We start from the raw sequence: 128,401 nt of genomic DNA on the forward strand, positions 1-128,401 counted from the left end.
TAGGCGATGTTTTGGTTCTATTTAGCATAATATATTTATTTATATAAAGACATCATAATTTTATCATTTGTTGGAGAATGGACATAACAGCTACCTTGTCACAATGTATATTATTAAATAATTATCACTTATTAGTAATATACGTTTCATACATTTATAAAACATATTTATTATAATGCGGGATGTGTTTAGTCACACGGTATCGTCGTTATTATATATAGTATTTTTAGTGAATTGCTAAAAGAAATGGAGCTATTGCTTTTGTACTGATGGTGCTTAGCTAACGCTTAGCTAACGCAGCTCCTGCGCTACGAATTTTTGCAAATTCCAATAGACCGTTGTATAAGATAGTGATAGATTTGCATGCTTTCTCGCTTTCTCTTTGCAATAATTTAATATCTTAGAAAATCCAGGTCCTTGTTTCAATCCCTTTGTTGCTTAGATCCTTTATGTTTCCTATTTTATAATGTCAGGATCTATCATAGCGCACCTTGACCTGTTATAACCTTACGTTCAAATACGCCGTAGTTGTAAAACAATTATACCCGATTTAGTAACACTCTTTCCTGTGTTAGAAAATAGCTTTTTCTATCTGCATTGAAATTTATTGCAAATATTATTTGCATAATATTGTTCAATGTTTTTAAGCAGAAATCTCTTTCAGTGTTTCATAAACTCGCTGAAGTACTCCATTTATGTATTCCCGTTAATTCGTCTGTCCCAAGTGTTTGTCTGTCTGCTTGTTCGCTTTGACATAAGATTGCGGAGCAGGCTTAGTCTTATAAGAACTCAAGATTACATCTGAATTTTTAAATCAGAAAGTTTGAAACAAACGCTTCTCGGTATTTTCAGCAGTGCGTGAAACATGGAACTACCATTTGTAATATTATCGTTTGACTAGACATAAAGATTATTTATAAATTTTACCACATAATATTCATAAACATATATTTTTAGTGTGTGTATTTTGTTTTCAACAAATTTTCTACTTGATCTGCATATTAACTGCTAAATTAAAATTAAATATTAATTTATAAATAAAATATAATATTTTACGTTGATGAGAACAGAAAACTAAGACTCTGGTAATATGTTTATGAACTAAATTGTTAAAATGGTAATTTAGAAAATTATTATTGCAATATTTTAATAGAATGATAATTAATTTTAATATATAAGTACTATGATTTTCTATTTTAAGTGTACAATTTGTTATTAATCAAGCATCGGTTATGTGTGGGATATATTTTTCAAGAATATCATTGCTTTCTGAAACTGCCCAAGTAAATAATGGCTTTTGAAAAAGTAACAAATATGTTGTCATATTTGAGGAGCAAATCTTTTGATTCAATTATTTTTCAGTTTTAAACAAATTTATCGGAATAATCTTTTCTGTGAAAGTTAAATTTATGACTGGTAGATAATACGCGCTTTCACGTTTTGGTATATAGACCCGAGCCCTCAATTTTAGTTGCATCATAATAAATCGGGGTAAAAGAGGCTCTACATTAATTTCTATTTATTTGTATAATATTAAATCATGAAAACAACAAAATTTACTTTTTGCTGGCCATCTACAATAATCTCAGCAAAACTCCTCAAGCTTATTCTTGGTCTATATGTCGAGACATTTGTAGACGTTTGAATATAACATTATTTTAAAGATTTTCTTAAATCTTGTCTTTTATTTATCGTTAAAATTTCGAATGTTTGCCAAATATCAAATAGTTAAAAAAATTGAAAAATATTAAACCTTTCTAGACTTAAAGATAGACATGGTTAACAGTCGGTTCTACCTTTTTTTTCTACGGCATCCTGAAAAAGAATTAACATTATTGTAACGTTTATATGGTAGACTAAATTATATGTTTGTCTTACATTTTAATGTCATATTGTCAATAGAATAAGTATAACCTACTTAATTTAAGTATATATCCCGAGGCTAATGACAATCTTATTTTTTAAATTTTGTGAAACAGGTTCATATGAGCTAATAACAACTATAAGTAATGCCCAATACAGCGAGAACATGTATTGTACTACAGCAAACATTTTCTTTATCCTCCGAGTTCATTTATCCGTCCACATTTTTGTAACATTCTGTGTTTAGCTTAAGTATCGATTTCGAAATTAGAAGCTATTTGAATAAAGTACATTTTCCTTACCCTAATATGATCATCGAATTTAGTAAAGAAAGTTTCTTTTAACTAAAAAGCGGGGATAAGTGAACATTTTCTCCTAGGTATTTTTACTGACCAAATAAATGTGAAAGTGCTGGAAAGGGATAATTTAGTTTATTGTTAAGTTAATTTTTTGGAATTTTTGTTTGAACCCAGTTGGGTAATTTATTTTTTGTAGTACTCTAGTCTGGTTCAGCGCAGTAGGATTTATTCAAAATTCGTTTCCAATGATTTTGAAATAACATTATGAAATATTTATGATGATTCAAATTAACAAAAAAATTTTTAGTATTTGTAATACAAATTTTTTTGGACATTCTTTTAATTAAAAATAACAATGTTATGAAATCGAAATGAATTTTTTCAATAAAAAAAAATTTGTATTAACATATCAATTTAATTAAAAATCGTCATAAAACAGAGAACAAATTTATACAAAAAAATTTTTTTTTTTGAATACAAATTACTATTAAAGCTATAAATTATTTCATACATGATTTTAATCAATTAATGATTAAATTATACATGGAATTAAAACTTATGAATATAAATATTTATCATTAAATAACTAAGGGAAATATAATTTTATAAATTTTTATTATGATAATTATCACCGGCCCACATGCAATGATCAAACGAATCATTGACTTTTTAAAATTAATAATAAATAATACTTTAACCGGTATATTTCATATTTCTTAGAATTTTTAGTAGTTCAAACACTTTTTATATAAATGCTAGTACTAATTTTCTATCACTCGAATGTAGGAATTGAATTATTATTTAAATTCTTCAAAACTTATATTTTATCTATGATCCTCCCCACCCCCCTAAGAAAAGCCCCCCTCCCCGTTAAAACTATCAGAATTGATTTAAGCTTGGTCCAACTTCTTATAAAAAACAAGTGGTAACAAACAATTGACTGAGTTAATTGTTGAAATACCATATATAGACAGTGTTGATTACTCTTTCACATTACACATACATACATGTCACACATATATAACTGATATTCCCATATAATATATACTATAAAATCTGCTTATAACTTGCGCTCTTACGGGTAAACAGTAATGTTTACAAAAAAGTTGTTTATTTTTTTATAAGGAACATTTTTTACATTCAAACTTTTGTTCTATCTATAACGGTTTACAAGGCCCAATTGACCTATGTTATTCATTTACGAACTCGACCTCACTTTTTATGTTCTAAGCACGCTATAAAAATTTCAGCTTGACATCTCTTTTCGTTTTTGAGTAATCGTGATGACAGACAGATAGACGACCGACAGACGACCGGAAATGGACTAATTTGGTGATTTTATGAACACCTATACAAAATTTTATTCATAGTATCAATATTTTTAAGCGTTACAAGTTTGGGACTAAACTTAGTATACCTTGGTATATTTCATATACATGGTCTAATGAAGCCTTTTATCCAAAATTGCACTGGCGCTCGTACATCCTTAACATTGATGTAAATCTGTCTCACAATTTCCTAGTATGAGATCTTTCTTCGAAGGGGAGCAAAGGTAATAAACCATTGTGCATTTATAAATAAAACTGAATATTTTTATAAATTTTTACTGTTTTCTATATATTCACCAATGCCATTGAAGTAATAAACACTTACCATGAATTTTTCATATAATAGTGTAAGCATGTATATTAATTTTATCAATCCCATATCATACGGCTTATCACAAATTTTCGAAAATATTGTTGATTGTTTCAAATAATATATGTATATTTTTGTTATCAAGAACGTTTATACCTAATTATTATAATATTTGATTTAGGTCGTAAATTTAACCTCATGATAACCAGCCACTTATTACTTGATTGCTTTTTTTCCCAAATATGGGATCATTTTTAATTTTAAATAACGAAAAATCACAAACTATGATATATGCCATGTATGGAAAATTTTGAAAACTATTAGGTTTAGTTTATTTTTAATATTTCAAATAATCGAGTAGTTTAATATTCAACTCGAAATTTAAGAAAAACAAATTTTTTTCCATCTGCCAATTGTGATCAATGGTTGTAAAATATTTTGTCCCATATATGGGAATAAAGTTATCATGAGGTTAAAATGTCGTTATTATTAAAATAAAAATAAAAAATAAAATTAAAATTTTTTATTTTTAAACATTAATAAATAATAATAACATGTATAATGTTTGAATATAAACATTTCACTTTCAAAATGTAGATGCGTTAATGGAATATTTGACATATTGTATAAACATTTTGTCATAAACATTGTGACTATTTAATATACAATATTTAAAAATCAATTAAAATGTAATTACGTATAATATTTTGAAATTATTTTAAATTTTTTATTAAATAATTTTTTTTTAATTGTCCAACATCAATGTTCATGACATAATGTTTATGCTTTTTTGATGTTGTAGTAAATTGTACGTAGGTAGAAAAGAGCAGAGAAGGTTTTGGTTTTTCAAGGTCAAAGAACAAACACTTTTGGCTACCTAAAATATTGGTTTAATTATCCCTATAATATATAAGACAGTTATAAATCAAGGTATACTTACTTTAGTCCCAAGTTTGTATCGCTAAGAACTATTGGTCATTTGAACACAATTTTGGTATAGGTGTTCATAAAATCAACTAATTCGTCCATTTCCTTTTGCCCGTCTACCTACCCGTCCGTAAACACGATTATTTAAAAACGAAAAGAGATATCGATATGAAATTTTTTATAATGCTTGCAGTACGTAAAAAGTGATTTTGAATTCTTAGTATGAACAACATAGGTCAACTAACTTGCAAACGGGATCATTTTGTAAACCGTTGGAGAACATAATTATTACTTTGTTTTACCGTAAGCACAAATTAGGGGAAAACTTTTGTGCCCATTTTCTCCAAGACTATAAAAAAAGAAAGATTGTTGAAAATTATGTGGCTTCAACGAGCAACTAGTAACGTTTTGTAAAATATTTTGGAAAATCGAAAAAAAATATAATAATTTATTGAGGTTACAATTTAATTTTTTTTTTTTTTTTTTTTTTAATTTCCACCCTATTTACCAAGTTTTGGAGAAATCTATGAATATATATCATCCATCTATCGTTTTCCCATAAGACCAATGTTAAATATGCCTAGTTTTGAAGTAAGTTATTTATTTAAATAGTTGGACAACTCTCCTAAGTTTTTCAGAATTGATTTAGGCTCAGTCCAACTTCATATAAAAAAAATCAAGCCTTTTATCCAAAATTACACTGGTGCTCGTATATCCTTAGGTTTGTGCCGAAATTTAAGTATGATCTTGATCCTGGACGAAGAAGTATTCAGCTATGCGAATTATTTTATAAAAAAACTGCCTGGCCGATTCACCAAAACTATTCATTATATACAATTTTGAAATTTACAGAAATTCCAATTAGAAATGATTTTGTTCATTAATTTTAAAAACATTCGAACAAAAGGTATAATATGGCAGTATAGTTTTGCTCCATAAACAAAGCAGAAATAATAAAAACAAGGTAAAACATGAAAGTGTATGTGGAATTGATTTTAATCACAAAAGATCCATTTCAATGTTTACAAAGGAAGTTTATATTTATCAACCAACATATATCGTTGTTACTAACGAATGTGAACGTATAGTATAGGAAGGTCGTTGAGGTTTGTCATAGTTTTCACTGTTATCTCTAGCTTTCTTAACAACAATTTAGATAATCCAAGCATATTGGTTGACGAAAAAAAAATTGATTTATTTCTTTTAAAAGTAAAAATATTTAGGCAAAACTACCGTCACTTTTCTAATATTTCGATGAAACTTTTTTCAAATTCATTCCACTTCCCAGTAGTCCATGGTAGGCTTTACAGTCTTTCACATTTATAGTGGTCTGATGACCTGAGTCCCTTATTCTTAAATATACCGTTAAAATCAACAAAAAAAAGATAGTACATGATAGTTAGTTACTTTAGTTTTATGACCCCCAAATGGTAGTCGCAGAAACGAAGCATTGAAGTTCGAAAGAAAGTCAGGCAATTTTGTGATCTAAATTGATTTTTAATTATACGGATTTTGAAGAAAAGAAACTTCTAATTTACTTTGCTTAGTCCACTATGTTAATATGTTATATTTCTTCAAAATCCTATGATTTACTGATTATGGATTTCCACATAGTAAAGCTCTCTACAATCAATGATTTATAAGAAATTAAAAATTATTTATGCAATTAGCATAAATAATACCTATGTATTTTATAATTGCTTTTAAATTGAGCGTAAATTACTAAATTCACAATTCAGTTAATAGTGATGAAAATGATTCCAAGCTTGTTACACGGGGGTTTTTAGGATCGCTGAGCATGAATATTGCGACAGAATTGATCTCCGAGATACCTGTTGCAAAGGGTGAATGGTATTCCCACCATCGCTTGAAGTTTTTGGGAAATTCGTTATAAGTCCAAATTCGGTCGTTACTCAGGGGTATTGGGGCGCTGAATATCGCGACAGAATTAGTTTCCGAGATACTTGGTGCCCAGGGTATTTCTTCCCCTGAGTACTCCGGACCCCGATTTTGTCACGATATTCGTGTTCAGCGACCGCAAAAACTAGTAACGAGCTTGGAACGATTATATAACAAATTTCCCGAAAACTCGAAATGACGAGATGCCGTTTATCCTGGGCACCAGACTAAGACTAAATAAACGATTCATTCTTGAAGATTATCGCCTTGTTTAATTTCGTCGCACTGCAACCAAATACATTATTTAATTGAACTGCTTTTGGTATATTTTCAAACATGCATCCTACTAGATATTGATCAGAATGACCATGATCATTCCATATTAATTTGACCCTCTGTATTGAAGAAAAAAATTCATGATAGCTATTAGAAAAGCTAAAGAACTTACAGTTGACGTGGACATGGAGTTTACCTATACAACTATCCCCTACTGATGTTCTTTTAACAAAATTAATTTACACGAATAAATAACAAGATGCATTCATTTAGTATAATAATATGCGATAGATGTTTGTTATAGTAGATACAAAGGAGTTTGTACGCAAAAAATTAAACGCAATGATGATGGACTATGATGTTTATAACACAGAAATAGTGTTTTATATAGACATCCGTCTATTTGAAATAGATGAGACACGATTCATTAATGGGATAGTCAATAAAAGGCCAGAAGGTCGATTTTTAATAAAAAAAAAGCTTCTAAAGTTTCATTGTTTCTATTATAAGAATTTCGAGATTTCTGCAAATTGTCTTGTGAAAGAACAATTAAGATTTTCTGGAACTTTTTCTAGAAGTATGCATAAAATCAGTAACTATATATGTATATTGTCATAATAAAGAGACTTACTTATCAGTGAATGTTTATAATTACCAGTAAATAATAAGAAAAAGAATAGGGATTAACAACATTTCAATTGGAACTTCTGATTATTTTCTACCCTCTTATAACAAGGATGTGAAAGTACCCTATAATAATGCAAATCCGGGAAATCAATTTTCATCCACCTAAAATATTTGATTTACGATACTATGGAGGAATATGAAACATTCAGAAACAAATAAAGAAAAATACTATCTTTTTTTTTAATTTCAAAAGACTTAAATATACATTTAAAAAAATTGCATTTGCAATCATTACTGTTTGAACAAGTTAATTGCAATCCAAACTTCAGACATATTAATTTTTGAATATTTATTCAGCCGATGAGATACAGTTCACAACTATTTGAAATAGGTAGTATGGTCAGAGACGATGAAATAGGTAGTATTTTAAAGGTAAAAGAAATTTTTGAATCAGTCGGAGTTCTTAAACGAAAATGTAGTGTAATTTGTAAGCCATGCTTTTCTATACCCCTAGTTTCGTGTAAAATAAGTCTGACTTACCAATATTCTGGATGTGGATGGAGCTAAGAAGCGTGCAATTTTGAAAACGCTGTAAAGTAATTCCATCATTTGTTTGAAATTTTCTTTTTACTACCTAATTAAATTCAATTAAAAATGTTCGAAAATCTAGCCTTGAATACATTTTTTTTAATCTGTTTTGGCTTAAACATTTTTACAGACTTTTTTGAAGTAATTTACCACCATAGCATTGTCAGTGGTATTTGAAGCACATCTTGCCGGATTCAAACCTTTGGATGCTTCAATATTGTTTTGATAAAACGCTTTCACATACTTTTAGACGAAAAGAAAACATGACCTAAAGATTTCGAAAAACATTTATTGAATTTACAATATTAAAATATTTCCAAAAATTGGTCCCAAAAAATGATAGCTCTCTTAGTATCCTTTTCATCTCATCTGATGTCCTTGACCATCACTTTGATATTGATTTATGAAGGAGTGTTATAAGTAGTTTAATCAAATTAATTAATTTTAAAGTGTTAATTAATTTTAAAGTGTTTATCTGTGCGTCTATAAGTTTCTCAGAGGCATCGTAGCCCCTACACGGTCGAACAAACCGACTTGATTGAGAACATTTTATAGCTAAGTTTCCAAACATCCGTTTACAAGAATTAAATCGCATTTGTCGGGGGTTTTTAAAATTTTGTAAATTTCACTTGTCTCAATTGTACACTTTTTTGCCAACACCAATAAAAAAAGTACGGTTAAATTTGTACTCTTGGCATAAAATATTTGAATATATTGTAACTAATTTCACTACGCTTTATAAAAAAAAAAGAACGAGTAAAAAAATGTAAAATATCACGTGACTAGAATAACATTAAATTATTATTATTGATTAAACTCAGTGTATACTTATTCGTTGTTGTCCTAACAAGGATATGATACTGCATTTTAATAATGTATTATATATGGAGAAATATAATATAAACGTAGCGTTATAGCAGCTATAGCAAGCAGCACAAGCAAAGTAAGCAAACAAACAGACAAACAAATATATAAACGAACGTTTGACGCGTATAAACGAACCGTTCACAAAACTCTAGACATAATTTTATAAAATAATACCTATACCATCGTTCATCCATCCTATCTTTCAAAGTTTTCTGTGTTATTATTTTAAAGTAGTTAAAACCATCATGGGGCGATATATCAACATAAATGTGAAGATTTTTTTTTAAATTTGTTATTTTTGTAATGTAAAATTAGGTGTATATTCTTGTTTTTATACTTTGGGGAAAAAGTATGAACGATATTTGAAGTTAAATTCAATAAAGAATCCCAAGTTCATGCTTAAATTAAAAATATTCATGGTGTTATAAAATCCCAGCTATGAGGTACAACGTTACTAAAAATTCTTTACACTAGCTGGTTTAATAATGTTTCCTTGTAGTATTCGATACTGTGTTTACCAAAATTGAATATAATTTGAGAATATAAATAATAATTGGGGAATAAAAAGAAATTCTTAATTTAGTACTTGAAATTTTTGTAATCGATGACATCCATCAAATTACATCCAAACTTTACTTTGTGGTGAGTTGAAAGGAGTAGGTGACGGTGTCTCATTTTCTTTGTCACTGTTCAGCTATTGCCATGAGAAGATGGACTTACTTGAGACAGTCTTTCTTTGACGATCAATCCAAACTCCGAAGTCCTTGGATGCCAAAACGCTCCTGCTGTTCCTAAACAGCGCCAAATGGTTAATGGAGTAGTGGCCGGGGATGGACCAAGACTTTTTCGGTATTGCAACAGACCCTGTGGTCTAAGTGTATCACTCCTCGGGACAGGCACTTTTATCTAACCCAACCTAACTTTATAGTGGAAATCTTTGTATCGGTGTGCCGAATCTACTCTGAAAATACGTCATATTAGACCGCTTACATAATTTTGCAGAAAAAATGTCACAATACTTTTTTCGTTAGGTCAATTATATTTTCTCCCCTCCGGGCGGACAGTGTCTACTGTCGTCCTGCTGTGCGACGAAAAGTTTCTGCCTTCCGCCATCGTCGAGCAAAAAATTAGTACACACGCCGCGGGCGGGATCAAGTAAATAACGTCTCAGATCTCATGTGTGTCACCCTCGACTTCGTCTCGGGCGACAATGAAGATGAGATCTCAGGTATTCTTTACTTTTGCTCCCTAGATGTGTAATATGCTCTTATATAAATAATAGAAAAAGTTCAACATCAGTTAACAATTTCTATGATGTTTTATTTCTTCTCAAAGCAGTGAAATTACATAGATAGGTTTTCTTTCATTCGATGCTAAAGTCAATGCTAGCAAAAACTGTATAATGATATAGCTTTTAGAACGACAAAAAAATATAATAATTACTAAAGAACGCTAAAGTTCCTTATGAGCTCTATACGAATTCTAGAAATATTTGGGATGTTTCCTACTTCCGCGGTTTTTTAACCAGAGTCAACTTAGATCATTTTAGTTCTCAATGTGTAAAGAAAATGTACTTAAATCAAAATAAGTATATTACACATATATATTTTTCAGAATATGCTGCTATTTGCTGAAATGATTTTTATTTTGAATATCGTATATTGGCATGGTTTTATGTACGTTTTCTCCATTTATACGTTATTTTCGAAGTATAACTTATACATCGAATATTACCAGATCAATAAGTTATACAGCAATGTTAGTTATCAAACAATGTTAAACTCAAACCCCTAAAAAATACAAGTAATTACTCGTCAAACATGCAAATTAAAAAAAAAAAAATTCTTGAGCATCAGATCTGCATCACTAGAAGCATATTTTCCCCTCATTCTATATTTCTTATGAAAATATACTTTTTTATTAAAAGTGGGATTTAGGAATTTTCTAGTTTTTAACCGACTTCAAACAAAAAAAGGAGGAGGTTATCAATTCGACTGTATTTTTTTTACAGTCGAATTTGACTGTAAGTTTGTTACCTCAGGACTTTCGACTGGGTGAACCGATTTGATAATTTTTTATCTATTTGAAAGCTGGTGCTTCCCGTGTGGTCCCATTTGGTCTAGTTCTGACAACGGCATCCATGCGAAAACCATAAAAGTTTTCAATTTGCTTTAAGTATGCACGACAAGAGGACGATTAACTCAATATTCCGCCAACCGATTTCGATGATACTTTTTTTAGTGAAGAATTTGTTAGCGTACTTCAGATTCACTAGGAATCACAAAATAGCTAATGTAGCAAACTGTTCTGTCAGAGTTGTTTCCTTGGCTGACACCGACTCCAAAAATAACAATAATTTTAACTACATTATATTATCGTTATTTTTTATTTTTTAGTGCATATTATTTTGTTTTGGAAGTTTTTCTTTTGAAGTCCGTTTTATTTTTGTTAAAAGTGTTTTTTATTCAAAACATGGAATATCTACATACAAGAGAGACAGGTGGGCTAGAAAGCTGATACTACCAAAAGGCATATTTGTCAATTTGGGGTGGTTATAGGTACTGAAGTTTAAAACCATAAAAACAGTTAAGGAAAAATCTCTTCCAATTTGTTGAAGCCAGCTCTTTCTTTATAACTTTGATCCGTGTAGTTAATAACCATACATAAAAAATTTCAATTTCAAATAACTTAACAATTTAGGAGGCCTGTTGGAATGCCGAAGTAACGAACGGAAAAAAATATATATCTCTAAAAACTCATTGTGGGCTATGAAACGGATTTATTAAACGAAACTCACTCCAAGCTTTCCAGTTAATCGTCGATACAGTGCATAAGTCTATGTTTTCGGGGAAAATATGACTATAAAAACACCTCTTACGTACGTGTAAAAATAAACACGAACAGTTATTAATATTACTTCAACGTTATTAATTACAATTGAAATTCTTCTACTAAATAATATTCATTCATCGTAGTAAATTCTCTCTCAATTAATTAAAATAATTTTTTTTAGTCAATAATAATTTATATTTCTTCTTCCTCTATATATTTCATTTCTGCGTTTTTTAAATTGTTCATTGTTTACTATATTTTTCTATACTTGAGAAAATTTTTCAACACAATAGGTAAACATAAATTGTATTTTTTTCTCTTCAAAAATATTTCACTGTAATATTTTGTGATATTAATCTTTCCAGCATGTTCTCGATAAAATTAACATTTTATTATAATTTTATATAATGTATAATATTAATTAATTGTAACAATAATATAATATATAGGTTTTATATTTTTGTTTATATTATTTATATCCTTTATTATTTTAGTTGTGTTTTTTTGTAGAAAAGGGGATGATAAATCATGTAATAAAACAATTATATTTAATTAAATATTATAATTCTTAAAACAAACAAAAAATTGTTTAACATAATAAAAAAAAGTAATGCAAAGATAAGTCTCTACTTTTTGTTGAATCAAAAATTAATTCTTTGAGAAAACAACAGTTTTTGTGATAAAGTGTCCGCGGTTTTTGGAATTTACCATTATCAAAGCATTATCAAAAGATTCCGTTAAGAGTTACGTTAACAGTTATCGCAAATAGTTTATAACATAAATAACTTCGACTTTTTTCAACTTATCTACATTTTTTATAAATAGATAGTTTTCCTTCTTCCGAGAGTAAAGTGTAAGCGAAAAAAAGTTAGCTTCGACAATTTTCTGAACTGTTCATGTACTTACCTTCGTTAATTTAATATTAAGTCGTACTCAGTAAATATGAATTTAATTATTTAGATTAATTTTCTGCTTTAATATTTTCACTCTCAAACATCATTCAACAATCATGTAATCAAACTATTTTTATATTTTTATACAATTATGTAGAGGTTATGACTTAAAAAGTTTACATAGATAATTTGACGCATGTGAAGAACGCGGTGAAATCTCTCATCGCTCGACTAAAGATTACCGAAAGATACCTATTAAACGAAATCTTCCTACTATAAGAAAGTGTTTAATTATCGCGAAAATTAAGGAATTGGGAATAATGAAACTTATATAAGGGCAGTTAGATAATTATTTTGGTGGCTTTTCCGAACCATACATGGCATCATCAAGTTAAATATACAGCTTGACCATAGTTATATATAGAAAAAAATCAAGTTTTATTATTTCAATAAACAAAATATTTTGAAATGTTTATTTAAAAATAAAAAAATAAAAAAAACAGCAACCATTTTGGTGGTTCGTTGAATTACTAGACAAGAAGCAGCGAAATGTTAAAATACCATTTATAATTTATATACATAGTGAATCAATCTTGAATAAGGTTTTGGGACTCCCAGGCAATGGCTATTTTTTCACACATCAGTCTTCTTTGTACATAATTTCCATATTCGGATAACCATAAGTGGAAATCCACAATTTAGAAATCCGAAATGTTTAATCAAATAATAACGGATTTCTTTATGTAAGAAAATTTTTCTTATTTATGTCATTTTTACAAGAAAGGATCTTTCTAGTTTGATGGTCACCATGGTTTGGATCGTCATTTTGGAAGCGAAATGCGTACCATGTATCATACATACCACGTTGAAAACATTGGTTCACGACCTTATGCGGCCCAGCTCAATTTAATTATTGTAGTTTTGTTTTAATTGTTGTATCCAAGGATGTACGAGCGCCAAGGCAACGTTGAATAAAAGACTTGATTTTTTTTATATGTAGTTGGACTTAGTCTAAATCAATCGTGAAATTTTAGGTGGAGGGGTTGGTTTGCCTGATTATTTAAATAAATGGCTGCAAAAGTAGGCATATTTAGCATTGGTCTTATGAGAAAACGGTAGATGGATGATACGTTTTCGTAAATTTCTCCTATGAAATATATTCTTTGATTAGTATATTTTGCTATAGAGTTATTTGAATTCATATTTATTCCAAAGGATACCCATAAATTGAACGGAGAGGAGAGAAAAATTTTCCACAACTGCATTTTTAACTTTATATACATATTTACACACACGTTTAGTGGAATTGAAAAATGTTTGACACCATGTATACGATTATAACTTTATTTAAATACAGACAGAGATATAATGTTGATTATTTATCTAAAGTAAACTAAGTTGTCTATCAAAATAAGACTTAAAGATGATTCCTACTGTCTGTCTTATTGTCAGTCACTTTTGCTGACTGTACGCTTTTATATGTGCTGGTAATGCACGTTAAATCTCTCAAAATTGTATAGAAACGATTCAAATATGTCATGTATGTCATATTTATAATCTAACTATGAACGAAATATGTGGCTTTATGTAAACACATTTTTAAAGATACAATAGCTAACTCATTCTAGTGATATTTTCGTTTTCTCCCAAGTATCGTTACGTAAGAGTTTTAGTAGGACACGTCAGTTAAGAAAACTTAATGACGTTCAATTCGAAAAAACTAATATTTACTCGGTAGTATAATGCTTACAAAATGTCGACAGTAGTGGCGAGATATAATTTTCTCAATAAGTAAGATCTTTTAAAAATATTTTCTCTAAGGCAGCAAGCGCATCATAGTCTTCAAAATACTGCCCTAGTTAAGATTACTTCAAGCACCTGATTCTCTATACGCAAACTGTTACTTAAAGTCATCTCTATCCCTATATATAATAAAAGTGAAAGTATGGATGTTTGTCTGTTTGTTACGCTTTCAAGCTAAAACTACCGAATGGATTTGAATGAAACTTTTCAACAATATAGCTCATACATCAGAATAACACATGAGCTTATTTAATCTGACATTTTACTGCTCCATCTTTGATCATTTGAACCATTAATTAGAGATTATATGTAAAAATTTAAAATAGTAAATGTAAAACCACCAAACCGCGTAAGGTCAAAGACTGTATTTTATTTTATGCATTTCTATGAACTTATGAGCTTAAAAATTGTTGTGCTTCATTAATCCACGCATATTTTTAAGTGTGTTAAAATTCATGTAAAACGTGAACTATAAAATAATTTATGTGTGTTCTAAAGTGGCAGTAAATGTCATGACGTGTTTGTATGTATCTCTATCAAGGACAATAAATATTTTATTCACTCATTATTATTTTTATTTCATATGACTAATCCAATATAGACCGAGCGATTTTGACAAAAATAATGTAATGGCAAAATATAGTCTGCCCTTTCCCTAAATAGAGATGTTTTAAATGTGGAATATAAAATTTTACGTGGTCGTAGGTACTTAACAATGCGGGGGGCTAAAGAAGTATCTCATGTTTATAACAGGTAAGAGATGGAGAAAAATTTATAGATTATTGAAATCGATTTCCACCAATCTCCAATTTATTAAGTCTACGGAAAAATGTTCGAAACAAAAGTGATTTTTTAAAAACAATAACATATTCAACTTGCTTCTAATTTTTACCATTAATAGTTCAGTTACAGATATAAGCTATTATTTAGCTCCCTGCATTATGTAACACGTGTGATTGCATAAAATTTCGCATTCTGCATTAAGAACCAACTCCATTTAGGATATTGAAGAAGGAAGACTTTATTCTGGTATTTCACTATTTCTGTTAACATTGCTCGGTCTAATATGCATGTGTGATTGTGTCACTTATCTGTATGCACACAGAAAGTAGGCGATAAAAATTAATTAATTTAAAAGAATTTTTATATTTAATGTAATCAAAACGAATTCCTGTACAACAGTATTATAGTTTATTACTGTCGATTAATTAATGCTGAATATAAAACATTTTTTTTAAACATATATAAAACTAGCTGTGCACTACCCGCTTTGTCGGGCAACATCGTCATCGTTTCAACCCTTCTCACATATACCTTTACATAGTTTTGTAATGTACACGTAATGCTCTTTTGATACGCCATGATCTTGTCGTTACGGTCCTCACTCCTTATGGGAAAGGTCATCAGGGCAAAATCCATCCATGGCAATAGAGTTTTTAAAGTTTTTTTAACAATTTATATAATATTTATAAGGAAATTACCATAATTCCTACCGAGTGTCCCATTGAACCTCTCGCTCTTTTTTTAATAATTTAATGAATGCAAGTATATCGTAAAAATCTCAGAGAGAATGCCGTAGGAAAATAAATTTTTAGTAGCTCTAAAATCGAAAAACAAAGCCGAAATAAGATCCCCGTAATAAATTTAAAGACGTAGGACTAACGGAAATTGTAGTGATATCAAGCCAGTTGAGCGAGTCTATTATAAAGCCAATCTTTTCAAAAATATATAAAACCAAAAGTAATGCCGTTTACAAATATTTTTTTGATTATCTGCGTCGTTATAAGGATGTATAGACATAAATATTACATCGTCAACGTTTTTGCATTTGTATTTTTACGTTTTACCTCATATGTTTAAGTAGCAATGATATTAATAATTATTCTTAGTTTGACATCTGGTAACAAATTACTCTTTAAGTAATGTTAAACATGTCTAATATAAGAATATAATGAGGCGAATATTGATATTAATTATTACCATATATTTATTTAAAATGCATATTCAAGGGTATTTCAAATAGTCTCATTAGTCTAAATTGTCAATTGCTAAATAAGACAGATTTTTAATTATTAAATTTTAAAAATTAATTTACTATTTCAAAAGTAATTAATAATTAATTTTATTTTAAATATTAAAACTTGGTTTATATTCAAACTTTATTTCAATTATTTCATTGTAAAAGTATTGGTTGTAAGAAAATACAAATATTCTTAACATGGTACGGTGCTTTTGAGCAGTCAAGCACTTATTTTTTCTAGGGAGGTTAGATATCTTCTAAACTTTTAATTTAAGGAATTAAAATACACACGCTGTTGAAATTAAAAGATAATTTACCGCGCTTAACACGAGATAATTGCAATCTTTTTAATTGTTAGCAAGTGAAGGTGAGTTACCATTTTGACAAAAAACTGATATTTGAAAGAATCTTATATTTAGAATCATATAAAATTAAAAATAAAATTATTCATCGTTTAATTTCCTTAAAATATTGAATTTAATATTATATTTAGAGTATTATTTTTAATTGAGGGCTGTATGTGTGTAATAATTGTATTGTATTGTAGTAGTCGACACAACATTAAGCAGTTAAACACTTAGTTGTATACAGTGTAGTTGTATAGCTAAGTATATACGTATAAAATTGGTAATAAGCCAATAATTTTATATTGGATGGTAGGGAAAGAACCACCTTAATTAAGTATTGAAATTGTTTGGGCGCTATCTTGACATTCAATTTATCTGCTTTTCTACATGACAATGAAACAGATAAATAAATGATATTCACATACGATTCATTCTGTGTAAAATATTTTAACTATATTAAACATTTCATTATTGTGTAAATGAAACGAAAAAATATATCTATGTTTTACATATAACATAGACATAAATTATATGCATAAATGTTTTGGTATTCAGTTGATTTTAGTATTTAATGTATTAGATTCATGGAATATTTAACAGAGTATAATATATAACAGTGGACTGAAATGCATATTCTGTTAGTATTAACGAACAAACCTTTATTTAAATGACTATGGTTTTAATTTTAAATCTAGACTAGAATTTTGTAGAGGAATAGTTTTGAAAGTAGACATTATATATCTTACTAGCTGTACCCTTTCACGCTTTGCTGTGGCACATTATGATTGTATGGAAATAAATGAGAAGTCTAACAGCTCGTAAATTGTATAAAATTTGACAACTTCCCGATAAAAGAGTTCAGATTGTCCATCCCTACTTCCATTCCACTCCCATATCCCCTTGCATAATGTACACGTTATGCTCTTTTATTCGATACCTTACTTGGGTATATTTGCGCTGAGGGTAAAAATAGATAAAAACCATTCTCTAAGCGGGTTGCATATCTTGTAAAAATTTGAGCTGAATCGATGCAGAACTTTTAGAGTTTTTGAAGAATAGTGTATTGTGCGCGGGGTCCTTTTATTAATGAATCAGAACAAACCCAAAATATTTTCAGAGATTATTAGTTTTTCTTTATTCTAAATTTAAGAGGTAATTTAGATGGTAACCATTTTAAAACAATAATTGTCAAGAGTTCACTAGAAAGTTTCAGTTGAATGAATATATAATGTGTTTGAATGTTTATTTTAAAATAAAATATATTTGTATTTTTTGTGAAATATATACAGTGAAAAAAGAGTTCAGGTGTACGCTATATGGGAAGTGGATCCTGATCCGGATCAGCAATATTTCGGTTTTATGTTGTGCGGTATAATTCCTCTATTATTTTAATTTTAAATCAGTCTTAAAGTGCCTCATTTTTTCGCTCTGCATCGGAAAGTGTAGAAGAGAATTCCAGTATTGACTAAAAACGATGAGAATTTGCGAGTGAATACAGTAGAGTCCCGATAATCAGGAATCAATGAAAACCAAGGGTGTTCTGATTACTGGACGTTTATGATCCAGGAGACATTTTCTTGGTTCAAAGAGTCAAATGCTTTTTTTCTTGAATTGACATCTAAAGTATTGGGATAGTTGAATCAAGAAATATTATATGTGTACTTGTTATAAGAACATCAATAGCCAAATAAACTTGTTTATTTTAATCCAGACATTTTTGTACAACGTATAGGTTAGATTTTCATATGTTAGTACAATACATGTATTATGGCGTAAATCACATATATTTATTGTACCATGTGTAAAAAAATAATACATTATGAATACATGATAAAACATTGTGTACAAATTAAAAATAAATTTTTAACACTTTGACAGCTCGTTTCCTTGTCTAGTCACAAACAATTATAAATATAATTTTACTTTATTAGAATACTAACTAAACAAAAAAAAAATCAATTTTATGGTATATGATAGTTGGTTGTGAGTATGAAGAAATCATAGACGAGGCTTTTTTAACGGAAAATTCAAAATTTCTTTTATGGGCGCGTTAGACTTTTGGTCGGATAAAATCTTATGGATTCACGTCATCATCAACACAGTTTTGCTAAGTATATTCTCAGCTATTCTCCTAGTATTTCAACAGAGGTACAGTGGCCTAGTTACAGATCAGTGAACTCCTACAACGGAATTTAACGTTCGAATGCGGCTCAAGAATCTTAAAAACTTTTCCCCTATTTTCTTTAAAGCAGTACGAGCGCCAAGGAAAGTTTAGATTTGTGGTTGAAATTATTTAAACCTTATTTTCAACTTTGATGATGATGAATCTATAAATATATAGGAGACTTTCTATAGATATAGATAGTCACTCATCACGATATCTCTGGAACTATAAGACCTAGAGACTTGAAATTTGGCAGGAATATTCCTTTTGTAACGGATTTTACGAAATTCCACCCACAAAGGGGGTTGCGGGGGTGTTCATGAATAAAAAATTCATATTTTTCAATTATGGCTTTTAATAGTTCAAAACTTGGTCAGAATGTTTTAAATTACATTTAGAAATTTTTTTAACCTTCGAAGGGTAGAAAGGTGTAGCGAGAAAGTGGGAAGGAAATATCGAATATTTACAAATATACCTAAGTGGGGTATCAAATAAAAGAGCATGACGCGTACATTACAAAACTGTTATCCAACGCAAGGAAATGTGGAGGGAGGGGTGTTGGGGATGTGGGGATGTTGCCCAGCAAAGCGGGTAGTTCCCAGCTAGTATTGTATAACTTCATGAATGTAGACGAATAATAAGAATAAAATTTTTCGATATTTGCCTTGATTTTCAAAATATCGAATAATTAAACAAAACTTTCAATTTTCGATATTTTGAAAATTACTTCAGATATCGAAAAATTATGTTCTTACTTTTCGTCTTATATAAGTTTTAACATAATTCGCCATCAAAATTGAAAATATATATTATTTTAAATTTTTGTCGCCAACACCGTGCTTATACATGCCTAATTAATCATGGGCACAACGGTTTTTTTTAGAAATTCGCTTAGTTTTCGAAATAAAAATTCTTGATAAATTAAAATTGCAATATTCAATATTTAGAAAAATGTGTTATATTTTCAAGCTCTGAAGGAATTCGCTTAGCTTACACAGCTCCTGCGCTACGATTTTTTTTTTAAAAGATAATTGTTCTCCCATTGTTTTCGAAATTTGATGGGTTTCAGACGTATTGTATTTCTAAAAACATAAAAGAATTGCTTTAGACAAAAAATGCAATCATTTGATTTTGTTTACTCCTAGCCGTATAGTTATCTTATATGCGAAGAAGTGAAAGGAGGGAAAAGGTCGTTCATAGGTGATTCGTTTTTAATTTTCCACAAAATAAAATTATTTTTTGTAATTCTTATTTTTTAACATGTAACTAAAGTTTTCAACAACTTTGTACTAAGAACATATGTTTTAATTGATAGTATTTTGTAGAATAATTTCATCTCATAATTATATTTGTCCAATATCATAATCGAGGTGTAACGACCAATGTATTTAACATTTTTTCATATTAATATCATTGCTTATTACTTCAATATGTTCGAGAAATATTTTCGATATATTAGACAATATTTTTAAACGTCTTGACAAGAACGTCCGTAGTTAAACCTATTTAAAAAGTGATTTACTGCATGCTTTCGTTTCAACATGCGCGTACTAAAATAATAAAACAATGAACTTTATTCCTAGACATTAAAAAGAACAAAATTGAATTTGAATCGACAATATATTTGAATTTTATCGTTTTAATTATCAAAATATCTACCCATTTTTGCACTAAAATCACTTTACACTCCTTTCTCTTACTAATCTCTATATATTATAAATTAGAAAGTTAGCATGTTTGTTTGTTTGTTACGCTTTCACGCTAAAACTAGCGAATGGTTTTTAATGAAACATTACAGCAATATAGCTCATACTTCAGAATAACACATGAGATATAATTTATAAAGATATATTTAAAAAAAAAATAAAATTATTTAAAGAGAGGATTAGCGAGAGGAATCTTTAACAAACTTTTTTTTTAAACCCTGTGAAGTGAGTGGGTATCACTCTAGTCTACTATATATCGCTGCTTATAATTTAGCTATTTATTCTTTGTGTACTGATGAAGAATCAATCAATTCCGAAACGTTTTCTTTTTAACAATTTTTTCCAAATAGCCTGATAATTCTATAAAAAAAATTATAAATTGATTTTGTACAATATTTAAAATATTTTTATTTTTACTGAAATTGATTAAATTGAATTTCACAAATTATCTATTCTCAAAAATTGATGAACAGGCTCTTTTTAATTTTAATAAAAGCATGATAAAATGTTTATTTTTATCATTTAAAAAGTGAATTACTGCAATTAAAAAAGACATATTAGTCGTAAAAATGACCTTGAATGAAATCTTTAAAAAAAAACTTGATCTAAATCAAGTTTGCGGATATATTTATATTTTTATATGAAATAAATGCAATAAATTAATTAAAATAAAATTTAAAAAAAATTTAATTGACATATGCGTGCCCATTAATTACAAAAATCAATAATTCCTTTAATGGATTTCATTTAAAATAAAATGATTTTTATATACTCACTTATTCACTCATACTCTTATATTAAAGTTGAAATGGATACATTTTTACCGTTAATTTGACATGCTTGTTATTGGAAAAATAAATAATAAAATAATAATCATAGGCCGATAACCTTATCAACTTTGAAAATAATAATAATAAAGTGATCATTTTTGTAATTTATCACAAAGTGCAGTTAAAATTTCTATAAATAGTCATTATAATAATTTTGGTATCAAACGGTTTGTTGTGTTGTCATTATATGTTGCTTCGAATCTGAATATTGGAAGTGTAATTATAGATTTTAGCAAGGATATCGCCAAATTTTTCGCATTCGGAAATCCTTTGCATTTGGTTGTTTTATTTATCTAATAATTTTGTCAACCCTATATCATGACCCACTAACTGGTGACGCTTTAAGTGAATCGAATCATCTATTTCAGAAATCCTGAGACTACCAAAGTATCATCTCGTTACAATCAATTAAGGTTCAGGCCTTACCGAGGAAAAAAATAATATGTAGCTAACATTCGTAATATGGCTTTGTATTTAAAAACGAAAATAAATCCAATATAACACTGCTCCATTTTCTATATGTTTGAAGATAATTGGAAATTATATTTCCATTGATATAATACGATTTTCTTTTTATGAAAACCGATTGAAAAACTGTCCTGTTCCAAATAAAAGAATCTATAAATATTAAATACTAATAATGAAAAAATCCTACAGAATATGAAATGTTTCATTATTTAACGTTTTTAATAAATATATCAACATTTTTTTTTTCGAAGTATTTTTTTAAATGGAATACATTCGACAGTAATCCGAATTTGTAACTATTTCGATGGTACTTGAAGTAATTCTTTTTTCGTTCAACTTCTATTTCCAATATAAATGGTTAGTTTGTTTATAAACATAAATACCGAAAATTTTCCACTTTTCAAATCAATCTCCTTATAAAATATCGAACTCTAAATAAATTTTTAGCTAAAACATGAGAGCCCTCGATTCTAAATAAATTCATTTCGGTTCAATTTATTTATACTCATATGTGTAAGTACATTTTGAAAGAAGACTGTTTGTTAATCTTTATCGTATAGATTGCATTCATGCTGTGAAAACTATTTTTCAAACAAAAAATAATTGATTACTAAATCATTTGTTGTCAGTCAATCATGTCGATCAAAAATATATTACAGATATTATTATAATTGAAAAATAAATAAGAATATTTATTTATTTTTTAAATACATAATTTCTTTTTTGTTTTCTCAAACCATTTAATAATCAAAAACAAAACAAAAAAAAAGCTTTTTAAATTCTTTTGTCTAATTTAAATATCAAAAATTACGTTGTAACGAAATCTCATTAAATTTCTAGTTTATTATTTTCTTTTAATTATAAAAAGTAATAAACTGTAGTAAATTTAACAGAAAAAAACTTAGACCTCTTCTTTTTTGTACTAAAAGAGGAATACGAAAAGCAATTCGAAAAAAAACATTACTATCCATTTTAGGTGTAGTAAGACATGTAGCATTTATAAAAAGCGAAATGTAGTTTTGATAGTATTATTGTTCTAAATTTGTTTACAGCTAAGAATTTCCGCTAGAATTTATTTTACGTAATAGCTCTTTATTCAGTTTTTACTTCCGATTGTCGTTTTACGGTATCGTCTCCCTAGTAGAGTAACGAAATTCTAACAAGTGTTCTAACAAGTCCGATTTTTGGAAACTTTGCTATAAAATGTTCTCAATCGAGTCGGCTCGACCGTTTAGGGGCTACGATGCCACTGAGAAACACACAGACGCACAGATAAACACTTTAAACTTAAAACACTCCTTCTAAAATCAATATCAAAGTGATGGTCAAGGACATCAGATGAAATGAAAAGGATACATAGAGAGCTATCACTTTTTGGGACAAATTTTTTGAAATATTTTAATTGAAATTGAAATATTTGAGTTGACTTTGTTCTTTTGAATTATTGTTTTAATTTACGTACTTATTTACCATTTCACTTTTCGAAATGAATTGAACCAGGTTTATTGGACCATTCATTTCCATAGTAATCATTTATATGTCATGCCTTTTCCAAACTGAATCAATTTTGAAAATCATCGCCAATTTTTTTGGGTACGGAACCCTAAATTCGCATTTGAAACATAGCTAAGAACACGTTCCATTAAATTAATTTTCAAACAACAGCTACGATGCCACAGACAGACACACACACATAGCGGTCAAACTTATATTACCTATTTTTTTAAGTCCGGAGGTTGTGTGTGACGCCTTAAAGTAACGAAAAACCAAATCGTGAAAATTTTTTACTAATATTTTCCGTATCGACTTAGGTATAGAAATAAACTCCTGTGTGGGCATTTGCCGAGATTTTTTTTTAAAATAATTTAAATTAATAGCTATAATGAAAACCAGCTTATTATTTGTTAATTGAAAAATGATTATGTTGTGTAATTTGTAATTAACTTTTTTTTCTTCTAAATGTTGTTAGGCAGTGTGTATATAATTATTTATCAATAAATAATTTATAATTGTTTTTTTTTTCTATTTATTTACAGATTTTGTTCGCATACCTGTTAGAGCGTGTGGAATTTTTGAAATATGTGACTTTTATAGAGGGAAATTAATTGTTTTGAATTATTCACTTGGTAAGTGCAGCCTATTCAATTTTTCTTTTTTTTTTAATAAAAATAAAAAAGCAATTTTTATTGATTTAAGTCTTGTTTATTATGACAATAAAAAAGGATATTAATGGAAAAATTTAAAGGAGTGTTTTATAGAAAAAAAACATTAAATTTTTTTTCCTTGAAGTCAATTGCGTTTTACAAATTATCATCTTTCATGCATTTTACGTTCCTTATTACCGCATTTACTTTACCGCAGCCTTTTGGTATGGTTTTATTCTAGATTTGAAGAACCCATCTTCTTTAATAAAATTTCTTCGAAAATAACGTTAATCAGCTTTGAAGATTTCCAAATTTAAATTGTCCATGAAATTCATTTTATTTAAATATTCCGCTCAGTAGCCAAGCAACAAAGGCGTCTTTACTTGCTTTGACTATTGCGGCTGGAAGGTTGCGAGTTCGAATTCAGGTAGTGGGAGTGTGATCAAAAATAGTTAATGGGGCGATTAATTGATCACACTGTCGTCGCTTGGATAAGAACGAAGTAACCGGCTCCACCCACATCATAAAATTAATTGTGTGGCAAAAGGCTTTTAATAGTTGAACTTTTAATATGTGCCCTACTACCCTTCTGCAAGGGATAAGTCCAATAAAATCCACTCACTTAGCGTTGCCAATTTTGAAGTAAAGTTAGAAATAAAACCCGTAACTAACCTCCCTAGTATTATAAGATTGGATCGAATTGGATAGAATAAAGCTATTTACCAATTTTGATCATATTAATTATGATACTAGCGGACCCGGCGAACTTCTTACTGCCTAACAGTCGCACACTTAACTTTATGGTATAGTATTAAAGTTTAAATTGACTTTTAATTATTATTAAGAATTTTCTGTATGGGAATATAGAAAAGTGTTGTTTTTAGACTTTTTCAGGCAATTATTTAAATTTTTTTCTTCGTAAGAACCATCCTGGTACTTCAAGAAATATTATAAAAAAAGAATTAGTGAAATCGTGAAATTCATTTTCTCTCGAGATTTGCATCCTCAAATTTTACAAACAAGCATATAATAATGATAAACCTAAATGAATATAAAATCAAATTTCAAATAAAACAAAGATATGTTCCATACACGAATAATAAAGTGATTTAATGTATCACAAATGGATTATTTCCACTGTGTTTGTTCATAAATTGTCTACAGAAACATCTTTAAAATTTACCTTGTCGAATCAATTTAATGATGGTAGAAAGGTACTTACTTACATGTATTTAGCTTTTTTTCAATTTGTTTCGAACAATAAATTTAATGAAGACATTTGTCAATAAAAATATCAAACTACTGACAGGCATGAGTTGTTTAATAACATTAAATATTAATAAAAAATATGAACGTATTGGTTCAAATCAAACCCAACTATAGTATCATGTATTATGGATTTGTTATTCGTACATTAAAGGCATGTTTTTATTTATAATTTTTAGTAATGTGGAAATATGAATCTATAATGCTTGCTTTGAAATATTGGTTCATTATTCTCTGTTTCGGAATCCTAAAATTGTGTGCTAATCACTAATGAGAATTTAATGTGGCGTGAAAACACAAATAGTAATGTTGTTTTTTTCGTTGTATATATTTTTGTCGAAATTATGAAAAGAAAACTTATTGCCAAAATCATAGAGTGTTAAAATTCAGTATAGAGTTATGCATAGGTATTAAACTTCGAACTATTTCTATAATAAATATTTATCTTCATTATTTTCTTTTTTATAGTATATTTATTACTCATCTAGGGAGCAAAAATGAACGTCTTAGATCTCATGTTCATTGTCGTCCGAGACGAAGCCGAGGATACTATTTTTCTGCCCGACGGAGGCGAAGAGCGACAACTTTGTTTAACACACCGAGACGAAAGTTGACACTTTCCGTAAGCATCGAACCAATTGATTTTATTTTTCGAACTAGATTATTCCCGTTTAGTGTGCATTCAGAATATTTTATTTATTCGACTAGAATATGATTTCGTGAGTTTGTTTGTTTGTTTGTTACACTCTTACTACATTGTTTAATTACAAAATCTAATGAATGAATTTAAATGAAACTGAACACTAATATTATAGCTCATACATCAGAATAACACATGAGCTATAATTTATAAGCATATGTTTAAAAAAAATTAAATTTAATCCGATATTTTACTGCTAAATCTATGATCATCATTTTGAACCATAAATTAAAGATTTCTGTAAAAATTTAAAATAGTTTTAGTAAGTGTAAAACTAAAATTCATGGTCATCTTTTTTGATATAGATACTCAATGAATTATGACTATTTTGCACTTGAAAACTGTGCATATATTTTAATGTTTCTTTATATATCGAAAACAGTAAATTTTAATGGTTCTCAGTTTTTTTCCCATTTGCTTTTTCCAATCGTCTTATATAAACGGTAAGCAAGATAAAATTTTATTATTCCAAAGAAATTATTTTTGCCCTGGTCAACTTTTTATTGTTGCTAAAATCCAGTAGGATATTTAATTTTTTCTATAAAAAAAATGGAATATCGCATTTTGAACCTATCTATGGATCGATTATCGAGATAACTATTTAAATACTATTTCATTAATTAAAACTTTTCTTTACATTACTAATTTGAAACCTGTATTCAAAAGACGAACTCAAATTAACCATTTCTTTTGATTTGTTGCTTTCGTGCATACAATTGTGATTTTTTTCATAAATGAAAATATACAATTGACCAGTATGTGTATAAAATTGACTTATTTATAAAATAAAGCTCACAAATGTGTGAACTTATGTAACATATATTCTACATGAAGCATAGGATGGTAAGTATATTAACACTTAACCATCTATTTTAATGAGACGAACTCCATAGTTCAAGTATATATTACTCTTCTCTACTGCTTTACTGCATTTTATTAACATTATACAATAGTCTAGTCTGCTTATTATTAATAATAAAAAAACCTTTCTAGCATTATAATATATTAGTGCGAGCTGTGTGTATTTTACCGTACACACATGTATGAACCAACAAACCTATCTAGCTCAAACCATACTATACCAGATGTATCAGAATAAAAGGTCAATAGTTTAAGTAGTTATAGGACCACGCACAAATTTCTGCCGAGTATGTTGGGATTTAGAACATTGTTGTTGGTATTTTTACACACAAAAAAAAGATTTAGAAGTGTCTTGGGACACCTGGTTGGAACTAAATTCCATTCATATCTTGATACATTATAAATGTAGCGCTTACTTTTTTTTATTTACAAAATATTTTTCTGAAAATTTAAGGTATTAATTTTAGAAGTCAAATACTTGTTTGATCCTTTATAGAAGTTAATTTTATAGCTACTTTTAATTTTTATTGTATGAAATAATACTAATGTTAATTTAAAAAAGACATACCTAGTTCTGATTTAGTAGTCAAGCCAATATGTGAGCCCAATTTTTTTAAATGATAAAACATAAAATTTTGACAAAAAATACAAATTTACAGTTCTAAAGATTTATTACATTTTCTGATAATTCATGGCAGGCTGAAGCGATTGAAAAAGTTTTAGTTTCCTAGGTAACCTAAATGTCGGTTTTTGGTGTGTGTTGCAGTTTTTTAAGTTTTAACTCCCAGCCAGCAAACAAATATCGTGCGATAAAGAACATAGTTCCTAGCTGTTGGTCCTATCTCTAACAGACTTGGTATGACAAATATTCCTCATAAAAAAGGCTTGTTTGGATGTACCTCATCACCCCCCTAGATTATTAACCATTTGGTCTGTTACACCCGGTGTAGCTCTCAAGCAATGCTATATATTATCTTGTTTATTATAATAATAACCAACAGTAGCATGATAGTATTATGAAATTATGTTCATCGTTGTAAAGCACGACGAACCATGTATACAGGAGAGTAGTGTTTTACTTCTTGTATTCATTATAACTAACATCTTGTTGATTAATGCGCAACAATTTAAGTAGCTAAACCATTAACTATTGATTCTATTTGACTGTTCGCGATTTTTCACAGTTGGTAACATACGAAGAAGTAATTTTATTTCACACATTTTTTGATGTTTTCAAAATAGTTTTTGTGGATATCACTATGTAAGTATCGGTACTGATTTGGCCATTGAGAGAATAGTAACATTAGCAATAATTATGGTAGACGAGCCAATGCAGTATGGGCGTCAAGCCCATACTGGTATAATAATACTTCTGATGGATAGCCCTACTAAATACTGTAATATCACTATGCTAACATAGATACTATAATATCTGCATCTATACCATACTAGCATGTAGTAAACGCCATACATATTTTACCGTGTATTTTCTATTGGTAAATAATCATGCCGTAAACTTCTTGCGAAAATACGAGCCAAGTGTAAAGACTGGAGGTCAAAGAACATGAATTCACGCACGTGCTCATTCACAAAAACGCTTTTAAATATTGAAGTCTTATTACACTCTTGTTTCTCGAAAAATGCCCAGTTATTTTCGTAGATTGTTTCGCGTAAAACAGTCAATCTTACAGTTTTTATTACTTAGTAATAATTTTTTTCGAACATGATTAATTTTGAAACTTAAAAATATCCATTTAAAAAAAAAATGACCAACCTTTTGCAATAAAAGTAGGACAATAACACTTTTAGAAGAAACATAAAAGGAAATTAAAGCAACATTTAATTACAAAGTCATTGATGCGCCGACCACTCTCGCAAGAGTGATGTTAAACAAAAATCAAAAATTTTGATTTAGTGTGTGTACATAATAATTGCATAACTGTTATTAGAATCACGAATCTATAATTGCATGGGACAAACTTAACAACAGATAACTTCACATGATATCCATAAACACACACACACCCACTGCAGTCACAGTAATTTGCCTCTAATTAAAACACTATTAAGAATAGTCACCAATAATAATAATAATAATATATAAAATAAAATAAATAAATATAGGTATAAGTATAAACAAATTAAAACTTAAAAAAAATTAAAAATATATAAAATAAAAAATAAAAAATTAAAATAATTTATATAGCCTATTCATATAATTTATACCATACAATTTCATTATAATAATTTAATTTATAAATTTAAATTGTCAAGTATGCCTATTTTTTGTTTTTTAAGTAGGTGGATATAATTTATGTATTTTTAATTTTATTACTGTTTTTTTCTTTTTAAAAATATGTAATAAACAAAGATAGTGTTTTAGTTTGAAAATATGTATATCTATTATAAAATACCATGTTTTAATTAGTCAAGTCAAATTGTTTCTAATATCCTTATCTAACGGTTTTTCTCAAACTTTATTGAGAGACTTAGACTCGAAAAAATAGTTTAATAATAGAATGTATACCAAGTGCAATTAATTAGAGTAAGAATCTTGACTAAGACATTAATGGAGAGTGTTCATTGATATGCTTCACATGCGATTTTAGGAATCCGTACTCGTGTTTTTTAAATTATGTTAATTTCACTTGTTTAGGAAATGAGTTTGAGCTTGCCCAGGTAATGAGTTTGGGCTATTTTAAAGTGCTATATGACTCACCAATCATTCCTTCTTAGACTCGAAAAAATAGTTTAATAATAGAATGTATACCAAGTGCAATTAATTAGAGTAAGAATCTTGACTAAGACATAGAAGTTTATCTTAACAATTTGACTGTAGTATTTGATCTCGAAATAAAATATAATCTAAACTCGCGTATTCACTCTAGTCACATACAAGCTGAACAAATTTATATACCACAAGTAGTTAGTAGTTCATTTTACAATTTATATAGATAAATAATATAAACTTTTTTTTAACTTGCAGCAGTGTGTTTGTTTGGTTCATTAAATAACACGTGGGGTGTTTATTGTAACAGTTTTAGAAAATTTATCCGTGTCTAATTATTATATTTATCCTACTATTGTGTACTGTACAATAATATACGCTATATAGCTACCTATATTTACAATTAATTATAGAAAGTAGTTTATTTATTTTGTACGTGAGTTTTTTTGAATTTTTATAGTTAGTCATTGATTATGGTTTTTAGTTGCAATCACTAATTAAGTATAAAAAACAAATTTTTTGAAAATTTCTAAAGTACCCACTACCCAATAGGAAATGTATGTAGTTTATTAAAATTCTTCCAATTCGACACGTTGATTTTTAACCCCCGAACTAAAAAATAGGGATGTTATAATTTTGACTGCTATGTCTGTCTGTCTGTGGCATCGTAGCGCCTAAATGGAGCTATGTTTCAAGTGCTAATTTAGGGTTCCGTACCCAAAAAAATTGGCCATGAATTTCCCAATCGGCTCAGTTTGAACGCACTTGAAACATATATAAGAACATAAAACATATTAAATTACCTTTTCCCTTAAAAAAATTTGTAGATCGTCGAAATTTTTTTTTCGGGTACTAAACCCCAAACTCGTACTTGAGACATAGCACTATGAACACTCTCCATTAAATTACCTTTCAAACGTAGCGAAAAAAATTAAAATCGGTTCATCCGTTAAGGCGCTACGATATCACAGACAGACACACACACACACACATAGCGATCAAACTTATAACACCCGTTTTTTTAGTTCGGAGTTTAAAAAATGAAAATAAAATTCTTAACCCAGTGGACTTAATAAATGGAGTTGTCTAAATGTTTTCATAAACAATTTAACAGTTTAACTGTTTCTTCAGTCATTAAAATTGAAACTGGTAAACTAATCTTATTTTTTATGTGTTACCGATACATAACTTGAAGTTACAAAAATTGACACAATTCCTGTGTAGTAAATGTTCTTCATATACAAAAGTCAAAATTTTTAATTTGCAAGAATTTAAAAGAATTTAAAAAGGTATTTTACAGAGAATGTGTTTAACAATGTAAAAAGAATTCAGTAGTCAGACCATGATTGTTCCAATAAATTCCAAACATATTTTTCATATATATCAATCTTTTTTTTTTATTTCATCAATTTAACAAATAAAAGAAAGAGGTAATTGATCAAAAATAATCAATCACACAAGAAAAAATATATAAGATACATTCTCAATATGTTTGTAACATATACTGCAGCGATTATTTTTATTTTCGAAATATATACCTTTTTAGTGACTTCGTTATTATAACGGTGATCGATGGGTTTTGAAATTAAAATATTTATTTTATTATACGGATATAAATTCACTTTTCATTTGCCCTAATAAAACCATGTCTTTAAAAATAAGAAGCAAGAATAGTTTGTAATATTCCGCAAGCCCATGAGACTTCTTTACATAAGGTCTTTGTTCTGTTTATTAACTTCTCAGAGAAATTAATGTAATGGGGCCGATTTTGAAATCTCGCCTCGATTATCTCGCGAACCAGTTATGACATTAACACGTGGCTGGGAGTATACGACGCGTAATTGCGTTTAGAACTGAAAGTGTTTTCAGCAGAATTAGTTGAGTCGTTTTTTAATGATAATAAAAAAACTTGAAAAAACTGAATAAACAGAATCTGAAAAGCGAATAAAACACATCATTTTTCTATGGAGATAATAATCGTTCCAGCATAAGCTGAAGTACATGTTCGAAGAATAATCTTTGAGCAAAACCAAATATGACTGCCGTTGTCTTGTACAGTCTACGTCAGGGTTGGGATATAGCGACCGACCGGTTTTCCATAAGTTTTTAAAGTTTTGTAAAGGGCTTGCATAAAGAACAAATGTATCACGTTAGATTCACGACAACTAAAAGAAACGGTATTTGGACGATCGCAAAAGGTTAAGTCAGTAAACTGGGCTAAGTCACTAGAATTTTGGTCTATTTAAATTGCCCATCCCTGCTTTCTACGTCTATCTAACCAAATATGACAATTTTTATCTTATTTTGTATTATTTGTATCTTGGCCCGATTTTTGAATATATGCATTGTTCTTCAAGTGTGCGAGATTGTATTTGACTTTCACCCGAGTCTTATGAATTTACATGTTTGTCTTATAGTTTGCAGGTCAACTCCTAAAAAACTGATTATATTACCGTTTATAGTCATGGTATTTTTTTTTATGCAAAGCATTCTAGAAAATACAGCTAATTTTTACATTTTTAAAAATTTCGTTCTTTTTAGAGATTGTATTTGAACCGATAGTATGTATTTTAAACCCAAAGGTCAAAGTGTAGGATGATTATCAGCGACAAACTTTGGGAAAAGTAACGTTTATGTAACTTTTCAGGAATTACCACCTACTACAGATTATTGGATATTAGAAAAGAAGAAAGACATGCACGTTTTCTGCAACAAAAACCTGATTTTATATCAGCAATAGCGTGGTTTAAAATTAGTAAACATAGGTAAACAAATAATTAAATTTTCTTTGAAATTTTATTAAAGTACATTTATTATCCACTTGGTAATATTAAAGTAGAATTATATAAATTTTTCGATGATTGATCGATTCTATATAAAACTATACAATATACTAACAATTGTTATTTCGTACCACGAAGAAACATCATCATATCCACGTAAAAGAGAAATAAAAGTATATTAAATTCGAGTCTGGTTCGTTGTGCTGTTTTAATATACAGATGGCGTTATGAATAATTCATAAAACCCAAAAAAAAAACTTTACGTTGTTGTCATCATCGATGATGACGAAGAGAGATTCTTCGATTCTCGTTTTAAGAGATTCCGTTTTGTTATTTCATCCGATTGTTTGTGCTGCTATGTATTGGGTGTATCAGACCACAAGTCTATTAATAATTCAAAAATCTTATATGGCACATTTAATATCAAATTAATTATCTTTTGGTTTTTTCGGCTTTGCTGGAGATAATTTTTGGTTTTCATCATCTAATGAAACTATTCTAGACTAGAAGTAAAAGTTTTTGAAGAAATGAAATCAGATAATAATTCTGACCCTCGCCCGAAAATCGCAGGTATCAAAAAAATTAACCAGTTTCAAATTGGTATTTGGGAAAATTTTACAAAGCGTATGCTTTACTTTTTGAGAAAACATTTATTTTTTTGTTTTATTGAGCGCCATGCAAATGACATTTTTCAGAAATATTCTAAGGTGATTGATTCAGCAATGGAAAAAAAGCAACGATTTTTTTGAAAAGTTTCAGCTTAGTTTTTCTCTTAAAACCAACGTCCGTTATTGCCCCCAAGTATATACGTAAGTAATCTAAATAATTTAAATAGGTACCTAGTCTAAAATTTATCATGCGACCTAAGAGTAAAATGCTCACATATTCTCAAATTTCAAATAGATTTAGTAGTGGTCTGGCACACTCTGTATATATCACAATGACATCAGTGGTTTGCCAAACTTGCAGTGTTTGAGAATAGATAGGTATAGACAGATAGATGTACCTCTGACTGTCTTATTCAATAAACCGTATGTCGTTTTATGTTGTGGGTTCTTGAAAAACATCATTGATGGGGTTTCAAATATTGAAAAAACATTGAACTCTTTAAATGTACTAGACATTTTTTCTATAATAAAATATAAATTCGTACAAAACGGAGAGTTGTTCTTAATTTTATCACAAACCATATAACGGTTAAAAGTTTTAAAAGTGTAATGTCTCGGCAAACTATAGTGTTTAGTCTTGTTTATTTGCCTCAGCTTAATACATATTTTTTAGTGGTTTCTGGCAGTCAAAATGACAGTTTAAGATCTGTATTTTCAGAGGAAACACTTTGACCTGGCCAAACTCTCGTCTCATTCCAGTCTTTGCGATATTTTTATTGAAAATTTGTTGCTGCCACTAAGAAGGAATAGTATATAATCAACAGATCTCAAAAGTGCGTACGTTCGTATAGTCCAAACATGCCCCTGATGCGATCACTAGATTAGGACTTAAAGCGGAGTTATCTGCAAATTCTGTATTTTCGAACTTATTGCCCGTAGACACTCCTAATTAGTAGGAATGTATTGGACAGTGAAAGTTAAGTCTAGATTATTAAAAATTGCCATGACTTTTCAATACAAAAATATTATGAGATGAAACGACAATATATTATCTTATATTGAATAAAAGAAATCAAATTGAATTTTATACAACATTTCTGAATAAGCAATGTGCTTGCTGTTGAACGAACGACTGAACCTGCCGATTGTGAACGATTTAAAACTTTATTTTTATAGTCGTAAACTAAATCTTTAGTAACGGTAACAAATCATTGTTATTATATTGAATATTGTACTAAAAATTAATAAAATACGACGCTTTGTGATTAATTGAGTATAATACTTCAAAACATTTTTTGTTTTAAATATACCATAACGGTATCCGCTAATCGGTATTGTAATAAATTTTAAGCGAAATAAAGTTCTGTTGGGATAAACTTTCAAAAAAAAAGTTTTTATTTCTAATAAAATTTCTGTTGTACAATTTTGCTAAATATTTTTATTAAATTTGTTATTTTTAGTATTTTTTATCTCATATTTTGAAAAAATAATCGGAGCATAGTTTTGCAAAGCAATTCAGAGTGCAGCAATTGAGGCAAACATCTTTAATACGTCCCTACATTCCTACTCCTATAATTCCGAAAAATTGAATTCTGGAAAATGAATAATACAGATATAATCGGAACCGTCACGTAATCGGAACACTTTTCGTCCCCACTTAGCACACCGCTCGCGCCAATTATTCAAAAATGATGAATATCTCTTGTTTTAATTATTTGTAACTAGATTGATACCCGCCCCCTTCACTGGGTTTAAAAGTAAAAACCACCACTTTATAGCCTCCACCCTCTCTTGATATACACGGTTTTCAATTTTGTATAATAGCCATAATTTATTGAGTATATCAGAATAGTATATTCAAATGTAAAATAGTCATAATTCATTGAGTATATCAGAATAGTTGGCCATGACTACTATTATGAAATTTTTACAGAATTCTTTAATTTATGGTTCAAAATGATGATCATAGATCTAATCCAACTATAATCATCATTTTGAACCATAAATTAAAGATTTCTATAAAAATTTAAAAAAAAGTAAATGTCAAATTAAATTTTTTTTTTTAATATATGTTTATAAATTATAGTTCATGTGTTATTCTGATATATCAGCTATATTGCTCTACAATTTCATTAAAAATTATTCGCTAGTTTTAGCGTGAAAGCGTAACAAACAAACAAACAAACATGCTTACTTTCAAATTTATAATATATAGGGATACACAAAATATTGCCTCTGTCGAGTAGGAAACGAGCATTTTTAAAAAAAAGTGGATAATGGGCTTTTTATACTGAATTTTTGGAAAAAAGTACTTTTTTAAATCGGTCATTGCTCGAGATTGGAATAGCTTAGAGAAACGAACTGGTTCTTAAATTATTTATTCGTCAAGAATTATACCATATAGCAGCTTATTGCGTATTCTACAATTTAAAGTTAAACGTCCTTGAGTATTTTTTTACAACAATATAATTTCACAAAAATGAATGATAAAAAAGAATTTGACACAAATAAACACATTTCCAAACAATCCAATAGACACACAAAAGAGAGACCCTAAATGTATTTCCAAACTTATTACGAGACAAAAAAACATAATGTGTCACTTAAAATTATTTTGTATCAACCAAATAAATACCATGTCCAATTCAATTAATTCTAAAAGTATATACATTTTTTTTGTCAGGCAAAAAAGGAGATAAATTATGGGCCCAATATTGTTAATACAATGAGTGAAGGTTTCAAATATTTATATATATTTTGAAATTTCATAAAGATTTTTTTAGAGGTGGTCCATTTATCTGTTTTAAACAAATACACATTGAACAACACAAAGTCACAAACACATTAGAGAGAAGTTTTTTTTTTTAATAGACCCCCTGATGATGTATTTACTGCAAAAGGAAATGAACTGTATGTTAAATTTAACTTTTTGTAAAAATCATATAATATTATCGTTTCGTGTTTATGTAACTAATACACATACAACATCATATTTGGTTTATATACGCATCTGTAATATGTGCTCTTGAGTGTTAACTTATGAATGACCGTTATTATTTTTACAATTGGATACCATACGTGTATCTAAATTGAGCAACATTTTATTTCGATTTCACTTTTGAAAATTGTATAGTTTGTATCCTTTGTTTTTCTGTATTTTATAGACATAGACAAATTATTTTTGTAATGAGATTTGTGAAATGGAATTCCCCCCCACCTTTATCCAGCCAATACATTGTATGAAATCAATTTTTGGATAACATCAATAACTACGAAAATATGAAGGATTTAAATAAATTAATTTTGCTTTATCACAACCAAATTTAATCCAATTTTGATAAACCAAGTATGTAATCCTACTAAATTTGGGTCATACTTGTGAAATTTGTGCTCAAAATTAACCCAGCTCTAATAGGTTTCAAGATTGTTGAGTCCTGGTCCCGAAATTAAGCACATATGTGATAGCTACCGAAAAATGGGCATCACAGCTGCCAAGAATGACCCAAAATTAGAAGGTTTCAAAAAAAATTCCAATAAGATCGGATCAAATTTGCCTGTGTTATCATAAAAATCAAATTTTTTAACTTTATGACGTCATCAGAATCCAAAAAAAATAATTTTGCTTTATCACATCCAAATTTAATCCAATTTTGATAAACCAAGTATGTAATCCTATTAAATTTGGGTCATACTTTTCAAATTTGAGATCAAAATTAACCTAGCTCTAATTGCTTTCAAGAATGTAGAGTCCTGGTCCCGGAATTTAGCACATGCGTGATAGCTAGTTAAAAATTGACATCACAGCTGAAAAGAATGAACCAATATTAGTGGGTTTCAAAAAAATTCCAATAAGATCGGATCAAATTTGCCTGTGTTATCAAAAAAATAATATTTTTTTAACTTGATGACGTCATCAGAATCCACAAAAATTAATTTTGCTCTATAACATCCGATTTTTATCCAATTTTGATAAACCAAGTATGTAATCTTACTACATTCGGGTCATACTTTTCAAAAATCCAGAACAAAAATTACCCTAGCTCTTATAGGTTTCAAGATGTTGGATCCTGATCCCGGAATTAAGCATATATGTGAAAACTAGCGAAAAATTGGCATCACAGCTGCAAAAAAAATTACCCAAAGTTAGTGGGCTTAAAATCAAATTCTAGTAAAATCGGATCAAATTTGCCTGTGTTATCAAAATATCGAATTGTTTAACTTTGTGTTTTAATGTATGTTAATGAGCGCCTTTTACATAAGTCTCTACTAACTTTTTGTTTTACGTATAAAACATACGTTTGTTTTGCGCTTTCGGTTGTCTCCTTTTCCACGCCCTAGTTACGGACCTAAATTTAAAACCTAAATAATTAAGTCGATTTGATTGTGAGATATGATTAAGAAGATCTAGAATTCCAAAGAATTGTAGGTAGGCAATGAATAATTAACACGCGGTAGATTTTTTTTTAATTTGTAAAAAAAATATCTGGAACACATCAAAATTTCTATTTAAAGTTAACACATGTATATATATTTTTTGTATATGTAATTAAATACCTTCAATTAATGCGTTAGATTTAAAATAAATCTTCAGTAAACTATCAAATATCCTAATTAATCAATAAATATGAAAAATAGGGGAGTTTTATGATAGAGAAAGGTTCATTTGTACAACGTTTTAACGAGTTTTCTACATGAAATTAATAAAGTTTGAAAATAATGGGCAATTTGTTACATTTCTCCAATTTTTCATTTATCCGATATCGTCAAGCTTTATTCTATAAGGTTGGTAACAATGTATCTCTTATTTATTATCCAAATCAATTTCAAACTTTGCTCTTATCGATGCAACAACGGTTAACTTCGTTAATTGTAATAAGCTATTGTCACCGAATTTCCAATCCATAACTTGCCAGTTTCAAATAAGTATGACTGAATTTAAAATCGTTTTCTTTTTAGTCAGAAAAATTACAAACCTTGTCGAATATTCAAACTAACCTCAGTTGCTGACTCATCGTCAGTGCTAGATTCAAGTTCTAATCGAGCTCTTACAAAACCAATAAGCTTATTATTATCTCGAGTAATCTAATTGTTTCTAAATGAGCTCTAGTAAAATAAGTTTCAACCCTCAAAATATAACAATTACTTAATATATTTTTCCTATGAGAAAATGAAAATCTGCTAGAAAATATGTAAATATCAACTTGAGAAAATAATTGGCACTTGAAAATGGGAAAGTATTCCTTTGATGTACCGCATGGTACAGGCAAAAATACTTATCAGAATCACAGTTAATTATTCCATCAAAGTTTAATCATCCCCAACAAAGCAAACAAAAATTCCACCCCAATATCGTTTGTTTTCTACTTTTCAACAAGTAAGGAAAAAAACATCCTTTTTATGTTTACCCAAAACGTCTATTATTACACAAAAAAATGAAATATCGAAAAAACATTCCCAAAAAAAAAATCAACAACTGAACCGAATAAAAAACCCTCCTCAATCATCATCATCAATGCCCACTTAAAAATTAGTAAAACCTCACACTTTGTGTGACAAATACTTACCCTTGCATAATAATTTTTTTTTGTCCTTCTCTTCACTCTTCTACACCCTTATTTACCAATAATGTATCGTGGATGAGGGTTGAAAAAAAACATTTCATATATGTTTGGTAGCTAGTGTTCGGTGATATAACACGTGTGGTCTATTTAACTAATAATGCTGCAGACATAAACTACAGGGGTGACAAATTTACACAAAAACCTTTTAAAAACGATAAAATTTATTCAACATAAAAATTTACTGGTTGTTTTATACATTAATTTGTGTACTGGGTGGCCCAACATTTCTGAAAATAAACTACAATATTGATGTAACGTTCAAAAAAATAATCAATCAACGTTTTTGACGTGCTTTTAAGCAATCCAATATATCCTCAATATTTTCTTTATTGACCGTCTGCGTCTTCTTCTTCTTCTGAAATAAATACATATTTAATAAAACAAATGAAAACAAATATTTGACTGAGTTAATTTTTTAAATATCCTGTATAGAAAGTGTTGAATGTCAGTGCTGGCATTAATTTTAATAAATTATAAGAGATTTAAAAGCCACCACAATTATAGAACGCCCGCCATTTATTTGGTTTTAGTATTTTGTAGAACTTTAGTTTGTTTTTGAAAATTATTTCACAAAAAAATTTTCAACTCCCTATCTTTTATAGGAATGGAGTAAACGGACAACGTCTAATTTTCGCCCTCACGAGTAAACAGTGATGTTAACGAAAAAAGTTTCAAACATAAGTTTTTTATTTTTTATAAGGACCATTTTTTGTTTTGTCTCTAACGCTTTAAAAGATGACCTATGACCCAATATATGACCCAATTGACCTATGTTGCTAATTTACGAACTCAAACTCACTTTTTTCATCCTGAGTACACTATAAAACTTTCAATTTAATATTACTTTTCGTTTTTGAGTTATCATGATGACAGACAAACAGACATAAGTGGACTTATTGGATAATTTTATGAACACCTTTACTAAAATTTTACGCGTATCATCTATATTTCTAAGCGTTACTCGTAGTAACTAACGCGTAGACAGAATGGGATGGAATGATTAACTCACACTATTTTTAAACAACAAAAATGTGTTCATTTTTTGGTAACCACTCAGTATATTATTTGATGGATAATAATAATCTTTTTAATAATATTTATATTTACGATCATAAATATATAAAATAAATATTTTTCAATTTATTTGTTCTATGTTTTAATAATAGTTTATTATGTGTATATAAGGGTTTATTAATACCTAATATTAATAGTCCAATTATCTACAGAAGACACTGTATAATTGAATTTAATATATGTATGTAGATAGAAACATAGTCGTATGGAATGTTATTTATGTTATGTATTGGCGTAGTAAATTTACTGGAAATTAATTGTTGAGGTACTAAATATTGTCAACGCTTTTTTATGCATATTTAAAAAATGCAGTAAATTACTATTAACAAAACATCCTCGAATTAGGAATGTCGTTAAAAGAAACTTTGAACTTTAAAGAACAGTTAAAATTGACAATTGGTATAGAATCAATGACAGTTTTAGGATGGTTCGAGTGGTGCCCCTACACAAGAAGATGCTATAACAAAGCGTTGCCATAATGAAGCGTAAAAATCCAAATAATTATCCAATTTAAAAAAAAAAAATTGTATTAATATTTAAAAAACTTTTTTAATTGTTTTATTAACAATTTATGCGTCAGTCTGTTAAATCAATAATAATGAATTTAGTTACAAATAAGTCATTGTTTATCGAGGCGTACCAACGATATTTTACACCTCTTACTAAGTCCATCCCTGTGTAGTATACCCTATAAGTTTTCTTCGAGTATTTTCTATAAATCATTTCCGGTTGTCGATGAAAATAATTTAATTGCGTCGTTGGACAAAAATTTTTTTCGACAAAAGTGGTAAGATCGCATACAACTTTTTTTATTCATAATAATATGAAAGTTGCATTAGTTTAAAAACAAAAAATTCAAAAGAGAAACGGAAACGCCCGATGGAAAATTTTTCCCAAAACGTAGTTGTGACGTAATAATAACTATGTATCTATATATTTCACAAAAGCTTTTCTATTTTAACATTACTACGTCATGAACATAGCACACTGAGTCCAAATAACGTTTATAATCTATGAATTCTTTTCAAATTTTATTTATTTTAATTGACTTATATTTAAGTATACATAACTTTAAAAAAAAATTTCTTTGTGAAATTCAAAATTATTTAAGATAAAGAAATAAAATACAAAAATTGATTATTATTATTCAACAACGCAATTACACGGCGCGGTGGTGACTAAAGTTGACGTGGCGAGATAATTTTTGTTGTGCGGTAGAGACATTATTACAAAAACTAAGTGGCACCTATCACTTGCTGTCTTAACAGCTTACGTTACCCAACACTGTAACTTTTCAAGTAGCACGGCATTAATTACTATTCGTTGTGTGCGTAGTCATGGTAGGGATAATAAAATCGATGCCAGCGCTTTAAGTGAAAAATTTTGGAGATAAAGTGGGCTGTTATGACTAATTTGCAATTCTTTACATGTTAATGATATAGAAACTGTCAAATTAAAATGATTGAAAAACACTAATTAATTAAACTTAATGCATTAAAAATTGTGAAAATAAGAAATCAAATTGTACAAATATTATTTTTCAAATGTTAATTATCGTAATTATTTATTTAAATTTGTGAAACAAGAATATTAAATTTTAAATGTAAGTTTTCAATGCAATCCACACAATTATATATGCATCCATTAATTCTATAATTAAAGTAGTGTATCGTTGTCATGGAAACGAAATTCACGCTCGGAGCGAATAATCTCTAAATTAGATTTCTTATTGTTTCGTCAACACAGCCACTATTCACTGTCAATGGATAGAATAGAATGTATTTGAGACAAATTCTCCGCCATGCAAATTTAAAGATTTATAGCTAAAATCCCTGCTGGTGCGGTGCGTACATAATAAATATTAGATACAAAAGTTGTTTTATTAAAAGCTATATAAAGTCATGTGGGAGAAATTACAATATATTGTATATGTATGAATTTTAATATTCAAAATCAACTGTTTCATATTTTATTCACACAGAAAGACAACTTAGCATACTTATAATTATATCATTTTCTATGGAAAATTTATTTTTGAATGTTTAAAAAACCTTTTCAAATATCATAACTTCGTATTTTATTTCAACTATTATAATTCATATGAAAAAGCAAAAATAATAAAAAATATTTTTTAAGGGACTAGATTTTATTGTACTAAAAAGTAGAAAATAATTTTATCTATGAGCTTGGGGCGCCCCAAATTTAAAATATTTTTTTTCTATCTAATTATTTTTCGATTAATTCTTGATATTAAGCACCTCAAGCATTTTCAAAGAAACAAAAACCAGATTTATTTCATGATTGGCTGCAATTATTTACAAATATCGTCCAAAATCTGAGACGAAGAGCTTATTCCATAGAAAATATTTGTATCATATTCAAATAACCTGAATTTCTTGACATTTGAGTCTAAATTACTGTAGACAAGTGAAAATTGAAAAATTTTAAAAACCCCCGACAAATTTTTCGGGAACGGAACCCTAAACTCGCCCTTGAAACATATCTTAGAACACTCTCCATTAAATTATCTTTTTCCTTAGAGCCTTCTCTAAACTGATGATCCGATTTTGAGGGTCATTGCCTATTTGTTAGTTGTTTCGGGTGGCACTTGAAACATAGCTAAAAACACTCCCCATTAAGTTATCTTTCAAACGAAACAAAAAAATCCAAATCGGTTCATTCGTTTAGGCGCTACGATGCCACAGACTGATACACAAGCACACATACAGACACACATAGCGATCAAACTTATAGCACCTTGGTTTTGGTAAGTAAATTCTGACATTTGATTTTCCCTTGATTTATCTCAAAACAAATAGTGCTACTTTTAAAAAAGGTTCTGAAGCAAAATATTTAATTCCCACGCTTACTATTATTAATCCCTGAAAGACTTTTTTAACTGAACTAACTTGAATTCTGAACCATTATTTCCCTACCAAACATTTGTAAAGATTTTTGAATTTGTACATGATTTTAAAAAAACTGTGTACAGACTTTTGAATCAATTTTTATGTAATTTTTATGTACAAATATAGTAATAAGAATAATACATGTACACGAATAAAATGTTAAAATATTCAACATAACTTCCTGATTTTAAAATTCATGAACATTCAGAACTCATTCATTGTTGACTATTATTTTTCTCTACATTATTAAAATAAGACATTGTGTTTTATTCCTTTTTATATAATATATACCTTAATTAATTTTAAACACGTTTTACAAATGTTTATGATTCTATTACTGAGTGTAACATTTATTAAATGTACTATGTAAATAACAGTCTATGTAAGAAAAGTCTTGCCTTAGAGTTAACGAATTTTTTCAATTATCAGGCAAACTAGTAAACTTGTCTTCAACCCCCGAACTAAAAAAGGGATGTTATAAGTCGATTATCGACGTATTGTTAGATCAAAAACTAAAAAACCTAAATCGACTAAAAATACACGCATCTCTCATCTTAATGTATGGATTATATACAGATTATAATAATTCAAAAATATATGCACTGCTGTGTCAGTATATATTTTATAGTGAGTTAAATAAACAATCCAATTCAACGATAACTTATAGAAATATGAAAATGGCAGTGGGACGACCTAGATATTTTCTCAAATTATTATGTCCCAAGGAATTATATATTACCAAGAACAAATAAATATTGCATAATCAATTTGACGGAAATACAATTCTGTACATAACACAAAGTGTTAATAAAATATTTTACTACTTATTAATAATATTTGTGTTGGTCATATCTGTATGTAAAATCTTTTCTTTTTTTTTTTTTTTTTTTTTTGCAATTATTATTAATAAGATATAATTGGCAATAAAATTTTAATATATTGTATAAATAAATAAATAATATTTACTAGAATATAAATATTTAATTATTTTATATTTCATAACTACAATAATATATCAGTTAGTCAAGCAAAAACTAGTTGATTTTCACATTGGATCCGGTTACAAGTATTATAATGATTCGCAACGAATTTTACGAGAAAAAACGCTTTAAAACAAAAGTTTTGGCGTTTATCAGTTAAACCACTAAGATAAAAAAACATTCTTTAAAATATCTCAACAATCTCAAACATAGTCAAATGGAACATTTGACACGTAGAAGTAGCAATTCATTGATTATGATGTTTAAAAGATTAAGTTTCTCAACGAGAAAAGCTATTCGAAGAGGATGAGAAGGAAGAGAAAACTATCTTGCAATTTTTAAATAAGTTGATTGTAAACATACAGTATTATAAAAAAGTTTTGGTTTATTGCACGGTACATACATATAAACCAAATGCATGCTTTGTAGTCAAGTAATGAGTTATTTTAGGCTTTACAATACCACGCAACTACAAAAATATATAATATATTTTGTGCAAGTGAGGCTTATAAATTTGATAATTTACATATCACTCTTCAATCATCACTACTCTAACTATTGTTGTCTCTGTTCATCAAATGATGAACTCATAATTAAATTAAAATTTTGTTGTTATATCATCGGCAACTTTATATTTTTATGGTATTATTATAAACTACAAGATTGAATATTTTAGATAGTTTTTTATCACACTCTCTAGATTTTTTGATAAGAAATATCCAATTGAAAAGGATAACCTATATAATTCATCATTTTTCAGCCAACTTTGAACGACAAAATAATAATAAAAAGCCCTTTTTTACCATCCCGTTTATCACATCGACTGGGCTATATTTCTAATTGTTTTTTTACATACCATACAGCTAATGGAAATTTAAAATAAAGATTTGTTTGACAAGATTATTATAGTCTTAAGCAATCGGGGCCATATGAAATAGTAATGACTTTTAAAGAATGATATTACTTTACGTATATTCAAAATATATGTTACCTATTGGATCCAAAAGAACATATTTTTCGGTAATGACAATCTGATAAGAACTGAATGTCTATACCAAAAAAGGGATAGGCTATAAATTAAAACATGTAATATATATACGTAAATCACTTTTGTAATCATTGCAAAATCATCAATCCCAAATGTTTATTTTTAAGTTTTATAATGAAGGTTTTTATTCTTACTTATTCTTTTTAATTGTTTAAAGGTCATGCATGATGTGAGTCATTGTCCCCTAAGTGAATAAATATGTATGTGAGAGATATTTTTAGATAAATTAATACAGACAACATATTTCTAGGTTACTAATATTTTCTAATATAAGTAATATTTTCTATTAAGGTAATTCTTCTAAAATTGAGTGTATGAGAATTATAATATTTGAGACAATCGTTTCGATTCTTATACCATGTATATATGTAATATATATCAAGGTATACTAAGTTTAGTCCCAAGTTTGTAACGCTTAAAAAAATTGATGCTGCCCTTAACAAAATTTAGGTATAGGTGTACATAAAATCACCTAATTATGCCATTTCCGGTTGTCCGTCCGTCTGTGAACTGGATAATTCAAAAACGAAAAAAGATATCAAAATGAAATTTTTATGGCCTGCTCAGGGCGTAAAAAGTGATGTCGAGTTCGTAAATGAGCAACATAGGTCAATTGGATCTTGTTGATGCGTTTTAGCAGTACATTGTGCACTAAATACAGCTGTTCATGCGAACGTTTTTACGCTCGCTAGAGCTTCTTTTAACCCTATGTAACAAACGTGCGTTCATTCTCTAAAAAAATAGACTATTTGACAAACCCTTTTCCAGAAAATAAAATATCGTTAAAGTTTGGATCTCCAATCAAACACGCTTAAAGTAAATTAAAGCAATTTGAAATACATCAATAAATACGATATAGAAAGAGACGAATTTCAAAAAAAAAATTCATTTCTCACATCAATGCATCATGAATCTTTTTTTATTTTTTATTCAAACCACAACTCAATTCTAAAAATATAATTTCTAATCAAAAAACGCATTTGATAATCACTAATCACTAGCAAACACACATATTTCGCATTCTACTTTAAATCGTTATATACAGTATGTTCCAGAAACCCTTGACCATCCTTAAATGAAAAATTTGAAGGGTAATCTGATGATGATAGATGGGATATAACTTATTTCTTATAATAAACCAGCAGGGTAATTTCAACTTCAACAACAAAGACTACCGCGTTATACCCTTCAATTCCCTTAACCTCCCTTATCTTCCCTCTTGTTCACAATTTCATGGGTTGTAACTTTTGGGTGCAGAAACCTTATTTTATTAAAAATAAAATACAGTCCATGTTATTTTTTGATAATGCAGAATTCTATATGTGAAAGAATTTTTTAAATCGGTTGAGTATTGAAAAATTTTTTCCCGTTTATCACCACATTTTTGAGAATCTCTTCTCTTTTCTCAAAAATATGTGCTTTTTTTTAATTTTTCATACCTTTATAACGAACAATTATTAAGACAACATAATATGTTAAATACAAGATCTTTAATGATAGCCCCCATCAAGTTCAACAACTTTTGTTTGAAATATATTTCTGTGTTTAATTTAATGTATAATATATTTCTCATTTATGTATCAAATAAGTCGCCGGGCAATTTTGAACGAGGCGCAGGATGATGAACCGATCAAATTTATATTTGGATATGTAAAATATAAAAGTTATAAAAGTAAAACTTTAATAAAATTCAATGTTTCCAGGCAGAACATACTGAAACTTCTGTGTCCTAGAAGTCACAGTATGACCTTGAGCACGTCTGGAACATACTGTAAAGTTTGGAACGTATAAATGAATGAATGAATCTGTCATGTGAGATTTAAAATAAAAATAAAAAACACCCTTATATATTTTATATTATATAACTAAAATTTACAATTCACTGCACATAAATTTTATTTAACACATTATTCAATACAAATCATGTCATTTAACTATTGATTTGAAGCCACACTATACGTAGTACAATACATAGCTCTGTAGTATATCACAGCTTGGAGCTGCTAGATATAGGTGGGTATACCAATGTGCAGTCTCTGTCAGCTCTGTTATAGATTTATGTATACAGGATGGCTCATAAGTAGCTACCCAATACAAGTATAGCTTATAGCTTAGGTAAAAATAAAATGAAAAAAATGTTTTAATCAGAAATTATTGGAAATAAGCTCCTTACCGCGCAATCGACGGATGGGGGCTAGACAAAAAAGTCTCCAACATCGACCGACCCCCACTTTTGTTGTCGTTTATTATGAAAATATTAAAAGTATACTCAATGAGGTCGCGATCTTATGGTTACGGTGCTCGCTCGTCACACGGAAGGTCGGCAGGTCGAAATCCATCCACGTCAATAGATTTTTTTTAATTAATAGGATATTACACATCTAGATAAAGAATGTTTTTGGCAAATAAAGAATGTCTCAGATCTCATGTCCATTCTATTTTTTTCCCCGGCGGAGGCAGAGAGCGCAAACTCCGTTTTGCACAGCGGGACGAAAGTTGTAACTTTTTACACGAAGGTGAAAAAAAAACTTAATTAAAACGAACAAAACGTAGTTCCTATCGGGTGTTCCGCGACACCTCTTTCTCTTTTTTGTATTTTTTGATGGATAGAGAAATACTAAGTGCATGTACAACATAGGAATTCAAATTGGCTTGCGATTCGATTTTATCATCGAATGACTAGTATGAATTTTAAACATAGTAAACATGTAAGAAATTTTTGATTTGAGATAAATATTTAGTAATCACCCCTGTTTGAATATATGAACATTTGTGGGTTCTCAAATAATGTAATGATAAAATTAATATACTGCACCCCTTAATGTAAGCATCTAATGAATTTAAGCAGTAGTTGTCAAAATGTCTTTTATATGTTTGATGTAAAAATTTTGTTACATTGTCATGAGAAGTACAGGGGAGAAGTTGTTGAAATAATGGTGAATTATAATGTTTAAAAAAACATGAATACATCCTTAACATGAATGAATCTTTAATAAGTAATAGCCAATATAAAGTAACTTGTAAAAAGCTTTCACGAAATTTCTAATAAGATAAGAGATTTTCGGTAAGAAGAGAAACTGTTGCTTCTTAAGAAAACTTACTTGAAGTGTATACATTTGAATACGAATACCTTGAAGTTTGTAAATAAACCAAGGATATCGATTTTCACCTTCACAGCTATTTGTTTTTCGATTCGAGTTTTTAAACTATACATTCTGGTTGCAAAATACTTTGATCGTTTTTTGAAACGGTTTAAACGGCGCATTTTTAATTTTTATTTCTTTGTAGGAAGTAAAATTGCGAGAAAATTAACAAAAAATTTCAAAGGCTTTTCATATTCCAATAAAAATGTCTATTTTGACTATCCTGGACTCAATTTTTGTGTCTACAGAAATACAAAGATATATTTTAATTCAATGCATTCCTGGTTCATGTTTATTCGCTCTGATGATGTTTATTCGTACTCTGCGTCATGCAATAAATAAAAATATATAAAAATTTACCAGCAACAATATAAAACAAATTTTTTGAATCATATACATAACTAAATTTTTTGCTTTATTTAAATCAACGTCGGTGGTATCTTTTTAACTAATAAAATTTTTAACTACACATTATAAATTTCACTTTTAAATACAGAAGAGCATCGCTTCACTATTTTGATGACTAAAAATAGTGGGTTTTTTTGGTTGTATTGTTTAAAATGTAACAACTGTAACATTAATGGGTAAATAAAATAAAAAAACGGAACAAAATAACTTTATAACATCAGTATTTACGATTAATGTACGGTAATAATTTTTGTTGACGTTAAGTGGATCTTATTTGTGTTTTATAAGGGTTCGATAATAGAATTAATTAACCAATTGAACATAAGAATCTGGTATTGCTAAAGATATTCGATTCTGTTACTTGCATTTTTCACGGCGCTTCCACCATATTACTTTCTATTTCTTAACATACATACAAAAAGATACATGAAATCGATTCCTCAAAATTTATAAGCTATACATAACTTCTTGTCGCCCTATTAGCTCAGTTGGTTAAGGCGTAACCAATTCCGTCCCCGGTATGCTTAGGGCAGCGGATTCGATTTCCACCGTCGCAACAAAATTAATTTAATTAATAGTTGTGATGGGCTGGTGTAGTGCATGGTATATGCATGAAGAAGATGCACTCAGCCTCTGAAATTGAGGAGCTGATAAATGTAATTATCAGCGGAAAGGTAGTAAAACACATATATGGTATCACAATGGACTCTATAGCCTAAGTGTGCCCTTCGTGGATAGCCAATATAACTTAACCTAACCTACATAACTTTAAAAGTTTTTTTATTTATTTAAAAGGTTATGAGCCTTATAGAATTTGATAATATTATTTTCAAAATTCTCTCTATCCAGAAAAAATATGTCAGAACTACGTTATCAAATGTTAGAATCTCTTTAAGAAAATATTTATAACCCCGAGAAAAATAACGATTTGAAAATGTTTTCCATTCACTAATTTTGGTAAACATAAATAGCGGTCAAATTTAAGAAAAAAGAAATAAAAAGTAAGCGTAAATGAAACTTATATCAGCGATTCACATAGTTGATGTGCGTGGCGTCCATATCACAGTCCCAATCAATTTTTCGGGATCGGGACTGATTATAAACTTCTAATGTATATACTTAATTCAAAACCAAAGTTGTTATAAATTGTTCTTGAATTTCTAATACACAACTGCCAAAATTATCCATCAATCTTCAGCCACATTTCCAAGAATTTTTTTTGTTACAAAACTCAAACGCATATACTTTATAAACTAAACAATAATTAATTTGAAATGTGTTTTGGCAACCTGGAATGAAAATTCTGTTAATGACTTGAACAAAACAACAACAAAAAAAAGACAAAAGATTTCATCTAATTGTAATATTTTTTCTTAATGTTGTATATTATGACTTCACGAGCGATGCTACTTAAAAAGATGTCACGACATTCTTTAAATGCTGTTTTAACACTTTTAAAATCGGTCTTTAATTTTAAAAGTATACTTATTTACCATGGATGGATGATACAATAAGAAGAAGACCAGTGTTCGTTCGAATCGTTTGGTTGCATCTCTTTAAAACGATGACGATATCTTTTTAACAAGCCTCTGTGTATTGTAGAGTTGAAGTTAACTTGGCAATATTTATATATTTACTTACTTGTTTTGTATATATTATTTATAATCTTCGAAATAAAAGTTCATCTATTGCGTAAAACGTTTTTACTTTCGAAAAACAAAATATTAATCTATTAATTTCTTTTGTTACAGCTTAAAATCTAGCAGTTTGGTGTTTAAAAGGTAAGATTTTACTGAAAATATAATGTGTAATTTAACTCAGAAGCACTGGGATGATTAAAATGTATGAAAAAAGGACGTAGCACATTTGGTAGCAAATTTAGTAACTACATATTTAAATATATCTCATTAAATTAATCTCGAGTTAGGGACAGTCCATCGACTTCAAATTTTCATGGTAATTGTATTATAATATCCTTAATAAGTATAAAAAAAATTAGAATCTTCTGTCTCAATGCCCATAGTGAGAAACAGCCGTAACAATGTTACTCCATCCACTACTTCAACTATTCTTTTATCATTCAGTAAATGAGCCATCCTCAGTCGTGGCCTTCCGTTCTTCCTGTTGACGTATTTTGGCATGTCAAGCCCATCTGAGTCTTTTTGAGTTAACTCACAAGTTTTACTGACTCTTTGAAGTATTTGAATTATAACACTCCTTTGAATGTTGCTTCTTCGATATAAACTCTTCTTCAATCATCTTAGGTGACATCAACCATCTATTTTCTTTGAAGAAATCTATTAATCGTTCTTTTTGATTTATCAAATGTGGCGCCTTTCTCAATTGAGCTTTCATTAAAGCCTGTCATTTACACGGAAATATGGAGACTTCACTTTATTAAAGTCTATTCCCTTATAAAAACTGATTTCATTTCTTCAAGGACTGCCACAAGGCAAACGGTTAATTTGATGTTCCTCTTGCTCTTCTAAAATTACATTGGTATTCCTCAATTCCTTATGTTTAAAAAACGAAAACAATTTAATACTTGCCTGTACTTTACTTTACTTTGCGCTTCCACAATAAAAATGAGAATTTACTCAAATTCGATTCATTTCGAGATGGATTAGTTAAATTTTCTTGTTTTATTGTCCATAATTTGATGCTGCATTTCATTACGAAATGGTTAGTATAAAATTCCTAGTAGATATTCCGAATTAATCATGAATCGCAAATAAACTTCTTCTAAACATAAGAAGAAATACGAAGTTGAGACCAATACAAACACCACTTACCCCACTGCAACACCACCATCATAAAACGACATTGTTTTGTTTTTAATATCAACAGAAAGCCTAGTTAAGGTACGGTTATATGCCCTTCGTTTGTTACATTTTATTTAAATATTATAACAAAGTACAAACCTATACAAGTATTTTAGATAACAGACAAAGATAGGTATATTGTAGACACATAGGAGACACGCTCTCAAGTATCGTTACCTTCACTTCACCAATACTATGAAAAATGTCACCAATAATATATTATAATATATAGAAAATATATTCGAATTTTGAAACAAGTTTTAAAATAAAAGTGAGTTTGTATGTGTAGGTATAAGGTCCTTTGTTTGTTTTTTTAAACTTCTGATAGATAGTTTTTGTTTTCAACACGAAATTCAAAATAAAAAGTATTGCATCTTTCGTTTTAAGGTGCAATTTTATACCAGTTATATAATACCAGTTAAAATAAATTCAGCGTGTGTATTTTTCTCTAAGAGCAAATTTTTTCACCAGGCAAAATTCGTGAAATGTTTTGGTGTAAAACTTCGAAGCTAAGACGGCTTTTTTAGACTTACAAACTAACATTTTCTTATGTTTCTTAGAGAAGAAGAAGTTTTGTATATGTAATATTTCTTACAAAAGTATGTAATCTCTTTCGAAAATTTAGTATTTTTAGTTAGATTTCACTATGTCATTATCGGTGTGAACGCCATATTGATTTGACCATTGAGGGAATAGTAACAATAACAATAGTTGTGGCAAACGAATCAACGCAGTATGGACGTCAGGCCTATACTTGTTGGCGATACGCACAATACTTCTGGTGGACAGTCCTATTCAATACTGCAGTATTACTTATAGGTACTATAAGTAATACTATATACTATACCATACTATATACTATAGTATCTACCTCTATACCATACCAGCATTGTAGCAAATGCCATGGATTTCTTACCGTGTAGATTGTTTGAATACACTGAATCATATAAGTTCTTTCTTTCACGTAAAGGACATTCTTAGTCTGAGGGCATGGAGTTGCCGCAATTCAGTATAGTGCTTTTGGAAATTGCTGATGATAGCGGAAAAATAGTTTGCACAGGCGCTGTTTTGACTTGTGCAAACTTCTTCACTCAGGCTGAGGGTGTTCTCAGCGTAATAATAATAGTAAAATGCTTTGAATAAAAGTAAAAATGTATTTTTAAACTTAAAAATAAAATAGCTTAAAAACACTTGAGTAAAAAATATTACGTGTGCAAAGAAAGGCGTGGGCAAAGAAAGCCACGTTTAGATTTAGCAATATTTTTTATTCTTCGGTGGCCTGCTCAGGAACATATTGGTGTGACCTCTAAATGCCATATTTTAGACTGTTTTGTTTGTTTGTTTGCATATGGAACAGAACAGAACAGAACAGTCACAAACCACTGTTATCTTTTACACAGACCTTACCCACTTGGAATCAGTCTCTATGGTCGCATAGTTATAATATTCGTTCCATCTTATGAATGTTGTTTAGTTAATTAGTATCGATGTTTTAAGAAAATATTTTAAAAAGGTGTTTGTAGAATGATTGGGTCGTTTTTTATGTTTTGTTTATTCTCTTAAAACATGCATTTAATTAAAATGGACTCTGTTTTTGTTAATTTGATTAACGTGGGATAATTTATCTGATTATAATTAAGTTAATGTTGCAATTTCTTTGGTTTAAGAGTTGTATGATAATGAAGAAATGAGCAGAATCATTATAGATCATACAAGTCAATTTTTAATAAATTGCTTGTTTCAAAATTTGTTAGTTGTTATTTTAAAAAATTTGGCAATCCTTTGTTTTCGAAAATGAGTAAACCGAGATTAGGGATTCGTCACCACTCGACTATAAGTAAGATACCACAGATACTCTCGTTTTTTACCACAATTATTTCCGTTTGGTTGGCAGTTTTTAGAGTGAACTGATGCTTCCAAGCCTTTGTTTCTCCGTGGATTTGGGTCAGAGAAAGTCAATAACTAGAAGCTCCAAAGTGAATGACTTTGATACCGACTTGACGATGGATTTTGTTTTATTTCAACTAAATCTTTTTTTTTTTTTTTTGGTGTTCAAGTTTGTCTTGTAAACATAGGAATTAGTTTTTTTACTCAATATTAACGTCAAAAATCGATCTAAGATAACGTTTTTCTCCGAAACTACTGCCTCAATCGCTAAATAAGCCAATTTTTGAATTCCAAAACAAAAAATTTTTAAATTTTACGTTTCCAATTTCGATAAAACTTATTACACAAGGTAATTTTGGCCCAAAAATTTCAAAAATCGGGTGCATTTAACATTTGGACAAATACTTTTTGATTTAACGTCAAGAAGCATTCCAAGATAACGTTTTTCTCCGAAACTACTGCCTTAATCGCCAAATGAACCTGATTTTTGAATTTAATGGGTCAAAGTTAACTTATATCGTATGTATTAATTTAGTTATAGCAATTTGATGTTTTAACAGTACTTCAAAGATTAAAGATTAAAGTGTTTCATAAATACTCATCATCGACAATCATCGAAATTCTATCCATTTCGATAGACTACGGAAGATGTTTTGAGATCCACCTGACTCTCCTTGTAAGACATGAAGCACTGGTTGTTTCATTACTTGCATTAGTATGTATGGCATGGCTTTTTTCATTATAATAAATGTTTCATTTGATCGGTTAAACGTGTCACCCTTATCGTATTTTCCATGTGGTATTTCTATTCAAGTTTCAAGTTCAACGGAAACAAATTTTTTTCCCAGTCTTATCACTATGTGCAATTAATTCTTATTTTCTGTAATCAAATGTTTTTATGCATATTATAAATATCAAAAACATATTAAAAATATCATAAATAATTATTTTAATTTTGCGAAATTGTTTTCATACCAGTATCAAACGATTAATAATTGAAATAACAACGCAAAACAATTGATAATGTTTTGTGTCATACAATAGCCAACTATACTGACTTGACTTGACTGTGACTGACTGCTCTGTTATTTCTGCTCTGGCTATGTTTTATAAATAAATCTATATATTATTTATTATAAACATAAAGCATGTTTTGCTACGTGCGTTTCTCACAGAAAAAAACGAGTTAAACACAAAAAGATGACGTTATTATTTTTAACAACTCATCGTCTCTAATTTTAATCGTGTTTCCTCTAATCGACTCGACCATTCAAATCAAAGTTCCCTCGAAAGAAGTAAATCACTTCTGTAAAAGTGGGAAACTTGGTTTTTTAAAATGTTTTTACTAGTGAAAAATAAAGATTGTGGTCCCTTGAACCTACCTGTAAACTTACATATCTATATTATATTTCTCGTGAAAAGATCTCTGCTGTTGAAGACCAAAATCAAATTCGAAACAGAGAAAAATGGGGATACTTTATGTGGTGATATTTGGTTGTAATGAGAGGATGGTATAAAGCCTAGAAAAGAAGGAGAGTTAACTCTGGCGCCCATAATACGTCCGGCACTTTTAATATCCACTTATTCGTCCGTTAGATTTTTTTCCGATTACTATATAACCTATAAGAAGTAAAAAAGGAATACTTTACGCCTCATAAAGGCGCAATTTCACTGAGGCAACATGTAGCATGCGGCATTGAAGTATGCTACACATAGTCTTTCAATAGAGATAAGAGGGACCACAAAGCGACAAAAAATATGTCTCCTTTTCGCATGCCACAAGTTGAACAGTGTCGTCTATCCAGCAGTGAACGGGTCGGTGTGGCTTGTAGGATGCAACATGGAATCTGGACAAATTTAATTGAATTTAGTGCTACGTTGTCGCACGCCTACAATAAGCAACACTTGACAACAAATATCGAGCGACATGTCGCCCAGTGTTGCCTCGGCGGAATTGCGCCTTAAGACGTCATGTTTACAATTAGAAGTCGCGGGTATCAAATAGTATTTGTATGTTTTTGTTTATTTGTTTGCAGAATGTAATCACAATAAATTTAAATTAAATTAAAATGTATTCATTTTCTAAGTTACTAAGAAATAAAATATTATTATATCTTGAAGTATTATACTTATTCAGCCAATTATAATCAATTGATAGAATTATTCATCATATTATATATACTTTAGTTTTTTTACTGAGTGGCCACTTTATATTTTTATTGAGTTATATTTCCAAATAAAAATGATAATAGTGCCATTAACGAGCTAATGAATTATTTTGTCAATTCATTATAAAGATTTTGAAAAAAAATTTGTGTGTTAATTTGCCATCAAACAGATGAATCGATTATATCAGTTCGGATCAAATTGATGATTCGATTATATTAATTCTGAACAAATAAATGAATTGATTGATTATATGACATAACATGCTTGTCTATAATGTGTATGATCTGCAAAATGGGAACGAGAAAAATGAGTTTCCCAGCACCTCTATTAAAAAGCATAAATATGTCGATGGAAACGTTAACGTTTTTTTAACACATTAAGTTTAAACTTTTTTCGATATATTTATTGGCATTTTGGATTAGTTGTCAAAATACAGCTCTTATTTCTTTTCAACCTACCCGAAATCAATCACCTCTGGTTTTAGCAAAGTAAACCTTTTTTCAAATCATACATCGCTTTAAGGAGACATCATTAATTAATTGTCTATTCAAAATTTTGTAAAGCCATGTCTTTCAAATTTCAAACATTCGAAATAAATATTTTAGTTTTATATTTGCAGACAAAGCAATGCGTTCAACTATTCGATTTTATTTCATTTTTAACCGACTTCAAACAAAAAAAGAGGAGGTCCTCAATTCGACTGTTTTTTTTTTTATGTTTTTTACACAGAACTTATGATTGGGTGTACCGATTTTGATAATTCTTTATCTATTTGAAAGCTTGTATTTCCCGAGTACTCCCATTTCATTTTGTTCAAGTTCTAACAACGGTATCCACGGGAAAACCATAAAAGTCTTAAATTTTCATTAAGTATGCACGACAAGAGGACGAATAACTCAATATCACTCCAACCGATTTCGATGATTTTTTTTTAATGACAAATTGGTTAGTGTACTTCAGATTCACTTAAAATCACAAAAAAAAAAAACTTTTAACATTTATATTCTTTCAAGATAAAATTTTCAAGATCAATGTCATAAAATTTTTCAATTGAAATATGTTAAATTGTCACACTCACAATCAAAGCGGTTTTCTCTGATTAAAACCACAGAAGTAATTACATTTTGTATGGCTGTGACACATGCATTCATTTGTTACTCAGTTAACAGCTTGTATGTCTCATTTGGTTATGACACAAATTTACTTGATCTATACATAATCATGATGTGGTATTTTTATACCATGTATATTTATGAAATATATCAAGATATACTAAGTTTAGTCCCAAGTTTGTAACGCTTAAAAATATTGATGCTACAAACAAAACTTTGGTATAAGTGTTTATAAAATAACCTAATTCTCCCCTTTAAAGTTGTCCTTTTGTCTGTCCGTCCGTCTGCCAATACGATAACTCAAAAACGAAAAAAGATATCAAGCTAAAATTTTTATAGCGTGCTAAGAACGCAAAAAGTGAGGTGGAATTAAAGTGTGAGCTGAGCAACATATAGATCAATTAAGTCTTGAGTCCATTAAACACATCTTGTAAACCGTTAGAGATAAAACAAAAAATTCATAAAATATACAACTTTTGTTTGAAACATTTTTTCGTAAACATCACTGTTTAAGGTGAGGGCATAAATTAGATTAAATTATATATACAGGTATTGTACTTATCAGAGTGACTACCTTTCTTTTCTTACATGACGTAAAAAACAAACGATTGGGTTATCAGCACTATCTATACATGGTATTTCAACAGTTAACTAATTCAATTGTTTGTTTTTTTGTTACGTTTGAATTTCAATTTTAGAGAGGATATTCAGTATTTTAAAAGTCATAGTTTAAATAAAACAATAAAAATTAATTATGTTCATATATTATATTTCTGCTACGATTACGGAAGTTATTTTATTATGAAAAAAATTCAATTAACGACATCAAATCATTTAAAATTAATAATAATACTTGACTGCTAGAGATTATATGTTCGAGTTCTCTAATACGATTATTTATGACATTATGACCTTTTAAATAAAAGGCTTTATCAATAAATTGATTTCTTAGAAATTTATTTTATGTAAAACAGATTTTTAAATACAAAACAACTTTATTTATCACACACAGTGAAAAATATTTTTTTGTTTATTTCAATGACTTTATTTCATAGACTTATCATGTAAGTCCAGTGTTAGAGAATATCTTGACAACTTTCAAATTTTATAAAGCGATTTACAAAAGTGTTGGAAACAAAATTTGAGAGAGAATACATAGGGAAATATTTTACTCAGAGTATTTTATCGCATCGGGTACCCATGAACAGCCAACGAAATGGAATTGTGCGTTAATTGCCAAATTACAAAAATGCCCATTTCAATCAAAATCTACTTAACTATATATACTAAAATCAACTTAACGAGATCAACCTTCAAAATAGCTAAGTATTTTTTTAAGGCTCACAATTTAATTTATCTGGTTCGATTTTCTAATTCTGCTTTAAAATAACTTATATTTAGCAAAATTATAAATTAAAATTGTATAACTATTGTTAGCCTCGTTAAGTTAATAACACATTTTATAGTATTCAAGATTGGCCTCGTTAAGTTAATTTGAGTATAGTTACAGTCAAAATCGTTTATAACGACTCTGAAGGTATCAACACGTTTGGTCGTTAACACCGAAAGTTGTTATAAACGATATGTACATTTTAATATTAACGTGAAATAATGTGTGCTTGTTGCTCATTATTGCTGACTAATTCCAAAGACAATTAGCTGCCATAATTGGTGTATGAGTTAATAAGGTTCGAAATAAAGTTAAGAAAGCTCAAAACAAAGTCAATAAAGTTCAAAATTGTGTTTACTTATAAAAATTAAGCCAAGAACTTCCTGTATTTTTGCGTGAAAGAAACATATAGAAATAGTGGTTAAAAAGAAACATATGATTAACATGATTGTATAATTAACTTTCTAACGGGTTTCATCAAGTATAGAATAATTAATTATATATGCAGAAATAGGACTCTGGAGAGATAATTGTAATTTATATTAATAATTAATCATCAACGTTTTTATATATGTGCGCACAATGCGAACACAAATATTTTAATAGATTTTTTTCTCTTAAAATCAGTATTGTAATGGTTTATTTTGGTATATGTATTTAACCTCTTGTTATCTTATCTCACCTCTGTCTGTCTGTCCACATTATGAACCAATCATCAAAAAACAAGACCGTGATTCTATTTCGAAGTGAAAGTTTTATGATTCTCTTTGTCTGCTGTCTTTTTAAGATTGATTAAGATATGTTTGATAATAAAGAAAATTGATTTTCTTATCACAGCCCAAGTCTCGAATTTATGTAGTTTTTTTTTTTTTTTCGTAATTTTCTGCGATTTATTTTGTCTACTTGATGTGCTAAAATATAGTTTTTGAGAACACAAGGACACCATACGTGGAAAAAATTGTCAAAAAATGGGAGTTTATATAATTTCTATTCATTTTATGTATCTACGATACAGGCAGAAATAAAAACAACGAAAATCGAAAAACTTTTTTTTCATCGACACAACAGCAGGTACGACTAAAATATGTTTTTTTTTTATTATATATACTTTTATCAATCCTCCAAATTTAAGAATCATAAAAACTTCGTATCATTATGGGCTTACGGTCTAATATTTCAAACCAATCATCAAATAACGGCATCATACCTAAATTAGAAACTTCAAAGAGATTAGCCGCCCGTGTTTTAGTGGACTTTTGATTAGTTTCATAAATTTTATTTCCTTGAATTTTATCAATAAATTTATGAACATTTATATGCAAAACAAGATAATGGAAATGTGTCTTTGGCGATAAATAAAATGAATGTTTTTATTAATTTTTATTTGATAATTCTTAACAAAACATCTCTTCAACCTACTTAAAAAGACGAGAATAGGCAGAGTGATATTTTTTTTAACTTTATACTTTTCAACTTTTAAACGAGGCTACTTTTAATTAAATAAATCAACATCATACATCTATTTTGTAATTAGACACCTTTAATGCTCTAATTGAGATCGTACTTTTTCGATCGAAGCGAACTGAAACTTTTTTGGAACTACCAACAGTGTGCCTTTGGAACTGCCAGCTACAGCTAACAAAATTGAAATATTGGATTCACGAATATTGAAACGGCTTTATACCTCTTTGTACAAATTGGTAACAAAAATTTTCTATTTTCAGATTTCAATAGAAATACTCATTTGGTCTTTATTCAAATTCACTAGTTTATAAAAATACGAATAAGTATATTTGTGCAGCATCCTTTCATATGATTAGTTTTGCCTACTGAACCCTGAAAGCTATTTAAAAATTTTTATTTAGACTTTCAAAATAAAAATATACACATTCATTACAAGAAAAAATATATATATATTTTGACATATACAACACAAATTTTTTCAGTATTTTATTTTGCAAAAAAATTCTAGTCATTGTCATAAAATTTCACAATATTTATACTTTTATCAGTTATTTGATATCATCGAGTTGGCGGCGGTAAAGTGCACAGGTTAAATGCACAAAAGCAAACAAAAAAACAAACGCAACATTATAGTGATACCATACGAACGAGGTATATCTAAACCACGGATACTTCAGGCACGTTCACACTATTTCTAGTAGTTGGCAATGTCAGTTTTGTTATACGTTCATAAAAATTGCCATTTTTGGTGTAATCGCTGTTCAATCATAAAAAAATACATAGCCAAATTTGATTGAATTAATCTACGAAGAAATTTAAAAAGACGGTACTATACAATTGGCGCCTAATCTGCGCCCTCACAGGTAAACAGTGATGTTTACGAAAAAATATGTCTTACAAAAGTTAAATTGATACTTTTGTTCTATCTCTTACGGTTTACAAGATGGATCCTACGGACCCAAGATCCAATTATCCTATATTGCTCATTTACGAACTCGACCTAACTTTTTACGCCCTGAGGACGCTATAAAAATTTCAGCTTGATATCCTTTTTCCTTTTTGAGTTATCGTGTTCACAGACGGACTGATAACCGGAAATGGACCAATGGACTAAAATTTTGTTCGTAGCATCAATATTTTTTTTAATCGTTACAAACTTGGGAATAAACTTAGTATACATTGATATATATTACGTATATACATGGTATAAAAAAGGTAGTGCACTTCATATCTGTTAAATAGACTAATTATTTAAGAATGTAGCACCCTACGTTCTTTAACTTTGAATTTTACATCATTCAAATTATTTTATGCTTTTTAGTTTTTATGATAATAAAGCCTGTTTTTTTGCGTTTTAAAAAATATTTTTTTTCAATTATTTCAGTTTAATATGGTCGTACGTCTTGATCGATCATTTGGTACTCACAGACACATATCTTAAAATTATCTTGGAAATATCTTACTGGTTTATATAAGAGGTTTCGAACTTGCACCCATTAGCAACCCACCCGGCCGGTCAGTATACTCATTTCAATCTATTGAAGTACAGTAGAATAAGAACGTGCCTTTACAATTCGAACATTTAAACAATTTATTAGGTATACCCACGGCTTTGTAACCTGTATACACATATAGTCAGAAGACAGTAGAAGTAGATCCTTATTTTATTTTTTGAGGTGGACATTAAAATTAATGGTTTTCTTGTATTATTCTTGTTGTGTGTATGTATCTGTGTATATTTCTTCTATCCAACTGCTGTAGTAGGGACACATCTTAAAAATAACAAAAATAAAAACATAGCCTTTTTTAACGTGGTAACACATATTTTACGTTTCCTATTTGAAGATATAAAACAGTCGGATGCCAAATCAGCAGGGGAGGAAATATGTTCATTTTTTTTTCAAACATTTAAATAAGCGTATAATTTTGTTTGTAGATAAACTTGTCACAAAAATTTGGATAGTTTTTTTTTATTAATCGCACTGATTGAATTGATATTCTTTTTATATCATGATTGGTATCTTTTCTAAGTTCCTGAATCAGATTGCGATTAAAAGAGTAGGCTATTGTTCATTTAAACAGTACTTGTTTCTCAACTTGTAAAGGATGTATAGACTAATTTTACAAGTTAGTTCTTGAACTCATAATTCGCTAATTTTCATGTAAGAAATGGAAAGCTGGAGAAATTAAAATTGAGTCACCATTGTTTTGCCAAGCGTTGATTTACCAACCCTTAGCTAAAACTAATCAATAGAGTTCGGGTTATCACCCTTTGCGTATGCCTTGACCAACGTTATTAACCCGAGTCTTTTTTGACAGTCCTTGTCAGCTTACATAATTGGGCCAGCTTTGGTTTGGTACTTAAGCTTATTTCTAAGCACATTCAATGGCTCAAATCTCGTTTGTGGCAAAACTTTAAATCTATAAACTGCTTAGTACACAAGAGTACTTCCGTAACGATAAAGAATATTCACAAAACTTTCATCCAAATGCATTAAATTTATTTGAAATTAAATCGAATAAAACAATCTCTATTTATTATAAATGCGAAAGTAAGCATGTTTGTTTGTTTGTTACGCTTTCACGCTAAAACTAGCGAATGGTTTTTAATGAAACTGAAAAGCAATATAGTTGATATATCAAAATAACACATGAGATATAATTTATAAAGATATATTATTAAAAAAATTTAAAAATTAATTTAATTTGACATTAACATAAATTACAGATTTCTGTAAAAGTAGTCATTTGACATTACCATAAATTACAGATTTCTGTAAAAATAGTCAATATAAAATATTTCACGGCCATCTTCTCTGATATACTCAATGAATAATTACTATTTTACATTTAAAAAAATAGAAAACCATACATATATTTTACCTCTGTAAAACAATCCTTACAATTATTTAGAGTGTTATAGAAAGTGGACAAGCAAGAGCAATCTTGATCAATCTTCACTTTTAAACCCAGCGAAGCGGGTGGATATCACTCTAGTAATTGAATAAATTAGTTTATAAACATGCCTTACGGTGGTTTCATAACTTTTGTTAAATAGTTTATTAAAATAAAATATTAAAAATATAAAAACATTTATATTAAAATTTATACTCATTTTTTAAATAATTTTTATATAATTCACTAATAGACTTTATAAATAAAAACTTTTTTTTCTTTACTTTAAAATTTATAAATTATTGTGCATTAAATAATTAATGATAATGATATAATAATAAAAATTTATTTAATTTACAAGTTAATTACATAAATAAATAATTAATTAGGTACATAGGTATTTATTGTAAATAAATGTTGGACTTTTAATTAAACTTTATAATATTTTTATGATTTTTTAATACCAAGGCAAAACTTAAAATTCTTTTTATATTTTATTGTCATAAATGAATGGAGGATTTTGAAATGGTTTGCTATTGTTTAAAAAATTTTTTTCCTTTGAATATTCATTTAATTTTTTTAAATAAATTATTATTGCGTTACAATACGTAATACAGAATGTAGGGAGCCAGATTTTATGATATAGCAAAAATACAATGATATTTTTATATATTTTTTGAGTTTTTTCAACTTTCTTAGGCTTAAATAAGCAAGTACTAAACAGAATAGAACGATTCAAAATGAATACAAACTAAATTTTCAAATGTTGTATACCTGTTGTTATATGATGTTCACCTTCTTATCGAGCCTTTAGACAGTAATTTTTATTCAAATCACTAGTAAACTTTTATGTTTTCTCAGATTTTATCGATGCCTGATTTTAAGGGCTTTAAAAGTACAAAAAAACGAAACCAAATTTTTGTTATTTTTGTTTCGAAATATATAATTTCCAAAAAACAGTAACCTTACCAGTCAACAACTAACTGGGTTTCTCTGAGATACTCTTTCGAAAATCTCTCCAAAATGTGTAAGACTTCGTGTTAGATTTCTAACAATATTATAAAAAACCCCACTAATCGTCATTTGATCCCGATTTATGTTTTTTTATTATCAAAATTAATCTGTATACCGATTTTCATCAAATTCCGAAACAAAAAGTTGTATTGTAGTTGTATTGTTTGTGGTATTTCTATTTTTTCAAAAAGAAAATCGCAAAAAATCCAGATATTTTTTGTCTTCAAATTCGATAAAACTCAGTACACGATGTAATTATGTCCCCAAAAATTAAAAAATCAGGTTTTTGTGATGACTAATGCCTAGTTTCTGAAATAGCATCTAAAAGAACTTACGAAGAGCAATAATCTCAGATGGATTTTTGGTAATTTCTAAGAAGATAATTATTTATTAGGTTATTAAACTAAATTAACGCGATTTTTGGATCGTCATTAGAATAAAAATTCAAAAAATGGGTTTAAAATATCTTATAAGCTAATAGCTTATTACCATTGAAGAAGATATATATAAAATAATTATTCACCAAGAACTTGTTATAGTTGCAAACTACGGACCAAAAAAAATTCAAGAAATGAGGAATATCATGTTTTTAAAAACAGTTTAATGTTCGCAATTTTTAATTTTTTTAATGTCATAATTAAACTTAATTAAGCCATTAATTGTAAAAAAAAACATGTTTTTTTTTGTGTGTGAGTTAATTATGTCGTTTTACTACTTTCTTTATGATGTAAAAAAATTGTTTGGAATATTACATATCCTTTTAATAATGCTAATGTTTGTTTAAACTGTGTATTTATTGCAAAAATAATACAAAAATAAACCGAGATTCAACATAATCAGTATTTACCGCTTAGATTTTGAAAATATTGTAAATATTAATTATTATTTAATGAGATACAGTTGTTTTGAATGCAGAAATTTTACTTTTTTCTAAATTTTTTTTTTCGGACCCAAATATTTTAATACTTGCGTTTTTCATCTAGTAACCGACATTGAGACTTTTAGACTTAATATGCAAATACTTATGTGATGAGGTATGGAAAATAAAATACAAACTCTGTCGGTAATATGTACAATTGAAATTTACCAAATTTTACAAAACCTTCGACAAATTTTTCGGGTACGGAACCCTGAACTTGCGCTTGAAACATCTAAAAACACTCTCCATTAAATTATCGTTTTCCTTAAAAGCTTTTCCAAGAAGAGCCGATTTTGAAGAGCATCGACAATTTTTTAGTTTTTCCGGTACTTAACCCTAAATTCGCACTTGCCAAGAAAACTCTCCATTAAATTACCTTTCAAATGAAATTTAAAAAATCAAAATCGGTCTACCCGTTTAGGCACTACGATGCCACAGACAGACTGATAGATAGCCACACAAAGACACACATACATAGCGGTCAAACTTATAACACCCCTTTTATTTAGTTCGGGGGTTAAAAACCAACAAGCAACGTGTTCATATTTTTAATAACTCTTCTAACTGATTCCTAGCAAAATTTTTGCGTGGCTTATTTATGTTTAGCCTAGCAACTTTTTTCTCTAAGAAAATTATCTTTCTATTTAGAATAACAAAAACTCGGATACGAATCAAATTTAAGCTTGTCCGCGACATTCAAAAATTTTCGAGGCTTTTGAAAGAGCATATGTATACCCCGAAAGGAACTTGAAATCAATATAACAATAGCTCGTTACGCACAAAACATTTCGTCATAAAATTGTCTCCATTCAATTATTATGAGAAATAAATGAATAAAAGACAAAACAAAACAAACGAATATAAACAAATAAGTAAATATAAACAAAAAAACATCAACATAAGTGGATAACAACAAATTAACAAGATATTGTATATAATAAAGTAAGATTTATTACATTTATTGAATGTATAAAAGAATAAGAAAATAATTCTGTTAAACCATATAATATAATATTTATAACACCACATCAGATATGATTATAAAAGATGAAGTTTATTAATAAAATAAGAGAAATAAACATACAGAACAAATACATACAAACACAAACAGACATACCATACCATATCATACCACGAGAACATACTGCAAAAAAAACCTCTATCTGATTGTTATCTGATGAAGAAGTGTTTAATAATAAAGTATAAAAAAAATTCAACACTATTCTTCTTCTTGTATGGTGGTACACACGTTTTAAAAACTTTATCAATCAATTTTAACTAATTTTGGGTCATTTTTTTCAGCTGCGATAAGCTATCATTTTTGTGTTTAATTCCGGGACCAGGACTCGATATTCTTGAAACCAATTAGAGTTAGGTTAATTTTGATCACAAATTTGAAAAGTATGACCCAAATTTAGTAGGATTACATACTTGATTTATCAAAATTGGATAAAATTTGTATGTGATAGAGCAAAATTAAATTTTTTGGATTCTGATGACGTCATAAAGTTAAAAAATTCAATTTTTTGATACGATAGGCAAATTTGATCCGATCTTATTGGATTTTTTTTGAAACCCACTAATTTTTTTCAGCTGCGATATCTATTTTCCCTAGCTATCATTTATATGCTTAATTCCGGGAACAGGACTCTACATTCTTAAAACCAATTAGAGCTAGGTTAATTTTGATCACAAATTTGAAAAGTATGACCCAAATTTAGTAGGATTTCATACTTGATTTATCAAAATTGGATAAAATTTGGATGTGATAGAGTAAAAGTAATTTTTTGGATTCTAATGACGTCATTAAGTAAAAAAGTTCGATTTTTTTGATAATACAGGCAAATTTGATCCGATCTTATTACTTATTTTCCACTCTTCTCAAATCAGAAATAAAAAGTAGCTGTTTCCATTTTAAAAAATAATTTTTGGTTCTCTGTGCCTTTGAGGTTATGTTCAAGGTAAAACTTTTTGTTCAACTTTATGTCGTTACTTTTAGTGGCATACCTTTAGAAATGTCTTGACCAAAAAAGTATCAGCATGTAACAGAAGTTAAGAATATTGATTGCTGAAGTTGATATGTCGTTATAACTGATGTTGTTATAGCTGAAAGACTCGTATATGTGGTTATACAAAGATTCAGTCGAGGCTATTGGTTTAGTACAGTTACAGTGACAAGATATTGGTTTAGTACAGTTTGCTAGTAATATCCTACAAGGAATCTCGCATAACCGTGTTCAAACTTTTGAATATCAGTGTAGTATTGAATACAAAAAAATAATATTGATAGGTATGATACGTATATTAAAAGAATAGTACAAATATCACATTTCACAGTAAACTTGACATCAAATAATCTGTTTGTATCGCCAATACAATAAATATATATTGTACATATACTATATATAAAACAGATACATTTTACTCTCACTATTTTTAAAACTATCTGGTATATATATACATAATAATACCTACAATCAATGGATGTTACAAGCCTATTTTATATATGATCACGTGTGTAGGTTGAAAAACATCACATAATACACAACTCACTAACTAAATACATTATTATTTTATTTTTAAATAGAAAGTAATTGATTTTATCATGAAAATCGAGATTGGATATCATTCGAAAATTTTGAAATTACGGATTTACATAGTTTCAGAAATGAATCAATCGATACTTTAGAGATATTATTTAGTATTCAAAATATCATATGGTCATGTCATAGCGTTTTTGATATGTAAAGCCTCTGCGGGACATGGTATATGAGATTTAAAAAACAAATCAGTTTTAAATGATATAATTTACTTGGATAACGAGCAAATATTTCAAATTTGCGTTTGAAAATCTTTAAAACCATTTAAACAGATAGAAGAAATGTTAAAATATGAAAAATGTTTTATTAAGCAGACAAATCACCCTTGTTTGAAAATCTCTCTTTTAAACCATATATTTTAAGCAGATAGAAGAAAAGTTAAAATATGAAAAATGTTGTTTTTAATAAGACAAACCACCCTTGTTTGAATAACCTCAGTTTAAAAATTTAGAACTATTTTTTACTATTTCGAAATATCGCTGTATTAGTGGAACTATGTTTATGAAAACGTGAATCATTTTTTTTTGAAGTAATTATGATGAAAAAGTATCATTTTTTTAAATTTGAACTTCCCTTCAATTCATTATTGTTATAAAGATAGAATTTCAGAATTACAACTTTTCTAATTTTCAAACGACGATTACGGAAAATCTTTTCAATAGGGCTTTTCATTTTAAAATCACGATTCACATTTGTTTCGTACTAAATGATTTATAACCAATGTGATAAAATGAATAACAAATATCTTCTATCTTAGTCCTACTTATTGCTGTCAGTACGAAAAAATAAACTCTGCACTTGCGCTTATGACATGATGAAAAGGCCTATACAACACAGCCATGATAATTTAAAAGGCCTTAACTTTTAGCAAAATTTGACATGTCTGGTCATCGTAAATCAAAATCCATAGTTTTTGAAATAGAAATTGAATTCACTAATATTACAATCTCTCCTTTATCTTTATAGTAGGTAAGAAAGGCATGGCGTTTATTACAATGCGCGTATGGTATATTGTCGCACTCATATCTACACTCTCTTTTGCTCAATTCCACTTTGGTTTGATAACTATCAGATGCTTTTTGAGTATTTGTCCCTATACCATACCCTCAAAGTAATAAACGCTATGCATTTCTTACCGTGCAGGATGTGACAAGATTTATCACAACCAATTAATTATTAAATCTGAAAGTAATTTGCTTAGCTTTGCTTCCAAAAGTTATACTCTCCTTGTTTTGTTGCAATATGGATTATGTGCATACGCGAGGTTCAACATATTATGATCATACTATGACGATTTAAAAAAACTGTATTTTATTTACTATTGGACTTTGTTGGTGTTTGTATTTATGGTCTTTTGGATTGTAAACGTGTATGTGTGTAAAATTACAATAGAGAATAGAGACAAGTCTCTTATAAAGAGCTAATAGGCTCTAAATTGTATATATCTTCACTATTTTATCAGGCATTTTTTATTACTATTTCTATAAATCGATATTAGTTATTACACTTTGAAGCAATTTTTTTTTATTTATCATTCAATTGTTTTTCTTTAGATTTATATTTTTTGCGGATTAGGAAATTATAAACATAGCTTGTACATTAATTTTTTTTTTCTCCAAACTCACGTAGTTTTATCATATTAGAAATTAGAAATTAAAAAGATTAAAAGAATTTTCAAATTGATACTTCAAACAGCTGTATATGCGGATAATAACCTGTGTTGAATTAATTTTACTAGGGAAATCAAGAAATTTAATTGAAAAGAAATTATTCAGGAAAGGTGATATTAGCAAATCTAGGATGTATTCAAAAATTTGAAAAATCCTTTATCAACAAAATTCATTTTTAAGGGTTTTTGGGTTTTAGTAACATTCTCCAATGGATCTTATCCAATTTGCAAAAATGATAGTCTCAGTTGGTAGTAGGTATTTTGACATTAAAATCGCTTAATCATTTTAGTTAAATCATTATAAGTGTACTTGGAATGTTTTCACTGGTGCGATTTTAATGACATAGAGTATACATAACATTGTTAATTACACGAGTCATGTACGCAATAATTTAATTTAACGGGCATGTTACAATAATAAAAGACACGGTTTACACACATAAAAAATATATTCAAATTTCATGGTATTATGACATTTTTTAAAACATCATAATGCACAATCGAAATCGAAAAAAATGTAGACGATATGAAACTAATTACATTTTTAGTGTATATTACCCTTGTTTGTCGGTTTTTATTGATTGTCAGTGTACAGATACTACAAATCATTTAAAATACACTCTTTTTTCTGTATATTAAATTATCTTATGTACAATATTCTTAATATATTTGCATATTTAGTGTCAATAACAGCAATTACAATTAAATTTATGAATACATGTTTGTTATTTTGTACAAGTACTTATAGAATAATACAATAATTTGAGAAAAAATTTCTGTTGACAACCCCGCATGACGTCTATATACAATATTACATTTTAATAATATATAAAAGGCATTTTGAGAACGTGAAAAAAACGAGAATAAAAAATGTAAAAAAAAAAGCAAAATAAATAGTCTGCATCACTTTAGGTGTCTTTAAAAAGGCATAAAGTTTGGCCTATTTTTAATAATTCGTGTTATATCTTGATTTTCAATACTTTAAGTATACATAGTCTTACTTCCTAAAAAGAAAGGTAATAATTGGAACAAAATTCCTTATCGTTCTATTTGGCGTAATAGAGCTAGATTGAAGAAAGTGTGTCATTTTTTAGCGCCAGGAAAATTTTTTTAAATTAAAAATTTAATTGAATATTCCAAATGGCTACCAACTTTGATACGCTTTGTTTGTAGCTTCGTGGGATATTATTTTATGTATCATTAATTGATACCAAAGCTTTCTTTTTTTTTTTTTTTTATTAAATAAGATTAACCCATAACCTTTGTAATAAAAATTGTTCAAAATAATTTGATTATCATTTGTTTTGGATCGAATATTTTTCATTTAATAAATGTCAAACGTTGTTAATTTATTACATAGTGCCTGTTATATAATACATACATATATACCGAAAAGTACCTCGTTTTTGTCGGGTATCATAAAGCACTTCGTGTACTTTTTTCACATGTTCAGTGAAAAAACCATAACATAAAATTAAGATTAAACTGTGGTTACATTGGAAAATGATTTCTACCATCGGCTCTGCTATAATGTAGTTTCATTTGAATGATATTGAGGATAACTATTTTATACCGTTTAAGTTATTCATTAAAATATTTTTATATTTCTCGAAGAAACTCTTTTAGAAAATCGAAAAAGTGTAAAACATGAACTTCGATCGTTTTTTGCGTGTAGGTCTACTGCATCAACAGTATTAAATTTTACCTTATTGTCCGTGTATAGAGGTACAAAAAGTATTGTATATTATTTTAAAAAAATATTTGTATAAAGCAATCTTGTTATAATTTATTTACAAAAAACATGCTACAATTATCATTAATATTGATTGAATGTTGCGTAGGACTTGAAAACATTAATACATTATTATAAGTTTAAAATACTAAATACTAATTAACCTAAAACAGGATCTCAGGTTGGACAGGATCGCTTGTGTATGATTCCCACACGGAAACACACATACATTGCATATTTCAATACAATAAATTTTCTATACAAACAATATAGAAAAGTACACCACCTGGTCTAAGTAAATGGTACTTACATTCTTATACACACATACAGGGTGCAACACGAAAAATAATTGTTTGCAATTTTAAAACATTCACAATTTGTATATATACTTTAAATATAAAGTTTTTATTATATTAGAAAAGGTGATGTAGAAAGTCTACGTGTAATTGTCTTTTCGATTTAACAACAGCCAAGTGAAAGCGATGACACCAACTAAAATTCGTTTTGAATTACGGTTTTCGACATATCAGCTTCACAGGCATCGAATATAAACAAACAATACTAGCAACGTCGTAGTGAAAATATTATCAAAACCTACAAAAAGTGACTTAAAAAAATTATATGATTAATTTCGACATTCATCTTATACTGCCTATCCAAGCTTTTAGAAAATCCCGCTATTAGCTTTTTTTGCACGCACTTAGTTACGATTTGCCGTTTTTACCGCTATTCTGTCAAAATAATGTTTCAAATAAATTTTGTACTGAATTGCATTAAAACACTTATTGAAAAAAAATATCCCCGTTAGCCCAAGTAAACTGGACGTAGATTGCAATATCTGCACCTAGAAATCGTATTTTAATACGGTTCGTATGGTTATGAGTGTATTCCTAAAATTGTATGATTGGTATCGACGCCGAATTCCATGATCTACAAAAGATCTGTGCCACGAAATCCCGCAGTTAGCCCTTCTAATTTCGAACCTTAAATCTACAATTTTCAGCAAATGTTGTCCTTAAAGAAGCACCAATAAGCACTACAAGAGGCTTTTCGAGAAAAAAATATCCATTAAATTCGTGTAGCCACCCTGTAATTGTAAATATCCAAGTGTATGTACGGAGTCAAATGTCGTTTGACTAATTTATTGATACTAAAATATATTTTAAGTAACCTACACTTTATTTAGTTTTATTGTTGTAAGAGTCAACTAGTGTTGTGTTATTTGAAACATAAATAGGTATAAATTTTTTTTTCTCTAAAGTCATTTGTATGTGCAAAACTGTACTGGAAGGGTGTTTTAGTGCGTTCTTAAAATGTTCAAGAATGGTGATTTAAAATAATATTAGTAGGTGTTTAATGTTTTAGTGTGAAATTTGTTATAATTTATTTCGTTAAGCATTAAATGTTTGAGTATTAATTTGTGAAGTTACAGTGTTTCAATATTTTTTTTTTTTTTAATTGAATGATTTTGTGAAAATTTAATACAAATTTTAAAAATTTTTGTGCAAAAAATCCAATCTTTAAATTTTCAATAAAATAGTTTGACTTTATGGAATTTGATCAATATTTTGGTAGGTTTATAATTTAAATTCCTGAATATAAAAATTTATGATGGTGTGAGTTACTTAAAAAAAATTAAGTGATATTATAATTTTCCAGTGTATCTTTACTGGCTGTTTAGGATGTCAACAGGTTTGGAAAGCCTATAATTATCAGGGAATAAAAATTATCAGTGTTATATAAATTTTGTTAGTCGAACATATTTCAAATTTTAACAATTAATTTCATTTTTTATGTCAAGTTCGAGAAACAAAAATTTTCGAAATATTTTTTATATTTCTTCTAAAAATTTTTTCTAAAATATCCTTCAAAAAAAAAAAGATTAGGGAAAAGTATGATACTTAAAATATGTAATCATATACGTGTCGTAAAAATCCATTCATCATTTTTTCAAATTTTAAATCTTAGGACATGAATACTCGGTTTGACTCTAGTTTTCAACTGATTTGTAGCATAGATCACAGGCCTTGTGCGAAAAGCATTGTTAGAAGCTCGAAGCTCTAAAAAGATAGTAACTTTACATTCGTGGTAACAAAATCGGCTGAATTAATTTTGCTGTAAAAATATATCTTTTAAAACTTATTAATAAGTTAATAAATTTTCTGGAATATTTTTAACTTCCCACTATAGGAAGTTATTGTAATAGGTCCGATTTTCGAAATCGAAATTTTCAACAATTCTTTACGTTTCATGATATCGACTTTGTTGAAGTGTCGCTCGATGCGTATTAAAAGCAATATGATCCGAAAAGAATTTCATAACATTCAGTCGATCCATTTCGAGTCAGGCGAGATTTTTCTAAAATTTTTTGACCGACATCGAGCGAACAAAAATGATATCGACTTTGTTGAGGTGCCGATCGAAGCGTATTAACGGCAATATGATCCGAAAAGAATTTCATAACATTCGATCGAGTAGTTATTCGTGCTGGGAAGGTATTCGTGTGGACCTCAAGGATCGCACTAGACTCTATCCACGGCTTATTTAGGAATTTTTTTTGGTCTTGTAGTAGGGATTTGTGAACTTATATATAGTTTTTGATTTTGTAAGAACTTAAGTACACTTGCCAGATCAAAATTTTGCAAGTTTTGCAAGTTTTGCTCACGATAAAGCTGTAATTATTACGAAAACTCTGAATTCATTTCGCAGTGTATTTAGAATTAAAAAATTATCACATTGATAGAAATAATAACCAGTGATTTGGCATTAATAAAACTGCAATACTTATTAGCTGCATATACAAGTCATACACGTTGAAAATCGCCTACCTAAACTTTCAGTATTTTTTGTTGTTTCTTTAACGATGTGTATCTTTGTTATTTTCTGTATTCAAATTTATGGCCCACTGTTATTTTAATGTTACATGTAATTTTATGCATATGTATGTGTTTTTTTAAAGGTTTTTATATACATTATAAATGCAAAAAAGATCCAATGAAAGGATATATTTGAATATTCTTAGAAAATTGTATCTGATTTTGATGACTGTTAGTTTTAGAATTCCGCAACATTTATTGTAGTCATTAACACAAATTTATTACTAGTTTGCCGCGATTAACTTGAAAACGGTAATTTTCAAATGATCGAACTTCGGAAGTCAATGAAGCTTTAAAAACTTTGTCTATAAAAATTTTGAAATCTATACAACAGCTATTCGCTGTGTGCGTAGTCATGGTAGGGACAATAAAACCGTTGCCAGCGCGTTCAGTGACAAAATTTGGCGTTAAAGGAAGCTGTTATGACTAATTTGCAATTCTTTACATGTAAATGTTATAGTGAATGTCAAATTAAAATTATTGAAAAACACTAATTAATTAAACTTAATTCATAAACAGTTGTGAAAATAAGAAATCAAATTGCATAAATATTATTTTTTTGAGACAATAATATAAAATTTACAATGTAAGTCATAAATGCAAAGCATACAATTGTATATGCATCCATAAAATTCTATAAAGTAGTGTATAGTTAACATGGAAACGCCTCCAATAAAACTCACACACGGTGCGAATATTAATTTTATTGACGACAAGGGAAGATTTGCGAAAAAGAACTGCGAAATTCAAAAGTTCTATGAAAACTATAAATTGTTGATAATTAATTCAACTCATCAAAGCTCTAGCGTGTGTAAAAGGGGCTTGGAATTATTTTAATGAGCAAAATCGTAGATAGTAAATTTTACCATAATTTATTATTTTACCATTATTTTCATCCGACAATCGTACCTTTAACGAAATTAAACCTTCTTGTATTTTAATACACTTATATTTAATTTTGATATTATATTTAACAACCTCTAGATATCTGAAAAACGGAGGCTAAACCCCATTATTATTTATTTTTAAAATTTCTAAAAGAGACAATTTTATTTTTATTTTTCCTGAAGAACGAATTTACATGGCAACTCCTGCATGCTAGATAATTTTTTTTCAAAGTCTACAATTGTTTAATCTTCCTGTATAGCTATGAAGTTAAATGTATTTCTAATTATTTTATGCAAAAATACCTTCCTATTCAGACTTGATCGACTGTAGTTTCGCTTTAACGGTCACCTAAAAAACAAACAAGCCTATAAATTTACAACAGTCATAGAACTTTTTTTGCATAGATTTATTTATTTTTACATAAATTTTTTTTATTTTAATTGATTTTTTTTTTCTTAATTGGTTTTCAGATACTTTTGCGAGGATTGTTTGTACATACACAGCCTGTCAAATAAAACTACTACTGGTAAGTTGAAAATATTTGTTGTATTTTTTACGATACGATTATAAAGTAATTTTTTTTTCTCTTTTTAAATCATAATAAATCATGTAAAACGGTCCTACGTAATAAATTATTTTTTTGAAATATTGTTATGACATGAGACTATAAAATTTTATGGTCTTTAAAAAAAATTAAATAACTTTTTCTTTTTTTGTGTATTGTGAATTTATGAGTAATATTTTTTTGATACTTTTATAACGACATTCAATTGAATTTTGCTTTTTAATTTCAACAACTTTAGAAATTACAAAAAGTCGACAATTTACGGAACTAAAGATTCTTGAGAAAAATTTCTCTAATTACTTTTTCATTAAAAATTTATAATAGTTTTTTTCTTCTAGAAATCGACAAATAGTTTTAAAATAGTTTTCAATTATTAAACATTTCTCCTTAGAGTAAACTAATTCAGTCGTTTTTTTAACCCCCGACCTAAAACAAGCCATGTTATAAGTTTGACCGCTATATGTGTGTCTGCCTGTGGCATCGTAGCGCCTAAACAGATAAATCGATTTCAATTTATTTTCTTTTCGTTTGAAAGGTAATTTAACGGAGAGTGATCTTAGCTATGTTTCAAGTGCGATATTAGTGTTCTGTACTCGAAAAAACTAAAAAATTGGCGATCTTCAAAATCGATTCAGTTTGGCATGACATATAATTTTAACATCTAAATAATTACTATGGAAATGAATGATCAAATAAACCTGGCTCCATTCATTTCGAAAAATGAAATGGTAAAATATTAAATAATATTAAAAATAAGTTATTCAAAACAATAATTCATAAGAACAAAGCCAACTCAAATATTTCAATTTCAATTAATATATTTCCAAAAAAATTTGTCCCAAAAAATGATAGCTCTCTAAGTATTCTTTTCATCTCATCTGATGTCCTGGACTAAGTTTCCAAAAATCGATTAACAAGGAATAAATCGCATTTGTCGGGGGTTTTTTTAAATTTTGTAAATTTCACTTGTTGAAAAAGGTCTACTTCTAAAAAGGTTATTGCTATATTTGAATAACTCCACAACAACACAATGTTATACTTAGATGAAGAAACATAAACATTTTGAGACGATTATTGTGTGTATTTTCCTTTTTCCAAATTACCAATAAAAATAGAGTAGCACAAATAATATCCGCAACCCATAACCATCAGGTTCGACAAAATAACATATGTAAGTTACTTAAATACGGAACCCTGTAAGTATTACTACGGAATCCTATTTTATAAACTTTGACTACTTGACGAATGTTATTTTTAAATATTTAACCTTCTATAATTAAGCTATCTTTCATCAGAAAGCTTATAAAATAGATCAAAATTATTTTCTAGCAATAATACATTTTTTCTTGATTTAAATATTTTTTCTATACCCTTAATCGCTGTTTACAAATGCTTTATCATGGTTTTTTTTAATAACCTATTTTATAAATAAACATTTTTGTAGCTTTTAGCAACAAAAACAAAAGTTCAAAAGCATATTTGTAATTTTCTATAGTTAAAAATAGTGTATATTTTTATAAAAGATACGAAGATCCCGTTGAAAAATCAGTGACATCAGTAATCAATGACAGTCGATCCTTAATTTGTAAAAATGATAAAAAATAAAAATATTCTGAAAGTTAGGTTGGACTCATTAATCGCATCAAATGGTTAATAAAAAATGCCCAAGAATTGAAATATTTACATGGCTTAAATTATCTATTTATTTAAAATCAAAAACGAACTAAAGCCCGCATATTTGATCAAGTTAACTGAGGCATGAATACCGATACAAAAATTGCAAGTTTCAAAATAAGTACATTTGACAAACTTAATTTTGTTTTTGGTTTGTTTTCTTTAATGATTCTTGTTTCTCTCTCGACGTACAATTAAAAACTCATGCTTGCCCAAGCTTCATTAAAAAAAAGTCTCTCTCAATTACGCTTAATCTGTTATTGAACTTATTTGAGATTTATTGCAAATAATTCCAAAAGATGTCTACTGGCTTTATACCAAAAACTTAACGTTTTTTTGAAAATCTACAGATTTAAGATCCTTGTTCATTTATCCTGTCACCTGTAATCTCCTTGGGAAGCAACTGTGGTGAGCTTCAATCCACGATTATCATTTTTGTATGCACCTAATCTATAATCCGCGTAATTTGTTTCTTTTCGACCTCCATTTATTTTTCGTCGAATCCATATTTTTATTTTCCCGTCGGAGATCCTTTATGGACTAGAATGGAACCACTTTGGGAATGATTTCTGTATACTGTAGATGATATAAGAACTAGCTTGATACCCGCCCTGGGCTTAAAAGTAAAAAGCACCACTTTATAGCCTCCATCTCTCTTGAGCTCACTTATCCCCTTTCCATAACACTTGGAGGGATTGTTTTACGCAGCAAAGATATACACAGTTTTCAATTTTTTAAATTGTAATTAGTCATAATTGATTGAGTATATCAAAAAACTTGGCCATGATTTTTTTGAAATTTAAAATAGCAAATGTTAGATTAAATTTTTTTTTTAAATATCTATATCTTTTTAATTTACAGCTCATGTGTTATTCTGATGTATGAGCTATATTGCTGTACCGTTTCATTAAAAACAATTCGCTAGTTTTGGCGTGAAAGCGTAACAAACAAACAAATATCCTTACTTTCACATTTATAAAATATAGGGATATGGATGCATATAAAATATGTAATTCCACTATACATCGGACGAACAACGCTTTTATATATTCTTCTGATATACGAACATACAAAAGCAAAATGCAAATGCTAAAAAAAATGTCATCTACTTTGGCTGGTATGTTTAAACAACAACAACAACAATATTGACTTAAAATAAAGTAAGTGATGACGTCATCAGTGCACTATATAGTAACGTAACGAAATGAAATACAGAATGCAACATAACAGAATGTGAAAAACAAAAAAGAATTGCATACTATGAATCAATCTATATTTTAATTTAGAACTTTTCAAAGTGTAAAGTTCAAAAAAGTCTACCGCCAATAAAATATTCAGAAAAGAATAATTTAAAACGAGCAAGCAAGCCATCATTATTTATGCGCATACTCATTTTCTTTTACGCTGTGTGTATTAGTTTCATCTTTGTCTATTGCATTTAGATGTACTGTTTTTTTATTACAAAATATTTATCTTTACATCAAAGATTTGTATCTGTAGAAAAAATGTATAAACTTTCTTTTATCCACAAAGCAAGTAAAGAGATTTTTGAGATTACGTATGAAATTTTTCACTCTAGTTTTTTTTTTTTTCATTCAAAACTTAATGTATCAATGTCTTATTTTTTTACCATGTATATGAAATATATCAAGGTATACTAAATGAGCAAGTTTAGTCCCAAGTTTGTAACGCTTAAAAATATTGATGCCATGAAGAAAATTTTCATATAGTTGTTTCTAAAATTCATTTCCGGTTGTCCGTCTGTCTGTCATCGCGATAACTCAAAAACGAAAAAATATATCAAGTTGAAATTTTTACAGCGTGCTCAGGACGTAAAAAGTTAAGTCGAGTTCGTAAAGGAGCAAGATTGGTCAATTGGGTCTTGGGTCCGTAGGATCATCTTGTAAACCGTTAGAGATAGAACAGAAGTTTAAATGTAAGAAATGTTCCTTATAAAAAAATAAACAATGTTTTTTTGAAACATTTTTTCGAAAACATCACTATTTACCCGTGAGGGAGCAAATTATGTTCGATCATTGAATAGTATATATTATATGTATTATAATAAGCGCTTTTACTTTACCCAGCGCTTCCAAATTACGATTATTTTTCTATCCAATTAGAGATCATGATCTTCCTACGGCTGATGTAAAACTTAAAATTGAAATTGATGCACGCCTTTGAAGTAGCAAATGGTTTAAAGTGAAGCTTTTATCTTTATTATCTACGGTTAAAAATTTATAATTGTTAATCTTATTTATTTAGGTATCGTCTCACACTTACAGATGAGAAAAAATTTATGCTCGGGTAGCTAAACATTCTCATTCTCAACGGCATGTTCAATGATTATATCGTCATTGCAATGTGTAGTAATCATACTTTTCATATGTTTAACCCCAGAACTAAAAAAAAGGGATGGTATATGTTTGACCACTATGTGTGTGTGCCTGTGTGTGTGTGTGTGTCAGTCCGTGACATCGTAGCGCCTAAACGGATGAACCGATTTTAATTTTTTTGGTCTCTTGTGAAAGGTAATTTCATGAAGTGTTCTTATATTCGAGGGTTTTTTAAATTTTGTAAATTTCACTTGCTAAATGGTCTTTTCCTTATGCGATACAAAATTTAGGAACAAGTAAAAACAAAATCAAAACCATATTATTATTTGACAAAAATTAAACTTAATTGATCTATTTGGGCATATTATTTATGTCCAATCATGGAAACACCTAAAAAATTGTTATATTATTTTTAAATAACAGTACTATTTATTAATAATAATTCTTAATAGCTAATACCTAATAATAGTTTTGGAAAATAAGTCTAAAAAAACTTTCTCTTTAATGCTAAAAATCAATTTAAACTACCCACATAGCATATATATTTATAATAGTATTGAAATGTGTATGGTATATTGGGTGCTCCAAAATTAAAGTAACAAATTACTGGTACATGATAGAATACAACTGTGTGACTGATTGCGGCTGAAACATAAAAATGTTATAAGTTTGTTTAATTAACTCAGAGTCAATTGCATTTTATTTGTCTTCATGGAAAAATAGTCACCCTTTTTGTGTGTCAACCGAGAACTGAATCAGTCTCAACTTATCGATCGATTTAGATAAACAATATGTCTAAGAAGGAATAGGAAAATGTTAAACAAATCCAGAAAATAATAGTGATTCTAGAAATGTTTTGAATTTATTTTTATTTTTGATGTTTTCTATGATTACTTTATGGGTTTTGCTTGCAAGTAACGACTTTAGCGGCGAAGAAAATCAAACAATATCAAGAACGGAAAAATATTACAGGATTTATTGTTAGCTACATGAAAACTGTGTCCTACTTATAACCCGAAATTATATATTTATAATTTTATTTTAGGAAAAGATCAATGAATGAAATAAATTATTGTACACTCAATATCTATTAAAAACATATACACAATCCTTTTACAATAATAATTACAACTAATAAAATTAATGATTGTAAAAATTACAATTGACAAGTTCTATAATACATTTATTATTATTATTTATTTAAAATACAATCGTATTGTACAAATAATACATCAAAGTGATATTTTTAAAATCATTAATTATAATAATATTGAATGGTTTGATCAATTATTATTGTTTTTAGACATTGAGCCCATAATGAAACGAAATTACCATGATTCTTTCTCTTTACCATTTAGTATATTTAAAAAATAAGTTTGGTAATAAAAAAATAAAAAAATAAAAACGAAGCTTAAACCGTGGATTGAGTGTCGTATTTATAGAAATCGAATTTTTTCCATTTTCGTATTTTATCGATGTTTTTCGTCTTTCGTTTATGTTAAAAAAAAAATCTGTAATAACACGTAGAAACAAAGTACAGGATACTTGCAACTATCGAAAGGGTTGAAAAAAAGGAACGAAAAATAAAAATTACATTATATTTTTCCATCTTCTGCTCTCTAGCATTATGCCCTTTGTTTCTACGTATAATTGTATCAATAACTTCCCTTTAACATAAACGGCAAACAAAAAAATGAGATAGTAAGGCATGGGGGCTGTCGACGGAAGTGAAATTTAAAACTTTGGAATAACTGTTGTTTCTTTAAAATTCTTTATTTAATTATAGTATTTCAAACGCCATCTATGAGCTGTTATCAAAAATTATCAAAAATCAGTTAGTTAATTGTACAGCTTTAATTATTATTACATATGTTTCGTTTTTTCGATTGAAAAAAATTTTAGTTTCCTAGTATACGATGTTATATCTGCGTCTATATTCATAGCATGTTGCTGACGCAAAACCATAATTTACCCTACCAAATATTATTTTTTAATTATAACATTCCGTCTAACGTGCCTTTTCACTTCAAAAACATCGTTGAAATACGAAAATCGTAAATTCGATTTCCAATACTCGAACAGCCATTTAGCACATCATAATCAATCCTACTCTTATCAATTCTCCAAGTGATTTACATAAAGAAACATAAAAATGATGCTTTATTATGGCCTTACGGTCTACTATTTTTAAAAGCCAATGTATTTATTAGTTGTAGCTATTAGCATTTGTAGGCGTTTGTTTTTAAATTAGAGATACCTGTCTGCCATCATTATAAATTATTAATAACACAAAAAAATCAACAAATACTATTTAAAAGTGCACATATGTTTATTTTCTAAAATGAACAATTTTTTTTAATTATCTTCCATATTCGACGAAATTAGGTTAAACTCGAATATTACCTTCGTATAATTTCCACCCCAAGGATTCTAATAACAAGATTGGCTTTTAGTTCTAAAACAAAATCAATCAATTGTTAGAATCTCCAATGTTTAATCCCAAATAAACTGATTAAAATTTTTTAAGTGAATACAAACTGAAAATGAACGATCTTAAGAATTTCATATATATCTTCATAGACTTATGCCTCAATAGTGAAGTAATAGATAGGTTAAGCTGCACGACAGAATCTAATTTTCGAACCTTGAAAAAAAAGTAATTTTTGTAGTAAACGTAAGTGAGAATAGCGTTTTCACACATATTTGAAAAGTGTCACAAATAGATCCTATAGTGCTAACAAACCATTAAAAATCCAGAATTTTTATGTAATCAATGCCATTAAAATGCCCTAAAAGTTTACATTTTCAGTTAACCACCATTCTCGAATTATGATAGTTAATTGCTCTGTATTAAACAAATGTATTAATATTTTGTATGATAGTTGTTTATAATTTTTAGTTTACCCAACCGTATGACGTAATAACATGGCAGGCTAATATTTTATTTTTTGGAAAAACAGATTTTCAAAAAACTGAATATTTGGACTAAAATTCATTTTCCTTTTTGCCTAAACTATCTCAATAATATATTTTTAGATTTTTTCTCATATGGAATAAAATACTCTGATATAGGAGTAAGCTATAAATGTATTTTGGAGGAATTCTAACTACAATATAGAAAGGGGATAAGCGAGAGCAATCTTTATCAATCTTTACTTTTAAACTCAGCGAAGCGGGTGGGTATCACTTTAATTTCTGTATATTTTTTAATTTAAATATTTATTTGTTAAAAGTTTGCATCATTGTATTTCTATACATTATGATGTATATCAGGGTTGCAAACATAACACATAGGTATACAAAAATATATATTATATAAGAAAAATAAATATTTTGCTATTGGTATACTTATCTCTGTTTAATCACATATTTATAATATTGAATTCAATAAAGATAGATATAATAAATATTATTCTACGGATAATGATAAAATGCATGTTATATTATAGACTGCTGTACTGTAACTTGGTGAATTGTTAGGGCTCGACCTGCAGTCACACGGGAGGATTTATGTCCCCGATGGCCAGACAGATAATGCCAGGGCAACACAAAACACAACTCCTAACTAAGTATACAATCGTATATATATAGTAATATTTATATATATAAAAGCTACCACCAACGAATTCGCTTCTTCGTAACATTTACAACACAGCATATGCGATGCTGATGCTGATGAAGCTTGTTGCAAAAATAATATTCTTTTGTCGAAAAATAAGTAAAAAAAATATTTTTTTATAAACATAGTTACATCCAACAGACATTTTTTTAACAAACCATAAATCACGAACTTACTGGATAGTAAGTTTGGTTTTCATTTTTTTTAAAGGTAAATTCTATTTAGAAAGATGTGACAGATAGCAACGTTAGATTATATGTTATCGAGTAAATTTATTGTGACGTTTTTAGCGATGCTGTTGTATTTTTAATCATTACAGTGGAGTTTTTTTCCATTAAAACGTGGTACTTATTAAATATCACATGATTTAAAAAAGTTCCTTTTCAAAACGTAATTTTCATCAGAAAGTATTATTTGATCTATTAATCGTGAATATGGAACAAGTAATCGGCCCCTATCCCAAAAAATATTTTATAGGCTGATATTCGTAAAAGTCATTATAAAATTTCTTAAAAAGCACTCTACGCTTTTTTACGTTTACATTTTCTTAACCGCTTTTTTTATCTTATAGAAATTCTTTTTTACTTTTTAGTTTTTTTTCCTTTTTAGCTACAAAAGCGTGTTTTTTATTTATAAAATAAATCCAATTATGAAATGTTATCTGCGCTTCCACCAAAAAAGATTTTTTATTTAATTGTTAATACTTGATAAATGCGCGAAGTTTGAATTTAATTTAATGTGGTTATTTGAAGTTGGTGATACGTTCAAACCCGTTATATAGATACATAAAAAGCTAATAACATAATAGGCCACATCAAAGACATCCTATCCGATAATACCGAAAACACTAAGAAAGTACTCAACTTCATTCAAGACACAGGGCTCACAAATCAAATACATATAACCAATATGTATTAATGCAATTACTCTATTTTATTAAGATTACTGTATAAATAACATTATCTGTTGAAAATACAGTATAATAAATATATTTAAAAAAAAAAAAGCTAACAAACTTGTTAAAGAAAAGGCTTGCCTTCGCATCAGCTGTTAGAATCCCATTTAATTACCACAGAAGTCATAAATGAATCTTACTTATTTATTGTTCATAAATAAGTTCTGACTGACCAGCCCTGTTCTAACACCTAACTGACTGACAATCATAACCGTTATTTATATTAAATATACAATCTGGATAACAATTTTCAGCTTTAGTAAATTCATTTGTACCACGTAAAATTGAACCGTTTCGATAGCATATATCTAACCCTTGTTCTATCGTTCGCTCGACTGACTGCAGTAAGTGTGTGTCACAACTACTATAACCAATCCTCAAATTATCGGCTTTAATAAATTTAACAATTTTTTTTTGGCCTGGCACTTTATCCATGCCTTATAGATGTACATAAATTGATAATTTGTCGACTGGTGTAATTATTAAGTGAACGATTGATTTATTTTGTGTTTGACGAAACCACAATATAATAATAATCATAATAATCATATTTAACTTTATAGAAGACCACACAACATATGAAATGAAGTTCATGCATGTGTTTTACAAAGCGTTTTTATTATATTTTATTAGACATAAAATTACTCTTGTTTACATAATATTATTACATGTAGAAATTTCTAGTTTATTTAAAAAAATGTATTTATAGGTATCCATATTCATTTCCTGATTGGAAATTTATTATATTTGACTCGAAAATTAATATATGTTCTCTTAGGATTAGGTATAAAACTACTGAACATTTTTTGGATTTATTCGAAACCAGTCAAAAATTTGTCTGGATTTAGTGTTTAGATAGTTTAACAACACTGAGAAAAGGCGATGTTGAGAGAGTTGCGATTTTTAAGGTCGGGGTCCACACAATTTATAATTGGCAGAGCTGATATTCGAAGAATATGTAACTAAAAAACCATAAAACATTTTACTTGCGGCGTATTTTTGACTTGTTGCAAATAAGTCTTAAAATATACGGTAGCCTTATACCTAGAGGTTTTTTTTTTCTCATTGAAATATCTACGTTTATCTCCTTTGTTAGTCAAATTAGAGCCTACATCAAGAGGAAGAGAAATTCGAGAAAGGGCGAAATTCAACATTTCTGAATTGAATTAGTTGAAATAGAAATTTTCCCATATTTATCATGGTAGATTATAAATATTGCTCTATTTTAAATACATAGGAGATGGTGTAATAATGGAATCACTATTTTCTTATTGCACTATTATTCCTACGTACACTTTTGCGAACTGTAATACTAAATAGCTATTAAATAAAACTCTATAAAGCAGATTTTTGATTCATGATTTCAAAATTATAACATCCCAGATATCTCGGTTACTATTCACAACTCGTAAGATTACTATTCACATGAAGAAATTATTGGCCTGGCTTCTAACGATCGCACTTTCCACAGCTTGTGCAGTACTCTGGAGATACAGTTAATAATATCATCTATCGACAACAAATCTATCTTGTTTTTTTTTTTTTGTAATTTTTAACTAGGTCTTTAAACTATGAGATTTATTGTTATTGATGAATAGAATTAGTTAATAAAATTTATGAATCATTGAAGATAGAAAATCAGCGCGCGTGTAATCCATTAAATTCATAATTATTTGAGAAATACTTAAATTTTTACAATACAGTTTTTAAGATAAAAAAATTATGGAACAATTCTGTGGCACAAAATTGAAAATTTGTTATCATGTGCAAAAATTTAGTTTTCAGCGAGATTATTCCTTTAAGGTTAGAACTGGCAATTTGTCACTTATCGTTAAAATTTTTTGAAAACTGTATTTGAAATAGCTTACACTCAAACTGATAGAATTAGGACTCGAAGATGCACTTCAAATTGTAGAAAGTTGGTGGAAGCGATGGGAAATAAACATAATATATATCAGAAAATATTTCTATTTACATTTATTTCAGAAAAGTGTTACAAATTAATATTACATTAGTAACATACTTTTTTCGTCTAGTAAACAAATATGAGCTATAAACTAAAGAGAAAAAATTACATGAATTAATATTTGACTTTTCCCTGAAACCTAACATTTTAAATTTACACCTTCGATAAAATATAGGTTCACTTAATTCAACCATGCACTTCAATTTTAATTTAAGCTTTTTTTAAGCTTACACAAATCTTGCTTGTATATACAAATACGTAAGTACTTAAAAATATTATGATGAGTACAGAGTTGAACAGTCAATACGTTCCAATATTATAAATCTCTGCGATTATAACAGTTAAGCAAGAGGCTATTTAAATATATTTGTTCAAAACAGTCTGCAATCTGGTTGAACTAATTGTGATAAGTTAGTATGAGTATTAAACATGGCTTTTAAATTACTAAGTAATTGGCAAATAAAGACAAGTGAAATTTTACAAAATTAAAAAAAAAAAAAAACCGAAAAATGCGATTTATTCTTTGTAAACCGATTTTTGGAAACGTGTTTTTTATTGGGCTATATTGCTTCCTTTTTAACTTGTTCCTAAAAACCATCACTTATTCCAATAATTCTGCCACTCATTTATTATGTACACTGTTCCAGCATATATTATATTTAGATAGTTGAATAGTTTTTTATGTCTAGAACCCTACTTAAAAAATAATAAATTTATTTGTAACTAGTAAATGTCTGGTGCTGCGGGAATGTATGTATATATGTTTACGAAGTAAAACAGTAATTAGAAACCTCTATAACATCCTCACAGCTCGAATTAATACTTAGTTACCACTATTATAAGCATATACTTATTATAACTACAGCGTTATAGCACTTCCATAGCCGCACACGTTTAAGCTACTACAGCTACAGTCAGTGAGTGAGATGAAATTTGAACAAATCTAAATATAATTTTATGTTTCCGTCATTATTTATTCATTTACTTCCTCCCTTATTACAATCATATTTTATGTTTTCGTAATAATGAAATATTACTATTATGCATATGTGTCGTTGCAAGATTATATGTGTATTTGTTGCAGGAATACGGCAAGCTTATGTGACTTGACAGCAGAATTGTATATCATATGTTGTTATTAAAACAGTTAATAATTGCACTATTAGTTGTGTACAAAGCAAACATGAGGGTTACATATTCCGGAACGCGAACTTAGTAAATTTAGTACAGCAGAATCTCAATAATCAGAACACTAAGTATATGATAACTGGATTTGTCTAGTAATCGAAACTCGTAAAATTAATCATTTAAAAAAAATATAATGCCATCTATGGATCTAATCAAATGCAATCTATGAATTTTAATAAGAAGGATCAAGGATCAGAATCACTTAGTTAATAATTAATTGTAAAGTTTAAGTTAATATTGCAAAGGTGTAGCACAAAGTGCAAAATTTTGAATTTTTTCAAAAAAAAAAATATTTTTGTATTTTTTTTTCACTTTTATGCAAAAAAGTACTCTTGTGATTTTTTATCTAGATGCTTAGTTTTCGAAATAAAAATTCTTGGTATGCTAAAAATGCAATATTCGATTTTAAGAAAAATTATTATTGGTTATTTTTTTCAAGCTCTGAAGGAATTCGCTTAGCTAACGCTACTCCTGCTTTACGAATTTTTTTGTACAAGTTTTTGGTTTAACCCTCTCAGCACACAATCAAATCAGAACTGTAACTAGCGATAAGGAACATAGTTCCCAAGATTCCCAATCAAATTTATTTGTTAATTAAAAGATCAATTATTATTTAATTTGGCTGTCCAAGGCGAAATGATGACATCTCCGTTTTCTTTGGTGGTATTTCAATACCAAATTAAGTTAACATCAAGATGATTCGAATCACAAAAAATTCAATTTTATAATTTAAAATTTATTCCCTCATATCCGTTTATAACCCCTTCCCTCAATTTATTGATTATATTTCCCTATATCTGCTTTTATAAATACAAAAAAAAGCAATATCGTTAATTAACAAAATAAATAATATTTTGCATTCATCCAAAAATTATTTATGAATTGTTAATCAAAATTGTAATTAAACTTTTTGGGATTACACCTTCCATCTATATTCTATTTAAATATTATTTACAAACTACATATATATACGTATTTAAATACACTGATGCCGAGTTAAAAAAGGGTTCTTTATTTAAACTTTACCCTATAATATATACAATCGTTCATACATATACATACAATATACCTTTCAACTTGGCTCCATGTATATGAAGGGGTTTTTTTTCTATAGTTTGTAATAATAATAAAGGGATAAATAGGCCAGTTATCCTGTTTTCACAATTAAGACATTATATAATATTTTGTTCGCACACACAAACGTAACACGCTAAGCTAATCTTTTATGTTTCCGCATATATTATACGTATTATGTTTATCCTATATATATAATAAAAAGGATAACTCCTTCTCACGCCTCGATATTTTTATTATTATTTAAATATTAATAAATAAAGTTACGAAAGGATTTCATTTTTTTATTGGATTGAGGGATATAATTTAATGGTTGAAAATATCTTATGTTGTTTGAAAATAACGTTTTTGAATCAGTAAAATTATTTTAGTTTCACAGGACATGATTTTGAAAATGAAACATGGAAATTTTCACCATTTTAGAATCTTCGAATAATAATCAATATTGTTAAAGGCTTAATGGCTAAGTTTTTAACAACGCGGAAATATTTTTCAGAACCGAGTAAATGATGCACCCTGATATGTAACTATTTTATTGTATAAATATCAGAAAATGCAGATTTGTCGAATACACAAACATTTTGCAGTGTCTCGTTGTTGTTAAGCCTAGTTTAGATTGCGTAAATCCAAATCGAGCTTAAATTAGCTTTAAAGATAAAAATTCTTCTACAATAACCACTATTCTAGTTACTAAAGCAAACCTTTGTTCCTTGTTCCAATGTACAAAGAACTTAAATTTCATGTGTTTGGATCTTACTGACTGACACACTCACTCACTGAAATAGCGGTGCAAAGTCTAAGGCACTTCTAGACGTGCTAGAAAGATGCGGCTCTCGACATTCGACGCAAAACCCGGAAAAAGCGGAAAACTAAAACTTTTTCATTAAACTCCCTTTCCCCTAAATTGGAGGAAACTTCTCAAAAACTGCGTTTTTATGTTCTATACATTCTACAAAAACGATATTTTCACCAATTGACCCGAAATAAAGTCAAATTAACTTTAAAAAATTGCATTAACTCAATTAGGGTTTTCATTTCTATAAATGTAAAAAAGGTGGGATTTTTACCAGTCGACCATAAAATCATTTTTGGGAGGCAATTTTGGGGCAGGGTTGGTTGGTGGGGTGTATTTGGCGTGGGAGTAATTAGAGAGGGGGGTATACATTTTGGCGTAGTAGATTTGTAGGAGGGATGTTTGCGAAAATTTTATTTTAAAGACGCTTCAATTTTTGGAGGGGGTATTTTGGAACTAAGTATAAATTCATGGAATGTTATTTTCTGTGAAGCCAAGGCCGAAAGTCGCCACGAGGTCAAAGTGGGATTTTATATTTTAAAACATGCTGTTATAGTGTCTGCGAGATTTAAAAATTTTGGTAGAGTATGTATTGAATACTACAGTCCTTCGAATGGATGTACTTTTTCTTCTCCCAATTCTAGGAAATTAATGCTGAAATAACTATAAAAAACTTTTTAAAATTGTATTCATTGAAAATATCTCAGTTGAAATCCTGATCCTCAATTCTATAGATTTGTAATGTCCTGCATTGTGAAATATGGTTCTATTATTAAATAATTTTCTTTCTTATATAATTATGAAATTTTAAACAACAATTATCTTTTACGCAATAAAAAAATTATACATTTGACACAATTTCTCTAATATTTTAAGTTGTTTAATAAAATAAGAAACTAATAGTGATAATTGAAAGGCCAACTAATTGACTTGAGAGACAACTCTGAAATAAAGTGGGAGTAATTTGGCGATTTTTTTTCAAATGTAAACACATAATGACTGATTTGTTTTGTAATTCCATTCTTTTGTTTGTGTATATATTAGTTTTTTTAGCACTTAAGTATTAAATGATTCAAATATTTTTGTTCAGGAATTCATTTAAACATCCAAAGTTTGTTTGCTTTACGCAAAAATACAAAGAAAAAATTAATTGTTTGATTCATAGCCAGAAAAAAGTAAATGGTGGTACTATACGAAATTTTAATTGTTCCCTTTGTTAATTTCCTCTTTTTCCAAAATTTTTCTAGAGTAAGTATTACGAGTACAAAGAGTTTTTACTTCACTATTCCAAGCATAGTTTGTACATAAAGCTGCCAAACATTCATTATTTCCTCAACAGTATAAGCACATTGTTTTTTCCTTTCTCCATTCTCAAAAACCCTAAACTTATTGCAACTTTATCCTTTCATGAGACTTTCCATTCATAACCTGGTTAGTCCCATTATTAGACTTTTCTGTGAACTAATCTGATTATAAATTGTAGCAATGGGTAAATAGTTCAGCACCTAAAGGCTATTTTTTGGGAAATCTATTGATTTTCTCTGATAACATTAAAAAAAGTTAATAACGTTAGGTTGAAGATGATTCAAAAATAGGTATTTTTGGGGCGTGTATCTTTACCCGTTCTCTTATAAGCATTGAAGTTTTGAAATTGGCATATTTTTTTCCCCAATTCGGCGGGAGTAGAAGGAATAATAATAGTATGAAAAGGCTAAAATTATGTACTATTTATGATAATTTTTTTTGAATTTGTATTAATAATAGAACCGGGCCTATACCTGTTTATTTTTGAAAGTTGATGGACAGTCGCTGAAAATTGAGGAGGCTGGCGAGCGAAATGAATCCCCTGAGGTCAAAGTATCACTAAATATCTACAAAATAAATAAAAAACCAAATTTATTTATTATAGTCTGGCAGTAATTGCAGAATTAACATTTTGGACATTTATCCAACCAACTTTTAAGCAGAATTTGTTGAAAACTACCAACTTTTTTAAATCATATCTACCACCCAAACAGATTTCGGGTTGGCAACGATGTCATGTAGTGTAAGAGTTATGCTAGATTGATCCGGGCTCGGGCTACAGTTAGAGAATCCTGCCAAAAGTTCATGTTCTTACCAAGGCTGCCTGCTTCTCCGAACTGTCAATAATAACGTAGAGTGCTCAAAGTGTGTTGTCCGACTATCAACATGACATTCTCAGAAATGATTTTCGAGTCAGAAGTTAAAGGGAATAATGTTTACCTAAAAAATTATAGAATAATTACATCATTTGTTTTTATTTCAATATAATACAAATTTCTGTTTCTGGAATAATTATAACTAGTATAAAATTGGTGAACTATATTCAACAATCAATTTAAATAATAATTTTCAGACCATTATATCTGACATTTAAATGTACATTAATTTTCCATACAAAGAAAAATATTCATCAAATATGCAATAGCAGGAGGAAAGCCAGTCAGTCTATACATAAATAATTTTCTACACATTTTTAATTAATGACTACAAAATAAAAATTAATGAGACGTTTATAATGTAATGATGAAATGAAAAGGAAAAATTTATAAATAATAATATATACATAAAAGAAAAGAAATGTGGAGAAAATTCATGATAAACATATGTTTTTAGAATGAAAATGATGAATACTTTTTCACACCATTTAAAATTTTTCCGTAAAAATTGTATATAATGTTTTACAAATTGAATTGAATATTATTATTGTACACATTTTCTTAATGACTTTAAGTAAAAATTTATTATTAAGGATGGGTTCGAGTGAGATAGAAACGTAAAGGGATTTTCCTTTTCATATATAGGGTGTAGTAGAACCGTACGGTGCTATTCTAGGTGACTGTTCTTTAGCATAATATAAGTTCCCGAAAATAATTCATTACTGAGATATTGAAGCATAATGACATCAAAGTAGTTATTCAATGGGACCACCATTCAAATTATAGCCTTTGACTTTCTGTAAGGCGACAGGAATCTTCCCATAGGTTAGAAGCATCCCCGTCTTTTCTGAAAACTGAATAAATTTCTTGCGTCTCCTATGGTTATAAAATATTGAACTCTAGCTGTGAACTACTCGCTTCGCTAGGCTTTAATACAAAGATTATTGTGTTATAACCTTCACTTCTACTCTCCTTTTGTTCAAAATTTCATTTAACCGCTAAAATAATCAGTGTTTCTCTGAGAAATCAATCTTTAACTTGTTCTGTTTCGGTAATAAATTAATTTCGTTTATGTAACACTATCCTGATATCCGCCCGTTTCACTGGACTCAAAAGTAAAAAACACCGCTTTATAGCGTCCACTTCTCTTGATGTGCACAGTTTTCAATTTTGTTTAATGTAAAATCGTCATAATTCATTGAGTATATCAGAAAAGTTGGCCATGAATGGTTTGACATTTACTATTTTAAATTTCTACAGGATACTTTAATTTATGGTTCAAAATGATGATTATAGATCTGCTCCATCTATAATTATCATTTTGAACCATAAATTACAGATTTCTGTAAAAATTTAAAATAGTAGATGTCAGATTAAATTTATTTATTTATTTTTTTTTTATATATCTTTATAAATAATAGCCCATGTGTTATTCTGAAGTATGAGCTATATTGCTGTACAGTTCCATTATTAAGCGTAACAAACAAACAAACATCCTTACTTTCGCATTTATAATATATAGAGCTTCTTTATTTATTTTGATCTAAAAAACGCATATCCTAAGTAGTGCCGCAAAATTATGAAACATCCTATATATACATACATAATAATATGTTTTTGAATGAAAATATGCTGCTTGATTCTTTTATGTGAAAATTATGTTGGAAATTAAATTTTCAATATACTGTTGATGAGACGATGATGATTTCTGTATGAGTGCGCTTTAAACATTATTATATAAAAGAGTTCTTCCTTCTCATTCTACGTTTTTCTACCTTAACATCTCCTTTTATCTACTTCTCCATCGAAGTAAATATACTTCTTTATTCATTATTCCAGTCTTTTGAAAATTTCTAAAGAATATATAATTTAATAATATTTAATAATTACTGTAGCGGCCATTAATATAATTTGTCATTTTAAAATATAGAAATTTTTATTTAATTAAAATTTCTCAGTCCTTTAGAACATTAAGAATTTGAACAAAAAAAATCTTTATTAATTTAATAAAAATTTTCATTCTCATCTCTTATTGGTCAAAAACAAAACTTGTACTTTTTCTCGTCGACTAGATGTCGACTATGATTTCTCATAGACAAATCTTGTGTCATTAAGACTGCTGTGTGATTTTCAACAAAAATATAGAATTAAAAGCGCTTTTATCGTCTTCCAGTCTTTTACAAAATTAATATTAAAATTCTAGAATCGACTTGTTTTTAACTACTTACGAAAATCTCTCAAAATTAATTGTTCTGATATTTTTAAACAATGGCAATGAAACAAATAATAGTACTGGAAAATAAATTTGCCACCTTTAGCCAGAAAAGTAATTTTCCTGTATCGTTTCACCAGATTCGATTATTTATTTATTTTCGACTTTGTCGTCCCTTGGGTAAGCAGAAAGAAACCGACTCCACACACATCATAAAAAATGAATTGTATATATGGATGTAGTTAAATAAATAAATTAGCAAATAATGATCTGGGTGGCTTCTGTTATAGGCGGCATATATGTCAGAGAAACGGAGGTTAAACTCTATCTATATTATTAATAAAAACCTCACAAGATATGTTTTTTAGTAAAAATATAAAATACCCGAATTGAAAACTTTTCATTTGTGGTAACTGTACAAAAACAGAAAAAAAAAACATTGAATTCCATAGGAAAAAAATCCACCCCCATGTGCATTACATAACTTATGTAATTGTTACTGTATTTAAAAGTCGTAGATATATATTTTCCCAACAAAACATATGATTAAAATCCAATAATCCACAATCCACTCTTAAATGAAAATTCCCAAAGCATCATTCAAACCACTGTCATATCCAACCACCCACTCCCCCATGCACAAGACAACTATTCCCAATTTACTCTCTATTCCAGCATCCTGTGTAAGTGCATTTCAATACTGACAATAATTTCATTTTGTCATTGCTCGGTTTGCACATATTAATGGGTTGAGGAGAGGAAGGAAAAGCAAAAGAGGGAGAGAGTACGTAGCGTATCGTTGAAGTAAACTGTTGGGTGGAAAAAAAACGAAAACTTTTTTTTGAGACGGATGCTTTTCTTGTCAAAGTGAAAACTCATACATAGAATAGGTATAGAGATAAGGGGATGGTTAAAATCTACTTTTACAAGAGGTATTTTCTAATATCTTTTTGAGAGACAATCAAGTTTACTATCTCATTCCTATAAATTGTACAGAATGTCACCTACTTGTATGATTTGATAAATTTATTTAACTATCACAATAACTTATTGTTTTGCATCGTTATTTTTCTATTTATACTGGGCCTACAATAATTTATCAAAGCCAGAAATTGGTGAGGTTTATTTCAAGGTTGTGCTCTCAGAATTGGGTATTTCAGGTTAGTTTATATGTGCTTTCTTCGGGGATTCGATTCCAAATTTACACATGTCAAGGATATATTAGATTGGCATTGAGTTAGGAGTAAGTCTTGAAAGATCTTTTGTATTGCGTCCAGTATTATATATTGTATCTCCTTACTTTCAAAGAAGTTCTACAGCCTTCCAACTTCAGAAGCCCTATAGCCTTAATGAAACTGAGGATATTCCAGAACGACACTTTACTCACTTCATTTATTTCACTTAAGTGGCAATCAGTGAATCCCATGTGAGGGTGTTGTTAGTGGGAGAAGCTTTCACATTCACACAAAAATGTGTATTCTGGTTCCTTCAAAATTCTTGCTTCCTACAAAAGCCAGTAAGCAGACCTTTAAGTATACTCAAATTTCCCCCCGTTGTTAACGTTCTGAAATGTTTTTCCATGAAAAGCATTTTATAAGAATTTTGTCATGGTCTTGGCCAATCCGTTTTTGGACTCGAAGTATATTTCTGAATCTCTTCTGGTTTCGGTTTTAATTTTATACGTGTATCAAACGTATCTTAGGTGTCAAAGGGGATAACAATTTTCTCTCATGATAATCTGTAGATAATTTTTACTTCATATAAGTTGTAGAACTCATATGCTGTCTGCATATTATCACAGGATCATACTCTAAAGTAGAATCCTTTTCGATCCAATCAGAGGGTGCTTTTAGGCTTTTTGTGAGCCATCTAAGGCTGTTATGCTAAGAAAAAGGCTTAAGCATACGAAAGTGTTAAACTTATATCTCTAGTTTTTGTCGTAAAATCTCGAAAATGTTAGCAATTGTTAATTTAGATCAATCCCAGTTTGCCCGGTTTTCTTAAGATACGAGGAATGATCTTATTGAGAGCGCTGCGGAAGAAGCACCTCAATATATTCTCGACACTTTATTTATGATGATAAAGAGACACCCAGTATTATCATGTTCTTATGTATTAAGGGGTGATAGCTAGTGCAAGGATATGTATATATTTGGAATTGCATCCACTAGGAAGGCAGCCAAGCTAGTGCACAAAGGGGATATGAAGATGGCTGACTATACTAATATACCATTCAGCTCACTTCCCTCAAATAAATTTCACACTAATTGACGTTCAGCCCTGCAGCTAGCTACTATCCTCTAACACTGCAAACTATACGTATGTATGTATGTATGTATATAAAGCAGGACTACGACAAGAATATTATTATATAACTAAGTTTCATTCAACGCGCTCTAACTTTATGTAGTTAGTCTTATACTATTATATTCATCTTCACTTCCTCACAACATCATCCCACACGTCATTTGTCATTATCGTAAAATCCGTTTGTTCACAATATTATCACTTGTAAATGTATTCATTTTGATTATATTCAATTCATTTTAAATTAAGATCAAAAGAATTTTTATTACATGTTACCTTTTTTACACACGAATATTGAATCATTTGTTATGAATTAGTGTTGGAATGAAAGTGGATAATTCATAGATTGAATTATTTGTTTGGACTGAGCCATTCTTTTATAAAAACTTTTGTTCTGATTCGGACAATTATGTTTAAACTAACTTGATACCCACACGCTTCGTTGAGTTTAATAAGTAAACACTGGTAAAGACCACCGGGTTATAGCCTGCACCTCTCTTGCTCTCACTTATCCCTCTTCCACCACTCGAAATAGGGGTTTGGATTGTTTTACACAGATAAAATATATTATGTGCAGTTTTCTATTTTAAACGTAAAATAGTGGTTATTTATTGAGTGTATCAGAACAGATGGCCATGAATTGTATCTTGTTTACTATTTTTACAGAAGTATTTTATTTATGGTTCAAAATAATGCTCATAGATGCTCATAACAGTGAAATATCAGACTAAATTTAATTTTTAATAAATCATAGGTAATCTGTTTTTCTGATGTATGAGCTATATTATTGTAGAGTTTCATTCTAATCCATTCAGTAGTTTGTGCTTGAAAGCGTAACAAACAAACAAACATATCCATATAAGGAAACATATCTAATATATAGAGAAATGCAACTAACATGGCCAGTATATAATCGGGATTTTATGAAAATAGTTATTATAACTAAAATTATTGTAACTCTCAAAAATTTGACATGTTCCTATGTATAAAATATATGGGTAAGCAGTTATAATTAGTTTGATACATCCATACATCATCAGAAAATTTCACATTAAGGATCAGGAATCTATTTTAAAATTATACCAAAATGATGATGGATATTATAACCATTTTAATCAGCTTTATAAATTTTACATTGTAAAAAATTATTCTTGAATTAAATTAAAGCCGTTTTCTTTTCTGTTGATGTTCTTATAGCAAGCAAATATTTCTTAGTTTAAAAAATATTGAGGAATTAAAAATAAGAAAATATTATTTTTCTTGCCACCATATTAAGAACATATTTTTTATAACCAGTGCATTTTTGCAGTTTATATTTTTTTAAACATATTCTTTCCATATTCTTTCAAAATAAAATGGTTTGAAACTATGACAATTATTTTTATCGAATAGTTTCATAAAATGGGCATCACATGTCAATTCTTTCTTGTCCCTTGTCTTTCTATACATACCAATAAAATTACATGGGTTTAACGAAAGCTTTAAACTACATTGCATATAGCTGCGACATTAATGTCTGTTTTAATCTGTATGTGTCACCGTTAATGACATATCACAGGTTGAATGAATTTTAGGGAGAGAATATATTTTAAAATAGTACGTTGTTTACATTGTTCAATACGAATATTTTAAACATTTCATATGAAATAGAATGCAACAACTGTTTAAATATAGAGTCAATCATAAAATTTGATCCTATGTAACGCTGGGGTTTCATCGGAGAACGGTAAAGATACACAGCTTTAGTTAGCGACCATAATATGACGGTGACTCATTGAATATTGGGAAAGTCATCATCTTTGTCTAATAAGTGAAGTTTACAAAATTTTTTAAAAACACCGGCAAATGTTTCGGGTACGAAACGCTAAACTCGTACTTGAAACATAGGTAAGAACTATTTCTTATCAATCTCTCCAAACTGAAACGATTTTGCAATTCATCGCCTCTTTTTAAGTTGTTTCGGGTACGGAACCCTATACTCGCACTTGAAACATAGCTAAGAACGTTGTCCATTAAATAACCTTTCAAAGAAAAGAATCAAAATCATTGACACACACATAGCTGTCAAACTTATGACATCCCTCTTTTTGGTTTAGGGGTTAAAAATAGAACTACGACAAGCCATGGGTAGGGTCGGGTGCGACCTTTGATGTCCACACAAATTACTTCCCAGTATATTAAATATTTTTAAATGTTTTAAAAAAATAAAAAGTTGACCGACTCGAAACGACTGGACCGAATCTTATGAAATTCTTTCGGATGATATTGCCGTTAATACGCTTCGATAAGCACCTCAACGAAGTCGATTTTTTGTTCGCGTGATATCAACGACGAAAAAAACGTGAAACTTAAAGATATGTTGAAAATTTCTAATTTCAAAATCAGACCCATTACAATAACTTCCTATACTGGAAAGTTAATAACCAAATATATTGGTGAAACAAAAAATTGCTGATAAAAATTGGTAAAATTAATCCCCGCTTTTATAGTATGGTATCGCGTTCTCATTGGAACTAAAGTGGGTCGCTGTAGATGACAGCAAATTTTGGCTAACTTGTGATGATGATTTTGAATCATTTGGTGCTAGACCAAAAACAAACACTACATAATATAATAGCATATATTTACAGTACTTCCAATTCAAAATATCCATTCAAACATATACATAATGTTCGAATTACATCTAGGCTTATAAATATCACGAGTATGACAGAATACATCTGTTAAGCAATTCATCTAAGTGAGAGGTATTATATACATGTGTTGAAGCCTCGATATGCGTTGAGATAGTTGTAAGACGCTTGGAGAGTTTCTTAGTACTCGTGATATTTATATGCCTAGATATAAATCGAACATTCTGTATACAATATACTCGTATATTTGTGTAATGTTATGCATATAAGCAAATAAAATACTTGATTACATGAGAATTGATTGACAGTTAGATTGACGGATGAGGTTGATCAAGTTGTTTGATGATGATGAGCATCATCATCAGAGCATGTTTGATGACGTCATTATTGTATACAACACACTTGCATGTGTTATAAAAAAAACATACACACACAATAATGTAGACGAAAAACAAATATAAAATGTCATTTGATCAAATTTTATTAGAACTGTAGGTACAGTGTGTATCAACAATTCGTTGGGCTTGTACTAATGAGCAAGGTCTAGATCCAATTCAGGACCGTATTTTATAATACTAAGTATCTATTTTTACTCCACAACCAAGGAAAAGAGAGTTACCTCAGTATTTGCAAAAAAAATTTTTCATTATTATTTAGCAATTCTTGAGAATTTATTACAATTTCAGGAGGTATAATTTTAATGTATACAACACATTTGATAGGAAATTAGTTGAGTTCATCATCATTTAATATGATACGCTGCTGATGAGTAGTATTACACTTCAAAGTGTCTGAATGATTAAAAATAGTGATCTATGTGTCTTCTTATTACTAATAATTATTATACTCTTTACCGTCTCAACTATGTTCTAAATATGTCTCATTTTTCCGAAACTATACTTCCGCTAGCTTTTTTATTAAATCCAAAATACAAATATTACTCTTATATCACAATTTAATTTAATTCCTAAAAAGAGCCATTTCACGATAGAACTACCTTAAGACAAAATAAATTATGTATGATTCACAGATTAATACATCTGAAATAATTTTTTTGAATAAAAAGCCAAAATAACTTAAAACAATAATTATATTTTAAAGAAAAAGTGTTATTTTCTTAATTTCAAGATTTAATTTAACGATAAATTGATCTAATACACTTTTCAAAACTAATAATTTCCTATACAGTTCTATTTTGCAGTTATAACGTTCAATCAATATAATTATTAATAATATTTCTCAAAATTAGTATTTGATGTAGGAGATAGGGTATAAAATATTTCCAGGACGTGATGTTGCACTTTTGATCCCTTTGCACTAAAGCATATTGTGTCAACTTTTAAATTGATATATCACAAAAACCACAAACATTATTAATCATAATAAAATTTATTAACGTTTCCAACAAAGTATAAAAAAAATAATTTTTATTGTCACTTATAGAATAAAACTGTTTATTTATAGAATGAGACTTCCCTAACACGTATAGTTTGCTTAATTGGTAGATATTTAACTAATACTTGATAGGTAGCTCGTTAGATTAATTTTTGTAGAAACAGTTCAAAGTTATTGCTCGAAAATTATTTGGCATTACTACGATTCCGCTGAACATGAAAATAGCGTAAAAGGGGTAATTATGTGATGGATTTATCCACTGTCAAATTTCCAAATTTTTCTTAACAGGCAATGGTTATGTTAGGTTAGGTTAGAGTGGCTATCCTGGGGTCCGGCAGCTATTTCTAGCTAGCTCGTCGGCTTCACAATTTCCGGTTATGTTTCTATGTCTCGTTACCCATACCAGGTTTACATTCATTTGTTCCGCCAGCTCATTTAAGGACGCAGGCAATCCTGTGCTACCTTTGAGGTTAGACAGACAGAGCTGAATTATTTTAGGGCTGCTTGGCTGTCGGTGAAGATTGTAATGTCCCTACTCCTAAAGGTGTTCAGTTTTATTAAGGCAATATTCACTACAAAATAATGTTTAGTCCCAAATTTCAACACTCTGTTTATAGAAAAGGACGATTGTTCGGCTATAAGTGTATTGAGAAATTTTTATTAGTTGAACTTTTTCTAGGATTCGATCAAGTCCTGCTCTTTTTACTTAAACCACCTTACATATTTCATGCAGCTCACTCAACCATTATTCGCAGTAAAATTTTGGATTAAGAATTGTTGTAACATCCGGCTATGAACCCCCTTTTTCACGTTCAAGGAAGTAATATAAATTTTTTGGTATCTGAAAAATTAGTCAATTGGAGAATTTTACTATATTTTTAACGAATATTTATCGATCGAATGAAGTTTTTTAAAAACTTATAACAGTAAATCAGTCAAGAATATACCCAGTTAAAAATCCAACACAACTTTAAAACAGGTCATAATTTCGAAACGACAACAAAAAACGATAATTATTTGTTTAAAAGACACAACTAAATAAATTTAAATTGTTTTTATCGTGTATATAATTGTTTTTTTACTGTTAATTAACGATCATACACAGAAATTTTAATGGGCTTAAAAATGTTTTCTTCTTAATCACAATAAAAATAACTCGATTTATTTTTAAGTACACTTATTGTATAAAATAAGATATGGGATAGTTACTTTAGTTTGTTAAATATTATTTCAGTTATAGTGTTAATTGCTTTGATAAAATCAAAAATAAATCTCTGTTACCAAAGTCTTTCAGTATTTTTTCTTTTAATACAGTCAATTAACTGTGTAATGTTTTAAAAAAATTAAATGTTTCAAACTAAATAGTTCATGAAATTAATGTTTTTGATAACATAATGATATCTTCATTTTATATAAAATGGAGCTAAACGTTAAATTACAAAATTATTTCTAATGGACTTTGACAAACTTTGGCACAGAACTTACAAACCATTTGTTGCAGTATGGCGGATATTTGAACTATTGGAAAAGGTTCAAATTTGATTTTTTTCGTGAATGTTGAATTGAAAATGATTAGTTAATCAAAAATTATCTAGCAAGTAAAAAAATGTCCACAACTAATTGTTTTAACGCATTTGGATTACGCCCCGACAATCAGCGTAATACTTTTTTTTTTTTAATTTCAATAATTATTAAATTCAACTTAATAATTTTTCATCATGCTGGAACATGACTCGAAATTTTGTGGAATATTTAAAGAATTAATGTGTTTCACGAACCAATTTTGGGAACATAAGTAGCTACTTCATGAAACTTCTTCTATTCGTCCATTTGTCGCGCACGTACTTAATGCAAATTTAAGACTTATATGGTTTTCTCATGGATGCCATGATCAGAACTGAAATGGGACCACACGAAAAGCATCAGCTTTCAAATAGAAAAAGAATCAGTCGAATTGAGAAAGTTCTCCTTTTTGTCTGAAGTCGGTTAAAAAAATGACTGTTTAAATAGTGTCCCATTCAATTGACTTTTATATAAAGACCACAAAACTTCAGGATTGAAAAAATAGACCTTATTTTAATAGTGAATACGATTGCGTAAATTAGAACATTTATTTCGTAAACAACATACAATTTCTTGCCTATAATTATTAAGAGATAATGTTAAATTCCTTGACATATTAATTTAGTATACTAAAAAGAAACAAAACACTTCAACCGAATTCTTACGATACACTAAATGTGATATTTGTATCTCCCAGATGAATTTTTTTTTTGTCTTTTTAAGTGGATTTATGACATATGTCAAATTTGTTAGATAAATGATATATTTTGTCGAATTGAGTATATTTAATTTAGATCATTTTTCATTTAAAACATATGTTTTGAAATGCGTAATAATTATGATAGATAAAATGATAATTATTTCAAAACTAGAAGAGTGGTAGATATTTCTTGGTTGAATTGATGAATGTGAGTAAAATTTATTTTCTACAATTATACTTAAGGAATATTTTCTATTTTATTAAAAATATTTAAGAAAAAGGCTTCAAATTGATTGTATTTTTTCAAACTCAATTTTTAACAAGCATAAGGCCATTTCTTTCAACAGCGTGGTGAAAGAATTGGAAAAACTATAAAATGTTATTTGAGATAGAATTACACAATCCCGGCTTCTGTGTAATTTTTTCGTTTCTTTCTATCTCTTCAAATGAAAATACATAAAGTTAGTTTTCCATTGAAGTGTACAATCTCACTCTCATGTGTTAACTGGTAGAATATGTTGAGATAGCAAAAGCTATTAAAAGTATCATATATGAAGGATTTTGACATAAAGTACAAAAAAATCTGAAATAAATGTAAAAATTTAGTTTCATAACAAAAATATTGAAAATTTGGGTTTATTAAGGAATGATAATCAATTTAAAGTATACGATTAATTTTCTTTATTCTAATTTATAAAATTATAATTATCAATCTTTAAATATTTATTTTATAAAATTTTCTTTTATTGCAGATTTGACTTCACAAAGAATTGGACTACATTAATTGGTAAGAATAATTTGGGACTTTTACATTTTCTTCCAACAATATAATTTAAAACGATAATACGCACATTGAATACAAAAATTTCAGATACCTAGTCCAAAAGAATCGCCTCTAGAAAATACAGGGGTTTGTTCTTGTTCCATATGAATTCAATCCATTTATTGTGATAAAAAATAAAATTTACGCAATCATTTAAGAACTAAAGTAGTATTAGCTATTAAGTATTAATGTAATTCATGTATGCGTAACTCAAGGTTGCATTTTTTATATCAAATTAAACAAAATAATGTCATCGCTTCCATTGCGTGGATAATGATGGTCAATTTACGCCATGCTATGCGTTTAACACTCAAGTATTATGACGATTTTATTACATTTTAATGTGTAATGTAAGTAATAACTTTGACACGACCTTAATTATATCGTTAATAAACAATTTAAAACATTTTTCCGGTAATTGAATTTTTTTTAGTTCAATAAGAGGAACTTTTATGTCAATCATAATTATATTTTTTAATTTTAATCATTAGGTATATAATCTCATAATATATTACGTTATGATGTAGAGACAACGTGTTAACTAAGTACCTACAGAATGTTTGTGATTTATTGAAAGGGAAGTTGCTATTAGCTTTTCAAATAAGTACCATGCTACCTTTACCATTTTGTATTATATATGCAATGAGGGCTGCTAGATTGCATGTTTTAGCTGCTTTGGAAACAACCCAGAGTTCTACCGCTTTTTTTCTTAATATATCTTTTTTAAAGAATTTCTTCTCGAGAGATTCTATAGAAAATACTCGACTTATCGTCATATGATCCGACCGATTTTTGCGTTTTTTAGATAAAAAATATTCTATATACTCAATTTTAGCGAATTCTGAGAGAAAAAGTTTTTTCTGATTTTTCCTGAGAAGAAAATTTGCAATAAATCGAAAAATAATTTGTATTTTCAATTTCGATAAAACCCTATACATACCATAAATTTGACCTTAAAATAAAATAGCCAGGTTTATTTTAAGATTTGATTCATAGTTTCTGAAATATTAACTAAAATCACATAAGAAAAGCGATTTCTCCAATCGATAATAGGTAACTTTTTAGAACTGGATTTTCTTTGCTCTTGAGTTACTATAGAATATCTAAAAGCAGAGGCAATAAACAGTATTTTGATCATTTATTTGACCGTCTTGATATGGAATTCGAAAAAGTATTTCGAAATACAAATATTGTTGCAACGACCTGAAAATATATACAGTAAATTGTAGAATCACGGGGAATTACATTTTTCTTAATCTTTAAATAAATAATGAATTAAAAGACTTTATAAGTCTTCTACTTTAGTAAACGACATTATGAATAATAAAAATAAGAGTCATATACCGATGAAAAAAGAGGAAAATTGGTTTTGTATTTTATCAAAGTCAGGACATTCGGATAAAAAACTTTTAAAAAAATTTTGCACGAAAAGTGTCTAAGAGTACTTTTCGCACAGTATTTTTTCTGTTTTAGAGGCAATAGATAGTATCTTAACAAATTTTTCGTTAAATTAAACTCTACCAGTGTAAGCTACAAATAATTTTCTTTGTCATTTTCTTCATTGCCTCTCATAAAACAATTTTCTTTTCATAAAGTAAACGACAAGTCTCTAATATAAAATAACAATAATTTTAACAAACAACAACTTGTTTCGTTTTTAAACTTTATACAAATTTGTTGGTTTACTGTTCATAAAAAATAACTTTTTAAACTATAATAAAGTAACGCACAATTTACAATTAACAATAACGTAAGATGATATAATAAAATAAAGAGTAGGGGGAAATGTAATACCTTGAATCCGTTATTCAAGGTATTACATCAGCATTATGTATTTTATCGAATTTTTTAAATTTTAAACAATTATAGATAAAAACGTTTGAATCATGTTACACGAATTTTGTTTCATGGTACAATATCATAGTGTGCCTGGGAGTCTTTTCAACAATTACAGTTGACTCTTGATAACTGGGAGTTTCAACCCCGCAAACTGGCATTAATAATTCATACTAATAAAAACAGTAAGTGGGTCCGTTGTGGTAATAATTCGTACGGATTAAAACAGCTTCAACTGGTAATTTTAATAACTCTTCTTCTTTTCCATTGATTCTTCGCATACCTATACTTACTCAGCAATAACAACTAACACGTCAGTATTCAATAACTAACGTTGAGTATCTTATATATTTTAAACGAGCAATTCTTGTATATATATATATATATATATATATATATATATATATATATATATATATATATATATATATATATATATATACATATATATATATATATATATATATATATATATATCAACGATCTTGGAAATGGCTCCAACGATTTTCATGAAAATGAGTATGTAGGGGTTTTTTGGGGCGATAAGTCGATCTAGCTAGGTTTCATTTATCAGAAATGTCCTTTTATCCGTCTTTTCATGAAAAATTCATCAGACATCTATTGGTGTATAACGTAGTTAATGAAATACAATGCAAATTATAACATAACAAAAAGGAGGCGTTTGAGTAGTCTAAAGTGAAAAAAATTCATCAGACATCTATTGGTGTATAACGTAGTTAATGAAATACAATGCAAATTATAACATAACAAAAAGGAGGCGTTTGAGTAGTCTAAAGTGAAAAATTAGTACTCTTGCTGACATCTATTGGCGAATAACCGAGCAAAGCTCGGTCATCCAGATATTGATTAATAAAGCAATCTGCAGTGGTTAGCTTGTAAATAGACAATCAGAAATTTCAATTTTTTTACATATTTCGTAAAAAAAATTAATTGAAGCTTAATCTAAAACAAAGTAAGATTAAATATCAGTCTTCTGCCTTCCTGTATTCTCATAAAATACTCTCATTTCAATAAAAGTTTTGTCCAGTAAATAGTCATACCTGCCGATAATCTAGAGAATAACTTAAAGAATATTGCACCCTGTAAGGTACTGCATCTAACCCTATTTATCTTATATAATAAAAATTTGCTAATATATCGTGATATTTTTCATGTTCATTGGCAGACGAGCATCGTCATATTTCAATATAAATTTTCTCTCACTCCATTCTATATAATTTGCTAGTCATGATAAGGAGACAGATAATGGATGACTTTGCGTCGCGCCAACATCATAGTCATTCAGACGATATAAATACACACAAATGAATGAAATTGTAGACACAAACGATAGTAATAAACAATATAAAATATAATACTAACAATCGTTAAGTTTTTAACGTTGTATCGTTAGTGTAACGACAAGATTGTAAAAATATACAGAGTGTAATATAGAAATGTGAGAAAATTTATTCGATATGTCATATGAAAATTCGATGGAATTGTTTAAAATATTCAATAGTAAAAATAGTAAAATTTTAAAATGTCAAAAGATTTCATAATATCTATTTTCTGAGCTAAATAGTCAGTAGCCATTGTAAAGAAATATGCGTTCATACCTGCTATGCGCGTCAGTCAAACCCAGAGTAATATCTAACATGGCTTTGGACAAGGAATGGCAGGGCAAGGTTTGTCAAGTGACCAGTATCTATTCATTTATTTTAGAATGAATTTTCTTTGTAGATGTTTTATCCCAAGTTAATAATATTCATTTCTGAAATAACAATCTGTATTAGAAAAAATTATACAAAAAAATCTACAAATAATAGTTGGCAGCTATAAAAACCGCATATAGGGGCGATAGAACTATTTTGGTTCAAGTAACATTTTTATATTTGTGAGAAAACTACTTATACTTATAAAACAGTATTCTTTGAAATTATTTTTAACTAAAAATAATAATATTCGTTTTTATACATTAAACAAGTAAAAACAAACAATTGACTGAGTAAATTGTTGAAATACCATGTCTAGACAGAGTTGATTCTCATATAAGTCATACTACTATGTAATTTGCGCCTTCAAGTGTAAACAGTGATGTTTACGAAAAATGTTTCAAATTTAAACTTTTGTTTTATCTCTAAGGGTTTACAAGATGGATTCTACGGAACCAATACCCAATTGACTTATGTTCATTTACAAACTCGACCTCACTTTTTACGTTCTGAGGGCAATGTAAAAATTTCTTCACATTAATAGAATAAAAATATAAAAAGTTGGATAATTTGACCAAATCCAACTAAATAATTTTATACTTTTTATAAAATCCCTTCCATTATTAAGTGAAATTTACTAATATCTACTGATTATCATTGGCTACTGGTTATCGAATGCAGTGAATGAACAAATTTATCAATTTACCACCTACCCGTATCTCCCAAATTAGACCTCAGATCCAAATTTGGAAAAGAGATTTTTTGTTGCTCTTGATGAGCTTATTTTGGTAGACTATGTTTCTGCAGTCAATAACAGAACACGGTGTATAAAAATCAATTATTCATGGCGTAAAAAATTAGGATTTATTGGAAAAGTGATTAAAAAAAACAATTTTATTTTAAGATATATCCTAATTTTACTTTATGACAAATGATACTTGGATCACTAAGGTTCTACCATCATCATATAAACATTATAATGTACTACGTTACGTCATATAATAGTTTCATATCATATCATTCAGAGTTTATGTATGAATGAGATTGTCGACTGTTGTTTATCCATTGTTTTCAATTGTAACTTAACTCGTTATGTTCTACAGTTAATAAATAATGTTTCTCTATCATATTTGAATATTCAAAGTAATGATCACTCATGATTTATTGTGTATGTATGTATATTTTTAAATGCTTTCAATTGTTTTAAGTTTTTTTGTGTGTGTAGCCTTTTAAGATTCCGTAACTGAAATATTTTTTTTTTGTTATCTATACAGTATAGAAGAAAGTCGCTATCTGCGTCCATCTGTCTGTTTATCCGCTAACTCTTTCTGGAAACGCTAAATACACGCAACGGATTTTTAAACGTCTTTCGTTATCATATACCATAGTAATTAAAATTTCTTACATACATATTTTTAAATCGTACCTACTTGAGGGTTAACCAGGTGTATAGTTGGTGGTGTGATCATTCCCTATGCGAAGCCGGATTCGATCTGGAGTATTCAGTATTTAAAATCTACGTCAACTACTTGTTAAATTTTGCCAATTGTAAATTTGGAAATAGTCTATTATTTACCAATAGATTTAACGATTGAATATCTTTTTATTTTAAAAATCTTGATTGTTTTCTCTATAACCTAATTTTGGAAAGTTCTTGTATATTATCAGTTGTTTAAATTATATAAACAAATGCAAATTAGGTTGATATTTAGAAGAAAAAAAAATTAACTACCAAAGTGTATGTTTCCCCTGACCAGTCTGTTTTTCCTTTTCCTTTTTAATATTATGAAAATCTGTCCAATAGAAGGATGTGAGACTGTACAAAATTAATTTTTAAACATCTCGAGTTCTAAACAATTAAATTGTTCAATCTTCGTAATTAATAAATGAACGTTCACATCATCATTCATATTCACGTAGCAACTACCTTTAATATAGAGATAGAAATATTATTTTTAAATTTTACATTTCGTGGTTATTTTGATCGATAGTAAAAATTTTGATTGATAATAAATGTCGAAAATAATTTTCCCCTCCAAAATAAAATCTTGAAAATAAGTATATAAAACCACAGTATTCTTCATATTCGATATCAAACTATTTATAAAACTTTATTGATTGAATATAATGAAAAGTATTGATTAATTGATTATGTATTTTATGAATGCCATAAATTTACTAATAAAATGAGGTTAATGCCTTCTCTACATAATTTTTTTTACAATAAAAAGAAATTAATTTCTGTGACGAATTGAAAATTTATTATTGAGCATGATGAATTAAGTATGAATCAAGTTTTACATAGCCATGAATGAAATTCGTAGACTCGAAAAACGAATCGAATATATAAATTATATAAAATCGAATGGTATACAAAAATAATATTGGTTTAGAGACTTTTCAAAATTGAGTATATTTTGCTAAAATTGCTTAATAATAGAAAGTATATAATATATATTTTTGAGCAGTTGAGAGTAATTAACGTAACTACCGCATCTATCCGCCTTCTTTATAAAAGGGTAAGACAGAAATATTTTTTAGGCTTCATTGACGCTGCACTGATCGGTAAATACCTTTTAACCTTATAACAATTATCGTTTATTTAATTTGTCTATATCCTGCTTTATGTCTATTTCCTGCTCATAGACGCTTCCACCCAATCATTAAGCGCGTGCCACAGGCCGCAGCCGACATTTGAAGCATTGTATGAGTTTACTGTAAACTAATGGTCTTTGTTCACACATCTATTCTCTCAACTAAACGAACAGAGAAAATATAAATTAACACCAAACATTATTTATAAGCTTTGTCTGAAAGCTTTGGCAAGGGCTGACAAACCGACTCCCTATTCATTAGTCTTGAGCAAAAGTTGACAAACCATTGCTAGGCCAGCATCAATTTTACCATCAATCCTGACATTTTCTTTTCGGGAATTTCCTGTTGAATCTAGAATGAAGTTTTTGAATAGTAGGCGTTTCATTTGAATTGATACGGAACACTAACTTTTACAAAATATAATAATTTTTTGAATGTAAACAAATTCGATATGTAAAACATTAAGAATGTATTTTTTAATGTGATTTTTTATGGTTTGTTATTGTATTACAAATATTGATTATTGTTGCATTCATTTTGTTGTTCTATAATAAAAATTAACGACTTATGGCTGGTTGTTTTTGTTTTTGTTGTTATTATATCTGAGAATGAGAATGTATGGTTTGTTTGCTTACTTGTATTTAATCTGGGCACTATTCTCATTGTTTGACCTATAAAGGTACACGAAAAAAACGATTTATTTACGTCAATACATGTGTAACAAAATTAGACGTCAGTGGTTAAGAGCTGTGTTTGCTCCCTTTTTCAAATCGCAATCGAATTTATAATGAAATTCAATTTCGAGTAAAAATTGAACGCTAAATATTTTAATTTTTGTTGTGAACTATTCTGCCACGAATTTTTGTCATATTTAACGCTCGAGATGTTTAGCACCCTGTATATAATCTTTCATCAACCAATCTTAGCTAACATCAATTGTAATAAAATTGTGCAAAAATATAATACAGAACGATCTATGGAAAATCACTGGAAAATGTGCACAAAAAAAAACAAAATAAGTTTACGTCTCAATTATTGTGTAAAGACGTTTTGATTTGAAAAAAATTGAACTTCGCTCTTTAACAAATACGAATAGCTTTAAAATGTGATATTTCTTTAGAGTTTCACAGATAGGCAAATTAATTTGAAAACTCTCATACACTGGCCATCCACGAAAAATTTCTTACCGTGTAGTGACGACTAATTTCGTCTTTCGTACGATTTAGAACTTCAACCTTTGGACCTCGGCGGCGTGCGTGTCGTTCCCGTTTATAAAAATGTTAACATGTCAAAAGAATTTACTAAACCAAACAATCTTTATTTGTAAACTGTTGTTATTTTCAATTTTCAAATTGGTTATATAGGTCCACCCTATATAACAGCATTTGCTGATCAATCTTATATTTTGATTAATAATAATGTTTATATTTTGATTAAAATTTAAGAGTGTCAAATGTTTTTATAAAAACAATTTGGTTTATGGTATTGATATACCATTAAAATTGATGAAATTTGAAACTTATGTGAAAAAAATGAAACATGATACTTGACGGAATTATCAGAATGCTCCGAGCTAAACTTTAATTAATCCAGAAAAATAACTATATGTTTCTCTAAAAGAATGTTTTGGCGTTTGAACTGCAATATATCTAACTTTCAAATGTAAATTGCAATATATATGTGATAAAATTCTTCGATATTACCGCACCCAATTTTACTCCTTTGTACAAAGTAAAAATAATATTGTATTTCGTGTTCAATTTTTAATAGAAATATCCAACATTGAGTATCTTTGAATACACTTCTAATGATTCGGTGTGGCCAATAATTTTTCTTAACTTGGCTGAATTAACTTTTTTTGACGATGACGGTCTTGAAAATCAAACACCGTCTCTCGAATTGATTGTAATTGAATCAACAATTTAAGAGTTTTTTTTTTTTTTTTAAATGATGTATTATTTTTATGCAAAAAATAAATGATTACTGCAAATGAACTGCAAGATTTCTATAGTTATACTCCTTCTGTATGTATTTAGATAATTTTTTACCAGAACAAAAACATATTATGCGGTTTTTAAAACTACTGTAACAGCTTGTTCTTAAAACTAAAATATAAAAATTAATGAGGTGTATTAAATACATATATTTTATGAAAAAGGTGAATTCTCTATACAAGAAAATCATTAATATCCTCTGACTAATGTCCGACGTCTTCAGACAAAGACAAAAATCTGCCAATGATACTTTAACGGGAAAAGTTATTTGGATATCGTATAAATCCTTAAATTTCTACAAGGATATTATATATTTTAAAGATATCATTGAAATGTAAATTAGTTTTCCCAGGCGCTGGCAACAACATGAGAAACTGTAACTGTAAAGGGTTAATAATAATTAGTTTTGAAACTAAATCAAGTCTCCGCACACAACTTTTCAAATAAGGCAATATCTGTTGAAGCGTTTCATTTATAAGACAGAAGTTGCATGTAACAAGAAATTACTGAAAATAAAATAATGTTTCCGAATTGGCTGTTATTGTTTCAAATGCTATAAAACTGTATTTGTTTCCCCGGCTGACATTAAGAGATTCTCAATATAGCTGTGAAACTAGTAAGTTTTTGAAGCTTTTTTGGTAACAAAAATATAATATGATAAAAAATGAGCTGATTCGATGTGAATAACACTTCCTTGCCAAGAAACACACTCATGATAATGATATTTAATTTGCAAACAATGACAAGGCTCTGTATATAAAAAAATAATAATAGGTACATCGGTTTTTTGCATAAAATTAAAAATTTGCGTTTTCACTTAGGGGGGTTTGTGTATGAAAATTGAATCAAAAAGGCGTAATGTTAAATTTTCAATGGGTTTCATCTTCTTTCTATATATTTTATATTTGTTTAATTAAGATATTATTAAAAGGAAATAAAAATAACATTTCATAATAATGAGACTATAAATTTTCTGCTATAATCACATTTGTGAAAGATTAAATTATTTGGTTAATTATCTTTTCTGTTGCGTTTTTTTGTAATAACAAACAGGATGCGTATAATATAATTATTATATAAATTTATGCTGGGTATGTCTCTTCTTTATTCGATACTTAAATATGTAGCAGAAGTATGAGAAGGTCGGCAAGGTTAGCAATGCTTTTGTCATTTGTACGTAACTTTCGTCTAAAGAATAATTTAAGAAGAATCGAGTAGATTTTGTATCAAAAGTCAGGAGAAGAGGAATATTTTGCTATAGATGACTAATTGATTGTACAAAAAATAAAAAATAAATAGTTCTAAAAAAGGTGGCTTAACGCTGAAATTTAACGAAATATCTAATGAAATCATTGAAAATGATGCAGAAAATGAAGTGAATAATATAAAAAGCCATTCGTTTAAAGTTTCTGTTTCGTTACTCGAAATTACTTTTTATAAATGAATACAAAATACATTATTTTTCTTTTTTTTATTCAAATTACATATTATTTTCATTTGTTAGTAAAGAAAAAATATGCAACCAAACACATTATGAATTTGAATTACCCTTTGGCACAATTTCAAACATCAGTCCCAGTTTGCATTCACAATACAATACTATGATATTTCCGCATTTTATTCAAGTAACAAGCCAAAGACTTCTTCCTAAATGCGCCTGCAATTTATTGTACAACACCTGTATTACTAAGATTTTCAACACGAAAAGAAATTATTCTAAATAGCAGTGGACCTTTTTAGATAGAGGACTTACATAGACAACTTTCCGATAAGTATAACCGGATATGAAATTGAAATTGAGAGTGATTATTTGTTCCGATTTATTGATTCTGTTAATAATAGTCAAATTCAAAATTTTAAAAATAACCTATTGTTTTATTCAACAAAAATTTGTAATTGTAATTTGTTTAAAGAAAGGCATTGTTTTGAATAAATAACAAATGTATACTGTTAAATTGTAGAACAAAATCAAATATTTTTGGACTGTTGTGGTTGCAAAACTAATTTTTTAAGTTTTCATATTCACCAACAAACAATATCATAAAGAAAGACCATAGAAAATTAAATTTTATGTCAAGTTACAAAATTTTCGGAAATTATTCATGAAATTTGGTAATTTGTCTTCAGAATTGTCATTAGCAATGCATATATACGGAAATTTAGTTTATTTTTACTTTAAGTTGTTTTCTTGGCTACACTAATGAAAGAATGAAGGTTTTGAGTAATACAATAGGAGCTCATAATTGGATTATTTTCATTTTTTCTTTTCTTTAAATTTCATTTTTTCTAATGAAAATGTAATTTGAAAAATCAATTCAATTAAATAATTTTAATTTTTTTCTTTTGTTGTTACAGATTTTCAATTTGACGACAGCCGGATGATTTCCTGCATCATCATTGCATACAACAATACTTCCGGTATCACAACCAAAAAATCAACCTAAAAATATCCTCTATTAATCGAAGAATATTAGTGGAGTGTGTTATTTTTAAGTAGAAGTGAAAAATGTCTTTTTTCTTACAAAAATATACAAATTTATAAATTAAAAATAGATTTTAAAAAAACACTATTAAGATGTCATCTAAGGCATTAAACGAATAATATTTAGTGAAACTTTTTTTATAAATCACGTGCGATCTAAAAAACGAACCCTTTACAACAAAAATTAATCATGTTACTTAAAACTAAACGAAAAACGTTTTCATGGCAATATTACGCAGCAGTTTGTTTGATATTGTGTGCGGGCAATGTTCTTAGTGAGCATGGAATTAGTTCATTATCCTCCTCCTCTAATGGGGGTGGACTGTCTGGTTCAGGTGTAGGACTACTTTCACCAATTGAACAAACAAATCAACCACGATGTGAAGAAATTACGATTCCAATGTGCCGTGGCATTGGATACAATGTCACATACATGCCTAATGATTTAAATCATGAAACACAAGAAGAGGCCGGCTTAGAAGTTCATCAATTTTGGCCGTTAGTAGAAATTAATTGCTCACCAGATTTAAAATTTTTTCTTTGCTCAATCTACGCTCCCATTTGTATTGAGGAATATCATAAACCGTTACGTTCATGTCGGAGCGTATGTGAACGAGCCAAACAAGGATGTGAACCAATCATGGAGCAGTATTCATTTAAATGGCCCGAACGTATGAACTGTAATTTATTCCCGGTACACGGAGATTCTGATCAATTATGTATGGATAATAAAAGTGAATCTGAAGCAAAAGCGGCACCACCACGACCGACACGTAGACCCATTTCTGGTTCATCTGGATCAACATATTGTAAAGGTAAAAATTCAAAAAACTGCCGAGACACCCCAGGGGAAAAAATAAACAGCGCAAAGGGGGGATCATGCGCTTGCACTTGTCGCAACCCTCTAATTCCACTGGGGAAGGAATCACTACTGTACAACCGAAGTGCCGTGGGAAACGTCGCAAATTGCGCGTATCCATGCAAGGGGGCGTTCTTCACCACCGAAGAAAAGGAATTCGCCAACGTATGGATCACACTGTGGTCGGGACTATGCGCAGCATCAACATTAATGACACTCACAACATTCTTGATCGACACAGAAAGGTTCAAATACCCTGAACGACCGATTATATTTTTATCGGCGTGTTATTTTTTGGTTTCTTGTGGATATTTAGTACGTGTTTTTATGGGCCATGAAGAAATTGCTTGTGATGGTAAATCAATCAAATATTCAACAACTGGACCCAGTTCATGTACTCTTGTGTTTTTATTAGTTTATTTCTTCGGAATGGCATCGTCCATTTGGTGGGTGGTTTTATCATTCACATGGTTTTTAGCAGCCGGTTTAAAATGGGGCAACGAAGCAATATCTAATTATGCACAATATTTTCATTTAGCTGCATGGCTAATACCAACTATACAAACTGTCGCAGTAATTCTTGGCCAAGCTGTTGATGGAGATCCTGTGTCTGGTATTTGCTATGTTGGTAACATGAATATTGAGGCATTACGCTCATATGTCTTAATACCATTGTTAGCATATTTATTATTAGGTACCACATTTTTATTGGCTGGTTTTGTATCACTGTTCCGAATTCGCTCCGTTATTAAAAGACAAGGGGGAGCTGGAGCTGGTACAAAAGCTGATAAATTAGAAAAATTAATGATCCGTATTGGAATATTCAGTGTTTTATACACAGTTCCAGCCACAATTGTAATTGGATGTTACCTATATGAAGCTGCGTTGCACAAAGAATGGCTCACATCATTAACATGTCCATGTCGACAACGTGTAAAACCATTATACTCGGTAGTTATGCTGAAATATTTTATGGCATTAGCGGTCGGTATTACATCTGGTGTTTGGATATGGAGTGGTAAAACATTGGATTCATGGCGACGATTTTGGCGACGTTTATTTGGTGTAAACACACGTGATCAATCTGGTGCAGCTGCTGTACTTATTAAACCACGACCACCACCAGGATATCCAATTTTACCACCTCCAAGTGGTAGTGTTGCATCCGCGAGTCAACATCATTTACATCATCACGTATTAAAACAGCCTCCATTAAGTCACGTATGACAACAAGAAGATGGTGCCACTGTTGTTGTGGCTCTACCACCAGGTGGACCTGGTAGCACTGCTCCAGCTCTAAGTAATTATGGTCCAATATAAAACGGTGTGTAACGGGCTCGAATATATAATTATATTTGATGTGTGTTTTTCAATGTCGTAAGTACCATTATTCTTTCATGTTGTGTGTACAAAAAAAAAATACTCGTGGATAAAAATAAACGTGTGAGACCAAAAATTTTGTTTTAATTTATAAAGACTTTTTTTAAAACTTTTTTTTCTACTAAAATCTAGTCGCCAGAATATTGAACACTGAACGTGAAATTGTAAATATAAATATTAATGAAGGAAAAACCGTCGCTTTGCATCTAAATAGTGTCAAACTTTTGTTTTAATGACGAACGGCCTAACGAAGAAGTTTTGAAACTAACAAACGTGCTTCATAAGTAAGTGAAATTTCAACAACAAAAAATTACAACCACCATATATACGTAATTAATAAATTGATGCTATTTGTTAAAAAATATATAATGAATGTTTACTGTAAATTAAAGACTATTTTCCCAAAAAGAAAACTTTTGTAAATATAATTTTATTTTAAAATCGGTGACGTCAAATTTTAATTCTTTCAGTTTTTTTTTGTTTATTTGTTTTATAATGCAACTGTGATACATACATTTAAAATTTTAATTTTTTGCATTAAAGATATTTTGTGGAAATCTTTTTTTAAAGTTTAGTTATCGTGGAAAATCATTAAGCTATGTCCACATTTGTATTGCTGAGCGATTTTCCTTATAGGAACTCTTTAATAAAACATAACTTGTACATTAAACTAGATACGAAAAAATTTGTCAAACATCAGTTTTGAAAATTGGCTAAGGATTTCAGGAAGATTTTGTATAGATAATAAATTTTTTATGCGATTTATAAAATCGATAGATTAGTGGTGACTTAATTTGAATCACACGACTGACAATGAAATAATGCTGATTCTATCTAGCCGTTAAAATACCAAACACTACTAATATTTGTCATTGCAAGTTTTCACTTGAAGGTGTTATAAAAATAATATCTCCAAATTATTGTTACTAATCGAGAATATATTGATAATATAATTCGTTATAAAAGGCAGTTTCTAAGAATTCTAGTTTCTCTTTAAACCTTCATTTTAACTTCACGACCAAATAGTTACAAGAATAAAAGCCGATAAGTTATAAATACGGGAGACCTTACCTGCCTTTCAGAAGTTATTAAAATTCTCGCATTCTTTTTCACAAACTTAAAGTATTAAAGTGTTGATACTCTCATATTACGATGGAATTGCGATAATTTCTTGGTATTTTTAATGATTTCGCGATAACTATTGTAGTCATAAAGAAATAAATTTTAAGGTTTTTATTTTTTGAAAAGTACGAATTTTTTTATGTTACTTTTTCACATTTGGACTGAAGTCACAAATGTTCATTTTTATTTTAAAATTTAAAAAAAATAGTCTTTAATGAATTTATTTAAAAAGAAAAATTACTTGTAAATAATTGTAAAATTATTTTTTAGTTTTAAGAAAAAAATTGTATAATAGATTAAAAAATTCACTATCTTACAGGGCTACAGAATTTTATATTAACTTGTTTTTTTTTCTACAAAAAAAAAAAAAAAAAACGAAATAAGTATAAAGCTAGCGTAAATTTTTTGAAATTATTTGCAACAAATTGGGTCCGAGAATCGAAATTAAAATTTTCAACTTATTTCTACGTTTCATAGTCAGGACAATGTATTAACATCACTTTTAGATTGATGCCTGTGCATTTGTTCGTCCAAAATTTTTTTTAAGATTTAACATGAAAAAAGGTGATAAAGATAGGGGTTTTTTTTTGGGGCGAAAAATCGATCTAGCTGGGTTTCATTTAAAAAAATGTCGTTTTATCCGTGTTTTCAGGAGAAATTGAAAAACGTAACTCTTACTGTCATCTATTGGCGAGTAGTAATACTATTATTTTTTAATTGGCTGTAATTAACTGCATTACCGACACTGAAACATTAAAGATAAGTTTCAGTAGATGGCGTGGTTACACGATTAGTTTGCAGTGGACGAAAAATGGATCTAGCTAGGTTCATTTAAATAAATAACGAGCAAATTTCGCTCATCCAAGTACTATTTATGAAAAATAAAAAAATTTCTCGCTAAGGACTGTGCCGACACAAACTTATGGCATCTTGCAAATAATTTCAAAAAATTTTCCTAGGTATACATCGAAAAACTTTTTACAATAGTTTTAAAAAAACCAATCCTTTCATGTAAAATTTACTTGATGATAATAAGACTCGTATAAAAATTATAAACAAAAATTTCTCTACAATATTATATACTCGATATAGTTTATAGATTTTTAGAAGAGAATATTACAAACATTTACAATATTGTGTACATAATTTTCAGTTTTATTAAGAAAAGAAGTAAATAAATAAAATCGTGAAAAAATGTGATCTTTTTTGTATCCAAAAAAAAAAAAAAAAAAAAAAATATCGAACACGCCAAGAAACAATTTATATACATTTTTACGAAATTTTTTTAGAAAACATATCATATATTGACGAAAATTTTTTTGTACTTGCCATATTCAATTAATTTTTAAGGTTATATGCACAAATTCCATTAACTCTTACCGATGTATGATTAGTACAATCATAAGTTAAAAATATTTTGATCTCAACCCTTGCAAAAAATTATTATTCAATCATTGGTTGCATTCAGGAGGTGCGATCGATTAGTGAATGATTTATGATTTTCTGCTGAACGCCTCCTATAATGGCTGTGCTCTTAACTTTATGCGTAAATATACATAAATGAAGTGATGATACACACTAGCTCTACATCTGATTACAGGATGCAAATGTTTGATTATTTCAAGGTCTTTTTGTTTTTTCAGGATAACACTGGCCACATAATTTTAGGGAAACTTATTAGGTTATAGCCAATGATATTTTAACAAGGGGGTAATAAAATAATAAAAATTAGAAAGCGATAAGATATCGTAATTTGCAAATTCACCCTTTACTACCCTTTACTACCCTTTATTTTGTGTAGGGTAAATATAAACAACTTTCTTAATCGATAAATATTAATGCTAGAAATCAAGCAAACTACTAAAATGTTGCAAATTAAGCTCTTGATTAAAAGGTCGATATTCGAACAAGTATAAATTAACTTTTAAATGGGCACTCCTCTTCTATTACTAACAATACTGCCATCTGAAAAGTATTTGGTCATATCAATCGAAGGACTGCTTTCCGGTAACCATAAGTAACACTATTAGATAGCTTTATAGAGCTAAAATCCAAGAATATGGGTAGAGCATTGTTCTTATCTAAACGCACAAGGTATTGGCAGAAAATTACATCGCAATTTTTTGGAAAATATGGGAACTGATTTTTTTTTCCACAGTTAAAAACAAAATATTTTTATCTAGTGATTGTACCGTTTTTTAAAACCATTTTTTTAATAAAATTAAAAAAAATCAAATAAATAATATTGATAAATAACACAGCTAAAAAAATCAAACAAAGAACCCACTAATTTTTAAACGAAATGTAAAGAAAACTAAGAAATATTTTTTAGTAAAAAAACATATTTACTAATAATATTAAAAAATTAATTTTAAAAAGAAAAATAATGTGTCCTCGTTGTGTCATTTAGTTATTATGTAGAATGAAAATGATTGATAAAACAAATTATGTAGTAAAAGAAATAATATTAAAAGAAAATTTTTTTTAGTCGACGAAAGAAAAATGATTACCAAAAAATATTTACAATTTATTATTGATTATCTCTTTTTATTACATACAAAAAAATCATATACTACATACACACTGTGTCTCTCTCTTTCTCTCTATCTCTTTAATAATAAATGAAAATAATAAAAAAATATATATTATAAAAAAACAAAAATTTGTGTATAAATAAATAATATTTAATCCAATTTTTTATAAATAATTTCATTAACCAATTTCAAAAAACAAATTATAATATTGGGCATGCTCACGCATAAGTGTTGCGCATGTTTTTACTTTTTTAAATCTGATTTTATGAAGGCCGATATAAACGCTTAGAGATGTCTTTAGACCGATAGCACCTCATTACAGAGATAATTTGTTCTATCTTTGAGGAAAAATAGATTATAAGTAATGATAAATTGGAACAATTACTTTCATCGATGATATTAAATAATTGTGATGGGGATTTATCAGGAACTTGGACAGTGATTAAAAAAAATGTTAAATCGTCAAATGTTTGCAACGTTTCGTTGTTATTTACAACTTCATCAGACAATATGTGTACAAAAAACAGTAGTTCAGTAGGACAGTTATTCACTGTCCAAGTTCCTGATAAATCCCCATCACGAAGAAATCGGTGCAATACCTGAAATTTGTCACTGTTCTTTTGAACATGAGATGCCGAATTCTTGGAGATTAGTGAAACGTAGCACAGTAAACAAACCGAGCAACAAACGCAACCGATTTAATAAAAAAAATGTAAGTAACTTTAAACTATAAATAATTTAAAAGCTAAATCTCCATACAAGTTAATAAAGTTTTGCAAGATTTATAGGATTTCAAAGTAATAGATATCCTTTTTTTGAGGTTGGTTAAGACTGACATCGCTAATAATAAAATAAAAAATAAATAAAATAATGAAAAAAAAAAAAGAAAAATAATTAAAATCGGTTATATATTGTATAAAAATATCCATTGTATACGATTTTATTACAATTATATTTTATTGTTTAAATTATTCATAATAATGTGTTTTCGTTTCCTTTCCTAATTTAGAAATATTTACAAAAAATTTTATTTTTAAGCCCCGAACCATCCTTATTATTTAAATTAGTTTTTGTTGAGAGGGCAGGAATCGAACCAGCAACCCATTTGTACGTTTAAAACAATTGAACCACTTGGAACTTTGCCACCTTAAATGCGTACTTTCGATTACAACGTAAAAGACATGAAATAAGTAATAAAAACAAGTAAAAACGACATTTGTTCTTTAATAATTGAACATAGTACACTTCTCCTTTCTATCTAAACAACAATTCAATTGAAAATAACAAAAGTTCAATATTTATTTATCACTTGAAATAAATTGAAATAAATAAATACAATATTACATTCATTAGACAAAATAAATAATACCTACTATTTTTATTCAGAATATAAATTTATTTTAATTTTTAATGTATTGTTAATTTGACATTGATGTAAGTATTAAGTCAACTACGTGGAGTTAGAAAGGGATTAACTCCTCTAACAGGCGTGTAAATGGTAACATAAGTCTCAATTGGAAGTTATTTCTCCTATTTTCTCTAAAACTTTTTGTTGTGGTAGTTTGAAAATTGTGAAAGCGATGCTAACGACTCAAGGGAGTTTCCATAAATTACGTGGCTCAAGTCCGGCCTCTTTGAAACCCCTACATGTGTGTATTTTCTTCTGTTAACAAACTTTTAAAAATTTACTTTCATTTTGCCAAAAAAATAAATATATATCAAGAAAATAACGTAGCTTGATTTCATTGGCACCCCTTCCCTCACGTATAGTGAGAGATATTCAGTTACTCACGAGACAAATCAGACACCTCACGAGAGATATCCAATTCGGGATATTTCTCGAGATATCAACTAGGAACAATTAGGGCTCAAATTTAAAATCTAATGAATTGCCATATTTTGATAAGTGATTAATTTTCGTATTTTTTGTGTCAAATTCGTTTTTATATTATTTTTGGGGTTCCTGTTTAGATTCGTAGAAATTCAAGAAACAAATGTGCTTCTTAAATTTTTAAGAAAAGTTTATTCCAGGTTAGTTTGAACCGGGTGAAAACGAAGTATCTGTGATACTCCAAATATCAATTTCAAAATGATTTTCATTAAAAATGAAAACAAAAATAATTATTATATTCCATTTTAAAGGAGATAAAATTTCAACTTTTTGGGCCACGTATTGCGGAAAAATTTTCCTCCTCGAAAGTTTCTTAATTCTTCGACACGTATCAATAGAAGATTCTTGAAGGTAAGTTTGATTGTTGATAACATACATACAAAAATCTCTATTGTTAGTAATATTTTGTATCAGATTTTTCGTTGTTAATCCTCTCCTAAATTTTCAAATAGTGAAAAGAAATACAACACCAAACCAAATACCAAAAAATACAATTATTTGCTATATTTAAACGCTTTCGGGATACGATTTTTCGATTATTACTGAAATAAACTAAACGTTGTTCATAATTAATCGATAACGTAAAATTTCATCTTTCATCAATTTTGTAACTCACTAATTTAGAAACCTCCTTGTACAATAAATATAGTTAAGATGGGTGGCCTTATTATTTCTTTACTATTTTTATATGTGTAAAAATATGTGATTTATTGAAAACTCTTAGAATTATGATTATTATTATCATACACTTAAGGTTATTAAGTCACTTGTAAAACATTAATCCATCTATCCTCCACTCAAATAAACAAATAGCATACTTAAATACGATGCAAAAATAAATAAATGATTATTGTTTTCTTAACTTCATCAATTGTATGCTGGGTTACTGGGTATCATGTTTTTTTTACTTCTGTAAAAATAGGTATATCCGCTACAAAATTTTTTACAAAACTACAAAAATGCGCATTTAAAAAGGAGGTTTTAACAATTCTAATTTTTTAATTATATTCAATAACAATAAAGGTCTTAATCTACCGTTTATGTGGAGCTGGTTACACCTGAATATCGTCAGCTGGTAAAAACTTGACATTGACACGAGTTGTAGATCAAATTAGAAATGCACTTTTCCTTATGATTTCTAATCCCTCGAGTGATACTGGAGGCTGCTATCCCCTGTAAGAAGTATGCAACTTTGGCGAGAGTAGAGATTCCTAGTATCATTCGCGGGTATCATAACTTTGTGGAAAAGTGTAATTCTGGATTACTTTATAAAACCACTCTAGTCTCTTAAAAGCTTTTTGGCAGAACGTTTATGTTTTGCATATTCTCTTCAAACTTTAAAGGGGGAAGGGGGCTAAAGTCCACCAGTCCACCAGAACCACTCAGGGCGTTGGCAACCGTATGAAAAATGGTGGTTCTAGTCTGATCTACAACATATGTGTGTCAATGCACGGTTTTTGGCAGCAGAACATATTCAGTTCGTTTTTTGATATCTCTGAAATTACATGATATAGACTTCTTTGAAGTGTCGATCAAAGCGTATTAACGGCAATATGATCCGAAAAGAATTTCGGTAGAGTCGTTTGGAGTCGGTCGAGTTTTTTTTTATAACTATTTATTATGCTGGGAAGTTATCCGTGTGGACCTCAAGGGTCATACCAGGCCATTGCTTGTTTTGTTGTATTTTTGTGTCAAGTTAATCTTTAAAACTTAGTTTTACGAAATTCCGAAACTTTCGGAAGATGACTCAGACTTCCTGTCATGTCAGGAATGGGGTTGAAGTTTCTTGGTTGAGTGGGACACAATATAATGGAAGTAATGACTAGTAATTTACAATATTATTTTAATTTTATCCAATAAAATTTTATACGCTTTTTACTTAATAAGGTGAAATCACATACAAGATTTTAATTGATTTAATTGTAAAATCAATAATTAACTCGATAATTATTATTAAAAAGAGTTATTAGTTGGTATTAAATTAACTCACGTAATTTAAAAGTATACACTTAAACAACATTAATTTTTATGGTAATGTCTTATTTGCATGTTATATTACGTATTTACTGTTTAGGTACAATCAGAAACATAAATTACTACTATTATATGATTGGTTCTGAAATGATAATAATTAAATAAACTCTATAAATAATCGAGCAAAAATTATAATGGATGAATAAAAATTTTTGTTTTTACGATATTAAATGTGGGCAATTATGGTTCCTTTAATATTGATTAATCTTACTTACTTTTGGCCTTTTAAGACCTATAACTCCGCAATGGTTTTAGTAAATTCTTCCTAATTTCAAAAAATTTTAACTGAAAGCCAAAATCAATGTGAAATGTGTAGATTTCTTACTGCGTTGTATGGTACATAAATGTAAAGAAAGATATTTATTATTTCAATAAATTATCAACAAAACTTGATTCTAGACCAATATTTTTATTTATTGTACCTACTTACTAAAGAGTGTTCCAAAATTAACGTATGATTTGATTTTCACAGTATGTGTGCGATTAAGTTTTGACACTAAAAAATTAAAAACCGTCACAGATGCTAGTTTAGGCCTTTAAAATTGGAGCAAATCATCGTTCAAGAAGGTATTAATTCGTCTAAGCTTTCTTTTTCCCTTCATTAGTTCCTTGTTTAATTCGTGTATTGTATTGTCTTGATTTATATATCAAATATATTGAAATTGAATTGAGTATAAAAAAATACAGGTGCTCGCGAAAAAACAACGTGTTTCCACAGTTGAGCAAAGTTTTACAGAACTAATTGAGCTTAAATCATTGAATTGAAAATACTGCTGAATTTTTACAAAAGTCAATATTACTTTATTATATGAAACAATTTTTATGGTATTTAAACTTTTTCTTTCTTTAACGATTTACAAGACTCAATGAATCCTTGTTGCCTATTCAGACTCACTATTTGGGTCCACAGCACGATATAAACAAAAATTTCTACTCGATGTCTCTTTTCGTTTTTGAGCTATCGTGTTAACAGACAGACAAACGGAAATGGACTAACTAGGTTAATTTTTATGAATACTTATATCAAAATTTTGTTTGTAACATCAATATTTCTAAGCGTTACAAACTTTAAATTAAACTTACCTACCTTGATATATTTCATATATAGGGTGTAAAAACTAAAGCAATTTGGCCTCTTCTTGCCATCGGCTGGTGACGCCTTTTACTTTAAGTAAAGAAATTTGAAAAGGGTTACCTTGAGGTCTAAAGTAGATAGCTAAAGTCTTAAATAAATAATACGAAATTTAGAGCATAAGGTATCTTTGAAAATTATAAATTGGCTCAAAATATTATTCATCTCTTCTGTTATTTATCGCGTTAATTTTGGGACACCCATTTTTACATTCAAGAGCAAAAAAACAAGAATAGCCAGCAGTTAGCCACCAAGTTATTCATTCGTATTATTTACATTCTGCTAGTAAACGCTATAGCATAGCTATGCTAATAAATACTTCAATAATGAATAAATATAGTGTGTACACTGTCAAGGCAGGAAACTATTAATGACATTTGCATGCGTGATTCAAATGTCAACAAATAAAATACAACAGAATGAAAAAGAAATAATTTAAGTAGAAAAACATATCAATAATTCTAAAAACAAGTCTGTCTTATGTGTGACTAACTTCTGACATATTAAAATAAATTATTATTAATTAATTATCTGTCTAATTAATTAATCAATCTCTTAAATGTTTTAATATATTATGTAGTTTTAGAATTCATCATTTAACTTCCATTATTACTTTTACAAGATATATTGACATGGCTAAAGTAAAAATCTACTACTCTTCTTATAAAGTTCCGAGCGTTAAAAATGAGCCCGATTTTTATATTTTCTCGCTTCGCATATCGCATCCACTTACAGGCTAGCATTCGCTACCTTCATATCTCTATGGTTTAGTTAGTAGTATTTATAAGAAGTATATATTGTGTTTTATAAAAAAGTGTTCCAAAATTAACGCGAGAAGCTCGAATCAGACGTTAATCTTGGGACACCCTCTATTATTATTATTATTATTATTATATAAAAGTGATATGATTTTATTTATTTTGTACACAAACTTTAATAAGAAAAGAAGAATTTCTGTTAATTTGTTTTATGAAAATCTACAATATGATTTTTCATGAAAATTTAAAATATTTTTTTTTTTTGTTATAAATAAATAAAAATCGTTATTTATTTTAAATTTTGTTTTATTTTTTAAATTTTCTATCCTATTTTTTCTTTCAGAACAAAATTATCAATTAATTAATTCTTTAGTAAAGGTAAGTATTAAGTTAATTATATTGTTATAAACATGCCGTGTGGCAGAGTGGATACAGCACTTGCCTATGAAATCAAGGTGCGCTGGTTCGTATCCTGGCGTTGACAATTTTTTACTTCTAAATGAATTTTCCCTGATGTTTAAATTTTCCACTCTTTTTACAGTTAAAATTTTCTATATAACCCGCCCTCTTGCCATAAATAATGTCAATTATGCATATGTCATAAATCACTATTCTGTCAGGGGGTGGGAAAATAATCATAAATATATCTCTCACTCTTTAAAAAAATGTTCTCCTGTTACGAAATATTAAAAATATGTACAAAAATGGCTTGGTTATGCTGAAATAAGAAATTTTTTAATAGGAGAACATGTCATATAGTTTATCTACTCACTATTATAAAATATTAAAAAAATGTAAAAAAATGCTTATTTTGTTAGCTTTTTAGCTGTACATGGTAAAATTTATTCTTGTTAAAAGAAATTTTATAAGATTTTGTAATAGGAGAACATGCTATTTCACCCAAAAAAGTTAATTATCTTAGTCCCACTTTCCTACTTTTGTCATAAATCACTCTAGTGCCAGGGAGTGGCAATTAAAGTAACATTAAATAATGTTTAGTAAATCATAAATAAACAATGATCGAACAAATAATTTTAAATCTCAAACAATGAAGAACAAACGACAAACAATAATCTAAAAAAGATTATAATTAATTAATCCAAAAAGAACGTTATACAGAAAAATGATTTTATAATGTATAAAATAACCATTCCCATTTATTTTAGGTGAAATATGTACAAATATATATAATAAAATATCGTTTTCATCAATTTTTTGGTTTAACGATTTCAGGAATATCAAACAGGGCCTACATTTTTAACAATATTACTACATATTACTACAGTTAACATATTACTACAATTATTTATTTATAGGTAAGTTTATTGAAAAAAAAAAAGTGAGTAAAAAGAAATACATAATCGGTCAGTGTAATGAAAAAAAGTCAATAAAAGAAAAATAAATACTAAGTTTAGAAAACAAGTTTATTCAAAAAAATATGAGTAAAAGGTAATATATATTACCATTATTGATAAGTATAATATGTCGAAGGTGGAGAAGTGGCTAGCCCAGTCGCCTCAGGTTACAGAGTACCTCGCTTCGTATCTAGCTTTTCCCCATTAATTAAGAAAGTTAATTTTTTTTAGAAAATTGTTATGAGAACCAAAAGCTACACATAAGTAAGAGAGCGAGGTATATTTTATGTTATTTTAATTCCCTCCCCCTGACAGAAGAGTGATTTATGACATAAGTAGGAAAGTGGGACTAACATTACAAAATCTTATAAAATTTCATTTAACAAGAATAAATTTTAGCATGTTAAGCTAAAAAACAAGCAAAATAAGTAAGCTCCGCGATCTTAGCATCTCATGTGCGGAATTTCGATTGACCAATTATACCATCTGAAAGGTCAGAAATTGGTCATAAAAGGTCAGTTGGTCTCATTAATTGGTCAGCATCAGAAAATTTTTTATTAAAGATTGAAAAAACTCCACCTATGCGCGATCGGGAAGCATTCGCTGATAATTGGGTCAGCTAATATAAATAATTGGTCAGTTTAATTTTTTATATTCAAAAAATAATATAATTTCGAAAAAATTTTCAATTTTTTCAACATTTGTACTAGGAGAACATAAGTGGGAATTAGTAGTTCCTGATAAGGAGAAAGGCGAGTAAGTGTTTTCACCCCGAAAGTCTAAAATTTTATTTTGGCAGAAAGTTATTGGTCTGCCCACTAGAGGTCACACTCACTAAACACGGGTGTGCAGACCACTAACTTTCTGACTTACGAGGTGACAACAATTACCTTGCTATCAGGTACTACTTATTCCGTCCGTCCTTGATGTTCTCCTAGTAGAAATGTGAAAAAAATTGAAGTTTTTGAACGAAAAAAAACTAATTTTTTCATCATTTACTAGGCAAACATGCTGTGGTGGAAATTTGAAAAAAAATGAAAATAAAAATGAACTTTTTTTTAATATATGTCCTCACCTAGTTTCGAACCAAGGGACTACTTATTCGAAGTCAGATACGCTAATCATTATACCATTAGGGCTCTGTTATTTGTATTAATAAATAATTATATTCATATTTTCGACTTTCTTAAATTATAACAAAAAGTAAAACTCATTTTCGGAAAATTTTGAGTAGTATTATTACAAAAAAAAATGGCAAACGAAGTTTGAAATACTTACCTATCGTGAAGTTCGAAATACTCACCTATTTTTAACTGAAATAATATTGTATAGCTACAGAGAGATGGGGAAAAATAAAATAAAAACAGGGTTTGAGTTTTCAACTTTATTTAAATGAAATCAAAATACATAAAAACTATTTACGAATTACTTGCACATAATTCCATATAATTAATTTCATCTTAAAAAAATTTTTTTGCATCAACTTTTTTTTTACAAACTAAATACCACACAAAAATAAAATGAAAATCCAAAAAGAATATTACGTATTTACAATCCAACTTCTTTATCTCACCTATATTTTATAAAAATTTGTTTGTACCTTTACTAAAAAAAAATTAATTAGTTAATTAATAATTTTGTTCTGAAAGGAAAAATGGGATAGAATAAAATAAAACAAAATTTAAAATATATAACGATATTTATTTATTTATATTAATTTGAAAACGTTATCCCGAAAATTGATTTTTTACTATATAAAATAACCATTATTATTATTCATTCAAATTTTTTATAGGTGACATATGTACAAATATATATAATACAAGTGAAAACAAACAATTGACTGAGTTAATTGTTGAAATACCATGCATAGTCAGTGTTGATTTATTTATCACATTACACATACAAACATGTGACACATACATAACTGATAATCAAGTATAGTACCTATTATAAAATTTCCGCCTAATTGGCGCCCTCACGAGTAAACAGTGATGTTTATGAAAAAAAATTTTACATTTAAACTTTTGTTCTATCTCTAACGGTTTACAAGATGGGTCCTACGGACCCAAGACCCAATTCACCTATGATGCTCAATTACGAACTTGACCTCACTTTTTACGTCCTGAGTACGCTGTAAAAATTTCAGCTCGGATAGAAAAATAGGATAGAAAATTTAAAAAATTAAACAAAATTTAAAATAAATAACGATTTTTATTTATTTATAACAAACAAACAAAATGTAAATTTTCATGAAAAATCATATTGTACATTTTCATAAAACAAATTAACAGAAATTCTTCTTTTCTTATTAAAGTATGTATGCAAAATAAATAAAATTCTATCACTTTTATATAATAATAATAGAGGGTGTCCCAAGATTAACGTCTGATTCGAGCTTCTTGCGTTAATTTTGGAACACTTCTTTATAAAACACAATATATATATTTTTATATAATAAATATATATCTCGCTTTTACATCGTTTTCAAAATCGTATATCGTACAGTTTGCTGGCTCACTCTTTAGGTTTTATAACAGAAAAAGGGATAAAAAATTGTTTCAATCTACCCACACCGACCATTAATAAATAAAAATAACCAATAATAAATTACATGCAATCATAATATATAAACAATATTGATTGAAGAACTTTGCGTACAGATTGTTCTTGCTTGTGGTCATTGAATTTTAATAATTCACTGAGCATAAAAAAGTTTGCGTTTACGTGAGTTTACTTTACAGCAGGCCTTTGACGTGTTCTAGCCTCTCACGTTTTCGAGAAAATAATATGAAATATGAGTAAAAATCCTTTTGTTCTATATTCGAAATCAAGTTACACTGAAAAGTGAAATAATTTATTCCATCAGAAAGTGTACTACTGTTTCATTTAAAATTTTTCCTATATTTTGACCCATAGTGTCTTTCATACTTTGAACAGGCAGAAACTTAAACGCTTGAAAATTGCTGTTTCC

At 28.5% G+C, this 128,401-nt stretch overlaps 1 protein-coding gene across 2 annotated transcripts; it reads left to right on the forward strand.

Annotated features, from left to right (window-relative positions):
- The first annotated feature begins 32,558 nt into the window (after positions 1-32,558).
- Positions 32,559-114,998, forward strand: LOC123299369 (frizzled-2). Of its 2 annotated transcripts, XM_044881747.1 has the most exons (5): positions 32,559-32,570; positions 50,072-50,101; positions 74,228-74,283; positions 101,670-101,704; positions 112,236-114,998. In XM_044881747.1, exon 5 carries the CDS (start codon positions 112,553-112,555, stop codon positions 114,446-114,448), a length of 1,896 nt encoding a protein of 631 aa, XP_044737682.1. In that variant the 5' UTR covers positions 32,559-32,570; positions 50,072-50,101; positions 74,228-74,283; positions 101,670-101,704; positions 112,236-112,552; the 3' UTR covers positions 114,449-114,998. The 2 variants fall into 2 exon arrangements, with proteins under 2 accessions (XP_044737682.1, XP_044737683.1); XM_044881748.1 differs by lacking the exons at positions 32,559-32,570; positions 50,072-50,101 and adding an exon at positions 71,507-71,564.
- Positions 114,999-128,401: the final 13,403 nt, after the last annotated feature.

This window comes from Chrysoperla carnea, chromosome 4 (genome assembly GCF_905475395.1).
Source record: "Chrysoperla carnea chromosome 4, inChrCarn1.1, whole genome shotgun sequence".
Classification (NCBI taxonomy): domain Eukaryota; kingdom Metazoa; phylum Arthropoda; class Insecta; order Neuroptera; family Chrysopidae; genus Chrysoperla; species Chrysoperla carnea.

Coding starts and splice junctions, on each gene's coding strand:
- LOC123299369 (XM_044881747.1), top strand. CDS start 112,553: ATGTTACTTAAAACTAAACGAAAAACGTTTTCATGGCAATATTACGCA.